The sequence below is a fragment of the Phyllopteryx taeniolatus genome, chromosome 21 (genome assembly GCF_024500385.1).
Source record: "Phyllopteryx taeniolatus isolate TA_2022b chromosome 21, UOR_Ptae_1.2, whole genome shotgun sequence".
Lineage (NCBI taxonomy): Eukaryota > Metazoa > Chordata > Actinopteri > Syngnathiformes > Syngnathidae > Phyllopteryx > Phyllopteryx taeniolatus.
The window spans coordinates 14,579,850-14,723,147 of record NC_084522.1 but is presented as its reverse complement, the minus strand read 5'-3'; the positions used below and the strand labels follow the sequence as shown (position 1 = coordinate 14,723,147).

At 42.4% G+C, this 143,298-nt stretch overlaps 7 protein-coding genes, 1 long non-coding RNA gene and 1 other non-coding gene across 21 annotated transcripts in view; 3 read left to right on the top strand and 6 right to left on the bottom strand.

Moving 5' to 3' along the window:
• smad10a (SMAD family member 10a) overlaps nucleotides 1-1,393 on the bottom strand; it is a 24,552-nt gene extending 23,159 nt beyond the window's left edge. For 2 of the 3 annotated variants that reach the window (XM_061760141.1, XM_061760140.1), the window contains exon 1: nucleotides 971-1,393. In XM_061760141.1, coding sequence (XP_061616125.1) covers nucleotides 971-974 — 4 coding nt within the window. In that variant the 5' untranslated portion in view covers nucleotides 975-1,393. The remainder of the gene's footprint in view (nucleotides 1-970) is intronic. The other variant, XM_061760139.1, reaches the window with a different exon arrangement.
• A 5,694-nt stretch (nucleotides 1,394-7,087) lies between these two features.
• On the bottom strand, nucleotides 7,088-11,034 carry snapin (SNAP associated protein). Its single transcript, XM_061759673.1, has 4 exons — nucleotides 10,900-11,034; nucleotides 10,661-10,707; nucleotides 8,790-8,908; nucleotides 7,088-7,924 (listed from the first exon to the last, which is right to left on the bottom strand). The coding sequence occupies exons 1-4, from the start codon at nucleotides 11,022-11,024 to the stop codon at nucleotides 7,817-7,819; spliced, it is 399 nt and encodes a 132-aa protein (XP_061615657.1). The 5' UTR covers nucleotides 11,025-11,034; the 3' UTR covers nucleotides 7,088-7,816.
• A 193-nt stretch (nucleotides 11,035-11,227) lies between these two features.
• Nucleotides 11,228-24,313, top strand: chtopa (chromatin target of PRMT1a). 9 transcript variants are annotated; one of them, XM_061759666.1, is made up of 12 exons: nucleotides 11,228-11,367; nucleotides 12,154-12,243; nucleotides 13,205-13,355; nucleotides 18,167-18,338; nucleotides 18,427-18,573; nucleotides 18,662-20,816; nucleotides 21,612-21,659; nucleotides 22,144-22,171; nucleotides 22,350-22,415; nucleotides 23,419-23,539; nucleotides 23,942-23,993; nucleotides 24,209-24,313. In XM_061759666.1, the coding sequence occupies exons 1-6, from the start codon at nucleotides 11,354-11,356 to the stop codon at nucleotides 18,850-18,852; spliced, it is 765 nt and encodes a 254-aa protein (XP_061615650.1). In that variant the 5' UTR covers nucleotides 11,228-11,353; the 3' UTR covers nucleotides 18,853-20,816; nucleotides 21,612-21,659; nucleotides 22,144-22,171; nucleotides 22,350-22,415; nucleotides 23,419-23,539; nucleotides 23,942-23,993; nucleotides 24,209-24,313. The 9 variants fall into 9 exon arrangements, with proteins under 9 accessions (XP_061615650.1, XP_061615656.1, XP_061615652.1 ...); XM_061759672.1 differs by adding an exon at nucleotides 21,730-21,843 and having other exon boundaries at nucleotides 22,150-22,171; nucleotides 23,942-24,313; XM_061759668.1 differs by adding an exon at nucleotides 21,730-21,843 and having other exon boundaries at nucleotides 18,662-20,909; nucleotides 22,150-22,171; nucleotides 23,942-24,313.
• Nucleotides 23,110-23,249, top strand: LOC133471552 (small nucleolar RNA SNORA8). Its single transcript, XR_009786251.1, has one exon. It is a non-coding gene; the product is annotated as a small nucleolar RNA SNORA8 (small nucleolar RNA).
• Nucleotides 24,314-30,784: 6,471 nt separating the features above from the next.
• txnipa (thioredoxin interacting protein a) lies at nucleotides 30,785-34,064 on the bottom strand. Its single transcript, XM_061760142.1, has 6 exons — nucleotides 33,683-34,064; nucleotides 33,378-33,453; nucleotides 32,706-32,853; nucleotides 32,267-32,626; nucleotides 31,871-32,155; nucleotides 30,785-31,788 (listed from the first exon to the last, which is right to left on the bottom strand). Exons 1-6 carry the CDS (start codon nucleotides 33,933-33,935, stop codon nucleotides 31,741-31,743), a joined length of 1,170 nt encoding a protein of 389 aa, XP_061616126.1. The 5' UTR covers nucleotides 33,936-34,064; the 3' UTR covers nucleotides 30,785-31,740.
• Nucleotides 34,065-47,088: 13,024 nt separating this feature from the next.
• Nucleotides 47,089-110,520, bottom strand: gatad2b (GATA zinc finger domain containing 2B). The gene is made up of 11 exons (XM_061759745.1): nucleotides 110,388-110,520; nucleotides 73,038-73,418; nucleotides 69,595-69,724; nucleotides 69,186-69,317; nucleotides 65,511-65,639; nucleotides 63,246-63,407; nucleotides 59,758-60,127; nucleotides 58,778-58,980; nucleotides 58,094-58,201; nucleotides 56,938-57,145; nucleotides 47,089-55,616 (listed from the first exon to the last, which is right to left on the bottom strand). Exons 2-11 carry the CDS (start codon nucleotides 73,415-73,417, stop codon nucleotides 55,480-55,482), a joined length of 1,959 nt encoding a protein of 652 aa, XP_061615729.1. The 5' UTR covers nucleotide 73,418; nucleotides 110,388-110,520; the 3' UTR covers nucleotides 47,089-55,479.
• A 2,901-nt stretch (nucleotides 110,521-113,421) lies between these two features.
• Nucleotides 113,422-123,489, bottom strand: LOC133471082 (triple functional domain protein-like). 2 transcript variants are annotated; one of them, XM_061760266.1, is made up of 20 exons: nucleotides 123,364-123,489; nucleotides 123,098-123,262; nucleotides 120,676-120,867; nucleotides 120,312-120,461; nucleotides 120,115-120,226; nucleotides 119,736-119,851; nucleotides 119,530-119,652; nucleotides 119,254-119,448; nucleotides 118,674-118,783; nucleotides 118,352-118,418; nucleotides 118,161-118,270; nucleotides 117,733-117,802; nucleotides 117,542-117,631; nucleotides 117,357-117,449; nucleotides 116,173-116,284; nucleotides 115,900-116,090; nucleotides 115,737-115,826; nucleotides 115,164-115,353; nucleotides 113,971-114,068; nucleotides 113,422-113,625 (listed from the first exon to the last, which is right to left on the bottom strand). In XM_061760266.1, exons 3-20 carry the CDS (start codon nucleotides 120,847-120,849, stop codon nucleotides 113,458-113,460), a joined length of 2,259 nt encoding a protein of 752 aa, XP_061616250.1. In that variant the 5' UTR covers nucleotides 120,850-120,867; nucleotides 123,098-123,262; nucleotides 123,364-123,489; the 3' UTR covers nucleotides 113,422-113,457. The 2 variants fall into 2 exon arrangements, with proteins under 2 accessions (XP_061616250.1, XP_061616251.1); XM_061760267.1 differs by having other exon boundaries at nucleotides 113,431-113,625; nucleotides 113,982-114,068.
• A 992-nt stretch (nucleotides 123,490-124,481) lies between these two features.
• Nucleotides 124,482-128,801, bottom strand: LOC133471356 (uncharacterized). 2 transcript variants are annotated; one of them, XR_009786200.1, is made up of 5 exons: nucleotides 128,719-128,801; nucleotides 127,303-127,373; nucleotides 125,252-125,394; nucleotides 124,946-125,137; nucleotides 124,482-124,869 (listed from the first exon to the last, which is right to left on the bottom strand). It is a non-coding gene; the product is annotated as an uncharacterized LOC133471356 (long non-coding RNA). The 2 variants fall into 2 exon arrangements; XR_009786199.1 differs by having other exon boundaries at nucleotides 124,482-125,137.
• Nucleotides 128,802-129,236: 435 nt separating this feature from the next.
• LOC133471372 (gonadotropin-releasing hormone II receptor-like) lies at nucleotides 129,237-142,106 on the top strand. Its single transcript, XM_061760840.1, has 4 exons — nucleotides 129,237-129,462; nucleotides 131,507-132,049; nucleotides 137,132-137,333; nucleotides 139,908-142,106. The coding sequence occupies exons 2-4, from the start codon at nucleotides 131,522-131,524 to the stop codon at nucleotides 140,333-140,335; spliced, it is 1,158 nt and encodes a 385-aa protein (XP_061616824.1). The 5' UTR covers nucleotides 129,237-129,462; nucleotides 131,507-131,521; the 3' UTR covers nucleotides 140,336-142,106.
• The last annotated feature ends 1,192 nt before the right edge of the window (nucleotides 142,107-143,298 follow it).

The following is a 143,298-nucleotide window of genomic DNA, read 5'->3' as shown; positions in this document are numbered from 1 at the left end:
ACGGACCCCGAGACATGACATAGGTGGGGGGAAAAAATCCTGGCCACAATATAGATGGAACATGAAATACTAATTTGTGGCTACGAAGAAGCTGTGGCTCTGTACTGGACAGTTGGGTAGCCAAATCGAGCGCACCTTCACTAGAAATGGTTAGGGAGAGGTCAAGCCCGGGGCAAAAGACAATGGACAGGGCAATATTATTTTCGGCTGGGGAAGAGCTACAAAGGCATTCCCAAGAGCCTGACATTGCAGGCTATGAACGAGAACAGAATGTGAAAATACATGTGCACTTGACTTTAAGCACATCGGAAAGTGTAGTTTCCAGCAAAGGTGCACTCCATTTGTGCAACCAGACATCCACGTTGTTCATGGGAATGATATTAAACCAACAAATTAGTATATACCTAATTCGTGGGCACTAATTAGTATAACGTGCCATCAGGTTTTTCCCCATGTCATGTCTGTGCAGACAGTCACAGGTATTTGTTGCTGCCTCCCCCCCCCCCATCTTAAATACACTCGACTGTATGTTCATCCTACAGGCCCCGAGCTTGTCCAAATGAAAACTTCAATCAATAGTTCCCAGGAAACATGAAGTCATACTGACTGTCATACTGAGATCCACGCGTCATCATATGTAACCGGCCAACGACATGTACAAAATATTTACGGTACAGTACTGTGCGTGCTTGACAGGGGGGGGGGGGAAAGTACAGCACATTTAGTCATGTGAGCTGTAAACTGTACATGGCCGACGTTTAGCAGGTAAAACGCATGGCCGGTGGGAACCTTTCAAGTCGAATGGCGAGCATGCGCAACATCACCTGGAATGAACCCGCTGGGGAAAGATTCGAGATAAAGGCGACAATTTGCCCAGCGAATACGAGCGACTTCTACTTCCAAATGTTTGCCGACGTCGGCGACACAAGCTGCTTGGAACAAACGTTCGCATTGGATTGGCAATACTCACACATCAGACGGAGAGAAGAGAAGAACTTGAACAGAAAGACCGCTGAGCTGCTTCGACTGGACTGAGTGGCGTTGACCAGCTAGTCGGAATGTTTACTCGCCTCTGCATTAGCTGCCTATTAGCACTGTCTATCACACCGGCGACACTTCCATGAATCGCTGCTAAATGGCGCGAATGCCTCATACGCAAAAAAACACTGCGCTAGCTTAAGTGTCTCACACTAGCTTCATCATTTGATCGGTCTTGCTGTCTCCTCGTGCATCCTGGCCGTTCCTCACGCGCACGACACCATAACAATAGAGGGGAGACGTCGTGCGCGTCAGTGTCGCGACATGTGTCAGCCAATCGCAGGCCGCGTCTCATACGCGCGGTCGTTGGCAGCCAGTAGGAAAGCCCCTTTCACGGCGACGCTGCGAGCCAGGGTCTGTCTGGTTCGTGGAGATTGACAGGCCCGCGAGACTGTTTTCTTTAAGGTGGCGCCGCCGGGATTAGCGCTCCCCCAACATACAACAACATCTTACAACTGTACCCCAAAAGATCCACAAAACTCAACATTCGGACATGACTTCAACTTGATTCTCCAACTTTTCCATCTATTCTACATCAATGCATTGATCACACATTTTTGAATGGACTGTCATTTATTAAACATGAACAAAAGGTGATGCTGAAGCGTAAACTGTTTTTGAGGGTAACTTTTGACATTGAAACAGTTCTCATTCTAAAAGCAGATCAAATGAAATTCAATTTCCTAAGGACCGCTACATTCAAAAGCGTATCGTCGTTTGAATAAAAACAGTGTTTGATGAGCGTGAATGCTTTAACGGGCGATCACACTAATGCCATATAATGATTTACACCCCAATGACAACAAGCACTAAACAAAGTAGAAAGAAGATGGATGACTTATTTGCAATATTGTACAATCCTGTTTCATCATAGTGCGTTGCTCAACAATTTAAAAGATACACTGAAACGAAAGGCAAACAAACATGCCCGACACGTTCCAAGACTCAATTTATCAGTATAAAATCAGATGTTTTAGATTTTAGATGTTAAGAAAAAGTAGGAGACATAAATCACCATTGTTGTTCACATGCTTACGTTGAACAGAATATTAATTTTCACAGATGATTTTGAGTAAGGTTTAGAGCGGTCATCCTTTTGACCTCTTCGACACTTTTCCCATTCAGAAAATCCAAACACCTTGATGTGATTTTAGTAATGCATTTATGAAAGAGATAACATATATGACGATTAAAGACATACAGTAAGTACAATTCAAGCTCAATCAAAGATTTAAAACAAAAAAAAATGTGGAGCTCATTAAAAACAGGTGATCTATTACTTTTTCCAGCTCATTCACTTATTGGCTCCAAAATACAGTACTGGCATTTTTCTGTTAGAAGCTCAATTGTGAGCACAATGACACAAACCTGACACAGCAATGATGTAGCCAAAATGGCCGTTGCACAGCCTTAGCACTTCAGATCATCTGATTGCTCCGATATCCGCACTCCACTGCATGCAGTCACCAGGGGGAATCCATGCATGGATACATACATAAATACATACAAAAGTTTCTCTAATCTATATCTTTGATATTCTGTATTGGCAGCATAATCTATAATCGTTAACATAATTACGATTAGCATCGTAATTATCGAAAGATAATTATTCCTTGATTATCTAAAAGCATCAAGGAATGTCTGTATAAAGAATGTCTCAATTAAACAAATTAAACCAAAACAACATTTTCTTTGTAGAACTAGAAATTGCAATTGCCTCAGAATTGTATTAACAGCTTAATAAGGTCTTATAGGTTGGTGCCTTACGGTCTAGGGCCTCGAGCACTCCACTAGTTAGACCCAGAAAAGGACAACTCCGATAATCCTTAAAACATTTTAATGGATATTTAAGGTCCCTTGACTGACTTTTGGATCACAATGTAATGAATGATAAATGGTTGACTTCCCTTGATATATGAGGCATTCCCTAACTTCAGAGAAGAGGTACAGTGCATATAAAAAGTCTACACACCCCTGTTCAAGTGCCAGGTTTTTGTGATGTCCAAAAATTAGACCACGATTAAGATAGATCATTTCCAAACTTGTTCCCCTCTAGAACGTGACCTACAACCCCAATTCCAAAGAAGTTGGAACGTTGTGTTACACATAAATAAAAACAGAATACAAAGTTTGCAAATCATGTTCAACCTATATTTAATTGAATACACTACAAAGACAAGATATTTAATGTTCAAACTGATAACCTTTATTGTTTTTAGCAAATAATCATTAACTTTGAATTTTATGGCTGCAACACGTTCCAAAAAAGCTGCGACAGGGTCATGTCCTATACCACTGTGTTACATCACCTTTTCTTTTAACAACATTCAATAAACGTTTGGGAACCGAGGACACTAATTGTTGAAGGTTTGTAGGTGGAATTCTTTCCCATTCTTGCTTGATGTACAGCTTCAGCTGTTCAACAGTCCGGGTCTCCGTTGTCATATTTTACGGTGGCAAAAAAGTTGAGGAATGCTCATCAAACACCTGTTTGGAACATCCCACAAGTGAACGGCTAATTGGGAACAAGCAAAGATGGGGCGAGGTTCACCTCTTTGTGAACAAGTACGTTAGAAAATAGTTGAACAGTTTAAGGACAATGTTCCTCAACGTACAATTGCAAGGAATTTAGGGATTTTATCATCTACGGTCCATAATATCATCAAAAGGTTCAGAGAATCTGGAGAAATCACTGCATGTAAGCGGCGAGTCCGAAAACCAACATTGAATGCCCGTGACCTTCGATCCCTCAGGCGACACTGCATCAAAAACCGACATCAATGTGTAAAGGATATCACCACATGGGCTCAGGAACACTTCAGAAAACCAATGTCACTAAATATAGTTCGGCGCTACATCCGTAAGTGCAACTTGATATTTTTCTATGCAAAGCAAAAGCCATTTATCAACAACACCCAGAAACGCCGCCGGCTTCTCTGGGCCCGAGCTCATCTAAGATGGACTGACGCAAAGTGGAAAAGTGTTCTGTGGTCCGACGAGTCCACATTTCAAATTCATCCATCCATCCATTTTCTGAGCCGCTTCTCCTCACTAGGGTCGCGGGCGTGCTGGAGCCTATCCCAGCTGTCATCGGGCAGGAGGCGGGGTACACCCTGAACTGGTTGCCAGCCAATCGCAGGGCACATAGGAACAAACAACCATTCGCACTCACAGTCATGCCTACGGGCAATTTAGAGTCTCCAATTCATGCATGTTTTTGGGATGTGGGAGGAAACCGGAGTGCCCGGAGAAAACCCACGCAGGCACGGGGAGAACATGCAAACTCCACACAGGCGGGGCCGGGGATTGAACCCGGGTCCTCAGAACTGTGAGGCTGACGCTCTAACCAGTCGCCCACCGTGCCGCCCACATTTCAAATTGTTTTTGGAAATTGTGGACGTCGTGTCCTCCGGGCCAAAGGAAAAGAACCATCCGGACTGTTATGGATGGAAAGTTCAAAAGCCAGCATCTGTGATGGTATGGGGCTGTGTTATTGCCAATGGCATGGGTAACTTACACATCTGTGAAGGCACCATTAATGCTGAAAGGTACATACAGGTTTTGGAGAAACATATGCTGCCATCCAAGCAACGTCCTTTTCATGGACGCCCCTGCTTATTTCAGCAAGACAATGCCAAACCATATTCTGCACGTGTTACAACAGCGTGGCTTCGTAGTAAAAGAGTGCAGGTACTAGACTGACCTGCCTGTAGTCTAGACCTGTCTCCCATTGAAAATGTGTGGCGCATTATCCATCCATCCATCCATTTTCTGAGCCGCTTCTCCTCACTCGGGTCGCGGGCGTGCTGGAGCCTATCCCAGCTGTCATCGGGCAGGAGGCGGGGTACACCCTGAACTGGTTGCCAGCCAATCGCAGGGCACATAGAAACTAACAACCATTCGCACTCACAGTCATGCCTACGGGCAATTTAGAGTCTCCAATTAATGCATGTTTTTGGGATGTGGGAGGAAACCGGAGTGCCCGGAGAAAACCCACGCAGGCACGGGGAGAACATGCAAACTCCACACAGGCGGGGACGGGGATTGAACCCCGCACCTCAGAACTGTGAGGCTGACGCTCTAACCAGTCGGCCACCGTGCCGCCCACATTTCAAATTGTTTTTGGAAATTGTGGACGTCGTGTCCTCCGGGCCAAAGGAAAAGAACCATCCGGACTGTTATGGATGGAAAGTTCAAAAGCCAGCATCTGTGATGGTATGGGGCTGTGTTATTGCCAATGGCATGGGTAACTTACACATCTGTGAAGGCACCATTAATGCTGAAAGGTACATACAGGTTTTGGAGAAACATATGCTGCCATCCAAGCAACGTCCTTTTCATGGACGCCCCTGCTTATTTCAGCAAGACAATGCCAAACCATATTCTGCACGTGTTACAACAGCGTGGCTTCGTAGTAAAAGAGTGCAGGTACTAGACTGACCTGCCTGTAGTCTAGACCTGTCTCCCATTGAAAATGTGTGGCGCATTATGTAGCGTAAAATACGACAACGGAGACCCAGGACTGTTAAACAGCTGAAGCTGTACATCAAGTGAGAATGGGAAAGAATTCCACCTACAAAGCTTCAACAATTAGTGTCCTCAGTTCCCAAACGTTTATTGAATGTTGTTAAAAGAAAAGGTGATGTATCACAGTGGTAAACATGACCCTGTCCCAGCTTTTTTGGAACGTGTTGCAGCCTTAATATTCAAAGTTAATGATTATTTGCTAAAAGCAATAAAGTTTATCAGTTTGAACATTAAATATCCTGTCTTTGTAGTGTATTCAATTAAATATAGGTTGAACATGATTTGCAAATCATTGTATTCTGTTTTTATTTATGTTTAACACAACGTCCCAACTTCATTGGAATTGGGGTTGTATATAACCTTTACAACTTAATAAAGAAAATATTTTCAAGAGGGGAAATAAAAATAAACAACTGAAATAATGTGGTTTCACAAGTGTGCACACCCTCGTATAACAGGGCAATGCAGCTATGTTCAGAATTAACCAATCAAATCCAAACTCAAGTTGAATGGGAGTCAGCACACACCTGCCATCCTTTAAAGTGTGCTGTTGTAAGGTTTTGTGCTATTTGAAACTGTTCATAATTTCCTCCACCTTTGAATAAGGCTCCAGTTTCAGCTGAAGAAAAACAGCCCACCGTATGATGCTTGCCACCACCATACATCACCGTTTCCTTTTGGTGATGAGCAGTGTTGTGTTTGCACCAAACATACCTTTTGGAATGAGCAAAACGTTTTTAACACATTTCCCACATGTGTTTGGGAGACTTCAAGTGTTTTTGCAAAGTGTATCCAGGCTTGTAAGATTTTCTTTGCTAGATGAGGCTTCCATCTTGCCACTCTGCTCCATAGCTGAGACATATGAAGAAGACAGGAGATTATTGTCACATGTACTAAACAGTCAGTACTTGCCAGAAATTCCTGCAACTATTTCAATGTAGCTGTCTGCCTCTTGGCAGCCTCCCTGAGCAGTTTTCTTCTCTTCTTTTCATCTTTGCCTCACAGTTCTGAGGACGCGGGTTCAATCCCCGGCCCCGCCTGTGTGGAGTTTGCGTGTTCTCCCCGTGCCTGCATGGGTTTTCTCCGGGCACTCCGGTTTCCTCCCACATCCCAAAACATGCATGAATTCGAGACTCTAAATTGCCAGTAGGCATGACTGTGAGTGCGAATGGTTGTTTGTTCCTATGTGCCCTGCGATTGGCTGGCAACCAGTTCAGGGTGTACCCCGCCTCCTGCCCGATGACAGCTGGGATAGGCTCCCTAGTGAGGAGAAGCGGCTCAGAAAATGGATGGATGTCAACTTAGTTATAAAAATTAGGTCAAAATAATGGTGGAAAAAAAAAGTTTTGAAATGATTCCTCTTGGTCTCATTTTAAAAGAATACTGAATAAAATGTGTCTCGGTTTTTAATGACCACTTGGGCCTAATACACTACTATATTTTAGTCTCATCATAATGGTGCTACATTGAGTCTTAAGTATTTTTTTAGGTTGTACTTGGTGTAAAAAAAAATTAAAACTACTGGATGAAAACACAGTTTTTATTGATATACATTCACAAAAGAACCCAAAACCATTGAGGGGAAGGGCTTATACGGAAATGATTGTGTGGCATGATCATTAACATATTTTCAGCCTAACTGGAGACATCATAACAGTTCTTCATTGTAGAACTAATATAGTTATCCCCAAAAGCATTTGGATAATTAATTTGTATGATATTGCCCATATATACCACCATAATGGAAGTATTTGCCTTTAAAACTTCTCGAGTTGCTATTTGCAGTAAATCATTGCATGACAAATAAAGTGGAGGACGATGGCAGAATGTCACTATCAAGTTAAGAATATTCTGGTCCAAATATTTTTGGGTGCCCGAAAAAGGACGTAAGATAGTGATATACTGTAACACCCGAATAGTAAATCCCATGTACGTAAATGTGAAACCTCTTGAAGTAAAGGTAAATCCCAATATGTGGTGTGTAAGGGAAAAAACTTCAAAAACTTTGCCACTGTCCAAATATTTAGACCTAACAGTTTACAAATTGATAACATATATGGGCTTCAGACTTTTGGAAACGGTTCATCATAAACACAAAACTAATCAGATGACGCAGTGCAGGACATCAGCATATCACCAAAGAGCAAGCTTCAGGTCAATGGAAGAGTGAACTTCTTCAAGGGACAGATGCCTGTATTGATGTGTCCTTGTAGATTGGGGCAATCCACAGTATTGCAGAGGACATGGATGCTCAGGGTTTACTGGGAGAGCGTGAGGTGAACACTCCTGAGGCCTCCAACATGGTCTTTCTCCGTGCTGTCTCTTTCGCCACATTATGGTTGAGTCTTCTCAGACGCTCCTGAGGACACGAGAACATTGTTACTTTAATGCTTGTGTTTACTACATGTTTTTTTTTTGTTTTTTTGTTGCATTTATTCCTATGAGGTTGTCATTTCTATAGAACTGATTAAAAAAAAAAATCTTGAACAGCACCTGCCTGCTACTACTGCTGGAAATGGGCTGGTGAAACCACAACATACTCCAGGTGTTAAAAACTTTAAGTGGACTGTAGAATTTGCATTAAAAAATGGTCAAACTCACTGCAATTCGATCACATTGCACAATACCTCAGTTTAGAGCCTCTAAGGATGAACTCAGGGTGCTTTTTCTTTGGCTTTGGTGCTATATTGCAAAACCTTTTCCAAAAATGTGGACTGCCATCAAGGATGATGAATTTTCGCACAAAATTTCACCATATCCTATGAAAGCTCAGTTTGGTGAGCATCACATAGAACTATTAATTCTACACATGCATTTTACTTTTAGCTTTTATGTTGCCGACGTGTCGGCTGCATGCGCCATATGGACAGATTTGCTACACTAATTTCCAAGTGGAACTCAGCGGCTTGGTGTTAAAATGAAGTGTATCATTCATTCTTTCTATTTTTTGACTGGCAATCGAAAATTATTATTTGTGTGGCCTGGAGGCTCGGTACCGAACATTAGCCCGTTAGCCGCTGTCATCAAGGTAACGAAAGCCGTACGTGGAACAGTGGAGCGGGAATTCAAAATGTCTAATAAAACTATTTTTCCGAAATAGGCAGTTACTTGGTTGTTTTATTTCACACTTGATGGGCACACTCCAGAGAACTATTGGTAGCAATTAAAAAGTACATTTTGAATAATATGTCAGCTGTCCGCTTAAAGAAATACACAACACAAACCTGAGCATTCTGCAGTATGTTATTTACAAGTACTACTCTTCGTCTTGCATTGAGAAGTTTCTTTACATATGGATCCAGGTCTAGAGCCACCTTTTGATGTTCATTTATCCGGCATAACTCTGTAAATAAACAACAAACAAACAACACATTTTCAAAGTTAAATACAAATATAATTATGCATTCGTGTTACACTCGTCACAAATGTACACTGGGTCAAATTAGGTACATATAGTGGGTACGGAAAGTATTCAGACCCCCTTCAAATTTTCACTCTCTGTTACATTGCAGCCATTTGCTAAAATCATTTAAGTTCATTTTTTCCCTCATTAATGTACACACAGCACCCCATATTGACAGAAAAAAACGCAATTGTTGAAATGTTTGCACATTTATTAAAGAAGAAAAACTGAAATATCACACAGCCATAATAAGTATTCAGACCCTTTGATGTGACACTCATATTTAACTCAGATGCTGACCATTTCTTCTGATCGTCCTTGAGATGGTTCAACACCTTCATTGGAGTCCAGCTGTGTTTGATAATTCTGGTTGGACTTGATTAGGAAAGCCACACACCTGTCTATATAAGACCTTACAGCTCACACTGCATGTCAGAGCAAATGAGAATAAGGAGGTCAAAGGAACTGCCTGAAGAGCTCAGAGACAATTGTGGCAAGGCACAGATCTGGCCAAGGTTACAAAAAAATTTCTGCTGCACTTGAGGTTCCTAAGACCACAGTGGCCTCCATAATCCTTAAATGGAAGACATTTGGGAGGACCAGCACCCTTCCTAGAGCTGGCCGTCCGACCAAACTGGTAAAGAAGAACCCAAAGATCACTGTGGCTGAGGTCCAGAGATGCAGTCGGGAAATGGGAGAAAGTTCTAGAAAGTCAACCATCACTGCAGCCCTCCACCAGTCGGGGCTTTATGGCAGAGTGGCCCGACGGAAGCCTCTCCTCAGTGCAAGACACATGAAAGCCCTCATGGAGTTTGGTAAAAAAACACCTGAAGGACTCCAAGATGGTGAGAAATGTTGGCCTTAATTCTAAGTTGCATGTGTGGAGTAAACCAGGCACTGCTCATCACCTGTCCAATACAGTCCCAACTGCGAAGCATGGTGATGGCAGCATCATGCTGTGGGGGTGTTTTACAGCTGCAGGGACAGGAAGACTGGTTGCAATCAAACAAAAGATGAATGGAGCCAAGTATAGGGATATCCTGGACGAAAACCTTCTCCAGAGTGCTCAGGACCTCAGACTGGGCTGAAGGTCCACCTTCCAACAAGACAATGACCCTAAGCACACAGCTAAAATAATGGAGTGGCTTCAGAACAACTCTGTGACTGTTCTTGAATGGCCCAGCCAGAGCCCTGACTTAAACCCAATTGAGCATCTCTGGAGAGACCTGAAAATGGCTGTTCACCATCCAACCTGACAACTGGAGAGGATCTGCAAGGAGGAATGGCAGAGGATCCCCAAATCCAGGTGTGCATCATTCCCCAAAAGACTCATGGCAGTATTACCTCAAAAGGGTGCTTCTACTAAATACTGTCCAAAGGGGTTGAATACTTATGGCTGTGTGATATTTCAGTTTCTCTTTTTTAATAAATCTGCAAAAAATAAACTAAAAAGTTTGTTTCTGTCAATATGGGGTGCTGTGTGTACATTAATGAGGGGGGGAAATAACTTAATTGATTTTAGCAAATGACTGCAACAAAACAGTGAAAAATGTAAGGGGTCTGAATACTTTCTGTACCTACTGTACGTCATTATAGTAAAATGCTTTTATATTCATTAAATGTATTTATGATGTGTGTGTGTGTGTGTGTCGCGAATGTGTCATTTTGTCAAATTCAAATAAATATAATTACCTGTGGCAAGATTGTCTATGTGTTCCCTTAGTTCAACTTGGCTCTCTCTGTAAATTAGAACAAATTGACATAAAACACACAAAACAATGGCGCAGGTCGACCGTTTAACATTCTTGGAGCTGGAGACATGGGTCACGAGACACGTGAGGCTACCATGCAAAACGAAAGTTAGCAGCGATGTGATGCACATGACGAGGAAATAACGTCAAATCAATCTGTTGAATATGACGCACATTTACCTGACAGAGTGTACATGCAGGTCCAGTTGTTGGATGGCTGGTTTTAAGAGGTCGAGCATCCCCTCAGCAATAACATCTTTGCCAGTGGAACTGTCAACAACAAAGACCGCAGAAGCCATTTTCATTGTCAAGCGAACAGAGTTACACCGGAAGACGCGTCATCGTGACGTTTGACATAAAAGCCTCTCCATTTTCTTCCAGAGATATCCAGCTTCATAGGCAGCACCATTTTAAGAAGTCGCTTCGTCAGAACATCTGCTTAACGTTTCAGTGTCGTTGTAAAGAAAGTATACCAGAAGTCATTTAGTACTCGTCGTCGGTTTACGACCCTTAGTTAGGAGGAGCAGTTTTTCATCTACCTAAAAGGGACAAATAACAAAGCCCTCTCGGCCTGGTGGTGTTGGAACAAGCTAGCTCTTTAAGCTAAGTTTAGCAAACTAGCTTTTCTCGACCAATGCAACATTCATTGTAAGTAAAACCAAGTGAAGTTACGTGACTTGCTATATTGTTAATTTAAGCGGACATGATACTTTAAAATACCAGTGTAAATGATATGCTAAATGCTAACTAGCGTTTGGGACGTTAGCAAAAACAATTTCAGGGTGAAACTGGTACAGTTTCACCTGGTCCTATCGACGTATTTTTGAAACGAACAAAAAAAAACTATGTAGTTTATTCCTGCTAGCCTCAGAACGCTAAACCCTTTGCACAGTAAAAACCAAACAAACAAACGGGAAAAAAAAACTTTAAAAAGCCGTTTTAAATACGTATTAAGAAAGGAAGCCTTATCTGCTGCAAGGTCTACGTGGTGAGTGCAGTGTAAGAAGGGGGCAAACGGTTGAATGACTAAAACAGGTGTTGTCTTTTTGTAGCCCCACAAGATTAACGACCCACGCAAATGTCCCAGGTTTTGGGCCATTGGTGATTTGAATAGTTTTTGCTTAAGATTATGTGTGTCACCATTTATTGGTGGCGTTCTTAACCAAGCTGCAAAGCCAAAGGTTATTATTCCCTTTGCACTTGTTAAATACTTGAATATATATTTGAAATTGAAACTTAAAATGGGTTTTATCACAAGTGACATTTCATAGTTTAAAGTCAATGGGAAATAATAGTAATAAAACTATATTGCATGATTTGGTGATGTGTTACGCCAGACGCATTGATTCTGTATCATATTGCAGTCTCATTCTTTCCCTTTTCTCTTTGTGCAACAACTTGAACACCTTTATTTTGTTTTCATTTTGTTTCCAGGAGCCTGCAACAGAGTACAATCAAAATGAGTGCTCCATCTTCTCAAAAAGTTGTCCTGAAGAGCACCACAAAAGTGTCCCTGAATGAGCGGTGAGGCGCCATGCACCCTGTCTGCAGTTTAACACCAGACCCAAGGGCCATCCTTGGTGTTAGAAGGTCCTTGTGATCTCTGAAGAAGGCCATTGTCAGGGACCTGGGCCAAAATGGATGCTGTTTTCAATTACCCTTGTGTGTGCACTGCTCACTCAGCTTCGTTGGACCTGTGGATATTTCTTGGTGCATAAGATGAATTAAGAACATTGCAAGGCACTAAATGTGCTTGCCCAGGCCGGACGCTATGTGTGAGCAGTGCACAAAGGGAGATGAAGTGGTAATACTTGCTAGGCCTATACTGGACCAGGCCACTGCCCTGAAAATTCCATGGCACTCTCACTCCGTTATATACACGGTACAGTATACATGAAGTATACACAATAGAAGGGAGTGGAGATGTTGCACTTTTTAAAGATCTCAAAAGTTTCTCTCTCTCTCAAACCAGCTGAAGTTAAGCACCTTCCATTTTTCTGTTCTATTACTCCTTTCTCTCTTCTATACAAGTTCAGGTACTCGGTCCTAGCTTGGACGTGACGGAGCAGCCTTCACTGCTGCATGTCATCTATGTCACGGTCCTTGCTGTAAGAGGCCGAGTAGCCAAATCTAGTCCGTGGCCTCTGCTACTGCAGGATGACCCAATGAGCCAGTCAGCTCGGGGCCAGTAAGTGGCAACTGTTGTCACTTTCTGTATCTGTCTTTTTCTTTCTTTAAAATCAAAGCTTTCTCTTCACTCCCATCTTTTTCTACTGTGCTTCTTATGCTTGGTTTGAAAAAAAAAAAGATATTTTCAAGAGAGAAATGAGTGCCAGCAAATGGAATATAAATGCCATAAGAGCCACGAGTAAGTGTGGCCGCATCCATGACTTTAGAAATGACTTGATGTGGAACCCTGCTTCCTCCTCTTCTGTGCCCCCTGTCCTTGTCTTTTACTTCCTCTTTTCCCTCCCACCTTCTAAAGCTTCACTAACATGCTGAAGAACAAGCAGCCCACTGCGGTTAGCATTCGAGCCACCATGCAACAACAGCATATGGCTAGTGCACGCAATCGCCGCCTGGCCCAGCAGATGGAGAATCGCCCCTCGGTGCAAGCTGCTCTGAGTCACAAACAGGTGAGGCGAACTGTCAGATGCACCTATAAGATCATTGGGCATTCTTATTGCATAGGGTGTTTTCCTAAACCAGGGGTGTCAAACTTTTTTTTGTCTCGGGCCGCATTGTAGTTATGCTTGAAAAATGCAATATCTCAATATTATTGTTTATTATTGACAATTTGGAATTTGAGTACAGATTTGAGCAAAAATCACGGAACTTGAGTAGCATCATTTTCTTTCGTGAGCCACATAACATGATGTGGCGGGCCGCATCTGGCCCCCTGGCCTTGAGCTATGTCCTAAACAGGTTGTAATGTAAGAGGTCAACACTAACCATTTAGCAAGTGGGCTACATGGTGTTGTTTATCAAATATTATAAGCATCTAACAGCTGAAGTGCTTAAAGTTTGGGCGAATTTAAAAGTGTCCTAATTAAGGGGGGGGACAAGATAATCTGACTTGAAATGAAGCTAAAGTGGAATGAGGTTGCCTTGAAACGCTGCTTCACAGTTGCATATGATTTAGCAGCAGTTAAATTTGGAAGATGCAGCATGAGGTAAAAGTTGGAAAAAACACAAACGAAAGCAGTAATCCAGCAACTGGAAACTAAGCTAATCAGAATCATCTTTATTTTCCAAGTATGTCCAAAAAACACAAGAAATTTGTCTCCGGTAATTGGAGCCGCTCTAGTACGACAACAAACAGTCAATTGACAGAGAACACTTTTGAGACATAAAGACATTGAGAAAAACAGTCACTGGGCAATAAAGGGTTGCTAGTTATCTGGTAATGCCGGTACATTCCATCCATCCACCCACCCATTTTCTACTACTTATCCGGGATCGGGTCCCGGGGGCAGTATCTTTAGCAGGGACGCCCAGACTTCCCTCTCCCCAGCCACAGGATCCTGAGGTGTTCTCAGGCCAGCTGAAGAACGTAGTCTCTCCAGCGTGTCCTGGGTCGTCCCCGAGGTCTCCTCCCGGTGGGACGTGCCCGGAACACCTCACCAGGGAGGCGTCCGGGAGGCTTCCGAATCAGATGCCCCGGCCCCCTCATCTGACTCCTCAATGCGGAGGAGCAGCGACTCAACTCTGAGATCCTCCCAGATGACCGAGCGTCTCACCCTATCTCTAAGGAAAAGCCCGGATACCCTGCGGAGGAAACTCATTTCGGCCGCTTGTATCCGGGATCTTGTTCTTTCGGTCACGACCCACAGCTCGCGACCATAGGTGAGGGTAGGAACGTAGATCGACCGGTAAATCGAGAGCTTCGCCTTTCGGCTTAGCTCCTTCTTTACCACAACGGACAGATACAAAGTCCGCATCACTGCAGACGCTGCACCGATCTGCCTCTCGATCTCCCGTTCCATTCTTCCCTCACTCGTGAACAAGACCCCAAGATACTTGAACTCCTCCACTTGGGGCAGGATCTCATCCCCGACCTGGAGAGTGCACGCCACCCTTTTTCCGACTGAGGACCATGGTCTCAGATTTGGAGGTGCTGATTCCCATCCCAACCGCTTCACACTCAGCTGCGAACTGCTCCAGTGAGAGTTGGAGATCACGGCTTGATGAAGCCAACAGAACCACATCATCTGCAAAAAGCAGAGATGCAATACTGAGGCCACCAAACCGAACCCCCTCTACGCCTCGGCTGCGCCTAGAAATTCTGTCCATAAAAGTTATGAACAGAATCGGTGACAAAGGGCAGTCTTGGTGGAGTCCAACCCTCACCGGGAACGAGTCCGACTTACTGCCGGATATGCGGACCAAACTCTGACTCCGGTCGTACGGGGACCGAACAGCCCGTATCAGGGGGTTCGGTACCCCATACTCCCGAAGCACCCTCCACAGGACTCCCCGAGGGACACGGTCGAACGCCTTCTCCAAGTCCACAAAACACATGTAGACTGGTTGGGCGAACTCCCATGCACCCTCGAGAACCCTGCCGAGGGTGTAGAGCTGGTCGACTGTTCCACGGCCAGGACGAAAACCACACAGCTCCCCCTGAATCTTAGATTCGACTTTCCGGCGGACCCTCCTCTCCAGCACCCCTGAATAGACCTTACCAGGGAGGCTGAGGAGTGTGATCCCCCTGTAGTTGGAACACACCCTCCGGTCCCCCTTCTTAAAAAGGGGGACCACCACCCCAATCTGCCAATCCAGAGGCACTATCCCCGATGTCCACGCGATGTTGCAGAGGCGTGTCAACCAGGACAGCCCCACAACATCCAGAGCCTTGAGGAACTCCGGGCGAATCTCATCCACCCCCGGGGGCCTTGCCACCGAGGAGCTTTTTAACTACCTCGGTGACCTCAAACCCAGAGATAGGAGAGCCTGCCTCAGTGAACCCACACTCTGCTTCCTCATAGGAAGGCGTGTCGGTGGAATTGAGGAGGTCTTCGAAATATTCTCCCCACCGACTCACAAAAGTCCTGAGTCGAGGTCAGCAGCGCCCCATCCCCACTATACACAGTGTTGGTGGTGCACTGCTTTCCTCTCCTGAGACGCCGGATGGTGGACCAGAATTTACTCTAAGCCGCCCGGAGGTCTTTCTCCATGGACTCACCGAACTCCTCCCATACCCGAGTTTTTGCTTCAGCAACCACCAGAGCTGCATTCCGCTTGGCCAGCCGGTACCCATCAGGAGTCCCACAGGCCAAAAAGGCCCGATAGGACTCCTTCAGCTTGACGCCATCCCTCAGCGTTGGTGTCTACCAATGGGTTTGGGGATTTCAGCCACGACAGGTACAGACCACCTTACGGCCACAGCTCCGGTCGGCCGCCTCAGCAATGGAGGCGCGAAACATGGTCCACTCGGACTCTATGTCCCCCGCCTCCCCCGGAACGTGAGCAAATTTCTGTCGGAGGTGGGAGTTGAAACTCCTTCTGACAGGGGATTCGTTCCCAGCAGACCCTCACAATACGTTTGGGCCTGCCACGTCGGACCGGCACCTTCCCCCACCATCGGAGCCAACTCACCACCAGGTGGTGATCAGTTGACAGCTCCGCCCCTCTCTTCACCCGAGTGTCCAAGACATGCGGCCGCAAGTTCGATGACACGACCACAAAGTCGATCATCGAACTGCGACCTAGGGTGTCCTGGTGCCAAGTGCACGTGTGGACACCCTTATGCTTGAACATGGTGTTCGTTATGGACAATCCGTGACGAGCACAGAAGTCCAATAACAGAACACCGCTCGGGTTCTGATCGGGGGGGCCGGTCCTCCCAATCACGTCCTTCCAGGTCTCACTCCAAGGACTCAAAAAAGGGTGGGTACCCTGAACTGCTGTTTGGTGCATAGGCACAAACAACAGTCAGTACCCGTCCCCCCACCCCAAGGCGGAGGGAGGCTACCCTCTCGTCCACCGGGGTGAACCCCAACGTACAGGCGACAAGCCAGGAGGCAATAAGTATACCCACACCTGCTCAGCGCCTCTCATCGTGGGCAACTCCAGAGTGGAAGAGAGTCCAACCCCTCTCGAGAGGACTGGTACCAGAGCCCAAGCTGTGTGTGGATGAGTGTGCGACTAGATCTAGTCGGAACTTCTCAACCTCGCACACCAGCTCGGGCTCCTTCCCTGCCAGAGAAGTGACATTCCACGTCCCTAGAGCCACTTTCTGTAGTCGGGGATCGGATCGCCAAGGTCCCCGTCTTCGGCCACAGCCCAGCTCACACTGCACCCGACCCCAATGGCCCCTCCCACAGGTGGTGAGCCCATGGGAAGGGGGACCCACGTTACCCTTTCCGGCTGTGCCCATGGGTGCAGGTCCCGCCACCAGGCGCTCGCCTTCGAGCCCCACCACCAGGCCTGGCTCCAGTGGGGGGCCAGGGTGACCCGCGTCCGGGCAAGGGAAAATGAAGTCCATTGTTTGTCGTCATCATTAGGGGTCTTTGAGCAGTGCTTTGTCTGGTCCCTCACCTAGGACCTGTTTGTCATGGGTGACCCTGCCAGGGGCATAAAGCCCCAGACAACATAGCTCCTAGAATTATTGGGACACACAAACCCCTCCACCACAATAAGGTGACTGCTCAAGGAGGGGTGCCGGTACAGTATTATTATTACTATTTTATTTTATTTATTTTTTTTTTTTTAGGGCAATTGTGAAAAAAGATGCAAAGTCCTCTTGCACTTTGAGCGGTTCGAATGACTAATATTGTAATAGTCCGGTGCAATGACCATTGTGCAAAGGGCGCCGAGACTTCAAGCGAGTAGTGCAATAATCTGGGACAATGTTGATTGTGCAAATGTTGCAGATACTCCTCAGTCAGTGTGCAAATGGAGAAGATCCTACTCTGGCTTGAGTGGCCAGTATTGGTCAACAACAGATATGCAAACAGTGCAGCGTGGTGAGACTACCTGCACCAACATTTACCACATGGCAATCATTCTTCATTGAGATGTCTGGCGTGCAACAGAAATTGTTGTCGCAGAGTTCTGCCATCAGACAAAAATACTTATTACTATTATTTATGCTGTTACCAAACATATGGTACGTGCATGCAAACCCAGACATAAAATGTTAAGTTTTTCCTCAGTGGTAACCTAACATTTTCTAGTTCACAAGTGTAGGAATATGTTTGAATCTCGCTGTCATTCACTGTTTTTATGCACCAAACAAGATCTGTCTGTTCAAAATCAAGATGTTGCTGCCGCCTCCAGGTGTGTGACAACAGCGTTCGACACACAAGAGTGTTCAAGCCACAGTCTCATTTCTTTTGTCATGGCTGATATGCGAAGAGCACAAATCCTGAGTTTGGGCCAGTCCTATCAGAGCTTCCCAATTGAAAGTGCTGGTGTTTAAACCCCGTTTGAAATGATTTGTCAGAGCCTGAAGCAACGATTGGGGAAGAGCAACATCCAAGCCAGGTTGGGTCGGCCAGTTGGCATGGGAATGCGTGGAGTTCCTGTCGGTGGCAGGGGAGGAATGCGTGGGATGACCAGAGGACTTCGCGGAAGAGGCAGAGGAGGAATGATGAGAGGTGCTCTTTCCCTGAGAGGTGCCTAATCAGTTTTAAACAGATATTTTCCAAATGCATGCTAGTGCCATTGTCCACGTTTGTGCTTAACTGTTTATTTTGAATGAAGGAAAGCGAATGGCTCCGGGTTTCCCCATGCGAGGCCGTGGCTCTGCTGGTCGAATGGCAATGCGTAGAGGAGGCCGCCAGCGTGCAGGATTTCCTGGCCGAGGGGGGGCTATGGGGAGAGGAGCACCCCGTGGAGGAGTATCCAGAGGTGTTCTTTCTTTCTTTCCATTTGTTCATTGAATTCTTTAAAATGTTTTTGTCTTCTTTCCACTCACCATTGCTTTGTTTGTGGACAGGGCGCGGTGGTCTCCGTGGACGCGGCGGTTTTGCTGGCAGACGTGGCCGTGGCAGAGGTGTTGGCCGACCTTCCATGACCCGTGAGCAACTGGACAACCAGCTGGATGCTTACATGTCAAAGACCAAAGGTCACCTAGATGCTGAACTGGATGCCTACATGGCCCAGGCAGACGCAGATAATATGGAGTGACACTGGACTTGAGTTACTGCGAGAAGTGTACAGCTCCTTTAACACGTACTGTGTAGTGTTGTTTACTTGTTCTCAGAAAATGAGGTGAGTCTTTTCGATGAGAGCATAAAGAGTTCAGGACTCTTTGGACAAGCAGAAAATCAGTAATACTGAATGTGCTTTCATGCACATTTACTTTCTACAGCTGTTCCTATGAAGCCCATTTTGACTTTTATAAATCTTGAAGAACTCAAGTCGTTTTTTTTTTATTTTACAATGTCCTTTTAAAACCAGTTTAAGGTCTATTCATGTGTAACCCACTTTTTAATTATATTTGAGTCACCCCTTTTGACTTTGTTTCTGGCATTGCAAATGTTATGTTTCGACACATACAATTTGGTCCTCTAAAGTGTTTTTGTTGGCAATGTTTCATAAGTTGTGTCAAAAGAATGTGTAAACAAAGCATTTTTCAGCCAACTATGAATTTGTGTGTGTGTGTGTGTGTGTGTTTAAAGGAAGGATTTTGAGACCTTTTTGCCCTTCATCTCCGTAGCCATTCACGGAACATATTTCCCGCTAAATTTAAAGAAACTGCAGGTTCAACAGTCAGAAAATATTATTGAGAAAATCAAAAGACAAGCTTAACTATTACTACCAGTAGTAATTATCTTGTATGTAGATAAATGGTCTTGGGTATAAATTGTATGCTATGTGGATAGTATTGGGATAAGCTATTCGTTGCATGTATTTAAAGTGCATAATTGTAGAGGTCTGCCTGAATTTGACAAAGTTTCAAGTCAGTTTGGGAATTTTCTGGATATTCTATGATGAGCCAAATGCTGCAAAATGAACTATCTTAATTCTACTTTGGCTTACACTTTGCGTGGCCCACATAAAATGAGTGTGATCCCCCTGTAGTTGCATGCTGGTCTACAGAGCGTGCCATCAGTGGACTGAGGTGGAATCATTCAATGGAGTGATTAAAAAAAAAAAAAAAAACATTTCTGGCGCACTGGGTCTGGCAAACATGGATGGTTACCGATTGATTAGAACATCTGCCTCACACTTCAGAGGTCATGGGTTCAGATCTGGGCTCTGCAGAACCTTGTGTGGAGTTTGCATGTTCTCCCAGTGTGACTTTGTCCAGGTAGTCTGGTTTCCTCCCACATTACCAAAACTTGGTAGGTTAATTGAAGACTACATTTCCTGTAGTTGTGTGTGAGAATGGTTGGTTGTCTAGGCTATATGCCATGCGACTGACTGACGTGTCCAATTCAGGGTGTACCCTGCCTCTCGTCCAAAGTGGATGGATAGATGGGTTTGACAAAGAGAACTTATATGACCAGCTCAATTTCAGACAACTATTGTGCCAACTAGTTGGACTCCTTGGTTCCAGTAAAATGAAATGTATAGCTCCAACCTCCCATATGTTGAAGAGTTCTGTATAAACTGGAAAAGGCGTTTTTAAGCGAGGACCCTCAAGGTAGGGCTAGATGAGTTGCACTTGACTGACCTGCGCAGCGCCTTCACTTCAATACTTTCAAACATCTTTGACATTTTTCTGCATTCCAGAAAATTGGACCAAAGTGGAAATCGGACCCCGGAGGATGTAGTTTTTGTATTTATTTTGAAACGTAATGTGAAAGGGACAGATGGAAAAAAAATGCCTTTGTGATATATTTTCTAACTTTGTCAAGGATTATGAATCAAAAGTTAGATAATTACTGTGGCACAAAGTGAGGTCTAAACACTAAATCGTAACATAAAATATAAATACATTTCAAGGGAACGGAAAAGAATGCAAATTACAATCTGTAGCAGCAAGAAGCACAATTTAGCATTTATCGTAAACTACTTACAATTGTCGCAACGCGCCGTATAAATAGCTTTGCAGCAGCGTCAGTCATTCCTTTGGTCTCGGACTTGGCAGGGTCCGACTTCAGACCAGTCGCAGTCGGGTTGCAAGCAAGTTCCCTGAAGCTGAGGTACAAGCGCACCAACTGGAATAATGTGGGTTTTTTTTTTCTTTTCTTTTTTTAGATAGACGGAAACTACTGGACGGTGATCCAATTGCTTTGGTAACATTTATACACGTTGTAGAACAGCGACGTTAGCTTCCAGCTAGGCTAGCTAGATTCTAATGCCTTTCATCAGCGGTGTTTTGTTATTTAATCATGGTGGAGAGATGATTGATTAGGCCTAACTTTATAAAACATCTGACGTTTTATAAAGCCAATTCGTTTTGTGATTTCGTTATTTCTTTACGCGATCGCCGAAATAGTAGCGCGAGCAGGCCTACTGGGCACGTGACTCGTCGCATGCTAGTTAACAAAATGACCAAGATCACTTCCATATGTCTGTAATGTTAACCATTTCAACATTCTTATTATATATGCCTTCAGCGGGTTCACGATGCCTCTCAAAGTAGCTTTGTTCCTGGCAAATAGCTTAAATTCGTTACATTCGGTTCACGTTACATTATTGTTTAACGTTCAAGTCGTCTCATTCCAACTCGACTGCCACACATTTGTTCACATTTTGGGGGATGGTCCTGTGCAGTGGGCTCTTCTTCCCATGGGAGCTGTGGCCACATTACATCAAGTTTTGCTTTCACCTCAGCACGACCGGTTGCTGCACGGTGTCAATGAGGCCTGATACATTACGATTCTCTTATTTATACGTTCGTACAATTTTGTTGTGGGTTATTTGCATGAATAGGCTTTACTTAAACGGCACTGATGGAAGTCGGATCCAAACCTGAATGTGAAATTCTCTTGCAGGGTGGGCTCTCATTGCTTTTGCGGCTGGCGATTGAACCAGGATGTGAGGTCAGTACTGCTCATGTCATTGACAAGAAAAATGAAAGCAGTCAAAAGTACCCTATTCCCTTTTATATAGTGGCCTGTGCTTTAAAGGATGCCGTCCCCCAATAATGCACACCGCCAAAAGAAGATCGCGGAAAAATTAGAATGGAGTGATGATCGCTTCAAAGAATAATCACAAATGCATTTGGTGTGTATTCTGGGCCTATTTAGTTGAATACAAAATTCAATACAGAGTTCTGTTGTCTTAAAAGTAATAAGTTGCTTGCGTTAAATCGAATGGCCTGTTGGGCACAGCAAGTGCTTTAGTCCTGTTTGGTGGGCTGTCAAGTTCTTGCAGTGCGAAGAGCAACAAATCCTCTTGCAACCCACTGCAGTCCACGCTCTGCTGTAGTGTTACTTACGAGAAATGACACTTGCTAGACACGCTGTCATTTATTGTTCTATTGACGTCTCTGTATCTAAAAGTAGTCGTGTTTCATTGTGCCAGGTACAGAAGCGGACCCTTGGCCAGCTGGGTAAGTTGTTTGCTTGTATTTTGTCCACAAGCTACAGTTTATGATGATTGGCTAAAATATGTTCAACTGCGCTGACTCGTGAGTGACAATTGCCTTTCTGAACAATCTGGGGACTTTGTGATGGTGGAATAAGCTTGGCGTTGAAAGTTCACAATCGGTCTTCTGCTGCCTCCTACAGGAGTCGCCTGCTCTGAATCTCGGCCTCCCTGACCCTTCGCCTCCTGACCCAACACGCAACATAAATGTAAATATAATGCATAAGCATAACTGGTTTTAGCCAGATTAGGCTGTATAATAATAAAAAAAAATGCTTCCAATAACTTGCTATAACATAATGAGATCAGATTGTTAAAAAAAATACCTGTACAAAGGAGTAAACATTTTTCCCCTCCAGAAATGTGATGGTTACCTCCTATTAATGGTCCACAATGACATTAAAATAGATGCATAGTAGGTCATCAAAAACTACATTTTTTTCCCCTAACACTACTATAAGCCACTGTAACATTGTGCACATTTTAACATTCTGTCGTGACTTGACGTGGTGCACGTCAAAGTGAAATGAAAATTGTCAATTGTCAACAATTGTCTTAAAACGGTTAATGATTGCATACAAATATATTGTATTTAAAAGTTAAATGCATCTGAACTCTACTTAAATGTTCTACACATGAAAAGTGAAGTTTTAAATAGGCTGTATGCATAGCTATGGCGATAAGCTTTAATCTGTGTTTGGTTGCCGTTTTATCTTTAAATGTTTTGAATTTTATTTGTATTTAATTCAGTGGTGGGTACAGCTGATGGTGATCAACTCGTAGCACACGTTAAGAATCGCTGAGTAAGGCATTAGCTTTTGATTTGGCTATTGTATTGGCTCTAGTAGTAGTAGTTACGTGCTCATACCTGTTGGAGGCCAGTGAGCATTTGTACCAATGTTCAGCACTGTACGGTGTCTGCAGCCAGCTGCTCCCATCAGCAGGCTTGTTCAAATGTCAGTGCCAGAGCGAAGTCAGCACGTGGCATCGTTGGTCGCCTCGCTGCGTGTGCGGGGAGTCCTGGTATGACTGTTGACACATCACATTTTGGGCAAAAAGTCGAGGGATTTTGGTTGTTAGGCATCGTGACCAACATTTTATGATGTCAGAACTAAATGCATAACGAAAAGCGGGTGTAGCGTCTGACTCGAGTCTGCCGTAACTAGTTGAACTGGTCTAAACCATTTTTTTTTTAACATGCGCTTCCTCCAGGTTGGGATGAAGCTGTAGTCTTCAAGCAGGCATTGCTCAGCCAAGGTCATTACACTCCTTGCGTTGCGTTTGGGGCCTCACGGATGACAGACACGACTTCTGAACTTGCATCAGTGCCACGGTTTGTCTTTTTACATCTTATTAGGGCTTTTAGAAATATGCATGTCAACACAACTTTGACAATGATTTAATAATCAATTAATCGGCCAGCACTAGTTCTTGTACTTAGCACTGTTGGTATCTGCAGCCTGCTGCTTCATCAGCAGGAATGTTCAAAATGAAGTGCGAGAGCAAGTCAACATCTGGCATCGTTGGTCTCCTCACTGCCAGTGTTTGGAGTCCTGGTACGACTGTTGAAACAAGCTGGCCCTCAGTGTGCATGCTGCCTCATATTGAGGAAAAACACAGTTAGGCTAAAGAGAATATTTTTGTACATAAATTCTGCTCGTGTGGGGGGGGGGGGAATTGAAGAATCCTGTAAATGCGGCCATAGTACAATCTTGTTTTGTTTTTGTTTTCACAGTTGACCGGTTTGCTTGTTCCAGAAGCGTCTTGAACATAAAACTACAATGTCTGTAAGTAATAATGTTTTTTAAATAACTGGGTATATTGGTCATATACCAAGGCTTTCAGGTAGTTCTGTTCCTGACTTGCTGTGGACTTGACCAGAAATAAAATCCATCCCAGTGGGCTTCTGCAGCAGTCTGCTGAGAAGACTTGTCGGGAACATGATGTTAAATGGCTTTTTATCTGTTTAGTGGAGTTCTGATTTTGTTTTTAAACTTGACAGGCCCCGTGATGGACGTGAAGCGTTGTCATTGCATTCTAATGTCTGCAAAAAATTTTGGATCTGCTTTTGGTTTGTAAGCAACTAATAAAACTCTTTTAGAAACTGTCCTTTGTCACTGGCCTTCTTTTAAAAAAAAAAAAAAAAAAAAAAAAATGCTCAAAATGTAGCACTTGTATATATCTGAAGTAGTACATTTGACTGTCCAGTATGTGGCAGTGCATCCCCATATGGCAACATTTCAGTAGGATATGACCCAGTGACTTTATCTGCCCTGTGGTCTTTTGTACACAGTGTACATGAGTGCTTCAAAAATAAATGCATCTCCAAATGTGTATTTTTTTTTTTAATTAAATTATTTTTTTGGCCTTAGGCTGGGGAAACCAAAATGATGCAAGTTGTTGCAAAGCTTTAAATTGTTTGCATTGTATTTCACTGGAGATTAGTATGGAGGAGAAATTACTGATGTGGGACCGTGTCAATTCTTGTCTGGCAAAACGGCAACACACCAAAGAGCAGGTTTTCAGTTGTTCACAGAATGACCAAATGGGTTCCTTTTCTCAAGACAGGACTTCTGCTCATGGAAACTTGCAACACTTTAACCTTCACAGTGCTCAGTTTGACCTCAAATGTTTACCTTCTGTGGTTATCCCCAGAGTATTATGTTGCTAGTTTGGACATAAATGCCAAAACCATTGAACTAATGCCAGAAGTAATTCATTAAGCTGCAGTTCAAACAGTACTGTACTTAGCTGTATACACACACTGGGCACGTCATCAAAGAGGTATTTGTGTTTACAGTGGGGAAGAACTGCACTACATATGCCGAGCTGCTCTTAAAATATTGCCTACCTTATTTGGCTACATGTGAGCGTCGAGGTGCGAACTAAAATGCTTTATATAACTTAAGTAGCACAATGGTGTGTGTACGTTCTCACTTTCGGTCATTGTCATTCAGGTTAAAAAAGTGAAGCACACTTTGTACTTAAAGAGTATTAAACGTGTTCCTAATATTTGGTCACTCTTGTATGTAAAATTAGAGGGTGGGTGGGAGGCTCACCCCCCCCCCCCCCCCCCTTGGCACAGTGACATTTCCCTCTATTGCTCATAAGATTGTGTTGTGCCTGTGTGTGTATATTTGTGTAAACAGGTGGACCGCAGTGGCCCATACATCACAGTTGGAATCTAGAGCGCCAAGTCTGTAACGCATTCATGTTTGTGTACATTGCATCACTGTGTTTTGCACTTGTAAACAGCAGTGCAACTGGAAGCCTAAATTTGGGAATGAGTCTTTCTTGGAAAGCGGACATGTGGGCAGGCGCAGACTAATTCTGTCCATTCACCCACCAAGGTCTATCCTCTATCCCACAACCTTTCACCTCATTACTTATTACACCTGTTGTGCTTGTGCTGATACTATGACAATGCGAAGGAAGAAGAACATGGTAAATGGTGCTTCTGTCACTTCCTTCGCATAGTACAAAAACTGGAGTCCAAACCAAAATAAGTGACCGGATCATCTGTCCATTCCGTGTTCCATCCTCCTCCTGAATCTGGGCAGGACAGTGCGTGAGTGGTTATTACAGCCTTCTCACAATTCTGATGATCACCGTGATCCTCAGCGACACCAGGGACCGACTGCAAGGCAAAACCGAACGAAGAACGAAAATTCAAATGAAAGACATAAGAGGGATCCCATATCACCAGTGGATTCAAAAAGAAGATCTCTGAATGTCTTCAGAAGCTAGAAAAAGAGGAAGGAATTGACCGCCGCGTGCACTCAGGGGAAACAACACCTTGCAATTATGAACTAAAAAATTCACAAAGAAGGAACTGCACTCGTGTAAACAGCATTAACTACCCCACCTACAGCATTGCCAAACATCTAGCCACTCTTCTAACGCTATTTGATTGGAAATACCCCAGCCCATACTGTAGCCACAACGCCACTGACTTAAACAACACGTGTTTCTATAAAGCGGGTTAGACACATACTGATAATCAGTACAAATTTGGGCATTTCCCCCTCCTTCCGATCAAAGGCAGCAAAGGACCAACTATCGGGTGTCTCAAAAATGATCTTGAGCAATGGTTGTGTTGAAAGTGATTGTTCTCCCCGATCTGCTCGAAAAACAGCGTGGGGCGACAATTGTAAAATGTTGAACCCGTTCAATATATGATCACAATTCTTGTGTGTGGTCCATCCACAGACTCCACGATTGTGACGCGAAATGGAAAAACGGAATATTAGGAAGCTACCTGAAGCTTGCGCTGTTGCCTTCACAAATAAAGGAGCAACTGCTTGTTTTGAGTGTTTGCATAGTGTCCCCAAAGACAGTGTAGTTTAATGTAGATAAGATGGCCTAGCTCCTTCGATTTCTTATTCAGCTACTATTTCTTCTTTGTATTTTCCAGCAGTCTTAATCCTACGACAGAGAGATGCAGTATCTGAGGACCCAAAAAAAACCAAGACATGGAATGTTGTGGTCCCCTTACGTGGCTGGTTTGTCTGGGAAACTCAGAAGGATTTAAGAAAGGAGTGAAGGAAGCCATCTTCATCAAACTAAAAAGGCCCTCTCTCAACGGAGGTTTTTCGCCCTCACCTGTTGTCAGCTTAAAACGCTCATCTCCCCTTCAAAGATTGTTTTACGGCGTGGGGACAGACAGTGACCACAAAATGGACGTTTGGGAACAGGCAGCTGAATGACCGGTAGTTATGCAAACGGTCACTCAGCAGTCAAAAGAAAAAAACAACAACTCCAATCGGACCCCCCCCGGCAACACACCCACCAGAGACATAAATAGAGGAACTCGACTCTCACCCAAGATATTGCCCTAAAGAAGCCTTTTGGCTTTATTGGGGAATTGTCTTCAACAAACAAGAGGAAGTCCAGTTGCCTGGATTAAATTTCAGCAGATTTTCGATTTTTTTCTACTGCAATGGAAATCGCAAATGTTATATGTTACACATCTCAAAGGCTGTTACTGTTATTACTACCTTAATTGTACTGTAAGTAATGAGTAAGCGGGACAAAAAAAAAGCGGTAGTAGTAAAAAGTCTAAAAGTAACCAGCAGCTTTAGAGTGCTGAAGCATGAACCGTTTCAGTCCCCTCAAAGTAGGGGTACAGTTCTCTATGTTACACTTTACAGCATTTCAGCATGAAACAGTGATGATGCAGACAAAGCGCCACTTTTGACGCTCAGAGATAAACAGCTGCCTTATCTGCCGCACAGCAAAATCGAATGACGTCAGCATCAGAGCAATCATTAGCATACTGTGCCGTGAAAAAGTATGGACCACGGTGGTCAATACCTTCTCAAATTCCCATACTGTATATTTGCATAATTACTCCACTTGGTTTAAAATCATTAAACAAATGTAAATATCAGATAAAGATAACCCAACTAAACATAATATACAGTTTTAAAATGGTGATTTTAATGGTTATTTTATCAAGAAAAAAAAAACCAAACGATTCAAAGCTACCTAGCCTTGTGTGGGAAAAGTAATGACCCCGCTTGTTAAATCATGAATTAACAGTGGCTAATCAATTTTTGTGGTTCATTTTCTCTGACCACACCCATGCCCGATTACCCCCAACCCGTTAAATCAAGAAATCACTTAAATAAAACCTGTCTCACAAAATGAAGTTGGCCAAAAGATCTCAAAAAGCTGCAACAAAATTCCATGATCCAAAGAAATTCAAGAACAGACGAGAAATAAATGAATTGACATCAGTCTGGAAAGGGTTACAAAGCTTTTGGATTCCAGTGAACCAGGGTGAGAGCCATTATCCTCAAATGGAAAAAACATGAAACAGTGGTGAAGCATTCCAGGAGTGGTCGGCCAACAAAAATTACCCCAAGAGCATAGCTACGACTCATCCAGCAGGCCACAAAGGAACCTGGGACAACATCTAAAGAACCGCAGGCCTCCCTTGCCACAGTTAAGGTCATTGTTCATGACTCGACTATAAGGAAGAGATTGAGCAAAAATGGCAACAACCACTGCTGACCAAAAAGAACAAAAATGCTGGTCTTACTTTTGCAAAAACAAAATCTGAATCATTCCTACGACTTTTGGGGCAATATTCTAGAGACTGATGAGATAAAAGTTTAACTTTTTGGAAGAAGTTTTCGTGCACTTCAGAAAAAGAATAAACATGGTGGTGGGAGTTTGACGGTCTGGGGCTGCTTTTTCCATTCAGGACCTGGGCGACTTCCTGTGATTGATGGAACCATGAATTCTGCTCTTTACCAGAAAATCCTGAAGGAGCGTGTTCGGCCATCAGTTCATGAGCTCAAGTTGAAGTGCACTTGGGTTGTACAGCACGACAATGATCCTAAACACACCATCGGGTCAACTTCCGAATCCCTTTAAAAAAAACAAAATCAAGGTGTTGTCGCGACCAAGTCAAAGTCCGGACTTGAATCCGATTGAAACAGAAAAACAAAAAAACCCTCCATTGTTGCTGAATTAAAACAACTCTGCAAGGGGGAGTGGGCCAAAATAGCTCCACAGAGATGTAAAAGACTCATTGCCAGTTATATACAGTGGGTACGGAAAATTTCCAGACCCCCTTAAAATTTTCACTCTTTGTTATATTGCAGCCATTTGTTAAAATCATTTAAGTTCATGTTTTTCCTCATAATGTACACACAGCACCCCATATTGACAGAAAACAACGTAAATGTAGTTATTAAAAAATTTAAACTGAAATATCACACAGCCATAAGTATTCAGACCCTTTGCTGTGACACTCCTATATTTAACTCTGGTGCTGTCCATTTCTTCTGATCATCCTTAAAATGGTTCTACATGCTCATTGGAGTCCAGCTGTGTTTGATCATTCTGATTGGACTTGATGAGAAAAGCCACACACCTGTCTGTATAAGACCTTACAGCTCACAGTGCATGTCAGAGCAAATGAGAATCATGAGGTCAAAGGAACTGCCTGAAGAGCTCAGAGACAAAAATTGTGGCACGGCACAGATCTGGCCAAGGTTACAAAAAAAGAGGGGGAGAAGAGCCTTGCTGAGAGCAGTAAAGAAGAACCCAAAGATCACTGTGGCTGAGCTTCAGAGATGGGAGAAAGTTCTAGAAAGTCAACCATCACCGGAGCCCTCCACCAGTCGGGGCTTTATGGCAGAGTGGCCCGACGGAAGCCTCTCCTCAGTGCAAGACACATGAAAGCCCGCATGGAGTTTGCTAAAAAAAAAAAAAACACCTGAAGGATTCCAAGATGGTGAGAAATAAGATTATCTGGTCTGATAGGACCAAGATAGAAATTGTTGGCCTTAATTCTAAGTGGCATGTGTGGAGAAAAGCAGGCACTGCTCATCACCTGTCCAACAGTGAAGGATGGTGGTGGCAGCGTCATGCTGCGGGGGCGTTTTTCAGCTGCAGGGACAGGACTACTGGTTGCAATCGAAGGGAAGATGAATGCGGCCAAGTACAGGGATATCCTGGACGAAAACCTTCCCCAGAGTGCTCAGGACCTCAGACTGGGCTGAAGGTTCACCTTAAAAAAAGACAATGACCCTTCAGAACAACTCCGTGACTTTTTGAATGGCCCAGCCAGAGCCCTGACTTGAACCCTAACCCAATAAGTATACCCACGTCTGCTCGGTGCCTCTCACCGTGGGCAACTCAGAGTGGAAGAGAGTCCAACCCCTCTCAAGAGGACTTGTACCAGAGCCCAAGCCGTGGGTGGAGGCGAGCCCGACTTCTGTAGCCGGGGATAGAATCGCCAAGCTCCCCGCCTTCGGCCACTGCCCAGCTCACACTTCACCCGACCTCTATGGCCCCTCCCACAGGTGGTGAGCCCATGGGAAGGGGGACCCACATTACCCTTTCGGGCTGTGCCTGGCCAGGCCCCATGAGTGCAGGCCCGGCCACCATGCGCTCACCTTTGAGCCCCACCTCCAGGCCTGGCTCCCAAGGGGGCCACCCGGTTGAGTGCAGGCCCGGCCAACAGGCGCTCACCTTTGAGCCCCACCTTTACTGTTTTTATCAGTAAAGTTAGCTAAGATCTTTGTCAAATTAATTTATTGCTGTGCGCTCAACCTCTGTACAATATTGACTTCTTTGAACTCCAGTCAGTGACAGTGCATACCTAAACACGTGTTTTCTTTATACGTATAGACCATACTGTCGGACAAAAATTTCGGCCATCTCGGCTTGTTACACCTTAGCGGTTCCCACGTATATTTTTGGGTGAACGTCTAAACACAAATTGGGATTCAGATCAGTGTGTGCTGCCTTACAATTGGCTGAAACGTTACAGTCGCCCCTTGCACTTACAAATGCACCAAATCAACCATTTTTCAAAATCAGATCAGTCGCATTAAATTTAGTTATAATAAAGTACTCATGCACTAGCTTGGATTTACTGATTGTCTGTTTTTGTAATTCTATTGACAAGCATCTATTAGCAGCATACAGTATTTCAATGAGTAAATATGAATAGTATGCTACATTTGGAAAATACCTCCACTTAAGTGATTCGTCGCATAAGTAAAATGTAATTCAAAGGTGAATTTCAAATCAGTGCAGAAAAGGGACAGATACAAGAAAATGTTTCAAAAATGAGTTTATTATAAAAACATAAAAAAATACAAGTATCAAAGATGCATAATCCAAACACACTTGTTTTTACAAATCAGTCTTGGTTTTGTGTCCTGAAGACAGGAAGCTGTGAAACAAAAACAGCAAGGATCTACAAGTGAAATGTTGTCTACGACAACAGAAAATCAGGTACAGATCAGGTGTTTTTTTCCCCCTCCATTATCCCAACATTGAATAACTAAAATGTTGAGTTTAAAATAATTATGGCAAGTAGATCGATAGTATGTGACCTTTCAAAATCCTGTTTGGCACTGACAGGGTATAGAAAAGTGCATGTGGGTTTGCAAAGCTAATGTAAGGTTCCACCACAAGTCTTAACCACCGAAAATTCCACATCAGATTCAAATAAAAAGCACTTCAGGCAGTAGTACAGCAAAATGCATCGAAAAAGTGCAACAACCTTCAACAGCAAACCTCTCCAAACAAATATGTTCATGAAAAGAAATATAGAACAATGAGGTTCTGTCAGCATCCAGGCAAGATTCATCTACCATTAAGAGTAATCCTTTCCAAGCCCCAAACAAATGCTAAGAGTAACAGGCAAAAGGAGGGTTTGTCTATTGATGACCCTGGAATGACAACGCATGGTGAGGAACTAAACCCGCTCCAGAATCGAACAGCACGCAGTTGGGGCTGCCACCGTAATCAAGCAATAAAGTGACCGCCAACAGATAGAATTGGGACATCTTGTTCAGGAGAGGTGGAGCGTTGCACGCTCGCCAGCTCTCGGCCCCGCAGCGGAAGACTCGGGTGGCCGAGTGCAGAGAGAACAGCCCGCACGACGGCCAAGCACGTTTCGTGTCCACCGCAGCTCCCAATGCTTGGGAGCTTCTTTCTCTTTTCCACTAGCCTTAGTCTAACAGTGTCTGAGAGCTGGAGCACAGTTGTCCAAAACGCTGATGCACTTCAGCACACTGGCAACATGTGAGCATTGATGTTGAACTCCTCCTCAGTCTGGAAACCATGGAAAGTTCAGTTAGAAACTGGCAAATACCCTCTCACGAGCATGATGATTGGTAAGAGGGAAAACACGAACCTCTGTGTACACCGGAGGCGGCGGGAAACAGAACGACGGGGCGTTCATGAAGATGGGGCTGTCGTCGCCGTCGAAGGCATCCAGGAGCGGCGTGAGCGGCTGATCCATTCGGATGTCGCTGGTGACGTCGCCGTAGCTGGGGAGCTCGGGCATGCAGAGCGACACCCAGCTGACCGAACCGTCCTGGCTGCTCACGCTGCTGCTTCGACTGCCCAGACCGGCGGTCCCGATGACCAAAGGCAGCTCCAAGATCAGCTTTTCACTCCCGGGGATGTGGATATAAATCTAAAAAAAAAAAAATGAAATATCGAAACATTAATGGCTATTATTATTGATTCTCGAGGACGGGCATCGGATCATTCATTGATTGATTGATTACTTTTGAAAGTATATTACCATTAACGCGTACTCCATGCGGATTAGGTCGCAGTCCAGCTTTGACGGTTTGATCTTTGGCACCCGGATGGTTTTGCCCTGCCAAGCGTCACACATTCCGGAGATGATGTGGTTCCCTCGCACCGACGACAGCTTCTGGCGGAAGAACTTGGTGCGGCCGTTGGCCTGGTAGGTGTGCTTGGCGATGATGGCGGCCTTGGGAACCACGATGCGCGAACACGTGTTCTCGAACTTGGCGTTGATGCAGATATCCTCGCCCTCGCAAAACCCGCGTCGGTCGATTTTGGCGTTGAGCGACACCTGGCCGTCTGGGATGAACATGCAGGTGACTTTCTTCTCTTTCATACCCCCTGTAGGACACTGTGCAGACACATTACGGGTTAAAATCTAGGTCCCGAGTCTTCCTGCTCAATGTTTTCGTTTTGTTCAGTGAACCAACCAGCAGGTCTGGCGTGTTGACATCTAGAGGTTCCTCCACTTCAAAGTGTTTCTTGCACTCAAGGGTGGGCTGCTGCGGTCTCTCAAGCTTGGCCTTTACATAGTAGTGGACATACCCAAACTTGCCTTTGTAAGACGACACCAGCTTCCTGTAAACAAACGTACACGAGTATTATGACACTTCTCTCATTACGATGTGAACATTAATGAGACTGCTTCGTCAGCTGACAATAGCCCCCTTTTCAAATCAGCAAACATTTGCCACTTTCTTGCCCGTTTTTAGTTTTACTTTACACGTTGACCCATTACAACACAAGACAAGGAGAATTACACTCAAACAAACAAAAGAGACCACTTCTTCTCAGTTGTAAAGCTGTTGTAATGCTAAAAGGACAAACTATTGTAAAAAGTCAAAACGTTTCATTCGGAGTTCATGTCTTTAAAGGACCCCACCCCAATCGATGGCAGAAGGTTAACAACCTGCTGCTCAGAACGTGTTCACGTCCAACCTGACGTGCACGGTTTTTGCACTGAATACGTCAAATAAACGTGCCGTGAGATTTCAATAGAAGTTGGGGGCCCACCGGCTCAATCGGTTTATGGCAATAGTATTTGCAGACAATGGACTCAATCACCAACCACGTTGCAATGGCATCCAAGAAATGACACTGACCCTTGTTGAGGTAGGTCGAATCCAAAGTTGTATTCGTACTTGTTGCCTGGCCTCAGCAAAACCGAGCCGTCAGAGTCTGGGAAGAAAAACAAAAACAAAAACAAAGATCATCGATGCGATAAGCGTCGAACACAGTTTCAACAATCCAACAAATAACAGTCGGTGCGTGTTTTCTGCAGACTCCGGTGACTCTCGCCGTTGACGTTTTCGGAGCTGTTCCCATAGAAGGAACACGAGTTTGCCTTTGCCTTATTGTCTTTTCGCAAACACGCCATAGTCTAAACGAAAGTGAAACAAGAGCGTACCCGTCGGCTGCTCCTCAAGGCGCAAAACGGCTTCGTGTCGGAGGTACTCGGCCTCCTGTCGACAGCGCTGCTTGCCCTTGGCGTATTCCACTTTGGCGCATCCCAAGCCGAGAAGCCTGAGCGCGGACACGCGCGTCACTTCGTTCACCTCCACTTCCACGCGCCCCGACAGCCTGTCCCCGCCGCAATAGAACGTCTTCGAGTCCGTTAAAACAATTTGGAACAGTTTCACTCGCTTCATCATCGCCACCATGTTTGCCTGCGAGGACAAACGACGACAAGTATAAAAAGTGTGGCTCGGAGCCGCTAGCTTGGTCTTATAAGCGCGACGTCAACAAGGCTCGCGAGTTTGTCCCAACTCGCCCCAGCTGCTCACGCGGAGCGAGCGTGAACACGCGTGAACAGCGCCGCGATTGGGCCGAACGGCGTGCGCTCGCCCGCCTCGACCAATCGGCGGCCGGCGTCGACGCGTGAACACCGCGTGCTCACGGCAGCGCAGCAACGTGCTCAGCTCGTGCGCACAGGAAGCCGAGCGGGGTCGCCAGATACCGAAAGCACTTTCGGAGTAAACAGCCCGCGCTTGCGTCGACGACAAGCTTGCCAAGTGCGACAAAGGCAGACCAGGAATTGTTTTGTAATCGAAACGGGTTTCTGCTCGCTAATTGCTTTCCGTGGAAAACCAGACGACTTCTCAACACAGAACAAAATGTTCACTTTAACACTCCGTAAACAAGATGTTAGTTCGTCTCTGTTTACAGTGGAGTTGCATATAACCTCCATATTCTCAATTGTTTATAGCGAGATATGCGCAAAACAAAGGAGTTTTCGTTCCCGACCGAAGCAGCTGACATAACAATTTCGGCCGACTCGAGGTCTGCTTTCAGTCGGTCGCCTCTTGGACTCTCCCAGCGTGTCGGGGGATTTCTATCCTGGGGGGGGCCTTGCCGAATTCATAATTAAGTGGGTCACAGGTCACGGCACACCGCAAATGCAAGTGCCTGGCTTCAATAGGTGGAACGTTTTACATTTCTACGACTCAATACCAACACATTACTAGCTTTATCATTCTACAGTTCTGCTGCATTTAATCACAGCTCCCTGTTCATGTCGTTACGGAGGAGTTAGCTGATGTTTTCTTTTTTTCCAGCTGGGAAACAGATTTGATGGCATTTTCACTCATGGAAGCAGCGCTTCATCACCGAGGTCCCAAATGTAGTGGTGTAGCGCCACACATTGACAAACACAAATATACCCCCACCCATAAAAGAAAGGACAATTTAGCATGCCAGTTCTTCATTTTCCATAATACGACACCTTTTAATACAAACAGTGTTACTTCACTACTGCTCAGTTCAGATGGCAAAGGATGAACTCGTCCATGTATGTGCCTTTTGCTTTTTATTTAGCTTTTTGTGACACCAAAAGAGACAAAGAGCATATGCATCGAATGCATCAAAGCAGTAAAAACACTAAAAACATGAGAGGTTAAGATAAGACTTGTTTTTGGTACATTTAACAGTGGTTGCATGACAAGTAAAAATCCATCCATCCATCCATTTTCTACCGCTTATCCGGGTCGGGTCGCGGGGGTAGTAGCTTTAGCAGGGACGCCCAGACTTCCCTCTCCCCAGCCACTTCATCCAGCTCTTCCGGGGGGATCCCGAGGGGCTCCCAGGCCAGCCGAAGGACGTAGTCTCTCCAGCGTGTCCTGGGTCGTCCCCGGGGTCTCCTCCCGGTGGGACGTGCCCGGAACACCTCACCGGGGAGGCGTCCGGGAGGCATCCGAATCAGGTGCCCCAGCCACCTCATCTGGCTCCTCTCGATGTGAAGGAGCAGCGACTGTACTCTGAGATCCTCCCGGATGACCGAGCTTCTCAACCTATCTCTAAGGGAGAGCCCGGACACCCTGCGGAGGAAACTCATTTCGGCCGCTTGTATCCGGGATCTTGTTCTTTCGGTCACGAACCACAGCTCGTGACCATAGGTGAGGGTAGGAACGTAGATCGACCGGTAAATCGAGAGCTTCGCCTTTCGGCTGAGCTCCTTCTTAGCCCCACAACATCCAGAGCCTTGAGGAACTCCGGGCGAATCTCATCCACCCCCGGGGCCTTGCCACCGAGGAGCTTTTTAACTACCTCGGTGACCTCAAACCCAGAGATAGGAGAGCCCGCCTCAGTGAACCCACACTCTGCTTCCTTATGGGAAGGCGTGTCGGTGGAATTGAGGAGGTCTTCGAAATATTCTCCCCACCGACTCACAACGTCCTGAGTCCCACTATACACAGTGTTGGTGGTGCACTGCTTCCCCCTCCTGAGACGCCGAATGGTGGACCAGAATTTCCTCGAAGCCGTCCGGAAGTGTCACGTACGTGGTTAGGCCGAAGGCGAGTAACGCAAGGCAAGAACATGGTGGACCCAATTGCAGGGAAGCAGGGAGGCAAGGCAGGAGTGCGGGAATCTCAAAATAATAATATTTAATCACAATGATAAAGACAACTGGCGACTATGACATGGCAAGACATGTGACAACGACAATGAACCGACAAGGACTGAAAGAACCCAGGGAACTAAATACAAACAAATTGACGAGACAACGAGGAACACCTGGACAAGACACGAGTGGCTGGAGAGAGCTGATTGGTCGACACAAAATAGACGAGAACAGGTGGACACAACAACCTAATGAGCACACGACAAACATGGAACACAGGAAAACATGGAACAAAACTAAACACAACCCAAACCCAAAACACAGACCATGACAGGAAGTATCTCTCCATACCCGAGTTTTTGCTTCAGCGACCACCAGAGCTGCATTCCGCTTGGCCAGCCGGTACCCATCAGCTGCCTCAGGAGTCCCACAGGCCAAAAAGGCCCGATAGGACTCCTTCTTCAGCTTGACGGCATCCCTCACCGTTGGTGTCCAGCAACGGGTTCGGGGATTTCCGCCACGACAGGCACCGACCACCTTACGGCCACAGCTCCGGTCGGCCGCCTGAGCATGGTCCACTCGGACTCGATGTCCACCGCCTCCCCCGGAACATGAACAAAGTTCTGTCGGAGGTGGGATTTGAAACTCCTTCTGACAGGGGATTCTGCCAGACGTTCCCAGCACTCCCTCACAATACGTTTGGGCCTGCCACGTCGGACCGGCATCTTCCCCCACCATCGGAGCCAACTCACCACCAGGTGGTGATCAGTTGACAGCTCCGCCCCTCTCTTCACCCGAGTGTCCAAGACATGCGGCCGCAAGTCCGATGACACGACCACAAAGTCGCTCATCGAACTGCGACCTAGGGTGTCCTGGTGCCAAGTGCACATGTGGACACCCTTATGCTTGAACATGGTGTTCGTTATGGACAATCCGTAACGAGCACAGAAGTCCAATAACAGAACATCGCTCGGGTTCTGATCGGGGGGCCGTTCCTCCCAATCACGCCCTTCCAGGTCATTGCCCATGTGAGCATTGAAGTCCCCCAGCAGGACGATGGAGTCCCCAGCGGGAGCGCTCTCCAGTACCCCCTCCAAGTACTCCAAAAAGGGTGGGTACTCTGAACTGCTGTTTGGTGCATAGGCACAAACAACAGTCAGGACTCGTCCCCCCCACCCGAAGGCGGAGGGAGGCTACCCTCTCGTCCACCGGGGTGAACCCCAATGTACAGGCGCCAAGACGGGGGGCAAGAAGTATACCCACACCTGCTCTGCGCCTCTCACCGTGGGCAACTCCAGAGTGGAAGAGAGTCCAACTCCTCTCGAGAGGACTGGTACCAGAGCTCAAGCTATGTATGGAGGCGAGTCCGACTATATCTAGTCGGAACTTCTCGACCTCACACACCAGCTCGGGCTCCTTCCCTGCCAGAGAGGTGACATTCCTCGTCCCTAGAGCCAGCTTATGTAGCCGGGGATCGGATCGCCAAGGTCCCCGCCTTCGGCCACCGCCCAGCTCACACTGCACCCGACCCCTATGGCCCCTCCCACGGGTGATGAGCCCATGGGAAGGGGGACCCACGTTACCCTTTCGGGCTGTGCCCGGCCACCAGGCACTCGCCTTCGAGCCCCACCACCAGTGGGGGGCCCCGGCGACCCGCGTCCGGGCAAGGGAAAATGAAGTCCATTGTTTGTCGTCATCATTAGGGGTTTTTGAGCCGTGCTTTGTCTGGTCCCTCACCTAGGACCTGTTTGTCATGGGTGACCCTGCCAGGGGCATAAAGCCCCAGACAACTTAGCTCCTAGGATCACTGGGACACACAAACCCGTCCACCACGACAAGGTGACGGCTCAAGGAGGGGACAAGTAAAAATAATAAAAAAAAAATAAAATAAAAAATGAGACACCCAAATCAAGAAAGCTCAGCCTGAGTATTTGTATTCCGATTAATACATAGTGGTCGAGATACGAGTTGTTATTTGGACACTTTTTTTCGCTTTGACTAAATTTGAGATTTCCGCGCTGAATGGTAGCAGTGAACTCAATTCAACTCAACTCGTTCACAATAAGCAGCAGTTTGGCAAATAGTGAACAATTGATGAAAAAAAAGAGCCTTCGAGCACTGTCATGCCACTCCCCGTCGAAGTTTATTGTCAAACTGCACATTAATCTGAGAGAATTACACATGAGACCATTCTTCTTCTTCATTTGTGTCTGCATGACTGTATTATACTGCCTCCCGGTGGCCAAGGCGGGCACACCAGAAGGAGCAGCACATCGAAAGGAATTGCAGCATTAAATCATAATGCACAAACTGTTGACTTCTTTACGTTGTATTTAATAGTTATTCCTCTATGTTTTTAATTCTCACTGACAAAACCAAAAGGAATGTAGCTCAATGTACAATTTTATAGAGTCCTTATTAAAAAACAAAGATATGTGTTTTTACAGATTACAGATTAATGCCATTTCTATTCATTTCAGTGGGGAAAGATGATTTGAGATACAAGGGTTTTGAGCTATAAGTGTGGTCACAGAACAAATTCAACTCGTATGTCAAGGCACCGCTGTTCTTATTTTTGTACTTGTATGGACATCAAACATGATCTGTCGCGTCATTTACGATGGTAAATGGAACTGACTTTCTATCAAACATTATTTCCAATAATGATAGTTTTGACAAGATTGTTTGGAACAGATTGTGTTCACCCTTTGAGGTTGCCCTGTGTGGGCCTGGTGCTGGCTGTATTTGGGGGGATGGGATACCATGTAGAACAAATCCAATTTCTTGGCTTTCCCCACTCCCGCTGGACGAAAATAAACAGACACTCATTGGATTTGGTGATGTTTCTGGGCCTAAAATAAAACCCCTGTGATGAACTTTCCCCTACTGCGTTTCGTCATCCCTTTCAAGCGCTGCAGAATACAAATTTACTGACTCACTGTCTCGTCACTTTGTGCACCTGTAGCATCAGTCTCAAGTGCATTTTCCCAGGTATTTTTTAAAACCAAAATGACATACCGTATTTGCAACTCTTGTTGCATCAATCAACAAATCTCTCAAAGAAAAACGATGACGTCATACCAGCACGCAGCTCTCGCTCTGTGATTGGGTGAGGCCGCCTGTGCACGCGTTTCCTCTGAGCCCCGAAGCTGTTGTTCACCAGGGTTTGCATGGTTCCACCGAGGATTTGCTTTTCTGCTCATAACGACTTCCTGTCTCTGTTGTGCTGACAATGACTCATCTACGAGCCTGGTCATGAGCCTTGAGTTACAACGTTCCGAACATAGACGAGTCCAATCAATGGAAAATCCACATGACTCAAGCTTATCGGGACATACTGTGGGCTCATAGTCAGGAATTCCGGTCACGTGCTGGAAATGTTACTCACATTTTAGAAACTTTTTAAAGACCATTATAATTCAATAGGCCCACTATCCCAAAGAACGCAATACTGAAGTATCAGAGCGGGACATTTCCTTTTTTTTCCCGATGGAATTGAACATTTAATGTGTGGTTTGGGCAGACATGGGTGTCTTACAACCTTTAAAGATTAGCTAGTTTGTCAAGCTTTGACGAGAAACCCTTTTAAAGACTTTTGTATCAGCCTTTGACTTTAACTTCTGATGGCAATTGGTGTAGGATATCATGAAATGAACCGGGAAAAAGAAGATGGGTTGTATTTTTAGAGTAATAATAGACTAACAACAAAATGAAAGAAGAAAAATGATCAACAAAATACAGTATTGCAAGAAACGTCTTCTGAAACATCTTCTAAGACAACCAGAAGAGTCCAGTTGTGATCGATTCAATGCCCTAACCATGAAATGACCTGGAGGAATGAGACTATACACAGGCAAGTAATGATGTACAATTTATAGTATGGTTTTGAACATTTTGTAGAAAATATATTTTACTTAACGTTTATTCATCCAGGTGAGGCAATTTGACATTCTCATTTGCAACGCCGACCAGGCGCTCCCTATAAAGCGCCAATAAAAAGTCATACATTTGACACAGCACAGAGAAGAGTGTTGTTAACAAGCCTGCCAAATTTGAAGGAATAAAAACAGGGATATTGTTGGGCAGTTTCCCTTTTGGCATTTACACACACCTCAAAATACAACGCAAACAAGATGAAACGGCCATCCTACTGCAGATTTAAAGAGCTCGTGTTGAACAGATGAACGTGGTGTTCATCTTGAACGTGTTCCTACGCGCAATAAGCAAGTGTGCCTGTGAGAAAGCGTGGCGTCAACAAAGGGAATGCAAAACATCTCGCCGTACCTTCCACATACAGCCTGCAAAAACACGTTTGACCTTGCGCATAGAACAACCTCCACTTGACCTCAGTTGTTGCTCCTCCCAAAAAAAAACACTCCGCTGTTTGTCATTTGTCGTGATGCCAGCATGGTGGACATTTCAAAACACATTGTTTCCACAGAGGCTGCCCAGATTTAATTGAACCTACTTATTAGTTACTACTTACTTCTTTGAAGGGATTAGTCAGTAGCAGACATTTTATCACACAGTGCACATTGACTGAAACCTGGAAATCTACTGTAGAAGCTTCCGAGGTAATTGGGATGAATAAACTAAGTACGAAAAACCAAATGAGCAGACACAGAAGCAGCTTTCAATGAATCGTGTCCTTGGAATGAAAAGGTCTTATGATTGAGTCGGAAGTCAACCTCATGCTGTGTGTATTTGCAGCAAAATGCGCTGATTTTGAAAGCAAAGTGAAGTTTAAGGTAATCTAAGTAGTTAGAGTAGGCCGAGTCCGATTGCATCTCCAGCCTGATGTCTTGTATGTCCATAAATGCGCGTAGTCGTCCTACTGCGTTGTCCTTGACACGGACCTGTGTGTAAACAACAAAGAACTTCACGTCCCAAGTCACACCTTCTTGTAACACATTGTTCCGTAGTAACCTGATTCTCAGAACTGATGTGAGATTGCATCATGTCTTTTCCTCACAGAGCCAAGTGTGCCTCCCTAATGGCTCCTGTCAATTCCCAAAAAACGATGGCAAAACAATGCCGTGCGCTGATTTTGAAAGCAAACTGAAGTTTAAGGTAATCTAAGTATGTATGAAAAATTATCTGGTTTTGGAGTTGTCGGATTGTACAATACTATATGTGGTGTAAAACTGAACTGTAATATACTGACCACAAAATTGAAATATATCGTCAACACCGTCTAGAATCCAAATTAAAATCAATCATTTCTGAATAGTAGATGCCCCCCTCCCTGAAAAGGTTTATAATTGCCTATATAAATAGTTTAAACCCTAATCATACCCCAAACAGTGATCTCAATGGCACGTGCACACAGACCCCAAGTGGTGCTCAAGCACCTGCCCTTTTAACCTGTATGAAAAAATTGCTCTTTTTGCGCTAGTCCATTTTGTTCTTCATTCATCAATATTTTAAAAGAAATATACCCTCTCTGTCATCAATTCTACTCTGTGTTTTGATATTTGATGGGCATTTATTTGAGTCCTTAGGAGAACTGTACATATGCTCCCACCTTAACCTATTCAGAGTTAATCAGAGACATGTCAAAGATGGCAGGTGTATGCTGACCCCCATTTAACATGAGTTTGAAAGTGATTGCTTTATTCTAAATACAACCTCATCCCTATTTATAAGAGAGTGTGTGTACTTGTGCAACAATGCTAATTAATGAATTAATTTTAATTCCCCTCTCTAATTGTTTTTTTTCTTCTTCAGTTGAGCAGTACATTCTAGAAGTGAATAACGAAAATAATTTAAATGATTGATCTCAGTCTCATCTTTGTATATCACACAAACCTGCCATTTGAACAGGGGTGTGTAGACTTTTTATATCCACTATAATTTCCCTTCACCTCCTTTGTTAATAGTTGTATTATTGACTGTGTTGATTGTCTTAACAGAAATAAATACATAAGTCAATATATGCTACTATTTTTTTCTTAATTTTATGACTAATGTTGGCAAATTCTAGGCTTGAGGACCTGCCCCCCCCCCAAAAAAAATTGTGTATATATGCCTGGATCTCAATACGCTTTAATGTCGTTTAAAACACACCTTATTTTCCATACTGCTTTTCCTCACCAGGGTCGTGGGCGTGCTGGAGCCTATCCCAGCTGACTCTGTCGGGGGCGGGGTACACCCTGAACTGGTTGCCAGCCAATGGCGGGGCACATACAGTAAAAATAAACAACACCTACGGGCCATTTTTCAATTTTAACCTACCACGCATGTTTTTGAGATATGGGGGGAAACCGGAGTACCCGGAGAAAACTCACACGGGCACGGGGAAAACAGGCAAACGCCATACAGGCGAGGCCGGATTTGAACCCGGGTCCTCAGAACTGTGAGGCAGACGTGCTAACCAGTCAGCACCGTGCCGCCTCTTACAAAATTACCCTTAAAAATAGATTACGGATGTTTTTTTTCTTCAGTTGTATGTATTGTTTAAAGCTAAAACTTTTCTCATCCAGACAGTATATGGTATGCGAAGCAAGACAAGACAGATTCATTAAGGCAGAGTTTCAGCATCGGTTACGACTTACAATGGCACGAAGAGACACTTCCGAATAATAATATGCGTGTCTCTTCAATGGCGGTGGTACATACACAAAAAATAGCGGCACAACAACGTCATGTAGGTGTCGTGCGTAAAGCAAGGTGAAGTCCAAGGCCATTATGTAATAGACCACCACAGGCCCAGTGAGGGCTACAAAGCCGCTGTAGCCCTTTATAGAGCAAGGGGCCATATTTGGTTACTTCAACATAAGTCAAAATGGATGCCACGTCTCACGACATAGGAAGTGATTTGTCAAATCCACAACAAATGTTAGTTAGTTACTATAAATACAACATACTAACTATTATGATGATGATGATTATTAAAGAATATTTTTCTTGGGTAACTTTTCCGTTATCTACACGAGCTGTGTTAAAAGCCAAACTAATGCATATATGTATGTAGAAGAGTTACACGTCATATCATATACAATATTGACAAATTATATAATGCGATGAGTTTTGAAAATGTTGACTTGTGCCGAAGGGAATATGTAAACTTATGACTGTCTTATACACATCCACTATTAGCAAGGTTGTTTTTCTTTTTATAATAGGAATTTGTCTGTCGGACAGTATGTACGATACATTTATGTATGTGCGTTTCTTTGCATCCACTTCATGACAATGTCGTTGAAATTCGGGCCATAATTAGCAACCGGAGACAAGCTCGGTTGCTGAGTGCAGCTGAACGCGCTGGTCTACGGTAATATCTTACCTTACCTTAACAGGATGTTATGATACTAAAACCGACGAGTAAAATAATGGAGAAAATAAACTATGGAATTACCGATGATACCCTTTACAGTCGTAGTCCAGTCACTGTGCAGTAATGCATTAGAATTGTGGCACAGCTACTGTCAGTAAAACAACAACACAATTATATTGGTAACTCATTCTGTTTCCATCAAAATACATAAGGCATAAGGCATACATTATGTATGGTAATAGCATGTTGTCCTTCGTATTCCATGTCTCGGATTGGACGACGGCCTCGCAAGGTCAACAAGAACAAGAGCTCTGTAACACAGTGACAGCAAATAGTGTCGTCATATTGAGACAGCTCTAACCAAGACAATGGCGTATTCCAAAATGGCAACTCTAAGCATCTCCACAACAGACTGGATATTGAACAAGCATATACATGCCCAGTCTTGGACCATACAATACACAGAAGCTCCTCCTCTTCTTTTCCCGATTTGATCCCTGAAAATGAGAGCCTCACCGACCAAACGATATCATTGTGTGAGACACACAATTTCCATCGTGGACCCCTCCTCAGGGCCTGGCTCACTACTCACCCAAGGGTGGTCGTGGTCACGGTGTTCCTAGCACATTGATATCGTTATGAAGAGGCTAGAGAATCTATATAGCTACAACAACCTTTACATATTTCCCGCGCTTACTAGCATCAGTACAGCGCCTTTAGATAAGGTGACTATTTTGTTTGACGTTGGAGTGAAGCTATGACATTAAAGTTAATGGAGTTGCTTTGTCCCGACAGTATTTCAGTACATATTCCACCAAGACGACTGCAGACTTTGCAGAGGCCGTGCTCCAAATGGAGACGTGTTGCTGAAATTGTCGAAACAGAAATAGTTGCTGACAACAGCAGAAGTTTGAGTCGCACTTCTTCTTTGAACAAGCTGATGTCAGCTCAAAATGGAAGCGTTTAATTTGGACGTTTCCTGATCAGAGACAACTGTCGGGTTCCGTGCATTTGCTCTGGAGGACTACTGAGTACAGACATTTGCCCAGAATGAACAATCTCACTTTGGATCAGCACCAAATTACACTGCGGCATCCGCATACGCCAACATTTTGACAAACAGATAAATACGTTTTCCATCCATCCATCCATCCATTTTCTACTGCTTGTCCTCATGAGGATGACTGAACTGAAGCCTATCCCAGCTGACTTTGGGCAAGAGGCGGAGTACACCTGGTTCGGACACCAGTCAATTCTACATAGGCATACATACAGTACATACAAAGCGCTATGCATGAATTGGTGGTCACTCGAATTGTCATTTGAGTCCGCCGAAAAAAAACAACAACTCAGAATCAGAATTTTTGGATTTGAATCACAAGGAATCCAAGAATAACGTACTACTCCTTACTTTATTCGGACAAGCTTGAACTGCTGCCAGGCCGCATTTCCTGAAAAAAAAAAAAATACAAAATACTTCACGAAAAAAAACAAACAAAAAAAAAAACTAGGCAATACATTTTATTTATTATGTATGATAATATAAAACACTTTTTTAGCTTTTCCGTAAAATTTCAAGATGAACCAATAACGCACTATAATATTTACCGGTCAACTATATTTGACCTTTTGAAGGCATATGTCCAACTGTTACGTTCTTCTCAAACAAGGAGCTGAATGGCAACCAATCGACCAATACATTTCAAAGGACGTCCACTTCTACGCCTTTCTGTGACTCTTCCAGTCCAACTTGTCGATGATACTCTGGGACACTTGAAACTCAGTGGCCACTTCCCTCTGAGAGCATCCTGTTTGAAACCTTGTAATAAATCAATTGTTAGGGGTCGTGTTGGTCTCCTGATGTCAAAATGTGAACAGCATAAAGAAGATCAGTGTCGAAATACCAATTCTAACCGAACCAGTAAATGTATTGTCCAATTGTTGATCAAAAACCTGTTGCAAATTTTGCCTTTCAGTTCCCTCAGTTATAATGCCAAAAACATATTTCAAATTTGTCGTTTCTGCGCGCCGAGTCTCGCAGAACCACAAAGCAACATATGTGCTGTACTGAAAACATGGCGAGGCATGACTTACAACGGCACAATGAGTTGACTTCACTTGTTTTGTTACAGCCAGTCAAGTGTATGAAGGAGGCCAAGGGTCACAGCACATTCAAATTCCATACAGATGAGGTGGCCGATATTCCTAGAGAGTTGGAACATGTTGACCTGCGGGGACAAGCTGCTGCTGAAGAAATGTTTCGTGCAAGCAAAAACAGAAACAATTCTGCTAACAACACCCATCATACCGTTACTTCCTCTCTAGGCCTTTGTATGTTCTAATAATAATAATGTTCTTTATTTAGGAATACTGAGAGCCATTGAGCAACTTGAGCAGTCCAACCCAGACACACACAAAAAACAACATGACAGGACACTATGTACATTTGTCTTTGGCGCGCTGGAGGGCTTTGCTCCAGCCTGACACCTCGCGGAATGTAAGGGAATAAAGCTCTTTCAGAAGAGCCACGCGGTCGCCTAGAAACGCAAACGTTTTCGCTTCTTTTGTATTTTTCTCATCTCATTCTAATGAACAACGAACGTCAAAGCAATCAGTCCACTCTATTCCGCTTTGTTGTTTTAATGACCCCTTTGGCACGATCAGACATTTAATAATAATTAGGAAGTTAATTCCACCGCTTACGCCACTAAGTCATCAATACAACCGACCACCACCCACAATCATAGTGGCTACACCCTTCTATTCAAACACTGCAAGGGAGCTTTAGGGACACATTAAAAAGGGATAAACTATAAACATGAGAAATACAAATTCAGGAGAATAAAATCATATTAATATGATCATAAACACATTCCTCGTTTGGATTAGGACTGTTAGGATCTTGCCAAGTAAATCATTTCTAAAAGTTTATGTTGCTTTTAGGTTTGTGTGGGAATTCTGACATTCACTCCTTTAAAAAAAAATAAAAAATTATGTAGTATGAAGTATGAACCCCCCCAAAACATGACCTTATCCATGTAATCTTACTTTATTCTCTAATATGACTTACTTTGACCAAAATTATTTTGAGTTAAAATTTAATCAAATTGTCCCCCCCGTAGCATTAGTATTTTTCCCTGTAACAATGCAACTTCAAACTTGTACCTTTACAGCTTTTTTGTATTGTAACGTTACTTTTTTTTTTTTTGGGTGTAACATTATGACTTGTCTTATGATATCATGATGTTGTTCTATTAACTTTACAGATTCCCCCCGCCCCCGCCCCCCGGTAGCATTATGACTTTTTCTCTCGTAATATTAATTTATTCTTGTAACATTAGGAGGGGCACTAATACTTTGTCCAAAATGATGGCCGATCATTCTCCTCCAGGATTTTCTGGTAAAGAGCAGAATTCATGGTTCCATCAATCGCAGCAACCCATCCAGGTCCTGAAGGCGCAAAGCAGCCCCAGACCATCACACCATGTTAGACTGTTTGTATGTTCTTTTCCAGAAATGCTGTGTTACATTTACACCAGATGTAATGAGACACAGACCTTCCAAAAAATTACACGATGTTCTAGTACTTAGTGCAAACAATCTTTTTGGCTAACAGTTTGGCCTTGGAGGAGGTCTTTGCGCTTTGTAGTTTTGCTAGAACAACAACTCAAGACTTTTCTATTGCAAAGACCAAGTTAAGTGAGAGTGAAAGTGTAATGAAACAACAGTTTGTGCCAATGGGACTTTTAAGTCACACTTGGAAGCAAATTGTTTCAACCTTTATTAAACATAGCTTGCAAGATAAATATTACAAAGTTATTTCCTCCAAAATTAGCTTATTTTTTTCAATCAATGCATAATTGTCAATCAACTGGCAGTATTCAAACAGCATTATTTTCATTGACTTTTTTTTGAAGACCGTTAAATATCAAGTATGTGCAAAAGGTCAGGATTGATGTAAGCAAACAAACAACAACAACAAAAGGACGTAAATTAGCCTCTGCTTCATTTCATCATTTGTGTCTTGCTTCCCCAGATGTTTCGCGGCAATGCAAAGATGATGCAAATGCTTGAAAGTGAATCAAAAATGACTTTGCAACCAAATATTGACAATGACAATACCAGAAGAGAAAGCCAATCGCTGGTGTTGGCAGTAACAGTGAACATGGGTTTAAAGTCGGGTCAATTATAAAAGCGCAGAGATGGAATTTGATGCACATTTTAGCACAGACTCCATGCATGGCTGGCTATCGTGCAAACGTCTTTATGCAAGTGAAAACAATGTCTTAAGCTTTAGCAGCAATATTTAAAGCCAGCAGGTTCATATTATGGTGCTTTGGCACATTTACTACAAATCTTTACCATTTTTTGCCTTTTTAAAGGAAGATTGTTGGCTGTTTTGTTTTATTAAAGGGATTAAAAAAGGCAACAAAATTAAAAATATTTTTTTAATGTTTCCTACTACAACAAAAGGTGTTATAAAGCACGTATAATTGGTGTCTATCTTTTTAGACAGCAAACAAGCTTTATAGAAGACACAAAATAGTACAAATTTCAATGTTATTGCATCAGGTTGGTCAGTTCTGAAAAAGCAATTTTTTAATGAAATCAAATTCATAAAGATGTTCGCTTGAATACACGGACATGCAGGAGTGCTCAAAGATAAACATGATTTGTTGCAAAGATCCAAACACAACATTCGTGTCTTGAAATGACCCGTTACTTGAGTACTACTGTGTTGTCCAAACTAAAGTGCTTTTATCTAAAGCAAGTTAACTAGCAATTTAGTATGAAACAAATTATTATTAGTTCAAGTATTGCTGCCCCACGAACAATGATAATAATAATTCAAAAAAGGAAAACAGCGTGCACTCTGTGACGCTGAACCATTGAGCACTTTCTTGGTAACTGGGAGTCCATTTTAAGAAGCAGAGGAAAAAGTTGGGAGGGAAAAAATTAAAATAAAAAAAGAATCCCAAACATTTTGCACATTTGTTACACAATAATACACAGTGATCACAAAACGAAATGACAAGCTTCACAATATTCATGGCTTTTTGTTTGCTTTTCTACACAATATACAACCATTTATTTTTTTTTCAGTACAAGGGAGGAAAATGCTTATGTACAATAAGTCATTATTACTTCAAACCTAGCAAATATTGTAATTTATCTCATAGTCAATACATTTGTTTATTTATTTTTTAAAACTGCAATAGAAAGTAAACTCAGAAGAGGAATTCAGTCGCCAGAAATAAAAAGACTTTTTGAGGGGAAAAAAAATGACATTCAAAATACAAAGGTGTGGATGGAAACAGAGAAAGCTAGAGAGCGAGAGAGACAGAGCGAGCGAGCGAGAGAGAGGGAGAGATAGATAGATAGAGAGAGAGAGAGAGAGAGAGAGAGAGACACAGGAGCTTTTTTTCAGTATTAACTTCAGCTTGACAGCAAAAAGCAGATGCATGACCATTTTAAAACTAAATGGCGAGCGGTTATTAAAAATTCACCCCCGACAAAAAAAAAAAAAAAAAAAAAAAAAAAAAAAATCATGAAAATATATCTGGAAAACTATTCAGATAAAGGGAAAATTGATTTCTTTTCTTTGACTAAATTAAAATGAATTTTGTGTAAAGATGTAAACTTTAGTTTACATCTCTTCTTTTAGGTAGTTTCAGAGTCTTGGCCTAAGACCTTCCTCTCGCTCGAATGCTGTGACCCAGTCACGGCCTGGATTGTTCAAGCATCATCATCATCATCATCGTCATCATCATCATCACCCCGCCTTCATGTTACAATTAGACTGGAGAACCACTCACAAAGCTACTGACAGCCATAATGATGCATGAAGAATAATGTAAATGTGTAGAAGATAGGGATGGGCATAATGATGGATTAGTTAATTCATCAATCATTAACAATTATGCACATTGATGATTACGGCTGAAAAATAGAGTGCACTACTTGGGTGCAACCAGCAGAGGCACTGTTTATTCAGTTTCAACAAGAGTTTGTGGTCTGAGGAAAAAGAACTTGACAGTTATGAATGGCTTTAAATTTTAAAACAATTATGAAAATAAATATGATAATGAAAAAAAACAAAAAACACATTCATTTATATTTTCTGCCATCTAAAATAAATATAAAAATATTTTTTAAAAATCAGTTCACTCATTTGTAATTTTCCGAAAGGAAAAAAATACAACAAAATTTGTCAAATGCCCATCCCTAGTAGACACTGTGGAGTTATCTCAAGGCTGAGGCAGCTAAACAGGCTGTTGCACTAAAACTCAGTTTCGTTAGCTCAACATGAACTTAATTATTTTTGTGTCCACTTAACAAAATACATGCCTGCTGAACGGGTTGACATCAAATGAGTGGGAAAAGCGGTGAACTTAGTTGCTAACTTAGCTTCAACCGCTAGTTTGCACCAGCACATTGATACAAGCTGCGCTCATATAAAAGGTGGCTACATGATTGTGGAGCGCTGTATACACTCATTAAAAACAATGTGCTGTGGCTTATAGTCTTCCAATTTAGCTTCAAGAATAATAAATTAGTTCTTTAGAACAATAGTTTGAAAGTATAGTTTAACTATTTTGCTTAGCTTAAACCGCTAACAGATGGCTATGAATAGCTAGCTCAAATGAAATATGGTATACACTCATCAAAACTATATGCTGAGGCTTATAGTCTTCCAATTTAGCTTCAACTAGTATAAATTAGTTCTTTAGAACAATAGTTCGAAAGTGTAGTTTTACTACTTAGCTTGGCTTAAACCGCTAGCACTCGCCTTAGAGATACTAGGCAAAATGAAAGGGATACATGACTCATCAAAACTAAGTGCTGTGGGTTATAGTCTTCCAATGTGTCTTTAAAGAGAATAATTTCTCTATAACAATGGTTTGAAAGCATTCTTTTGCTATTTGGCTTGGCTAAATCAGCTGAGTTGCTAGCTCAAATGAAAGGTGGCTTTGTGACGGTGAACTGCTGCATACACTCAAAGGTATTTGCTGCGGCTTTAAGTCTTCCAATTTAGCTTCAACGAGAATAAATTAGTTCTTTATAACAATGGTTTTAAAGTATTGTTTTACTACTTAGCTCAGCTAAATCTGCTAGCACTCGAGTATGAGTTGCTAGCTCAAATAAAAGGTGGCTACGTGACTGTGGAGCGCTGCATACATGAAATCAAAGTGCTCTGCGTTAAATTCTTCAAATTTAGATTAAGTAAGACACATTTAGCTCGTTTAACATTGGTTTGAAAGTACTGTTTCTTAAACTGCTACCACTTGGCAGTGAGTGGCTAGCTCAAACGACAGGCAGCTATGTGACTGTGAGACGCTGCATACACTCATCAAAACGAAGTGCTGTGGTTTATATTCGTCCAATTAAGATTCACCAAGACTTAGACTTGCTTTAAAGCCAAAAGATGCAAACAGATTAAGTGCTAAAACTATATGCTAGTTTAGTACCTCTGAGTGTGGTCGTGAAGCTCACCTTTGAAGATGAGTTGAGACATGACGGCATAATCAGTGTATGTCGTGAAAGGATGACAACAAACACTTAAGGGTGTGTTCACACTTGACAGGTTTAGTTGGGTTAAAATTAACTCTGTTATGATGAACCTTAATAGTTTGGTTTATTCAATCAATTTTGAACAGCAAGTGCACCAAACAAAGCAATTTGACTGACGAGAGCAAAAAGCTGGTGCAATTTGGGCTGGTTCTGGAATTTCAATGCAACACGTACCAAAGGCAAAAGTGGAAGCACAGTGTAAGTGTAAGCAGTGTAAAGCACAGGTAAGCCAGAAAACTGTTACGCGTTTAGTTCAGGCCTCAGAAATGCTGTGTGTATGCGCAACAAAGGAACTCTTGATGCTTTTACTGTATATCTATCCATTTTCTATGCAGCTTGTCATCATTGGGTTTAATGGGTGAGCTAGAGCTTATTGCAACCGACTTTGGGCCAGAGGCGATCTACACCTTTGGACTTGTCTCCAGCCAATAGCAGGCTGAAGATTTATGATCAAGTAATATTGTTTTGGCAGTTTGAATTTTGTTAAACTAGGTCACCACTTCATACAGTATGTATCCTTACTGGGCAACCTTTGGGCTAATGACAAAAACTGAGGACCAACGGTGATGCACCATGTCTATTTTTCATTTTCGGTCCAGACCAGAGAACCCATTACGAATGTGAACACAGCCCAAGTACTTGTCTAAAATAAACGTAGGGTGAGTTTCTAACAAGTGTTTCATTTGAGTTTAGCTTGCCACAAGGGATGTTGATAGTATGACAGTGCAAACAGAATGTAACCTAATAATTTAATGAATGGCAACTGTAACGAAAAACAATGGAGGACATCCAGCATTTCGTGTTCGCTCTTCTTTCCCCCACTACAGTGACCGTTCTCACTGACTTCAGCATGTCTAGCACAACCCTTTAAGGTACCATACCAGTGTGTTTGGTAGGGTACCAAAACACGCTATGGTACAGATGTTCCTTTGGTACCCCCATAAGCTTTTTGAAAAAAAAAAATTGTGTACCGTTCATAATAGAGGTATACTGCTTGATGGAAACTAGGCCTCCCCATATTCTCAGAAGTAAGGTGAGCTAATCAACAAGCTAACTATTCCACTATCAATTGTCACATCTCCTCTGGCCTGAAGTAACACTATGGTACAAGTTCAGCAATGTCTCAGTATTCAGGATTTATTCATGGGATCTTGCCAAATATAATCAATTTCAAGACACATTTTGTTGTCAAACATTAGCTTTCATTCATAACTCAGATCACAAAACCTTAGACCTCTTGTTTGTTTTTAGTGAAACGCTGTCGGGCCATACTGAGAACAGTCTCATTCCCCTGATGCTTAACCCACTCCTCAACCTCCTTCAATAATTGTATTCCAAGAATAATACTGCACTGTCTGAACACTGATTGAAATGCTACTGTACACAAGGTTCTACCTACTCCTTTTAGAGAGCAGTTAGTACACATTATATTAATAATATGCCGACATAAAAGATTTTCAGAAACTCCCAAAGCTTGTAGACCAAGTAATTACGCAAGTGACCAACAACGTGCTTATCATATTCTAAGAACATTCTTTAGATGGTACCGTTGGCCTGAATGGATCCTAAAATAAGAAAAAAAACGTTAAGGTATAAAGAGTGTAAATATGAGGTGAAATATGGGTGAAATCAGATGACTACAACTCGAATACATTTTAAAGTGAAATTCACTCGCTTTCTTTGTACAGCTATATTGAAATACTTTATAGCATAGACTCTTGGAATAAGGATAGCTGTGTAAAAAAGAAAAAACTAAACGTCAAAAGGCCGCATTTGAAGGACCTACCAAATTTGGACAGACAAACTTATTGTCGACAAAACAGGACCGCATTGCAATATGATCCAATTCTGCTTCGATGGTCGTCATCACATTTTTATACTTTAAAAGCAGCTTCCGAAAGACAGCTCCTGATGTGGGACACAGCTTTTATCGCAATGTGGTGTGGCACAAGCTCAACTACATGTCAAAAGTATGAAAGTGTATGGAGATGGATTTGAACATGTAAAAATGAACATTGAAACAATGAGGGAAAAAGGAAATGAAACTTTTGCGCGTTGTCCCATTTGTTCCTGAAATGATTGCACTAATATAACCTGACCAGGTATGGCCCTTTTCCACAGCATGGCATACTAATGGCTCAAGATGGCTATACTCGTGATTGATGCATTTCAACTGGCAAAACCAGGAACTACCAGGTAATTTGAGGTTTCTAGTATCTTGGCATTTGGGGATCCAAGCATGCCAAAGAGATACTGATATAAAGCACTGTACAATTTTGACATGGGGAAACTGACTGCTTCAAACCGAGTCAAGTAGAGCAAAGTACAGCTGAGTCGAGTCGGTATTGTGCAGCGCAAAAGAGACACTGTGGGGATTCTCATGAGCCAGACTCGAGCTTTTTGCAATCTAATCACGCTAATCCTTCCTGATACCATCAGATTCCCTATCAGTTCTTATGCAGGATATGCTTTGGTTCAAAGACCATGGGTTTAGCCTTGGATGGACAAATTCAGGTGAGTGTACTCATGCTTCTACCTTAGCCTAAAGTAGCTTCCTCGTAGGCTGGGTCTACCACACCGCAACAGGGAGCAGCGACATGCAAACGTGAGTTCCAACATTCTAAGAGCAACACTGCCAAAGAACATTAGAAGTAAACCATAAAACCTGTGACTCTCTGATAGGCCCTAAGCCAGCTTCTAGACCTTAAGAGACTCTTAATTGTAACATTCTTTTCCTCTTTTTTTTTTTTTTGTTTGTTTTTGTAAAAAAACTTTTTTTTTTTTTTTTTTTTTTTTTTCCCCAATTGGAAATATGCAAAGTGCTCCTCTGGAGTGAGGCAACTTGTGCGCACAACATGCACACAATGATTGATCCATGTCTCTCCCATAAAAGATATAATCCACATCCTTTGTTTTCGCCCTCTGATGCTAGGTATCTATACATAATCCTTTCAGATATTTTTGTTTTTGTTTTTAGCTTTGTTGATTATTATCGTCTCCCGAAGGCTAATACCTCTCAGGTCCGCCAACGTTTCAAGAGGAGACGCCGCAAAAAAACAAACAAAAAACAAAACCAAACAAACAAACAAAACAAAAAAACAATAAGGGGGGGGGGGGATATTGGGGTGTGGGTGGGGCTAGGTTTGGGATAGCAGGGGGCTAAGAATCAGAAAATATAGTCCCAAACATAACAATAAATGAACCAGAATTCAAGGTTTGTAAGTACAGAATCTGGTCTGGGTGCACAAATTGTGCTTCCACCTTCAAGAGTGGAGTCCTTTTCACATTGAAAGAACATGTGATGTGAAAGACGAGCTGCTGGGTAGAAAGGGTCCAGTCTGTGCATAACCAAAGGTAGTTAAGGGTGGTGGGGTTGGAAGGATGGAAGCAGGAGGGTCATCGCATCTGCTTTGTTAAGCCTCGTTCCTCCTCCTGAATTCTGGATGAGTTTGTTGGTGATTTCCTCTGGTAGAGTTGCAAAGCTCCCAAACCTGACAGCTCGCTCCTCCTCTGGTGTGTGCATTGTTCTGCTGGAGCTGCATTGCTCAGTCCTGATTCGTAGAACTACTGTCACGCGTACATCCATTATGTAAGAGGAGATATCTGGAGTAGGAGACAGCCGCGGACCTCGGAAATGAGCAAAGCGGTGAAGCTTGATGGGCGTAATGGCGGGAGCCGACGAGCAAAGGAAAATGTTTGATCTCACAGGATTCTCTTTCTGAGATGCCAGCACCCTTCTGTCAGTCATCTCCCATTCATTAGCATTGATGGCGGAGGGAATTTAATACTTGGGATGCCCTTAACTGTGTCACTTTGATGAGATGATGACAATGTGGATGCTCTGCCCTTAGTGTCATGTGCCCCCAACAGACTACTCTTTTAAGAGCAGGCTCATGATCTTCTTTTGAAGAACAAGCAGAGCAGTTATCGAACTAAATATTATAGTCCGGATCAGTATTCAGCTTTGAAACTTCCATATAGCATTTATTATGAAGCTTGAAAGTTGCATAGTAACCAGAATGCACGCTGTTGATCATCTGTTACTAGCAATACTCCAATCTAAGCTTTATATGAGAGGAGCAATAATGAAAAAAAAACAAAACACCTATATGATAAAACAAATCTAAAGTGACCCGACAATGATTTAACCGTCACTTCCTTAGGGAAAGGAATGACAGCAGAGAAACAAAATTATACTTAGAAAGGATAATAAGTAATAGTAACAGAGGCAAAAAAAAGGTAGGTGCATTTAAAATAGTGCGGTAATAATGGGAGTTACAATTATGAACAATGCTAATTAAATTTGAGATGCGCTGACATTTTATTGTCTTTCCGTGACTTGGCGGGTTTTAAATGGGTCAGTTTAAGGTAGGCACATGGACAGGCACTGCATGCGATGGGTGGGGCCTTGGGGCAGAGGGGGATAAGGATTGGCTGATCGTGGAGTGCTTTGATGTGGAGAAGGACAATAGGGCCCAGGGCGGGGTGTCTTCAGATGGGCCGTACGGCTGTTCAGGGCTCATTTCTGTCCGGTGATGGACTGCGATATGGATCGGGGTGGGATCATGTCCAACAGGTACTCTCTCTGCCGGTCTGCTAAGCTGGAGCTCTTATGGGCGCCGACTGCCGCTGGGTTCAGATAGGCGATATTTAACCCTGTGGTGAGGGGACAGACAGAAACAACAATGTACAAATACTCAAGCTAAAACAAGTTTGCTTCAACTGAAATGTTTCATGCTGTGAAGTTCAGCAGCTGCTAAGTCAGTAAAGTATGTATTCTATCTATAGTGTGTATTCATGCATTCATGCCACATTTTGTCCACTTGGTACCTGGATCTTTTAGTTCCTGGTTGAGTTGAACCGCAAAAGTTAAACACCCTCGAACAGTAATTCCCAACCAGGGTGCCGTGGCACACCAGCGTATCTTGGGAGATTATCAGGGGTGCCGCAGGAAATTATCCAACCATCCAATCACCCAAGGCATGACTGACAAGGTTTCAATCATTTGCAGTGCACTCGCAGTCACACTCAGAGCTTGCCTTTGTCTTTGCGGCACACCGCCGCAACCTCACGCTAAGCTGTTACCCCAGGCTCAGGAGCCTTGTTGAAACTATGGCAAAATAATATACACATCCAATAATATATACGGGGGGGGAAAAAAAAAACACAAGAAAAAAAAACAAAACTGCCCATCCCTCGTTTCATAACAACTGGGCAATGAGAAGCAGAGCCAGAGATCTCAGGCAGCTGAGGATTCAGATGTGACATGGAAGTAGCAACATTTCCGATACACAGGTAATTTTATCACTTCTTTTTGATTTTGAATTGACTGTACATTCCAAAATACAAAACTTAACATTTAGTGTTACGGTAACACTCTATTACGAATAGGACATGCTACCAACGTAGCAGCCACGGTATCAGCTCGTTTACAGTGCTAATGCTAGCTTGGTATTGCTAGCGCTGCTATTTGTTGAAGCTGGACAGCGTTCAATGTGACTATCTATCCCAACTATCGCATTTCATTATGAACGGCCATGTTCGAGAATTTAATATGAAGAGCCCATTGCCTGAAAGACGAGTAAAAATGAAGAGGCTAGGCTAGAGAAGCTTTCGGAATATGCTTTTTCATGTTGAATGGGACTTCTTGGGAGGAAGAGGGCTCTTTTCACAAGCCATTTTGAATGTGACTTTGTTGGTATTTTTGGAAGGGGAGGGTGCATTTTTGTTAATTTTTTGAATGGGTTCGGGTCTGGGATGAGTAACTCAACACAACATTCATGTTTTTGTTCTTCATTGAAATAAAGCATTTAACTTGATAAAGTTCAACTTACAAATGTCATGCTTTTTAATTCCATTATTTTGCTTATGACAAAATGTTTATTAATGCTCATTATTTCAAGCATTCCCTTCCCATGGGAATTTACCATACATTTCCCCCTTTTGCAAAAAGGAGGTCAATATGCGATGAAGGTACCTGGGATGTTGTAGATCTGGCGACGGCTATCATGCTGCAGTCTGCTGCTGCTACTGCTTCCGCCTCCACTGCTGCCACAGTGCTTTGCACCGCTCATCCCCATGAGGCTGCTGGCCACTGACAGCTGAGAGGCCTGGGCAAAGTTAGACAGGACACCCCGCGCAGAGTTGGACAGGCCTCTCTGCATCGAGGCCTGAGGTTGAGGAGCCTGAGAAGAAGAAGAAAAAAAGTGCTCGGCTTCACTTTGACTACAAAACATTGTCATAACATAACACTAAATCAGGTGAGTTTAAAGTGGACAAAACCACCTACTGTGCCAGGCTTCAATAGGACCAATAAGCTGTGCTGTAACAACACTTAAATCACCCAGCTGAATTTAAATCAGACTAAACCTGCCTGCTAAGTTGTCCCAGGCTTTACTATTAAAAAAAACAAAACCCCATTCTGATAACACTTAACTTGCTCATGTGAGTTTATATCAGACTCAACCGCCTGCTCTGTTGTCCCAGGCTTCAATTTGATTAAACATATCATAATACAACACTTAACTGACCCAAGTTAGTTTAAACCGGACCAAAACACCTGCTTTGTTGTCCGGAACGTCACTATGACAATGCACGTTCATACACCTAACCTGCCCAAGTGAGTATAAACCGGAGTAAACAGCCTGCTGCGTCGCCCGAGGCCGCCCTATGACTAACAGTGTTGCAACGTAACACTAGACTTGCTCAGGTGAGTTTCAACCGGACTAAACTAGGTGCTTCATCGACGCAAACGTGTCAGGTGGTTTTACTAGCAAACTCGTTCTGCATGTTCTTTTTAACATGCTTTTGCATTCTTTCAAGAGGGAAGTTGTGGTTCTGAAGTTGTGGTTCTGAACCACCCCAAAAAAACTGTCACGAAGCTGCCCGAAACATTTCATTGAAGTCTATAAATATTTAGAACATATTTTACTTACATGTGGTATGTGGCATTTTTTTCATTCACCCAATCCACTAATAAAGTTTTTCAAAGAAACAGGCATTATGGGCCTTACCCGACTGATACAAGTGATGCAATTTTGCTTTTCAGACGGTACATGATGTGAGGTTAGTATTTCTTTCCAATAGTCACTAACACAAACCAAAAAAATTCTTAAGTTTTAGAGGCTGTGTACCTGGCGCAGAGCATGATGTCGGATCAGGGAGTCTGTCTTGGAGGCGTTTGGGCCGCTGGGCGCCGAGCTGGGTGAGAGGGCCGCCTGTTGCAGCCTCTGTTCAATCTCCTGAAATGGAAGCAGTCATATTTAGGAACACATTTAGAGTAGTACATCCACACTCAGTGGTACTTAAATGGAGCTACAAGGGCCCAACACTCAGCACAGTTCAGTTCATTTTGTTATAGTACATATGTGTATTCTTGGCATCCCAAGGGTCCCAAAAATGTCAGACTTGTGCACCCACTTTTAAGCATTCTTTCTTTGAGATATTAGTCACACTAGCAAGGTACGGTAGAGGGATCCTCTCATCAAGTAAAGTGAAAACCAAAAAAAACCAAAAAACAACCAAACAAAAAAAACCCCAACATTTTGATTAAGGACATTATGTCAGATGCCTACTGTAAGCATGAGCAGGTTTTACCAATCCAAACCGTACCATGATAACGTGAACTTGACCGCTTGCTAGTTTTACGACAGCAGTTGTACCTTATCTGTCTTGTCTTAGGCCAAAAGTGGCACAAGATGGAATCAATTAAATAAAAACAACCGTACATGAAACTGCAATGGAAATTTAACAGTCTCTCTGGCAACAAGGTTCAGTATAATGAGATAAAATGTTTGAAAGGGCGCTTTGACGCTGACCTGCTCCTGCTGCAGGGCCTTCACGAAGGCATTCTTCAGCCTGTTAGTGTGCTCTGCCTTGAGAGCTTTTTTCTGATTGGACATCATGCACTGCTCACACAGGATTCGCCCACTCTTCTCCTGCTTCCAGTGGGGGGTGAAATCAGTTCTGCACTGGGCACAGAAGAAAGGCTCCATGCGGGAAAGCGTGCCTCGCAGTTTACCTGTGAATCAAAATGGAGGAGAAATGAAACACTGACTTGCAGACTGATACCGATATCGGTCGTTTCCTCCGCATTCAACTGGTGCGTAATATTCATCTTGAATATTTATCATATGACTTGTCCAAACTGTTTGCTTCGAGCAAATATCAGCAAAAAGATCTGCGTACTGTGCAAGCTGTATCCCTGAAAGCTCTGATTAAAAGACATCATAAAAAAAGTACACAACCCCGTTAGAAAAAAATACAAAATAAAAAAAAAAAAGCTACATCACACCCAGATAAGATGAAAAGGACAAAAATGACCATTCAGTGTTAAAACAACTCCGCAAACATGACGTGTGTGAAAGTGACAATGCCGTTTTAGAAGGCGGTACTTTCCTTGTTGATGTTGTTGTGTGAACACCTAACAATTTTTGTTAAGAACCATTTGCCAAAAGTTAACACCCAACCCAGAGGCAGGAGGAACTTTAGTTTAGTTTAAGGGGATGCACAAAATTGCTACCCACATTTTCACGTTACTTTGCTCAAGTTGGATTTTAATTTACTTAACTGAGGAACTGGCATTTAAAGGGGCAACTTTTATATCCACTCTAGATGTCAGCTGGAGGAGGAGCCTGCGTGTGTCCGAGTGTCACAGTTGCTTCAGTGTTGTGTACATTACTGGACAACAATCCACTCAGTCAGAGTCAATGTGTTGTCATTCATTTTTGTAGCTCTGTGCCAGCACGTTGATTTCAAAAGCTTTTAACATCCAGATTGAGGGGGTGATGAGGCTTACCCTGACTGTCGAGGACGCTCTGCACCACCTCCTCCAGGCCCACCATGTAGATGAACTCGCTGTTAGCGGCCGATGGCAGGAAGTGGAGGAGGGGGGCAGGGGGTTTGGGTGGGGGGATCTCCAGCAGCGTTTTCTCCAGCTGCTTCCTCAGGGCAAGCTTGGCGGCAGCCTGGCTGCTGGCTTGGTCCGCCATGGAGTTCACGCCTCCGCTGGCCGAGCCGGATAGAGTGGATGGGCTGACGGCGGAGGTTCCGCCCAGGCTGCCCGCCACCCCGCTGGCACCTGCTGCTGCCGCTGCTTGCATATGGGCAAGGTTCATGTACATGGCACTGGAGCCTGATCGCTGGGATGCTGCCACCTGCTGGCTGGCCTGTGTAGAAGACACATCAACATTTTTTTCTCTGCGATATTAAGCATTTTCTGGCTTGATAGTAGCGTTCTAAGCTAACATGCAAACAGTGGTGGGAAGTATTAAAGTGCAAATACTTCCGTTACTGTACTTAAGTTGATTTTTCAGGTACGTGTACTTGAACATTTAGTTTTCTGATGACTTTTGACTTTTACTCCCCACGTTTGAACACATCTGCACTTTGTACTCCTTACTTTGACAAAATTGGCTTGGTACTTTTTTCCACCTTTGTGGATGAGGACAAGACGTAAATAGAAAGCGGTAACAATGTCGGCTCCGAGAACGATTCGTGGCGAATGTGTTGTGTCTTGGCGCGGCCTAAAAACTGCCATTCATCTAATCTGAAAAAAACTCATACAGGTGAGGTGCATTTCTTTCAGTTGTCATTGGCTAATTTAGCATTTTCTGTCTGTTCAATTAGGAAAGCTATGGGAACATGTCTTGATGGCATAGAAGCCCGAGCCAATGCTAGCTAGCTTTTTTTTCTGCCTCGCAGTAGGAGCACTGTGCTAGTTAAACTATTTTGTTTGCAGATGTTTTTTTTGTTGTTTTTTTGTCTAAGTTGTGCTAAGTTATCAAAATAGGTGTCATAGACAACTGACAGTAAGAATGCATTTTTACTTTTGTACTACATTTCAGAGTCCGTCACTTCAGCTGAATCACTAAGCCAACTTTTACCTAGTGTTTTTCTAAAATCTGTACTTCTACTTAAGTAAAGAGCGTGACTACTTTTGCCACGTCTGCATGCAAATGATGTGAAGAATACAATACATAATTGCACTCATTTACCACACCCTGTTAGACATACCAAACCCCTTGATTGTTATAATTGTGATATTCCTGCTGCCAAAGAAAGAACCCGATTATCTGATTTGTCGAGATAGTGAAAGTGATGAGATTTTACAGCTCAATAGATTCATCACTTGCTTTAACAAGACTGAGCAATTAAGGTTTCAAGACCCATCCCCACTTATATTGTAATAGCCTGTAAAAAGTGACAGGGCATGACTCACTTCTGCACCAAAAAGACTGCCAAATGGGAAAAGTTGCAGGTTTCTTTTCCTTTTTACATTTTCACGTGAATTTTTAAACAATTACCTTTTTTTTTTTTTTTTTAATCTTTTGATTCAAAGCTATGTTCCATTAGTGCCATAATACATCGCTCTGCCGCAGTGAATGACGCGAACCTGAGTCTTGCTAGTCAAAAGGGAGCACTTAACAATCACACACTAATCACATTAACGTCCACATTGTCAGGTAGTCACGTGTATCCCAAAGTGATGCTTCGAAGGTATGTCCCCATATTCCAGTCACTCGTTTATGTTTCCGAGCGCTAAAAACAAACCATGGCATTAAATAGATAACATTTTAGAATACATGTAAAGCGACTGGTCACGAAATTCCTCTCACGTTCCATCGATCCAACATCTGTGTGGCCTTTCTGTGCATGGTCCAATCTCCATGGCTGGCCTTAACAGCTAGCTGGATGTCGGGTGTGCTAGTGCTGACAAGACAATTGTCTCACGCTGCATCAGCTTAAAGAAGGCAACATTTGAAGCCGTATGGATAAAAGGAAAACATACCTGGTTAAAAGCGGTGGCCTTTATGAAATGCACTAACTGCACCAAAACTGCATTTGTCGCATAAAAACAGACTTCTTAGTCCATGACAAAAAGAAATCAACTCGTAAACAAACATGTAATAGTTTCAACAGTACCTCTCGTTACCCAAATTGAAAAGTAGTATTAATAGTAGTATTATACTGTAAGTGAGCGTCTTTTTAACGTTTATTGTGATTTATTGTGTTAACGTATCATTCATCAAACATCACCTGCACGCGGTTAATAAAGGTTTTATGATTGGGAAAAAAAAATGAACCTGGAAAGGATTATTTCCATTCCTTTTCTTCCTTATGGAAAAGATTGTTTCCAAATTCGAACCAGCATCCCAGAACAGAATGTGTGCATCCTTGGAGATTTTCCTGTATGCGTGCACTCCATGTGTCTTCTTTCAAGCCCGCCTTGCTCGTTGGTCTGCGACCCAAAGGTTGATTTCACGCTGCCATATTACCAAGGATCTAAATGGTCTTGATTGCGCACCAAGGAGCGAGACTTGAGGAGACTCCATGGAGGCGGTTAAAATCGTGGAACCAATAAAGTAACCTCTCCTCTTTTTACTGCTCACCACTGAAGTATATAATTGGGCATATATCAGCTGGATTGTAAGTGCAGCAAGACTTCTCAAATGAAATAGTGCTTCTTTTGTTTTTGTTATATGTAATGGTTAGAATTTAAATATGCATATTTTTCTGCATTTACATTTTATTTAGAGTAGCATTTAATGAAATCACTTCATTATACTGGTTCATGGTCACTCAAGTCACATCCCTTCGACTCCTCGTTTTAGGAGCTAACGCGTACACAGAGAAGTGAGGATCAAAGATACACGAGCTTGCAAATCAATGAGATTCAACCACTGCGTTTTAAAGCTTTGGAATTAATTGAAGAATATTAACCCTGTGCAATTTCATCAATGATACATGACTATTTGTTTGCATCTCATATGTTGCCTTACATCGATCTACATTCTAATCTACAATTCACTGGTCAATGCATCCGTCTGTCTATGTATTAGTGGTATTCATCATTGGTTTGAATATTAGTACAGTATTTAGTGTATATCTTTCAACATTATTACATTGGAAGATGTTGTTCACAATCATAAAGCTCGGCGCAAAGAGCACATAGCCGTGGGCAGAATTCTCTAGCTTGCAACAATGGGAGAACCTTGTTTATCTGCAGTGAATACACAATTGGAACCTGTGGAAACCCAGTGCCTCGTATTTGAATCAAATATATTGTAAGACTTTTTTTCCCCTCCCAAAATGTACTTTGTATTCTTGAGAATTAGAGTGAAAAAGTAGCGTTTTTCACAGTCGGACGTGTGCGTCAGGGTGCCGGACAAAAGACTTTTATGCATCTTTTGCTCCTTATTTCTCTGTTATAAATGTTATTGACCCTTATTACTCTTTGTTGAAGAGACTTGCTATGCTTTGAGAAGTTTTGGGGGTAAACCTTACCTGCTGGTAGCTTACGGCGTTGCCCATGCTGGAGCGACCCATGCCAGGTTTGGAGAGCCGCTGGCCTTGCAATAATGTGGCAGGGTTGGGGGCTATCACCCGCTGGGACATGAGCATGGGCGGGAGGTTGGCGTTGGCCCCTGACCTGATGACTGTGTGACCCTGCAGATGGAGAGGAAAAAAAATACATTGTCTATACTGTACGTATGATTGAGGGGCAGGATTACAGGGATTTGTAATCAATGCCAATCCTGTACTAATTAATACAATCAAACATCAATTTGTAAATACAAAAAATACATGGTTTTGTTATTGACACAATGCAGAGGTAAGCTCTTTAGAACTACTTACAACATGACCAAAACCTATCCAAAATATTGAACACATCCAACCACCTGTTAATAGGTAGCCTACTACAGTCTGCACACAGTCATCAACACAACAGCTAAAGGGCAAGGAAATAAGGACTTTCACTGCAATTAGTGGCCATGTTTGTCTACATGTTTGTTTTTAGAATGCTAGAGGACGAGGAAACATTTTGCACAGGAATTCCCTCCTTGGCAGTGGGTTCAAACTCAGGGAACCTCTTATTGTGTGCACAATATCTGCACGTGTTTTATGCCAGCGAGGGACAAACATGTTTCCATTCTTGGTTATCATTTTCGCTCATCAGGGGCTTCAAGATGCTCATTATGTCAAGTGATTGCGACTAGAGATAACCTTTTTATACTTTAGCATATCCCCTCCTGGAAGCCGTCACCTTATCGTGGTGGAGGGGTTTGTGTGTCCCATTGATCCTAGGAGCTAAGTTGTCTGGGGCTTCACGCCGCTGATAGGGTTACCCATGGCAAACAGGTCCGAGGTGAGAGACCAGACAAAGCACGGCTAAAAGACTCCTATGACGAAAAATATTAATGCATTGAGGTTTCCCTTGCCCAGACGCGGGTCACCGGGGCCCCCCCTCTGGTGCCAGGCCTGGAGGTGGGACTCGAAGGCGAGCGCCTGGTGGCCGGGCCTGCACTCATGGGGCCCGGCCGGGCACAACCCGAAAGGGTAACGTGGGTCCCCCTTCCCATGGGCCCAGCACCTGTGAGACGGGTTGGACTCTCTTCCACTCTGGAGTTGCTCACGGTGAGAAGCGCCGAGCAGGTGTGGGTATACTGGGGACTCCATCGTTCTGCTGGGGGACTTCAATGCTCACGTGGGCAATGACAGTGAGACCTGGAAGGGCGTGATTGGACACCCTAGGTCGCAGTTCGATGATCGACTTTGTGGTCGTGTCATCGGACTTACGGCCGGATGTCTTGGACACTCGGGAGAAGAGAGGGGCGGAGCTGTCAACTGATCACCACCTGGTGGTGAGTTGGTGGGGGAAGATGCCGGTCCGACGTGGCAGGCCCAAACGTATTGTGAGGGCCTGCTGGGAACATCTGGCGGAATCCCCTGTCAGAAGGACTTTCAAATCCCACCTCCGACAGAACTTTGCTCACGTTCCGGAGGGGGGCGGGGGACATCGAGTCCGAGTGGACCATGTTCCGCGCCTCCATTGCTGCGGCGGCTGACCGGAGCTGTGGCCAGTCACGGCGGCAATCCCCAAGTAGCATTGATGGCTGACTAGACAGAGGAACTCAATACTGAGGAGTGTAAGTTGGGTCAACTGTCTGTTGTTTGGTGATGCTTTGCACAAAGAGACCAGCAGAGGGACGTCAGGGCTTGATGAATCAACTAACAAGGCAGTAGTGCGTCATAATAGATGGATATGAAATGAGCTGACAAGACAGCGCACGCGCACACGCGCACACACTGAATATTTAATGCAATCTCAACATGTAATGGAGGGCTACATATTACAAGAACAAAGGCTTCCAGCAGGAGATGGGCTCATTAGCTCTCTCACACGCACTCAAAGAAATTCATTACGATCACATGGTTTAGTGCAGATACACAATTGTATTTCTATCTTCTACTATTATATTAGGCTGTACACATTCACCAATTGTATAACCATTGCGAAAACCATACAGGGTCATGAATCGGTGGGTTAAGTCCAGTCTTGAAAGATTTGTTGTTGTATGTGCCTTATGTTTATGCATAATCCTGAAGCATCAAATTCATGGACTTTGCATAGTAAAAATATTAGCATAATCATAATGAGGACTACTTTAAATAATTGAAATCTATCAATGTGGCAGGTCTTATTTCTGCAAAAAATAAATATTTGACACCTGTGTTCAGAATGCAAGCATCACACCGATATGTACTGACCTGTGGAGTCCGGAGGTTCTGGGGCTCCGGGTTGTGCATGCCTGGCCGAACCGGAAGCTTCCCCAGTCCAGGGGAGCCGTGCATGGAAGGTGGCTGCCCAGAAGAGGCAGCATTCTGGACCACCGATACCTGCACACATACGAGATCATTCATATGAAACCTCTTACATTGGTGTTGCCCATTAAAAACAATGCTAACAGAAACAATCTGTTACAGAGGAAACATTTGAAAAGCACCAGAAGAGTGCATGTGCGTGTACATGCACATGTGAGCTCTTAGCCGCCTAGTCAAGAACCATCACTTCAACAATATTTCCTTGACACTACTCACAAATGTCCTATTAGCCAAGGGCTGAGGCGCCATCTTGTGGCATCTTTTTGCATTTCAGAAAGAGCACAGAAATAAGAGGTGAGCTTTTCAATAGCTGAAGTTAAGAGTTTATCGAAAACATTCATTCAATATTCCTTTTCAATATTAATAAGTTTTATGGCGGCGGCACGGTGGACGACTGGTTAGCACATCTGCCTCACAGTTCTGAGGACCGGGGTTCAAATCCCGGCCCCGCCTGTGTGGAGTTTGCATGTTCTGCACGTGCCTGCGTGGGTTTTCTCCAGGTACTCCGGTTTCCTCCCACATCTCAAAAACATGCGTGGTAGGTTAATTGAAGACTCTGAATTGCCCGTAGGTGTGAATGTGCGTGCGAATGGCTGTTTGATTATATGTGCCCTGCGATTGGCTGGCGACCAGTTCAGGGTGTACCCCGCCTCTCGCCCGCAGATAGCTGGGATAGGCTGCAGCACGCCCGCGACCCTCGTTGAGGATAAGCGGTACACAAAATGGATGGACGGAAGTTTCACGGCGAGTGACGATGGCATATGACGAAGTGGAGAGGAAAGAATACTGTTTGGAAGGTGATTTGCCTCACAAAAAGATGTCACCTAGCTCACGTTAAAAATGTCTCCAAATATTTGGTGAAATATTGAACTTATAACAGCTTGATATCACAAGAAGTACATGGAACCATACCAAATGCTTCAGAGTTCCACAGTAAACATGTTAAATTATGTCAGAAAAGGATTATTGCATAGAGCTATACTATACTAAGGAAGCCAAGAAGTTAATTGTTAATTTTCTGGAGAAGGGGTGGGATTAAATATACTTCCCTTCCAAAAATATTAGAACAATTAAGGTAGAGGCTTTTAATTTGGCAATTGACTGAAAACATTTGGGTTTGACCTAAAAAAGTTTAAAAAACAAAAAAGACAATTAACATCTAAGTCTGATACACAAGTTAGATATACACATATTTTGGTGAGTAAAATGTATTGTAAAAGATTGATTGAAGTGAATAAGACTTACTTAGGCCTTGATTGACTAATGTTTTACGCATGCAACAACGGGCGCAATCTTGATTGCTCCCATAAACAGATGTGGGAGCTGATCTAATCTTGTGCCCCCAGGATTGCGTCTGCCAAATATCCCACAGTTCATTTTGCGCATTCTGTGAGGCGTAAATGCAAATAGATTCATTTAGGATACCCAATGGAATTGATCAAATCTTAGACAAATAGCGGTGGCTGATTTTGCATCTTTAAATAACGCGTCTGATCTGAGTGGCAGGTGCGCAGGCAGTGAAAGGTGACAATGTTCATGTAGACATTTTTGAAATGCCAGAGACAAAAAATTATCACGACATATCGTCTATTCATCAATGTAATTTCGGAGGTTCTGAATGATCGAAGGCAATGGTTCTTAACCCCGCAAGTTTCATACACGCATTCACCAAACCTTTCGTCATTAGAAAAATAAAATGTGATTTTTTTTTTTTCTTTCCCCAAACTCAAAACATAGGGACACATTTTATTATTGCAACCAAAATGAACCTTGCATCAGTTGCACACAAAATCACTGTTTCCCAAGAACAAAACCAACAGAACATGAATTTCACTCCAAAAAACTCAAAGCATAACTCAATGAATAGTTACTGCACAATGTGACTTTTGATGTTTCCTTAAGTCAAGTCAAGAACCCCACATGAGCAGCGAAGGAGGCAAAAAAAAAAAAAAAAAAAAAAAAACTCTCCAAGAAAGAAACCTCAAACAGAAACCAGGCTCTGTGGGGCGACAGTCTGCCTCGGCCAGTTGCGTTGAGATGGAGGGAGAGAGAGAGAGAGAGAGAGAGAGAGAGTAGAGGGACAGCTACAACTTCGGAAATGCGCGGCTTAACCTTGGCAAGTGCCACTCTCATATAATTATCGCAACAGTCCTTTTCTTTGTTTTTATGTCTACTATCCTCAAGAAGGATTGCTCGCAAAGATACGTTGTAACAAACTGTATGAGAACCTCAAGGGCTTTCTTAGCAATAAGAAGGGTATGCTCGGATTCGGTGTGACCAAATATTATGGCCAAATGATGTGATCATCAGCTGCAGCCGATGATGGCCAAGCTGAGCGTGACGTCATGAATCATACGAGTAAGGTGAATGGAATGAGGAGAGAAACAAAGAGATAGAAAGACAGACACACACACACACACGCACAAACTCAAAATCCAAACGACAAATGTATGTGGTTGCTGGCATCCCCAAAATTATTGGAGCGATTTCTTCTCTGTAACTCAGTCATATAATGTATTCGTTTGCTTCTTCCCCTAACACTTCTAATTCCATCACTTCAAACTTTATTTTGCGGTGCTCTCCCAAATTTTCCACAGTAAAAAAAAACAAAAAAACAGCTACAGAAAGCACAAAATTCTCTCTCCACCACTTTCACACCTGCTGCCAGCAGCGCACGCAATCTATTAGAATGCGTGAGCACACAATTTAGCGCCCGTTATTTGAGATCTTTGTAAAAGATCTCAATCTTAGTAAATAATACAGTATGTGTCACATGGCTGCCAACAGTGCACGCAATTTGTTAGAGTGAAGAAGCAGTTTAGTGCTCAATATTTGGGATCTTAATAAATCAGGCCGTTGATATTTAGCTGCAAAGTCTTTGCTTGCAATGACTGCATCAAGCCACTGACATCGCCAAACTTTGGCATTCTTGTTTGGGAATTCTGTTCAAGGCTTTCACCACAGCCTCATTCTGTTGTCATTTGTTTTAAGTATTTACCCACTTCAGTCAATGTAAAAGGAATCCTCTATAAATTTAAGCCTGGACAATGACTGAATGAAACTTCTTGCCCCGATGAGTGAATGTGCTTTGGGTCATCTTGCTGCATTATGAAGGCTCTTTGGGTCAGTTTGGTTGCCTCTTCATCGCCACACAAAATATCGCTTGAGACTTCCGAGTTAATTTTGCTGCTTCCATCATGTGTTACATCATCAATGTTGATCCATATCTATCACAGATGTTTCATAAATGAGCACCTACAGCTTCAGTTTTGTAACTTTCATTTACACATGTTGCTGAATTAAAACCTCAAATCGCAAAGATTTCAAATGGCTATAATATTACCACCACTTGCCCAATCGAACAAGATCCAATATAACAAGAGCTATATCACAAACGGCTGTGAAGTTAATCATCTCGACTTTGATTGACACTGCCAGTGATATTAATGTAACAATATGTGTATATGTGATGCCCTAATTTGGAATGTAATCGGTATGACACTGGATGAGAAAAAGGCTTTGCTCAGGAAAAGATGACTCTCTCAGCCCAAATCTACTGACCTTCTGCACCACATTCTCCTTCTGCATTTGACTCTGCCGGAGCTTCTTGAGCAGCACCAGGCGAGCCTCCTCCAAACGCAGCTCCTCTCTCAGAGCTTTGATCATCTGCTGCCTCTCCTCCCCGGTCTTACCCTGCAACGCACGCATGCAAGCAATGCCTCACGCAAACGTTCAAGAGTGACTATACTGCATTGTAAAGTGCCATGCAGATGATCTATTGATGCAATGTCCTATTAGCACATTAATTATCTTGATTAATCCTGAACAATTAAGGCGGAACTTTTGACAGCCCTCGCAATGACATGTTAATCAGGGTTAAAACAGATGTGCAACACAAAATGAATTAATTAGCGAGTGACTTTCCTGCACGCTAAGTGTGTTTTGTGCACAAGGGAGGGAAGTACGTTACCTTGAACATGTCCAGGTTGGCATGGTTCAGGCGCTCTTCGGGGCGAGGTGTTGCTCTGGGACTGGAGGCCTCATTGTCTGACAGAATGATCACGTCTGGAGACGGAGTTCGTCTATCGTGGTCTGTGTCACTGAATTGGGGTGGAGGGGGGGGGGAACAAAGTTGATTGAGTGAAATGCAAGGAAAACGTGTATCATGTCGACGAAGCGATAGGCTAACTTTCAAAGACCCTTGCTGGATCCAATATTTTGCAGCTCAGACTTAATTCCATGCTCATGAAGTCCAGCATGTAGCAAAATCTTTGCTTTTGAAATGTCATGTACTGACTGACAGCATTCAAGTTGAATGTGTATTCAAGCACTGTGACAAGAGTTTTAAGTCTTGTTACCCATAACGTACAGTAGATATGTTTTGGGTCATGGTTTATCAATTCAAAACACAGTGGTACATGTAAACACCCCAATTAAAGTACAATTTTAGAGCATATTTGCAAACCATATGCCTTAGAGGAAAATTCAACCCAATCCAAGAGTTTTAATGGTGTACCGAGACAGACTATTTTGAGCATTTTAGTTAGCTGCTTGTAGTAGTCACAGATAGACTGGCTAGGGCGTTGTTAGTTGTAAGTATCCTGGCTTCCTGCCAGCTGGAAATGAGGAGATGTTGAGCCAGGAGTTGACCGCCAGCAGCCGCAGGGATGACCGAAGCTCAGGAGACAAAGACAAAGACATAGCTAACGGTAGCATCTAGCACAGGCGGATAGCTGTCAACTGGCAACGTGGTGTCAGGTGATAACACAAGCCCATGCATTGAATCCAACCTGCGAAACTGCAAAGCGGATTCTGAGGTCGTATTAAAGGCGAGACGGAGGCTGTGTGAAAGAGAAAAGCGGAAAGGCGAGTCACACATCTAATCGTCTGTTTGCTGGAAACGGTGTCGCTGTGTCAATGCATCCAAAAACACGACGTGACCCAGTGGGTTCTGTGTGAAACGCAGAAGCTGATAAATCTCTGCTCGACCTGCGACTCTCCAATACTGCAATTTTGTGGAAAGTCTGCATGTGATAGGGGCTCAATGTAACATTTACAGACTTCACAATGAATACCTTCTTTTTACACCTATTAAGAGTGTAAAAATATGATTTAAAACATCGCCTGCAAAGTTAATAGAGGTTTTAATATAGTAACAACAGTTTGATTCTTGCACTCCTTAATTGAGTTGACGTTTCCTATGGGAGAAATAAAAAAAAATAGAAGTGGATCAGTGTCCTACACTGGATTGTGTTGGGTACCAAAATAATTGAAATGTGGATGTCTTCCACTGTTTACTGTGTCACATTCCTCTTTGTTGAATTGACTGGTGAGTTTCACTGTGTTGCATTGGTATGATGTCATGCTATTTATGTAACACCATCCGGTCTGCAGTCGTGCCGGATTGCCCCCATTACTTCAATTAAAAGTTGAACTGCACTTGAGAGGCAATAATTCAGACTTGCTTCTCTTCTATCAGACCAAAACACTTAACACGCTCAAGCAGCACCTTCATCAAACTACTCCGTGATAACAAAGATTTAGATTTTCAGAATTATATCTTAAGACATTGATTAAATGCAAAAAAAAAAACAGATTTGGATACACGAATGAACACAGGACCAAAGCTTTTAGGGCTCTTCTACTGAAGATGATTATCAAGAACTTTTGGAATCTTTAAATGACAAAAACTTGTCCTCATGCTCTCACTTTAAAATAAAACTCTGTGTGGGGAGCCCTATTTTATAATTCCACAGCAGCTGAAGGATTGCTTAGCCAAACCACCGAGATTCTTCACCAGCACCCCACTTGCCCAACTACAGAGTTTGGGAAAACTGGTCCTGAACTTCTTCTGTTTCACAGTAATGTAGCCTGCGTAACAGACGTGTTTTTTTTCTGTTGCCTTCAACAGCTTGTGCCTGCGATCCTTCACTCTCTCAATCGCGCCACCAAGTATGAAAAGAGTCAGACATAGTCCACTTGATACTGATTCATCATGAAAGGATTCACTAACGAATTATCATCATCGTTATTATTGATGGCGAATGTAGGGTACAAAAATAAATAAATACATGTAGAAAATTGTGTATTTTTAATTATTTGCAACAATTTGCACAAATAATCAACTGCAACATATATAAGGTGTAAACCAAGAAGACAATAAGTAAAACCGACATTTTTGTTGGCAACGTTACCATCAGTCCTCCAATGTTGCTGTTAACCACAATTACTTGTGTATAATTATACTGTTAGATGACCAGACTACGAAAGAAAACTCTCATACACAAAAATAAAAGCTCTTGACTTTGACTCCTGACTAATCTGACTAACCATTCTGATTTAGAAATGTAAGAGAATGTATGGAGAACTGTGTGGAGCAGCAGTGTGGTTAATGTGTCCCTCCGAATCAACAGTCCTGGACATCTCATCTTTACACACGGACCAGTGGACAGTTCAGATGCATTAAACCAGGACCATATCTAAAACTTCACTAGCATAGAACGCTTTCTTTTCCACCTTCACCTTTTCCCCCCCTCCTGATTTTGAATACATTTTACCCACAAGAAATAATAAATATTAATAATTATAAAAAAAAAAAATTTACATTTTCAGAAAAATTGTAACAGTCACAGCACAAACGGCATCATACAAGTAACTGTTTTCATTAGCTCAACAAAAACAAAATAAAATGTATTAATGTTGATGAGTACCAATCTAGGCGCTTACGTTTGGAAAAGCCCGCTTGCGCAGTTTTATCGTAATGGTGCATCCAGATATAAACAGGCAGGACAAATTACATAGGGTGCCTGTCAGACTTGTGTTCCATTTTATTTATTTTTTTAGCTCTATTGTTGTAGTTCAATTCTTTTGTTTTTCCTTTGTCTAAAAAAAACTAAAAAAACACCGAAAGGGAGGCCTTGTAGATCAGCTGATCTTCGTCAGAGTCTAAGTTGTTGTCTAGGAAACCATTGGCGCTTTAAGGGTATATTGTACTTGGTTACTTAACATGGACAGTAGCACGACAATGCAACTGTAGTACGCAAAACTCAGGTTGATGTTAAAGTGAAAATTGGCAATCTAAGAAACATTCGCAACATGAAATGAATGCCAAAATGTGTTGTTTTTTTTCTTTTTTTTTCGCTCTCGACGTTACGAGGTTATTTGTATCGCAGTGTAAGAATGTCTTCATGCAGCACAAGGGATACTCGGTTAGTGCTGTACTTGACACTTTTCATTTAATTATTGGCCTAGAAGTGTTTTTCTTAAAAGATTGACTGTAGTTCTTACTTTTCTACTACTTAGCGGAGGTTAGTGATAGTGATAGACTATGGCATGTTTCATGTTAGGAACTGAACTCCGTTGTAAATGGACGGCCCCTTGTATGAAAGGATACTATACTAATATCAAGCTCACCATCTCCGTCCTGCGCTCATGTCCACCGGCTCATCCAGAATGTTCTCCTTCCCATTCTTACTAGGTCCAACATGGCCGCCATGTCCTCCCAGTCTCAGACTCCCATTTAGTTTCTCTTCGTAAGCAGCACCCATGAGGCTCTGATGATGGAGCGAGCTCGCGCCGGGGCCCTTTCCGTCTCCTAGAGGGCCGGCGACCTCCAGGGCCGCCAGGTCAGCGAGATCTTTGCGTTTTAGCAGCGCCAACATCTTCAGGCGCTCCATGGCCTCGTGGCCCTCCATTTTGAGGCGCTTGGCCAAAGCCTCCTCTCGTTCGTTGGGCGATTCCAGACCTCGCTTCAGCAAGTTCAGCCTTAGCGCCTCCTCAGACATCTGCTCCATCCTGGAGACAGGACACAACACGAGGGTTAGAGAACTACGCGATTTGGAAGCCACCTTAAACCAATATGGATGACATTCCATTACCTAGGAGTACTTTGCCATTGGGCGCTATAGTCAACCAAAGACTATTAAAAATGTATTGCTGAGTCACACTCACACACTTGGTGACATGTTCCATCACTGAACACACTGTAGTTCATCTCAATTTACACCCACACACTCCGCTTATGTGCCAGAAACACTCACAGGAGCACCAAACAGGGATGAATTTGCTGATGAAAATAATCCCCCCCAATAAAGGTGCAATTAACCTCCTGTTTGAATAACAAGTGATTAGTCATTAAGTCAATTACAGACTTGAAAAATGAGTGTTAAATATTGAATATTGCAGGGAAGTGACTGTTCTACTTCCAGTATCGCGCAAGTGCAGTAAAAAGCACGGCAACATGGATAATCAGACAATATGAGCAGCTGATCATTCAGACAGAAGTGGGCTAAATAGAGCGTGCTAATAATAGCTTGGAACTCTGAACTCGACAGTGATGAATATTGGGATTTCCGCTGTGAGGGAAAATGCCCTTACTTCTGATGCTCCACCAATATCTGTCCAAAACATGCCGAATATGGGCAGCTAGAGCCAAACGTACAGTATTTATTAAAAAAAAAAAAAAAAAAAAGACATTTGAAACGAGTTAAACTAAGAATGACAGCAAGCTGAGTCTTATGAGTGAATTACAACGTACATTGGTCATGTGACTGGTTAGAGGACTGCGGTAGATACTGTATGTCAGTGGATGGATGGCATGACAAAGAAGAATACCTCGCTGCATACTTTCATCACTTCAAGTCTTAAAGGTGACTCGATTGATTGATGGGGTGTAACGACTCAGGTGACAACTGTACACCAGAGGCCCGATGTGCCGAGGCACCTTTTTAACAGTCAGAATCAGGCGGATAACACATCAAGATAATTTGCCATTACATAATACACATTTGACAGACAAGTAGCTAAGTCAGTAAGAGTGCTTTTTGGTTTTTTTTGGGGGGGGGACGAAAAGAGGAGCTACAGTGGCAACTAAAACAAAGACACTCTCCAATAACCATGCTTCTAGGTGACACACCGTAAGAGAACTACATTACCAAAACGACTGTTACAACAATAGCATAAACGGGAAGCTGGCACCTCGGGACAGGAATTATGTCTGCAGCTTGGAAGTAAGTGACCATTTTGTGGGAGTGTAAAGCTACAGTACCTCTTACAAGTGAAACATGTTCGTTTTTTTCCCCCTACAATGTTGCACTGTGTGAAACTGATTCATTGAGCACTTAAGATTTACTGCACTAGTGGAATTTCTTATATTTCTTTTTTTCCAATTTTTGTGTTTACTAGATAGGATATTTCAATGTAAATTGTTTGCATTGGTATTTTGTGCTTCACCGCTGGCGTGCTATAAAAAATGTATTTGTTCGCTAGGTTTGAACCACTGCTGCACTAGACTAGTCATATCAAAAGATATCATGTTAGGATACTTTTATTCAAATTAAAAATTTAAGAATGGGGAAAATTTGGATGCACGTTTTCTATTGCCAGATAATCAAAATCAAGCGACTCTGATACAATTTTTTTTTTTCAGGACATCGCTAGTACTTGTGGCTAAAAAGCAAAGTCTCTGATGCGGATACATAAGTGCAGTCAATGAATGAGGTGACCTCTCGGATATATACACTATCTTCTCCATTTATCACCTGTTTCCTCTCTGTATTATTATAATAAATCTAGGTTGTTATAGGGCGGCACGGTGGGAGACTGGTTAGAGCGTCTGCCTCACAGTTCTGAGGACCGTGGTTCAATCCCCGGCCCCGCCTGTGTGGAGTTTGCATGTTCTCCCCGTGCCTGCGTGGGTTTTCTCCGGGCACTCCGGTTTCCTCCCACATCCCAAAAACATGCATGGTAGGTTGATTGACAACTCTAAATTGCCCATAGGTGTGAATGTGAGTGCGAATGGTTGTTTGTTTATATGTGCCCTGCGATTGGCTGGCAACCGGTTCAGGGTGTACCCCGCCTCCTGCCCGATGTTAGCTGGGATAGGCTGCAGCACGCCCGCGACCCGAGTGAGGACCCATGTGGAAGAGAATACATATGTTCCAGATGTCCCCATTACGTGCACTTGGGGACGTGCATTTACCTGCTCCTCAGGAATGGATTAAATAAATGCAGAGAAGATATTTCGCTATATATTGTAGATGTGACATAAAATACCTCTATAAAACGGATAATTTGCTGAACAGCCCCCCAAAATGTGTACTTGGCTATTTGCAGGTGTACTATACTAATATAGTACACGTATAGTATACTATACTAGGCCAGTTTTATTACATGATGTATTTATAAGGGCTTCCACTCAGTCCTGAACGCCAAACTTTCTTCCCGTTTATATTCTAAAGCGAAAACAACAACGTCATGTGGTTTGCTGTAATGCATTTTTGTTTATTGATTAATTAATCATTCAGAATTTGTTGGATTGCATGGAATTGATTGTTAAGACTGGCTTGAAGAAATTGAAGACAAACTACGAGGGCACTACTTGACCGCAACCAGGCGCTCTTGAATCACTCGCAACTAGATTGCGGCCTCAAGAACAACAACATGACATCGGATATGAAGCTGAGCTAAAGTACGTCGGCACAGACCTCAGCTATGGCATAACGTCTCCGGGATACATTATTCTGCTCAATATAAATCTGGCACCGAAACCAGAGTTCAGAATATTCAGAGAGAGAGAGTATGTCATTCCATTAAAAAGAATTTAAAAATGGATTCATTACCGTCATTAATTTTCACCATGGTCAATCAAGGACATACTGTATAGTCAAAAACACGTCCGTACCATATTCAGTACAGTTTCCTATCATTCAGGTTGAAAGTGCTCAGACACAGGCGTCTTGTTCTGTCGGGAGCTGTAATCCCATGACAAAGCGTTATAGTAGAGGTCAAAACAACAAGAAAAATGCATCAATACCTTAAGTGACACAGAATTAGCAAAACTGAATGCCAAAACAAATACACGTCCGTTGAAAAGAAAGAGCTTTTCGAGACACTGTTATCAATACATCCCATCTATCATTTGCCCCGATAGATTGTTAGGTGCAACCGCTCTCGCTTTTCCATTGTGCCCTCCTCTGACATTTATGGTATCCTTCTCACATCCACATTATCCTCTTTAACACAGAAGGGGGTGGTAACGATTACACAACAAAGCCTTCCCTGTTACTACTTCGTCACTAATTAATTTGTGACGCAGTGGTGGAGCAGAGTGGTCGCCTCCATTTGCTGGGAGAAAAACACAAGAAGCTCCTGCTCGGTGAGCCTCCACCTTTAATGAGACAGAGAGCGCCACTGAGAATGGCGCTGACGAGCCAATCAGGGACGACCTTGTGGTGCACGTCAGTAGCTGGCACCCCTTTCCCTCCACCCTCCTCCTCGCGGCCATCGCCACCGACTGCCTTTACATAATATAATGACTGTTTCAGTCAGCTGCTACACAAGCCACACTCTTTCTCCTGTTTCTCCTCAACCCCACCCCATCCTGTCTCATAATCCCTCCCACCGCCATCCACTCACCCCACCCCTCCGGCTTCGGGCACTGTGCCAGGCTAACGCAATAAAGGAACAGAAACAGGAGACACAGCTTGGAAGAAAAGTAAAAAAGGGCTGGAGGTTGATGGAGGGTAGACATGGTGCCACTTTTTCATCTTTTCATAAATCGCAGCTATAGGTCGCACAGGTAGACATCTCCATCTTAAAAATGGACTCCTTTCGAGCCGCAACAGTGTATGGAGGAGAAGGTCATCATCGTAAAACAGCAGAGAAACGACATCCACAGACTCCAGACATCCCTGTACTGCACAACATTCCAACAGAAGGTAGCATTTTGTAACCCCTTATCCTGTTCCAGCTGTATAGTACCACAAAGAAACCCCTCCCTGCTCCTCTACCCTCCCCCAATTCCTCAAACCAGTCGTCTTTTCCTCCCCCTCTCTTTCACTGTAAAAATAAACACATGCTTACTTTCAGGGCCCCTTACATGTAGCCAGGGCTCAGGACTTCATTTGTTCATGTTACACGGGCCCATCAGGAGTGACTGTGGAGTCTGTGTAGACATGTGCGCGCAGGCATGTGTGACACACCGTGTGGGGTGAGGGGGGCTTTATTAAAAATAATAAAAGAGTGACACAGCCACAATACACGTAAGAGTTTCTTGCCCCTTATAGCTTCCACTGTCCTCACACGGCTTTGTGTGCGAGCGAGCGAGCGAGCGCACACGGGTAAAAAGGAGACAGGGATGGCAGCTCTCTTCTGACATAATGCCAAATCTTAATTCCCTCCTCCCATCCCCCACACACATTCACACACACCACGTTCTTTATGCACAGAGCTGACTGTTGATCAGATGGCTGCTGCTAAAATGTCGTCTGCACAATTGAACCGGGCGCGCTTCCTCAGACACTACTGTAAACAAACGGCAAAGATCACCCTCCTGTCCTGGTCTGTTGTGCCTCGACACCATGGTCAATGCTGTTTGCCAAACAGGCAGTGTGCCAGCTGACTGAGTGTATTGGTAATAAGGCCATTTGCAACTGCAATGTGGAATCTGCTGCTCATTTCACGCATGGTCTGCATCATGACAATTTATTTGGCTGATGCAACTCCAATCCTCCCAGTACGCCTCCTGCCTCTCCGCCACCTCCATCCCTGTTTTTTCATACGCCATCAGGGAAGCGTTCCGTTTCACTTTTGAATGGGTTGCTTATCACTTAAGTGCAGGGACCAGATGTATCAGACTCGACTTTCTACCCTTCTGCCAAAGACAAAAACTTTTAAATGCAAATCCGGGTCCAGTGTTGCGAATAGCACACCGCCCCCATTTCTGTAATTATTCTTTCCATCAAAACGGTGGCGTTGTTGGGTGCAAGATGGGACTGGTTGTGGGCATCTGGTGTGGCCATGAATCACAAAAACTCTCAGGATGCGGGCAGCAAAGGTTCCGTTTAGAAAAATGTGACAGTGAAATGTGACAGTGTAAAGCAGTGAGGATAGAACCAGAAGAGTGGATGCTAGAATGGCACAGCACAGTACCAGCTTGCCTCAGCTCGGTCAGCTTAGCTCTACTTGCCCCGGTTTGGGTTGGGCAGTTTTTCCACTTTTAAGTGCAGCATACAAGTATCTGGCCATTGGTAAGAAGAAAATAAATGCTGGGCTCAAGCCCAGTCATCAAATATTACAATGACAAATCTGTTCAACCAGGATACGACCAGCAGTTGTTCACGTCTTCCATATGCTATTGAATTGGCAGGCTTGGAGCCCTGGCTGGCCAGGTAATAGTCAGTCGTACCTGCTTTCACAAATGCAAAAGAATAAAGCAGGTGAGCTGTGTAAAGTTGAGTAAGTATCATGTAGACACGGGTGTCAAACTCATTTTTGTCACGGGCCACATCGTAGTTATGGTTTCCCTCACAGGGCCATTATGACTGTGAAACAAATTGATGGATAACTAGTTTTGAAATCAGAAGCCAATAAAAAAAAAAAAAACCTGTTTGTTCAACTGGAATTCATTTTAATTTAAAAGGGGGATTGATAACAAAATATGCTTGCAATATCTCAACTTTGTTATGAGCGAAGACGATTTGCAATTTCGGCATTTTAGCAAGAAACATGAAGTCGTGGGCCACATCAAATTTTTTTAAAGGCACAATTATTGTCTCCGTGTAAATGTTGAAACCAATACAGTTTATATTTATATTATGTTAAAACTAACGGCACACAAATGTGTGCATCACAACAAAAACAATGGACGACCAACAGTGTATATTAACTGCACCACTAATGCAACCTCTTACATTACTTACAAAAAAAAAGAAGAAGAAAAGAAACCCACATACCCATTCGATAGACTATCAGATAGCACACAGGTGTGGAGTTTCTTTATAAAGTGACATGCACTGGACGTTTTCAGTCGTTGTGACAGACAATTTTGTTCGTTCTGTGTTTATTCCCCCCTGTATTCTTGCACAGCTGGGCTGCTTACGATCAAACGTAACAGTAGTAGGATTCAAATATAAACACTGTTGCGTCTCGACACAAGACGCACAGTTTCTTTCCGGAAGGTCTCTCATTCCCTTCTCTGACTTGCATATACAGCCTAAATTAGTGTTGTCTCCATTCGTTTTCACACCTCAATCACTTTCTAGTTCTCCACCAATCGCGAGCAACTTTTGACATACTTGTACATACGATGCATTCAGGGGCCGGCTGAATTCAGGAACACACAACACAAACAGATTCGATAACCCATAACCATTACTGCAAACATCAAACGGGTCAGTTACAAGCTTCTTTATTCTTAATTGTAATTATTATTTTACTATTAACAAGCATATTCCTGACATCTGACTCCTGTCCTTTGTTCCTGCTGCTGGCCACTCATGCCAGAGTAGCATCTGCTCCATTTGCACACTGACTGAGGAGAATCTGCAACATTTGCACAATCAACATTGTCCCAGATTATCGCACTACTCGCTTGAAGTCTCGGCGCCCTTTGCACAATGGTCATTGCACCGGACTATTGCAATATTAGTCATTCGAACTAATGCTGCATGTTTTTGCACAATTGTCAAACAAACAAAAAAAACCCCAAAAAAACCATGTTGGCATTACCAGATAACTAGCAACATTTTGTTGCTCAGTTTATTGTTGTCAATGCCTTTATGTCTCAAAAGTCTCAAGTCTGTCGTCGTGCTAGAGCGGCTCCAATTACCGGAGACAAATTCCTTGTGTGTTTTTTGCACATACTTGGCAAATAAAGATGATTCTGATTCTGATTCTGACTGCAGCTCAGGCATTACTATTCCAGTCTTTTACTGAGATATTTTGACCTTTTATACGCTGCTTCTACAGTACGGGGAAACTGAAAACCTTTGGGTGCATTTTTATCCTTTGATCAGCTCTCATGTTTTAGTTATGACAATTGTTTTATTTAGCAATGACAAACTGATCAGTGTGGCTCTTTTGTAAATTGGTGAGTCATGTCTAATTGTCTCAAAGTAATGAATTAACTCCAGCCTGAAGTCCTAAAATTGAGGTGCAAGCGGGTCTTGTAAATCAAGGTTAACACTTTTATCGTTTTTTTTTTATTATTATGTTTTTAATTACCATTTACTAGAAACAAAGTAAATGACAAGCTATTCATTGTTTGACAGCTGTAATGTCAGAAAAAAAAACTGAAAATAGAATGACATTTCCACTTTCTGCATTACTGTAGCCTAGGATCACTTCAAATTTCTGACCAATCACACAACAGTTCTTCGACACCATACGAGAAAAAAAGTTCTGCCGAGGTGATGTGTCAAAAACAAGCTCCGAGAATTCCCAAAATCAGGGCTGCAAGAATAAATTATTTTCTTCTCGTAGCTCAAGGGGAAAGAACCATTTTTCTCTTTTTGCGAAGTATGTGCCTTAGCGGCTTCATGCTTTAGTTTTTGTTGTATTGTTTTGCATTACATTAGTGACAGATATTGCACACTGGATAGTAGTACTATTGCATAGGTGGACTTCTACTTAAATATGTATGACAGTTAAGAATGTTTAAATGTTACTTTAAAAATGTCTTGTCCAGTAAATAAAGGTTTTGTGATGGAAGCAGTTTTGACTTAGGTGAAATAAAAATGGAAATAAAGCTATTAGAAATAAATACTTCTAAATGTACACGCTAGATTAATTACGCATAAACTAAATCTTTCTAACGTCAAAAAATGCCACATGCTCCAAAGTGTATAAACAACCACGCATTGTATCCAGTTCCTACAATTTCATTCCCGCAAAGAAAATTGAATCAATTAAAATTAAACAATCTGTTAAACTAGCCCTTAAATGCTTTTTTTTTAAATTTTCCCAAATCAGCTAAGATTCACTCCATGTTAAGGGAGGTTGAGGCATGTTGTGAGAATATCAACAGTCGATGAAAGCACACAAAGTGGTGGATGTACAAAATGTCTCTTTGCATTGATGCACAAATCAATGAAAGACAGTTTCCATGAAGCTGTCCTATTACGACAGTACATTTAATCAATTTCGCACAGATGGCCAACACCCTTTTTTTTGCCAACTCACAGATCAAATGTTGTATTACTATAGAGACTGAATAGAATGTTAGGAAGCCTTGGTGTGCATCACAGTGCTGGAAGACACTGCAACACAACATAAACCTCTCAGCTCAATTAAAAATTCAAGATAAAAATGCAACAAAACAACAAATAGAAACGTTTTTTTTTTTTTTCCCCAGTTCAGTAGACAATGGGGCTATAAACAGGCAATTAAAGATCGTAAGTTTGACTGCGATGACATGTACAAGATGGCGGCCACCGTATCATCCAATCCAAGCCAAATCCCCTGAGACGCTTCAAGCCTCCGATGAACAGTCAGCATCATATAGACCAGCATGAAAACCACATTCTCCTCCCTTAACTGCTAGCATATAGGTCATGTTCAACTGTGGCAGTGCAGAGTTTTAAGTGGCGTGTAAAATCAGGCTTAGGGGTCAAATAGGGTGAGCAGCAAGATGTCGTGCACATGCTCAACAATGTCTTATTCTGTGCAAACAATTTGCGCCTTCAGGAAAAAAAAAAAAAAAAAAAAAAAAAAAAAAAAAACCCTCATTGGATCTACAACTAAGTGATACAGTGTGTCTTAGTGTGGGGGTATCTCTTCTGCGTCTGATCCCGTGGCAAACGAGGAATGTGTTATGAGATGACAGCAGTGATGACAGAGTCGAACCAAAGTAATGACTGCATCTGGAGGAGTTGGGTTTATCGGGTCTCTTTTATTTAATACTTCCATTTAAGCTAGAACAGTATGCCAATGTAAAAAAAATACCAGAGACCATATGAATATGATAATGCAGTGTTCTTTGTAAAATTCAAGCAGTGTTTAATTCTACTATTAGAGAATTTCATAGCCATTTTAGAAGCTTGAGTTCCTGTGCAACATTGATCCATGATTGACATGAATGCTGCTTTTTTGGTGACTAAGGCCATAATACATGCCTCGCTTGGGCATGCTTGACATCTAAAGTCAGCATTGTTGGACTAGTGTGAGCGTCGCGTGCTGCTCCGTACACTTTGTCGGCCTCAAAACCGTTGAAAGGTGGACTTGAGCACTGTAAGCTTGCTCATGCACAAGCACGCGCAACAATCCAACCTGGATGTGTCGTACTATGTTGTGAACTTTCCTCACACTGGTTAATAACCTTTGCAAAATAGGGGAAAAAATAGAACAACACAAAATAAGTCATAAAGGTCACGCAGGATTGTGTCTGCCAAACATGATAAAATGCCACACAATCCATATTCTAGTAGGAGTATATGCAAATCGATTAATTCCGCACACATAATGTGGTTCATCAAATCTAAGACAAATTGCGAAGGCTGATTTCGCGTCTTTAAACACTGCCCCTGAAAGGCCGCGGAGAGAACTTTTCTGCTCGTGTAACCATTTTTAAAATGCCAGAAACAAAGATTAGCACAACAGAAGAAGCTAAGGGCTGACCTGGAGCCAGTCGCAAGAAGGAATCATGCCATATCACCTATGACAAAACTCCTTTCAACTTCACATTTCAGTGGATCTGGGTCATTTCAGCACACTGTAACAATTGGTAGTGGCCTCTCCCACAGCGGTTTTATGTGTGTGGCGTCCCAAGTTTTAAACGAAATGTTATGCGGGATGGGCACTTATGCGAATTAAATCAAACAAAGCATGGGTTTATGCGGTTGCTGGTTTTACCCAAATGATCAGAGCGATATGTATTTTCTATAACCCGGTAATGTTTGTTTGCCTCTTCTACCAAGACTTCCAGTTACATCACCACAATCCTCTCCCAAATGTTCCATGGTGAGAACCATCAGAGCGACCTAAAGTGCAAAACCCTGTCTCAAATACACCTGTTGTCAACAGCGCAGGAATTTTAGAGTGAGTAGGTTTGGGTAAAAACATCGATTCATCAACGCATTGCTACTGCAATTCAACATCGATTCAGCAAATCGTGTGGCCAGTGGGGGCGCTTTTCATTTGATTGGGTTTGTACGGAAGGAAGCCGCACTCGACCAAACAACAACAAAACGGCAACTAACGCAAACAGCAGCAGCGTTAACTGAGCTTTTGAATCTGTCGTTTGGCATCCTTTTGGATTCCTCTGTAAACCCGTAACACAGGAAATGGACAAATGACACTCGAACCACAATACGCGATACCAACATGAAAACATATCCGAAGCTGTACACAGAGTTAAGACAGCCGTTTTGAAGTCGTTGAATTGGGCAGAAGGGCGACTAACCCCTCGCTTCTCATTTTGTTTCCAACAAGTGGGAATTCGTGTCAAATGTTCTGCAGACTAGAGCCCTAAAACGAAAGCCACAAAGGGAGCAATATAGCCAACTTTTTGAAAGAGGCAATAAATGAGTGGGATTTGACAAAGAAAGCACCAGCAATTGTCACAATGCCACAAACATGCTACTTAATTAGGGGTTACTTAACAACTCTAATAATAATAACAACCCTAACCCTAATAAGTAAAGAAATATTGTTGAAGTTTATATATACATGAGGCGGCACGGTGGACAACGGTTTAGCACGTCTGCCTCACAGTTCTGAATACCTGGGTTCGAATCTGGCCTCACCTGTGTGGAGTTTGCATGTTCTTCCCGTGCCTGCGTGGGTTTTCTCCTAAATTGCCCGTAGGTGTGAAAGTGAGTGTGAATGGTTGTTTGTTTGTATGTGCCCTGCGGTTGGCTGGCGACCAGTCCGGGGTGAGCCCCGCCTCTCGCCTGGAGTGGGCTGGGACGGGCTCGAGCACGCCCGCGAACCTAGTGAGGATAAGCGGTAGGGAAAATAAAAAATAAATATACATGCACTTTGCGTTTTCAAAACAGAGCTGTCATCATGCGTTTACTTTTGTACTCCACATGCACAATTAAGTTATTGATTGCGTTTTATTGATTTATTTTTTACCCTGCAATGCTCCGTGTACGGCAGGCGTTAGTAAAATTGTAATCTTAATAGATCAGATGCAAAACGCCCCCCCCACAGTGCTCGCAATCTTCGCGAGTGGACACACAATTTAGCGCCCGCTATTTGCGATCTTAGTACTTTAAATCAGGCTCAAAGTCAGGAATGTTGGAATAATGCAGTGTAAGTGATGAACATATCTAAAGTGCTGAAGCTTGTACTGCATGAGTGCTGGCAAGCGGTGGACAGGGGAGGAACGTGTCACTGTGCTGACGCATGGTACGACAGAACTGGCCCAGTGTGAATGTGTTCAAAAGGGTCTTTCTATTATAAAGGGTTATAAAATATACCACCCGTACAGTCCCACTTTTCAGCATCCCTTCGTTGCAGTGCTTTAGTGTAGGGTAGTGCTACAGACCCCGTAGACCACGGACTGTTTTGACAGACAGCTGTTATAATGCAATATCAGAATAATTGTAATTGTCAATTGTAAGAAAGCAAAAAGGTCCCATTTTAAAAATACGCATCAAGGCTTTCACAACATTTTTGTCACTTGCTTGCAATGTTGTGGACTTTAGAGGACCAGTTATCATTATGGTGGACATTGAGATGGTGGAGTACTACTTGGGAGTACACTTGAACAATAAATGACTTGAGGACCAACACAGACGCTGTGTACAAGAAGGGAACGAGAATTATTTCCTGCTCAGATCCGTGAATGTGCGCAGTGAAAAGTTGGAGATCTTCTACCAGTCTGATGTAGCAAATTTCATTTACTTTGCCGTTGTCGGCTTGGGGGGGGTGGTGGCATCTGTGCTGGGGACGCATATTTAAAAAACCTATTAAAAAGGCTGGTGACATCATGGGACCGAAGACTGAGACATTTGAGTCAGTGAGGGACAAGAGGTGACTGAGCAAACTGCTCTCCATGGGCAATCCTTCTCATCCACTCCATGATACTCTGCGGAGGAAGAGGAGCTCTTTCGCCAAAAGGCTCATTCAGCTCTGTTGCCATAAATGTTTTGGGCAAGCTTTCATTTGACTGAGTATTGAACTCTCCACTGTGGTTGAGGTGAACATTTTATGAAATATGTGCAAAAAAATAAAAAAATAAATAAATAAAACAAAAATAGAGTATCCATCCATCCATTTTCTGTACCGCTTATCCTCACTAGGGTCGCAGGCGTGCTGGAACCTATCCCAGCTTATCTTCAGGCGAGAGGCGGGGTACACCCTGAACTGGTCGCCAGCCAATCGCAGGGTACAGAGAAACAAACAACCATTCGCACTCACATTCACACCTACGGGCAATTTAGAGTTGTCAATTAACCTACCATGCATGTTTTTGGGATGTGGGAGGAAACCGAAGTACTCGGAGAAAACCCACGCAGGCACGGGGAGAACATGCAAACTCCACACTGGCGAGGCCGGGATTTGATCCCCGGTCCTCAGAACTGTGAGGCAGATGTGCTAACTAGTTGTCCACAGTGCCACCTATATATGTTCAACACCTGCTAATTTTAAACATCTGAATTGTCCCAATTATACAAACTTGAATATCGACATACAATATCCAAACTGTCAAATTAATTTCTGTTGGTATATGCAAAAACATTTCCTCTTCTGCCTTGAATACGTTTTTACCTCTTAATGCCTTATTAAGGCTGCCTTGTGCATTAAAAAAAAATAAAAAAAAAATTCAGTTTAGTTTTTTGCTCTTGCAGTCTGTACATAATGTACACAATACACAATTATACTGTACAAGGACTATTATGTGTGTATAAAGTATATTGTGGGTATACTGATCCTCTCACAGAATGAAAAAAGTACATCTGTGTCACCTTGAAGCACTTTCTATACTCTCAGTTGTGTCACAATTATCTTCTTTGTTTAACTGGCGAACTACACACTTCTACTGTACCGTGGCAAACTGAACTGTGAACTGTGTACTGAGGAGGTGGCTAACACAACAGGCTTGGCTGAGTGTCCATAGCTTGGAGATAAAACCACAGTGGCCCAGATGACAAGACAATATAACGATTTGTGAAGCCTGACAGAGTCAACATAGTCACTATGTCAAAGCTGTGGTTGTTTATTGCACAGCATCAAGCAAGTCAACAATGAGAAAATGATTCCGCTATAAGCAAACTTATTTCACCTTATTTTACAGTATACACACACTTTTCTAATGTACAGTATGCACACACATGGCAAAACACTAATGTTTATATTACAAAATCTGCACAATCAATTAGTACATCATTTACAGTGTTCAACATAAATGAGAACACCCCCGTTTCAGAATTTTTATTATGATTCGACTCACCGATGGTTGAATAGTGTATTGAGTGAGATTCTGATTTGGATTTTTGGTAAGCTATAATTTAGCTTTATTAGACTTTCATTGATTTGTACCCATTTTTACTGAATGTAATAAATTTGTTATGGAAAAAAAAACCATCTGTTCATTGTCAAGTCCATTTGCAATAAATGGTCCTCATTAGTAGTTGAGAATTTTGTAGTACAGTATGCCATAGCAATTGCGAGTTTGGAATGGAACCTCAAGGTTTTCAAAATCAATGTTCACTGCTGTACATCAGTTTGGCTCATTTTACTGCCATGTAGCGTCAGGAAAAACAACAGACAAAAACATGGTAATTGTTAACTGCCAATAATCACATAACTGTTTTTGAAAGGCTAAGTACTCAACAATCAAGGAGGAAGGAGGCAAGAGTATGAGAGAGAGAGAGAGAAAATTATGGCAATGTGCGGGATAAGGCCAATGCAAGAGTGAACTTTTGTGACCTTCGACTCTTGTGCAATACAGACTTAAAAGCCATCACGAGCCTATTAAGGATATAACTGGGTACATTAATACTTGGGGAAATGCAGTTAGTTCTTTGCTACTTTGTACACCTACAAATACAAGGCTTTGCTGCAATAAAGAAAAAAAAAAAACATATCTAACATATTACAATAATTTCAGCGTTACCTGTATTTGTTGACATCCTGTTGGAGTGAAAGTGTCAATGGTTGAGTAGGAGCAATCCTAAAACAGCTCACCATAAATGGTATGAGTCAAAAGTAGTCCCTCCACATCACAAGTGGTCACTCAATACACTGGACAAGATGGTGCTTACTCTCTTTTCAAAAGGTGTTAAATAGACATCTGCAAATCGTACATCGTAACCGTGTGCATTATTTACTAGGCTTCACACGATCAGCAGTTTTGGGGCCGATCACCGATCAGCAAGTTTAAAAAAGAAAAAACGATAACCCATCACCGATCCGATAATAAAATGGAGGAATGTGTCTATTTAAATGACCTGCTCATGTACTGTATGTACTTGTGTACTTAATTGCTCAAACAATTATATTTACAATAAATAATGTATATCTTTGTTCCTCTATTTATGCCAGTGAGGCATAGTGACAGACACAAATGAATGGTCTTCTATTAGATGGCAGGAAGTAAATACAGTAATTAATGTATCCACTTTTTGTGACATTTTTGTTTGTTGGTCTGCCGTGAGATTTTTCAATTGTAAAATATGTGCCTTGGCTCCATAAAGGTTGGAAATCACTGATCTAGTCACATCGTGTATTCTAATCACTCAGGTCAAACCAACATTACATGACAGAAATAATGGGTGCTAACTTACTGTAATTAAATTACTTTATTTTTCAGTAAATTACTTCACCCACACCGAAACTCTAGAGCATGATTCGACAGAACGGCGGCATGTTTACGTCTTAGTGTTCGTGGTACCACTAGCTTGCTAGGCTACATAACATTTTATTGCCTGCTTGCGAGCCGTATCGTATTAAAAGTACGTGACCATACCTCAAGCAAGCCTTAAATTAACGTCCTCTCCTGTCCTGAGCACCGATGTTTTGCATGTTCTCCCCGCGCCTGGGTGGGTTTTCTCCGGGAAGTCCAGGTTTCCTCCCACGTCCCCAAAACACGCGTGGTAGGTTGATTGAGGACTCTAAATTGCCCGTAGGTGTGAACGTGAGTGCAAATGGTTGTTTGTTTGTATGTGCCCTGCGATTGGCTGGCGACCGGTTCAGGCTGTACCCCCCCGCCTCCCGCCCGAAGATAGCTGGGATAGGCTCCAGCAGCCCGCGACCCTAGTGAGGATAAGCGGGAAAGAAAATGGAGGGAATGGATGGATAAATGAAACCAAAGGTTCCTCGTGTCCCAAAGCAGACTGTGTTTGACCTTTAGCTTTCCCAGCTTTATTTGAACTTGCTGCTGGCAAAAAAATGCAATAGAAACACATATTTGCAATATATTACTTTAGCTATTTAGTTATTTACCACTGGTATTCTTGCATTATTTTTAATAATTTGGTCTGAATGTTAGGTTAATCAGCAATACATTAAACAGTTTGCAATTGTGAAAATTATACTTTGTGTCTAGTTCACTTTATCAAATAAACATAGTTGTAATGTAGTTGTCTTCATTACAGTTCATACGAAAGAAGAATAGGTCTTCAGGCAATATAAAATATGATTGGACCTTAAGTTATGCCAGAAAATACTTGACAGTATAAAACAACTAAACTCTTGGACATCAACCTACACCATCATGGATGCTAGAAAACAAGTTACAGAATGTGGCCATGAGAGGTCTGGAGGATGGAGGTCACCCTGCATTAGCTACCAGCAGTTCTCCATTTTCACTGTAACTCGGGTACACAGGAGGTTCAAGAACAACAGAAAGAAATGAAGCAAAGCTTTGCTGAACATCAGATTGACAGCATCACAACACGTGCTTGACAGTCACGCCAGCTTTCTGCTTCGTTGATGCAGGATTTCTTTTTTGTTTTTTTGGTGACTCAGCAACAGTACACAGGTGAAAGGCCAGTGGTCAGGTATGACAGTGAACTGCCGCAGTGTGTGGAAAACCCCCTTGTCGCTCATCAGTACACAATCCTTCAGGATAACAGCGCAAGCAGCCACCGCCTCACTTCTTTGGCCAGTGATTGAAAACTTGGAATGGCGAGGATCAAAACCCCTTCCAGTGTGCCAACAGGATGTGATGGCTTAGCCTGGCCGTCGAGCATCTGGAAAAGCATCTCTTGCGCAAATACCTACACGAGCATGCACACAAACATACCCCCCCCCCCCCCACACACACACAGGCTACCTTGGCTATGAAGGATGTTGGGGACAGGGCGGTTGGGAATATGACCAATATTATACATTTGCATATGACTAGTACTTGACACTAATGAGGCCGATCAGAACGGCGCCCATAGCAACAAGGGCTGCAACGGACTGTGTGATGCAGCTTGGAGTTGATGATTGTGATGCGGCTTCAGAGCCAATGAGTGTTGAGAAGTGTTTTCCTGATGCCCAAAGCGATCAGAGACTTGGTGCCATACATAAGTCACATCCAGCACAACCGCAGCAAGATAATTACCTCCACCTTCACCTGCCATCGATGAATACACACACACACACACACACTGCATGAGAGGCAGTGTGTGCACATGCATACACACAGACACACACACCTTCCACCTATTGCTCAGACACAACGATGCTCTTTATTTAACTAGACAACAGCTCATTGTGGGCGTTGCTATGACAACTAGTCGTCTATTTTTAAGCAGTGCCACTAATCAATTCCTGCTCTGCTGTCGCCTGAGGGGTGGGGGCGTGCATGCATGTGAGGGTGCTTATGGGGGGAGGGGGGTAGTGGCAAAAGGGGAGGAGGGAAGGCGGGAAGGAGGAGGGGTGATGGTGAAGTTGGAGACAAAGAGCAGAGGAAGTGAAAGAAGCTGAGCGTCTGGGATACATCTCATACCGACACACAGCAGAGGTCTTCATCCAAGCCGCAATCCGACACATTTGAAATAATTCAGTCTACGTATGAATCAATTAGTCGCAGCCGCTAATCTGATGGCCGTTTTGATTGTGTGTTCACAGTTCAGACACTTCATTCCAAATGTGTTTTAGATCACGCCAGTGTAATTTGCTGCATCTCCTCTTTGTTGTTCTTTGTTTACTCAAAGACTGATCAAGTGACAAACTGCATTATTTAAATTATTCATTCGCTGCGGACCAAAAAAGAAAAAGGGCCAAATGAAGCTCAGTTTATCCAGTTAAATTGCACCTCTTGCCATAACAACAAACACAAGTGAATGGTCATAGATGACCACAATATATCACACCAGACACCACGTGATTGTTTATGTTAGCCTATCAATTCTAGAGCTGAGCGATCGTCTGTGCACACGTCTACTATACGACACGGTATAACTCTCCATCATTTATATGAATATTTGGGATTTTAGGTTTCCCTCGCCACTACTGAGGGAATCCTGTAATCTCCTTTCCTTAGTAATAAAGGTTCCGCCAAGCGGGTCCATTGGCAGCTGCGCCGGCGAAGCGATCTTCTGCCTAAGCTGCAAGGAGCTTGTCGAAGTGTCGAAGATCAATGTGTCCTGGAATAATGAATTTACATTAGTTCTCTAAGGGCGGCATGGTGGCCGACTGGCTAGCACATCCACCTCACAGTTCATAGTTCGCAGGCTCTGTCCTTTCTGTGTGGAGTTGGCATGCTCTTCCCGTGCCTGCGTGGGTTTTCTCCGGGCGCTCCGGTTTCTTTCCACAGTCCAAAAACACGCGTAGTAGGTTAACTGAAGACTCAATATTGTCTGTAGGTGTGAATGTAAGTATGGTTCTTTGTCGAGCTAAACGAGCTAGCTGCGTTCTGCATTGACACACGAGCCGAGTGATACGACGCAAACAGTTGTCACAGTTTGGTGGGCTCAGGTCGGCCATAACTGTCTGGGCCACCTGTCTTGTATTTCTTTTTTATTCACTTGATTTACAGCTCAGCACACAGAGCATGATATCCATATACAGTATCTATCTACTTGTATATCCACTAGAGATATTCTCAAGCAGACTGATTATCTTTGTCTATCCATCCATTTTGTGAGCCGCTTCTCCTCACTAGGGTCGCAGGCGTGCTGGAGCCTATCCCAGCTATCATCGGGCAGGAGGCGGGGTACACCCTCAACTGGTTGCCAGCCAATCGCAGGGCACATACAACCATTCGCACTCACAGTCACACCTATGGGCAATTTAGAGTGGTCAATTAACCTACCATCCATGTGGCCGACTGGTTACCGTTCGTGCTAGCAGTAGCTTGCTAGGCTACATAGCATTTTATTGCCTGCTTGTGAGCCGTATCGTATTAAAAGTACGTGACCATACCTCAAGCAAGCCTTAAACGAACGTTCTCTCCTGTCCTGAGCACCGGTGACCACTAACATGTTTTTCCCCATTTTGTCCTTATAATACAGTTGGTGCGATCCACTCTTGTTGTCGTCGCCACGGTAACGAGTGTATCTGGTCACATTTGAGTTTAGAAGATAAAGCTCAATGATCGTAAAAAACGGGATGCGGTGGTATCGGAAAACAAGATTTTATTGCAGTAGTCTGTAGTAATTTGTAATTTGTCTTGTAGTTTGATCCGGGCATTACGTGTTGCCTGTCTGCGACGTGTTGTCTGTCCCACACCGCCGACATGTTTTTTTTTTTTTTTTTTTTTTTAAATAACTTCATTGGCCGTCAGATATTTACGGTAATACGTCAAAAGACACGCGACAAGGCTAAAAATAAACTAGCTTTTGGATTCAAATATACGGTGCACGCGGCGACGCGGAGTAAATGTCTTTTGCGGATCAATGACGTCATTGATTGGATCGGCGAATTATGACATTAAAGCCGATCAGCATAAAATCCTAAATATCGGCCGATACGGATCAGCCCGATAAAAATCGGTGTAAAGCCTACATGAACGCTACACTACAGCTAAAAGAGTCTTGCTCCCTCAGCAATGAGCAGTTAACAGCAGAAACCTAAAACGATAAAAGTGTTACTCTAATGCTGTAAGGTACTGCATTCAATGTCAGAAAAGGGCAATCTGTGATCGTTTAAAGATTTGAATAATGTGAGGTGGATTCAATGCAATTATTAAACATGTACCTTGAATTTTCTTTTGTTATAGGGAAAAACAAGTGATAATCCAATGTCAATGGACTATCTTCCATCGAGCTACAAACATTCTCAAAATGACGGTAGAATAATTGTAATTGCTTTATTTCAGAAATTGCTTTTTTCAGAAATGACATTCGCTACTAACATATGTTGTCATTGAACAGAAGAAATAAGTGGTTGCCACAATACCAAGTCCATAAATATTAAATGGAAAAGTGTCGATATTTTGCGTCAACTGTAAATTTCCCGTTTCTTCTTCGTCTATTTTATATGAATGTAGCAGTTTGTACCAGGACTTTGTATCTGGATTTGAAAGGCGATGCTGCATTTCAGAATATTTCCTTGCCAACTTCTTATGTTTACAACCCCATTTGGAAAACAAAAGTAGTTCAGATATATTTTAGTCAGTGCTACTCAGAGGTGGGGCATTCGATTTTCCAAATATAGGATTTGCGACTATTTGGCTAAAACTTCAGATAAACCCGACTTGACTTTGATCTTAATTACATGACTTCACAAGTCATGCTGTTTACGTAAATATGAATTTTCAAGATAGTGCGCCTTTTTGTGTTGTTACTCGCAAAGCTGGCAACCCTCCAGGACTGCAGATGCTACTTCAGGAAGCAAGTTTCATGAAGGGAGCTCCAAAGATTTCATTAGGATTCAACTCAAGGATTATGTTTTTTTTTTTTTTTTTAAATAAAATTGGGAACAAGAGAATGGGAACATGCAAGGTTTGCAACTCAAAGATAAGAGAAACAACTACTATGACATCAAACTACAGACGTAGGTAAACTAAGTTAGCTTTACAGTTACATCACCGATAACTGGTCAAGCATTCACTAAACTTCATGCTGGTTATGCGTTAATGAGCAGACAAAGTAATACTGTAGAGACTACAAAGACTAGTTAGGGACGATTAAAAAATCTATGTGACTGTGAATGAGTTAACATAGACATGCATAAATAGACCTTGCCTTTAATGGGTTGATTTGTTGGTACGGTACGTCAGTGCGTCAGCCATATTTGATGTGGCAGAGCTGCGCAATGCAAATCAATGGACTGAACTTCATAAAGCGAGAACCTAAAACCCGATGGTTATAAATGTTTACTACCATATATTTTATTATTTTTTGGTTACTATCACAGTAACAGTGTTACATACATCGGTAGCTGTAAACACATCCAAAGTTGAGAAGAAATCAATGTACCTGTATGTATATACATTTTAATTTCATACTCTCAATTGTCATTCATTTAACTTTTATAGGTGCAATTATACTTTTTTTGTGATATGATTAGTATTAAAACAATTATTATTATATATGCTGTGACTGGGCAAGCTTGTACGTCTTGACTTAAGACCTACCCAACCCAAGTGATTGATTACTCCACTTGCTTAAAATTCAGTAGGGAATAGATTTCCTGCATTTTTGCCACAGTAACTTGGGACTTGCTTGAAACTTGAAGTTTAAGACTTGAGACTTACTTGTGACCTGCACATATGTCTACATGGCATAGCCGCAGGTTGAAGCTATAAAACAGGACGGATTAGTGTACTTTATTAGTTTAGTTATGCATCTGTTTGTTCCTCCGTACACGTCAAACCACTTGTCTTGATCACGTGATATTGTCGTCAAAAAGAAAGCCCACCAGCTAGCAAAAATTTGTAATAAATAAACTTCTATGCAGAGCTTCTTCTGAAAAGGGAAAAGACTGAATGATGAGACCAAAGAAGATCCTACAACTTCCAAGGAAAAGAAAGCTGCATTTAAGAGACAAGAGAAGGCTATAGGCTCGCAATGAAAAAATAAATAAATTAAAAAATAAAAATAAAAAAATAATAATAATCAAACCTGCCAAAAAAAAATAAAAATAATAATAATAATAAAAAATAAAAAAAAATCACTGAATACCTTGCTTCCCTTTCCAGCATCCAATCTTTGTGAAGCAGGATTTTCGTTTATATTTGTTTCTATGCCGGCCCATTAAATTTTGCTTTATGTGACACTTACCCTGCCAGTGATGATGACTATCTTTAGCTGGTAGACAACAAAGGCGTTAATAATGAATCCAGACGTTATCTAGTAGTACCCCTCCAGGCTTCAATAATAATAATAAATGTCATATAAGCCACAAAAATAAAACCAAATAATTTTCTAAGTATTTTTACAAGGCTGCAGAAAACGCTAATTGGTAAAAAGCGGATGAGCGGGGATTACTGCCGAGTTACTTCGACGGTTTCTGGTACCATGTCTCCTCCATGGAAACAAAATATCTGGAGTAACTTCCACCAGACAAATGATGGCTTGTCACTAAGAAAGCATCCATGAAACCAACAGCGGCAGAGTTCTGGTGCTAGAATGGGCCTGTCAAAGTATTCTTTATTTTGGATCTTATTCTTTAGTAGCGAGCAATATACTGAACTCCTGATGCTGCCACTTACTCTCCCTTACATGAAAGATACAGAACCCTGAAGGGAGAAAGGTGCTATATAAATCATTGGCACCAACAATCGTATACTGTATCAAAGTTTAAAAAGGAAACTGCTCCATTGTATTTGTTGTAAAACTTAATTTAACAATGATTAATAGTTTTCCTTTGCACTGGTGGATGTTGTCAATGCAGCATGCTGTGAAAGGGTTTCCAATATTTTGCCCCTAACATACAGCTAAATGAGGTAGCCTAAATATGGCTAGACAACTATTTTTGATATCAGCTATAAATGTTGGATTTAGCTTTAGGAAACTTTGGTCTCCAAGAACCTTCCTGTGCTGGCCACACATGTATCAGAGGAACAGTACGTGATGCGACATGCTTCCATCATTTGTGAAAGATGCAAAAATGTAGGTGCTTAGTTCTATTTTCTCATTCCATTACGTATAGGAATTATCAGTCTCTCCTGAAACAATTCTTTATCTAATTTATAGGACAAAGGCATCACTCTCAACTCAGTGCCAGAGTAGTCAGTCAATTACCACAACAACTTGTCTTGCACAGCCACATTACCTCACCACTAAATGTGCAAGGTCTGCTCCCCTGATAGTCATGTAATGTGCTCACTGCAGGTTGTCCTGGTCTTTAGGGAGCCTTTTCACCTGAGAATGCCCAGGTGGAAAATAGGAATGCATCTACTGAATGTACACATACAGGATAACTTTGTTCACAATTTACTGTACAAATACACCAATTCTATTGTCCACTGTGACGCAATATAATTCCGACATGAATCTGATCCTGGCAGTTTGTCCTTTTCATTGCAGATGTTTTGCCCTTTCAAAATCCTCAAAAGTGCTATCAGGATTTAAACCAATAGGTAGAAGACAACAATTCGGTTCTCATTCATCATTGTAAACAAGTACTGTACACACAGCAGGTATTTTGGAATAGGTGTCTTTTAGTTGCTATGAACAAACAAAAAAACAAGACAAAAGTTGTGTCTGCAGTCAAATGAATATGGACAAATACACTAGCTTATGTAGTCGATTGTATATTACATGAAATGATTCCTGAATATTTGTGATTTCAAGGTAAAGGCTTATACTGCAAATTCGATGCAAATTTGTTTCGGTCTATGGCATTTTTCTACCACCAACACTAAACTAACCCTATGTGTTAGTGCTAAGCTAGTCGAGACGAAGCTATGCATTTGGTTAAAAAAAAGGTGTGTAATTACCTTTGTGTGTTTAGTTTTACAGCAAACCTCAATTGGAGTGTCAATAAGCAGCTTGTAGCCAGCTCATGTTCACTTTTGTTTTTTTAAGAACTGTTTGCTACCTGCCAAGCTACACATCGCACGCTCAGGGAAGATAGAATAGTATAATACAATGGTTCTGTCACCCTGGGACCCGAATTTTCCTACTGTTGCCAAGTCACGACCCATCTTCATAGAAGTTGAGAAACTTTTTTGCTTAAAAATAGCCTCTGAACACAGATGTACAGTATACTATATTTTTAAATGCTTTTTAAAATTAATTACTGTAACACCAAAGGCGTATTGCTTGACATGACGTCCACCAACCATAGGCTGAGCTGCAAAGTATTTGTTTACAGACTAAACTGAACTGTGCGGAAAAATAAGAATATTTTTCGATCATTTATAATTTTTTTTTCTTTTTTTTTTTTTTTTTTTTTTACTGGCCGTCTCTGACCCATACAAAGTGGTCCCGTGACCCTGTTTTGGGTCCCGACCCACCAGGTGAGAATCACTGGTATAGTACGTATATGACAGGCTTGTGTTGGGTTTCGTAGCATCAGCATTTTTACGTGTCAGATTATGAGTACAGACGTACAATATCGTCACATATCTATATTAAATATCCTATCAATATATCTACATCAATAGCCTCCAGCTCGCCTTGGACTGGAGTCTAGTGAGGATAAGCGGTCAGGAAAATGGATGGATGATTTGATTTGAAGTGTCACCACTTCACAACCCGTAAAAATACCAAATGTCAAGCCATAACGAGACCTCAGTTTAAGATATCTTTAGCTTTTTACTACCAAATTGTCATGTTACTCTTTTCATATCGCACCTTACAGCACTCTGAGACACTATTTACAACAAAGATCCTCTTCTGTTATTTATAATGAGGCTTTTTACATTGTGTGATATACATTTATCCTGTTTCTTTTTTTTTTATTTAATTTTTTTTTTTAACGGCACCTTCGGACAATGCACCTTCAATTTCGTTCTGTCTGTTACAATGACAAAGATTTTCTGAAAAATTTACAGCCCCTCAGCAGAGCAAAAACACATCAGGTGAAGCGTCTCCATAACTTGCACGAATAACACGGACTAAACTTAGCGTCTCCCTGATACACAAAGAGCTTCTCAAAGATCTTCTCATAGTCGAGATGCATCACGATACCCAAATTATGACTTTGATACAATACTTCTATGAAGTACCTTGAGACCAATACTGAAACAATACCATGGCAATAACTTAAAACATCAGGAAAAGAAGTGGAATCATGGATAACAAAACGTTGAACTCAACATTTTGGGGACTTTGTAAATTGAAAATAGTACTGGGCAATGGTGTTAAATAAAATTATGATTTTCAGAAATTAAAACATTTTACCCCCCAAAAAAATTAAAAAAATCTCTCTCAGCTGTTGAGATTTGCACCCTTATTTAAAGTTTAAAAATTGCTTCAAAAAAGAAAAATTTGTCACCGAATGCAGACAAGTGAACCCCAGCACACATTTCTCTTTTTCCCCCCCTGGCTTATTGTTTAGATAGTTCATATTAGTAGTACAAAAGTAGACATTATGCTCTGTAGACACAGGAGTTTTTTGAGTCATTTGTGTGAAGTCTACCTGTATTCAAATGTACTTTAGTCGTAGTAGTTCACAGACCGGGCTGCCAGACTAAATAAGTTAAGCTCATTCATTATTTTCATGCCCAGTTATACTGTCGTATGTATAGGTTGTACACTATAGACACTGAATTCATATTAAGTGATTTTTTTCATCAATCTCTGTTATTTTATATAAGCTTTAACACAGTATGCAGTATTCTTACATTTCAACATTTGACCGCTACACACACGCGCATATTGTACACAGCTTAAGTTTGTCCCTTCATGAAAATGGTGACACGCCCTGTGTAATGTGTTGTGGTACATGCATCAGTTGTCATACATGCAGATGTGCAATTGTTTCATCATGAGAGGAGATGAGCATGTAACACTCGAGGCTGCTTCGTTTGTGCAGTTTGAAGTTTTCTAATTCCTGTAACAACAATGCTGATTTCCGTCAGCCCGTCAATAGTGTTTTGCATTTTGTTAGCATTAAGCTCGCAGACTTTTGTTGTTCGCTGAATTGTTTGCCATTTGCCGAACTGCACACAGCATGTTCAGGGTGGCCAGAATACACTCTTAAAATTACTGGTACTGAAGGGATGTGGTATCATTGCATAAGTGTCGTGGTATTTTCTAGTACCGGCACCGTGCAGCCTAAATCTCTCACTTCAACATAGATCCTTGACACCAATTATTAATTTATCATTAGCCAAGACTTTGGTGCCATCTTAGGGCATTACAGAGAGAAGACAAAAAAAAGGTGAATAGGTGAGTTTTTCAACAAAGAGCCGAGGATAGGTTTTACCCAAAAAAAAAAAAAAAAAAAAAAAAAAAAAAATGGGAATTTGTGAAGAGTGATCCACAAATAGCCAGGGGCCTCACTCTGTCTGTTGCTATCATTTCTAAATTACAGTATTCTTTACGACAGTGTGATCAAACATTTGACAATGGAACCCCAAAAGTCGAACCCAATCTGTCCAGTGATGCTGGTTGACACAAACAACCAATTTGTTCTCAAAATTTGGAAGGGTCAAAACTGGTGTCATAATATTTGAATTAACGTTAGAGGCAATGTTTTAGTTAACTTTTAACTTCTACCAGTCCTACAAATCTAAGCAGAAGATAACCACTTTAATAGTAAATTAGATCAAACAATAAAATACACTTTAGATACTAATAAATGAGGTCTTGTTACAGGAGCACCTTATGCATCTCCACACTAACATCTCCCTGTATGACAGTTCAATACCCAAAATTTTGTTCGATATAGATTATTTTCGGATTCCATCCAATACAATATTTATGGCGTTCAAGAGTTGAGTTTCCACTGTACTTGACATCTTTTTCTGGTTTGTTGTTCTAAAGGCTCTGCATTTATTGAGAAAAAAAACTGTCTAAAGATAAGCATGGCGTTCTAAAAATTGTTAATAATCCAGAATGGAGACAGTACTATACCAAAATAGTAGAACACTCTATTACAGTGCAATTGTGAAACTGCTTATGAAACTGTGTCACTTCCTGCACTACATACTGTATCACCGACTACTTGTATTGAAGTGGAGGGAAATGACTGCAAAAAAAATAAAAAATAATGCAACAAGGCAAAAGTACGTCATGTGGGTAGCGAAAGCTAAAATGTCCCCTTATATAATCAATAAGCCTTTAGGTTCCAACAATGAATTACTTTTATGAAGAACAACCAAAGAATATGCATGGTCGTCGTATTGTCAGACAACAGAGGTATGTGTGGCAAGAGTATCGTGTTGCCTCAAGGAGGGGGGTGTACAGATGTAATTTTTTGACAATTTATTTGTTTTTGCCTAGAGACAGAGAGTGCAGTCAAAACGCACTGAACCAGTTTGAGCCGGTTTGTAACCTCAGGGTATGGAATCATCTCTTAATACGTAGCTGTTAGTGGTCAGGTCGTCACACGGAGAGAGAGCGAGAGAGAGAGAGAGAGAGAGAGAGAGAGAGTGGGGTGGGGGTGGGGGGGGGGCAAAGGGGAGGAGCAGTGGCCCTGTGTTTTCATAGCAGAAAGAGGAAAAACTCTTCCTTCAAGAGCTGGCATTTTGACAGAGGAGGGAGAGCAGAACTTCAGACCACAGGGTGGGGCATTCACTGTTTCACCAGCCAAATGAGCGGAAAAAAAGAAAGAAGCAGCGGGAACATGAGACATTTAGTCAGACCGAGGCACTCTGAGGTAGCGTAGATATCTTAAAATAGGGCTGAATGCGGTGGCCAATAGGACTATCAATATCCTGCTCAGATAGAAATATGTCACATGCAATCGGTATCGCCAGTACAAGAAGACAATGCCTCTCACATTTGATCGTCATTCCTGCTTTATGTTTACATGTTGGACAGAGGTTAACATTTCTGTGGATTTGTGAGCGAAATATAGCTACCAATACAATGGGTGGAATCGCATGGGACAATTTGGAGGTTATGGAGCAAGCAGAACAGGGACACAAAAAAGGTGGCCTTTCCTAAAAGAGTGAGCTGAGGAATTTATCAGTGATATACTACATGTTGGTAGATAGTTACATTAAAAAAGACAGTGTAGTGGATATAAAAAGTCTACAGACCCCTGTTCAGATGGCAGTTTTTTTTTTGTTTGATAAAGAAAATATTAGCAAGATTAATAATTGGAAATCTTTTTCCACCATCTTTGTGACCTATAATCTGTACAACTCGATTGAGGGGGAAAAAAATCATTTTGTCACGTCTTCTCACTGTGTTTAGGAGATTTTCCTATGGTCAGATGAAACCAAGGTCTAACTTTTTGGCCATAATTCCAAAAGGTATGTTTGGCACTGGTGCTAACCAGTCGTCCACCGTGTCACTGGTAAAACATTATCAATTTAATGATGTTACCGTAAATAGTTAATTCCGAACATTAAGGTCAAACAGCCTCCCATATTAGAGTTTGGAGTCTACTGTAAATGATCTGTAAATTGAAATGTTTTGAAAGATTAATTCATGAATGAATTGATAGAATAATATTGCTGTCTTCAATGTTGTCAACTTAATGACTCTCTCTATATTTGAGTTTTCTGAACTAATCATGTTTCAAAAGCAAATATAAGGTAGCAGTTGGTGCTCAAAATGTAGAAATGTAATGTCGATTAAACAGTGATATGTTAATGTGTGTATATTTGTAACTTTAATAAGATCGCTTACCATTTTGTTAAATATTTCCCAATAATTACAACATAACGAACACTAGAAGCAGCTTATTAAAACAATAACATCTACAGTACTGCTTCATATAAAGAGATTCAATTCAGATTGAACACAATAGAGGTTAGCATGGCATGGGCCTCACTAACCGTTTCAGTTTCTTAAATGGCCCTTTGGAAATCGAACTGCCCACCCCTGACTTTTGTCATGTGCTCTGCTGGTTGCAATTGGTCAACAACCAATTCATCACAATCGTCAAAATGAATGACAATCAATCGATTCCTCAGTTTGTTTTATGCCCCTCCCTAATACCACTACCAGTGGCACGGTGCGACGGCAGTAAAAAGGTGCGCTAAGGGACACAGAATGATCACTTTTGGATGACGTCATGCATTATGAGGAACAAAAAAAATGCCCATGTAGTATATAATACAGTCACGACTGAAAGAGGCTTTAAGGCCATCTGTGTTTTTTTTGTTTAAGGGTATTGTTAACATTGAATCACATTAATTACGTAGCTGACTATCGCCACCTCACAGTGGAAAAGCAAGCTAGGTCTGAGTTTACCGTTCCAAACTGTGCCATGACAACCTGACTACATCAAAGCGCTTGGTATGCACCTATGGTAAACCTAGAGGTAATGGAAACTGGAGAACCTGCGATGAGAGACGACTGGGATACTATTCTGCGGAAAATGATTATTTGAAGGGCAAATGTTTTCCACCATCAAAAAACCCCACGTGAAATCTAATGAAAACTTTTTCTCAAATTGGACGTGATCCACGGTTGCAACTGAAGTTGCAGATGAAAGACAATGCTGACCCAATATAACTCAATTATCTTATCTATACTTTAGAATTTTCAGATACAACTTAAATATGGTGAAAGAGGCAGCAGTATTTGTGTTTTAAGGGATGTAAAAGGGCAGGCTAAACATGATTTTATTTATATTTAGAGTTTTGGTGAGTTCATGAGTCACGCTTCTGACATGCACATTACATAATTTTCTTGCTTTTAGACCTGCGTGTGTGACTCAACTGAGGGTACAGTTTAGAAAAATCATCCTCCGTGTTCACTATTCCATTATAATGCAAACAGAACTCGCAACAAAAATGGCTCCTGATTAAATGGAAATCATTTGCACCAACATCGGGAGTCTGGACAGGGCATCTCATACACACCACCTTAAAAAAGCCTCCAGAGTTAATCTTCAAGTCACACTTGTGCCGACGTCCTCCGGTGTGCAAGAGAGTATATTAGGAGGATTTCATTGATACAAGTTGACTGAGGTGTCCTTGTGCAGTACCTGGTTAAATGCTGCACAGCAATGCAGCAATGATCTGCACCGTGCTTATTCACCCACTGGATTAGTCATAGCTGCACCGCTGCTGACTGCTGAACCATTTCTACAACTAAAAAAGCCCAGGAGCAAACACTTCCCCACTCACTTGCCATTTTACCACAGTTAGAATCCGCTCCAATCCATGCTTTATTGCTCGACGCTTACTCATTCACATCATACAAAACAATTAGTGCAGAGTTACAGGTATTGTCCTTCCTAATATGAAATTATGATTCTAATTAAGAGCTGATAATGCAGCTTTTGGTCACATTATACTGCATACAGCTGCTTCTGAGCTCTGCACGGATGGAAATCAAACTTCGACGCGACATAGCATTTAAAAAACAAAAACAAACAGACAATATCCAGTTCACATAATTCATTTATGGATGCAAGAAATGGGAAAGCATAAACATATGTTTTCTTATAAGGCCCTGAATAACACTAACATTCAGTAAGGCTTGACAAAAAGAAAAGGATATTCATCATCTCATTATTACTATTGCAATCCTGTGCGGGTCACCTTACCTGAATATATATATATATTTTATTATTATTCACGATCAAAAGACAGCAAACAACGCAGTTAAACTGGAGAAGTGCATTCCCTATTTGAAATGTGAAAGGTGCTGCTTGTTATGATGAACCAAAAGAGGTTTGGCCAACGTTTGCGAGCTTTTTAAGGCTCATCGAGAAGGCTCTGTTCTGCGAGTGCTGCCCACACATTGTGCTCTCATCAACACTTGCTAGTCAAGCACCCACCTGCATTGAAAAGACCCCTTTCTTTTACATTGGGAATGTCCAACAATGACGTAAATGTCAAGTCAACAGGAGATCACCTTGCGTGTTTCGATAATGCAGCCAAAATGCAGCATATGATTTGCGATTATGAGTTTGGCTGCAGGGTCGAGACGGCACTATCTGCATTTTAAATGACAGCCTTCATCGTTTTGATTACCCCATGACATAGACACCGATACATTGCCACCTCTTTACCTGGCAGGGCGCAACAGCAGCACGACCTGAAATGACTGCATAAAAAGAACTAGAGCAATACCGCTAATGTTAAAGGCACAAGTTTGAGGTCAGCAAGAGCCCGCAGAGCACTATTCAAGCCTGTGGTGCAGTTTGGAATGGTAAACGCTGACCTGGCCTTCCATCATGGCCCATGGGACCTGTAGATCTGACTGTAATGGCGGATCAATGACATAAATGGCATAATATCAAACCAGTGCTAAAGTGAAACCTGCCATTGAGTTCAACAAAGAAGAGGACACAGTACAGTGCTGCGTGTATCTGGCAATTAACCACTATCCATCCATCCATTTTCTGAGCCGCTTCTCCTCACTAGGGTCGCGGGCGTGCCGGAGCCTATCCCAGCTGTCATCGGACAGGAGGCGGGGTACACCCTGAGCTGGTTGCCAGCCAATCGCAGGGCACATAGAAACAAACAACCATTCGCACTCACAGTCACACCTACGGGCAATTTAGAGTCTCCAATTCATGCATGTTTTTGGGATGTGGGAGGAAACCGGAGTGCCCGGAGAAAACCCACGCAGGCACGGGGAGAAAATGCAAACTCCACACAGGCGGGGCCGGGGATTGAACCCGGGTCCTCAGAACTGTGAGGCTGACGCTCTAACCAGTCGGCCACCTAGCCGCCAATTAACCACTATATAATTAAAAATAGTTCATTTTGTGTTCCTCCCATTCTATTCTCGGTGATGCATGGAGGAGACACCGATCTGTTGTCTATTTAACTTACTGTAGCTATACCATAAAAAACCACAGTGGCTCATATCCAAATGTAAGGGTGCCAAAAAGTTGTATGGTGTGGGTCAGAAAATGTTTTGCCCTTTTGACAATGGCAATGCAAAAAACAAAAACACAACCAAAAACTGCAATGGCTCAACTTCTCCAGGCAGAAGTTATGATAGAATAGAATAAGCCTTTAGGCCCGCCACACAGCGAGCGAACCGGCCAAATGTCACTGAACTGGATAATCACAAAAAATAAAAATAAAATAAAAATACAGTCATCGCCACAAACATGCACACCAGGTGATTGACCTTCACACACACATATCCAACTCACGGTAATGGATAAAAACTCTGTTATAAGGGTATAACGTTTTGAGACACCACATACTGTATACCACTGTATTATTTTTTGTTGAACCAAAAACAACATGGTGCAATTGTAAAGGAAGAATAGGATTGCCTGGCCGCTATAGCAAAGAGAGGAAACAGGCGACAAATAAAGCAGAGTGTAGATATTTGAAAGGCCCTTGGCACTGATCATTCATTGAGTCCACTCGTGTGTTTTGGCGGCAGATACCGTATTAAGGTGCACTTACAAGTCTTAAATTTTCTTATAATGTGGCACGCCTTATGTGTGCACTGAGTTCCAAAATCTGTAAATGTTGTTGTCTGACTTTGATGAGCGCTCCGCTTGACTGACTGGGAGCATTTCCTACCGACACGCTGCTTATATAGAAGAAAGGCGGACGTGACCGAGGACAGCATGCGGACGTCAAAGGGGGAAGGGTGCGCATGAAAGCGGACGCTAAAGGCACGCCCCCAGTAGGTATATATATATGTGCATTGTCCAAAACAACATCGGTTTGACTAAGGAACCCTGGAAATGGCACCTACGAAGAGACGCGCTTACGAAGCACAGTTTAAACTGCAAGCTATCAGTTACGCGGAGGAACATCGAGCAGCCGTTGGAGAATTCAAGATCAACGATCCGCGGAAACAAGGCGAGGTGGCCCGAGTTGGAAGACCAACTCGAGCAATGGATTAATGAGCAAAGAACAGCCGGGAGAAGCGTCTCTACAGTCACCATTCGACTGAGGGAAATAACTCGGAGCTTGCCATCATTCCGGGAGGCTTGACGAAGGAACTCCAACCGCTGGACATCCGTGTAAACAGGGCGTTCAAAGTGAAGTTGCGAGCCGCGTGGGAGCGATGGATGACAGATGGGGAACACAGCTTTACTATGACTAGGAGGCAGCGCCGGGCGAGTTATGCCACAATTTGTGAACGGATTGTGGATGCTTGGGCTAAGGTGTCTGCTTGCGCTGTTGTTCGAGCTTTCGTAAAAGCCGGCGGCATCATTTCTGAGGAGCCGCACGGCAACGAGACTGACTCCGACGAGTACGAGAGGGAACCTGGCGTGTTTGATTGAGAACTTGCCCAGCTGTTCATTTCGGATACAGAACATGTGGACTTTGATGGATTTGTGGATGAGGATTGATCAAAAAATAACGCGAGTACATTGTTAAATACTTCAATAAAGTACAACCGAACTCAGTTTTGCTCCCGCTGCCTTTTTAAAAACATTGTTTTAGCGTGCATGCATGCTACCGTATGTTTTAAGCTAGCGTATGTTTTACCATGCCTGCGCCCAATAATACGGTGCGCCTTATGCATGTGTTAAATACAGAAATAGACCCGTAACTGAGACTGCGCTTTTTAATACGGACCTATGGTCGTGAAAATACGGTACTCTCCATGCTTTACTTTTTAGCCCCAGGTATATAAATAAAGTTAAGTATTTTTGTAAAATACAATATCTATAATGCATATACTAAATTGGTAAAGCTTCCAGTGGCCGGCTGGATCTCACTTCATACCCGGATACATTTTTTGTTGTTGTGAAAGCTCATGTGACACAACGTGGCATTTTTGATTGGCTGATTGGCCCTTACATCTGAGACGTTGGGATGCTGTTCACCTGCAATTAATATTTTGAATTGCAGCAAAACTAGCGGCCGACGGTTGGTGACTCATGAAAATTGGTTGCAGAAACATGCACACTGTACGAGAGTTCAGTGGAGTTCGGTCGCGTTCGCTTGGTGTCCAGCAGGCTTTTTATGAGTCCTGAAATGAGCAAATTTAAGTTTAAAAGCAGAATAATTCTGTCACAGAATTGGAAAAAAAATCTGCTAAATATGTAAATAGTCTGTGTCCACTCATTCCTATATCAGAGGGAAAATGGCGAATTAGCTCTGACATCCAGGTATCCCTGACTTTAGCCTTCGAGTAAACGAGAGACAGAGCTCCCTCCTACGGTCTAAACCTGAAGCAGGTATGTGGCTAGCACCTGGATTGATTTGACAAAAAGTCCTTTCATAAATGAAACTGTAATCTTTTTTTTTTGTCACGTCATACAGTTGAATCTCTAATGCTAACCAAACGGAACATGACCGACTGGTGTAAACGTGGCTTTAAACAGCTACACAATGAAAATCATGTTGTTTTTTCCCCTCTCTTTTTCAAAACAAAATGAGTTGCATTTATCACGTTTTTTTCTAACACAGAAGCAGGTGAAACTGCTGCTTGGATGAAGAGGTGCTTTGACAGGTATAGACATCGGGCTTCATCGATGCAAACACTGTAAAATACTCTCTTACAGTGCTATCTGGCCCATTAATTCAGAATCGTGCCTGGCTCAAAATCAGAAGAAGATGTTCTAACACCCCGCGCCCTGCACTACCCTTTGCCTCACCATATCTGTCTCCAGAAAATCTCTGTTTCTTTCCCTATTTTTAACAATAGGCAATTTCAACTGCGCAGAATGCAATTTTCGGCATATATTAATCTTTTATTAAAATATTGTGAAAAGGGTAAAAATGATTTGGATTGTTTTATATGTATATATGTATAAAATAAGCACAGGTTAGATTGTAGCGATATACCTCAACACAACTAAGCGACTCAGAGACTGCCAACAAACACGAAGCAAGAACATCAAGAAAAATGGCTATTTGTTATTAGTGCTTATTAAAAGCAGGATCCTTTAAAAATGGACTCGCGGTAGTTCCAGAAGGACACCTGGGGACACCATTGCAGCTACTGGAACGCTGCCTGAAATAAACAAATCACTAGGTACCAAATGCGGTACATTTACTGTTTGGGGTTAGCTACAGTAACACCAGTTTTCCATTCTGCGTGCTGCAGACATATTTACTTTGAAAGTGGTTTGCCTATATAAAGACATAAAGATTGTGTAACATTGCGGTGAAAGGTAACCCACAACCAGCACGCTTGACGTGTTTGCACTAAACTGGCAAAATGCTGCCCCACCACTGTTTTGTCTCTCCCATTTTTACAGACATTTGGTCATTCCATTTTCCCCAATCATCACACCCCTCTGCTCAAACAATCTCCAAAACACCGGCCAAAAAAAAAAAAAAAAAAAAAAAAACCTATTTGAAAAGAAAAAAACAGTCAGAACAAAAAACGTTAACAAACAACTACAAAGTCGAACGAGGGTCTCCTGTTTCTACTTCTCAGTATGTGGATGATGGTCATGTTAAGAGGACAAATTTTATTACAGACGTTACTGAGGGCAGTAAACAACTGCGGTAAAGTGGACTCTGTGGAGTATAACACTACAGCATCCAGAGCTAAGGCACAGCAATTTCACTCTAATGCTCAAGACATCTTTTTGGGCTTGTTGGACTGACTAGTCAAAACCCAAAGACATACGCAACCGATGACACAAAATTGAACAGTTTTTTTGATATTTGATACAGTACTTCCTAATTGTTTGAGCCCCAAACGAAAATGAGAACCAAAAGGCACGCACGCACGCACACACACACACACACACAGAGTAAGGAAATGAGTAAATCCTGGGTCTTTCCATTTAATTTGTTGACAATAAAATCCAGAACAATAGACCATCCACAGTGCTATGAAACATGCACAGCGGAAGGCGATATTTTTTCACCTACAAAGAAGACTGGGGCAGGAGTGTGGGCGTACTACGGTTTTTAGAATACAGCAGATGGAAAACTAATCCAAGACAATTACCCTGCATGCAGAGAATACCGTTTTTAAAAAAGTCCCTACAAAGAGGAGCAACACCTCAAATCCTTTGAGTAACCTCAACAATCTCTATCATTGTTATCTTGGTAATTTAAAGTATTTTTTTGTCACATATGCATGAAAATTAATGAAGAAATCAGAACACGCAATATATCATCTCAAGATGTTATAACACTAATCTGGCTCTACCATGTACACAAAGTTGTACAACTAGGAAACTAGAACAGTTACATTTTTTCAAGTCTTGAAAACCCAAAAACATAATTATCTGCAGCCAGCATCCTGCATTTTGTACTAATTCCAAAAGAAGGACCTATCTCAACAAGGGGCACAAACATGAACATGAGACGTCACATAAGGTAAGCAAGCTTACAGTACTTTTTAAAGTAGTAAGGCATGCATCTCCGGCGTCTAGCATGAGAGACAATGAAGTCCGCCGTGTGGAGTTGATGGCTAACGTTGGCTGCTCGATGGGCTAGTTACTTCTAGTGCAGTCAACAGTTATCAAAGGGAGTATTTGATTTGAACGTGTTACTTTATAGGATGGGTTAACTTCTCCTTTTTTAAAAAGGTTAAAAAACGAGTCTATCAACGTTAATTGCGGACAACGGTTAACTTATTTTTACACTTCTTATAATGTAACTTAAAACATTACCTGAACAGGGCTTTATGACGATGACAGTTTGACCCTGGAACTGATTGTTTCCAGTATCTCCTAGGGGGAAAAAATATTTTCAAATCTGAACAAACTGCATTCCCAAAACAGGGCCCACTGTATATTACCTTGTAGTATTTCAATAATGACATAGAAGTGCAAAATGGTCACATAACTAAAAAAAAAACCCTGATTGTGCACTAGAACACAATTTTTTTTAAATGGGGCTGACAGGGGACCCTGAGATGGAGAGAAGAAGAGGAAGACTCCATCATTGAGAATACTACAGTTCATTCACTCGTTACCGGCAGGAACCATTCATTCATACAGACCAACGATCACACTGTGGAGTTTATCAAGTTCTGCTCGCTTCTATTTCTGGACCAAAGTTTGTGGGATTGCTTTGTATTGATAAGGAGGTGACAATTTGTCAAAGGGGAGCCCCGATGTTCAGAAAGAGCAGCTGGTAGGAAATGACAGTATGCTGTTTTGTAAAAAGCAGTGACAATCACCTGGTCAACTCAGTTTTCCAGACTTGAACGTTATGGCTTTTTATGACAAAACGACTGCAACACAAAAACACACCGACTCAAATGTGGCCTAACCTATGCTTCTCAAGACGTCTTCCCCCCCAGCCCCCCCCCGGCAAAAATAAAGTTAGAAAGTTTAAGAAAGTGATCTTGATGTGTTATAAGCTGCGAGGTGATTGGGCGAAACGTTGTCGAGCAGCAGCAAAGGCAAGGCGATCGCTGCGTTAAAGTGCACCATAATGGGCAGACTACATTGGATATTGATTCCCTCTCGGTGTGCAACGCCGCACATCTACGTTAGTTTATCCGCCACTCTGGGCACAAATCAGCCCCTCGTTGCTCGCCGCCTCACAGTGAGATCGCGGTTACGCTGTCAGGCACCAGGCAGCCATTTAGGTGCATGTGAACCCAGTTGAGTCTCCACGTAAATGGCTGATACATTTCGTAGTTTTTTTTTTTTTTTTTTTTTCTTCTGCCCCCCCCCACCCCCTTCCTAATTGCTGAGAGCCATCAGCACTCGCCGGCCTCCTCCCCAGCGCGTTTAATCCACCACTTCAAGCCGCTTTGCCTCCATAAAACCATTGTAAACGCCTCATCTCATCCCGGTGCTCTTTAAACGAGCATTAAGAAGTATTTGCACGATCCGGGCTCCGGTGAACCCCAAGAGACTCAGCATCAAACAATGAAGAGGACTGGAGGCATTCCGTTCCCATCACAAAGCAGTCAACATCTCCCTCAAAACACTTAACACGATTTTTTGGGGTTTTTATTTTTATTTATTTTTATTTTTTTTTTGGGGGGGGGGGGGGGGGGAGTCCAAACACAAGCAGACACTGGCCATGTTGGAGCTCGTGCCCGAGACATTGAAATGGACATTAACGGTTCGAGACGACGTCAGTGGCAAGCCGCATCAATTAATAGCCAAGCAAAGGCGCTCTATTGTCTACGAGCAGAAGCACCGGTAGCAAAACGACTTAACAAGCAGCCGCCTTGCCGCCGTTGTCAGTTCAAAACACCCAGGCCGCGTTCGCATCCTCGGTCTCACCTGTGTCTTGCTTTCGCCTCGCTGTGTACCGTCTCCGGGTTCACGGTCCCGTCCTGACGCGCTGCAGCGGATACTCACCACCAGTCCCCGGCACCGGCAGGCGGCACTGAACCGACTATTGGGCCTAGCAGACGATCGCCCCCTCCGCGCCTCCCGAGAGACAGCTGATTGGTCAGCCCCTCGCGCCGTGCGGCCCAGACAGGCGCCTGACTGGTCGGTTTTGGGTGAAGCTGACTCTGTCAAATCACTGATTGGATGTCTGGCGCGTGTCGGTGGCGGCTTGCGGACATCTGATTGGTCATTAATTTCCGCGGCGGAGTCAGCGAATCCACCGATTGGCTGATAGTAATGTTGTTGTCTGCGTCTGAACCGAGAGCCATGTTAATGTAAGGACGAATGACAGGACGCACTATTCATTGTCGAAACCGGAATCTATTATTGTTCTGCATTTTCCCAATTCCTTCCGCCTCTCAATTTAAACCTACCGCGACAGGTATATTCAATTTGTTGAAATAACTTTATTTATTCCCCTCCCCCCTAAATGCACGCATGTGCATGACAAAGACCGTCAATTTGTCAACACCGTCAACACTGGCCACAATCATCGGAGTGCATCCTTTTTTCCCCCCCTCTTGTGTCTCGTGGCACCACATGAAAGCAAACTCAGCCTGTGACGCGCACTGGCTGAGTGCCATCATTTGCCGAAGTTACTTCCATTTCAATACCAAATGAATGTTGGAGCTACGCAAAGCGTCACGTTGACAATAAACGTTTTCGGAAGGGGTCTCATCCCTTCATCAGAATTATTGTCGTATATATTCCATATTTAAAGTGAGATTGACGTAATGTATATAATGTGCCCAACGGAATGCGAAATACCTGTGGACTTCCTCACCTACTTGGCACATCGGCATATTTAATTATTGATAATGAACTTAGTGACAGAGTGATTCGAGGATGAACAAAGTGCCAATATATTGCTATGACGACTGAGGAATAAAACATACATGCCTCGTTTGTCAGCGTGCAAGTAAGAAAGTTTCCACTACAACAAAAAAAAGGAACACTGTGTGGTGTGAGAAAGGCGACCCCAAGTGGACAAGAATAAAACTTGCACACCCACTTCAAACAGTCACAACACACTCAACGGGTAACTATTTAAGAGAAACAGAAATCGACATCTTTGTGCATCCAAATTGACATTCCACAACCGTATGATCATTCAAAAGGAAAATTATCATTGATTTGCCATCCCAGACACTACAGTGTCCAGTGATTTTAATTTGAATGAGGCGGTTGCTAAAGATAGTGGATGTGGGCTGCAATAAAAGCGTGGGTGTAGATATATTATATATATATATATATATATTACATATATATTAAAAAAAAAAAAAGCACGTTGTCTGAAATTTCAATTTCCATCAGAAAACGATTCATCGTTCAACCCCATGAGCGAAATCATAAAACTTGAAATCACATGATAAAGCAGTTAAAAGGATGATAAGAAGTTAAGAAGGAAATGTTCCAGTACAAGGTTTTCAAGGCTGAGAGTGTAGGGATGAAAATGGGTTAGAGAGAGAGAGAGAGAGAGAGAGAGAGCGAGAGAGAATGTGAGGGGGGGGGGGGGGGGGGGGTAAGCATTGATGAGAGAATATGATTAAAGTGGCACTAAACAGGCCCAAAAAAAGTCATGTAAATTCGACACCCCAGAGAGGAGAGTATTGTTAACTAGCCTGCCAAGGAATTTGAATGAATAAAAAAAAATGGCTAAAGTATATAAAATCAGGCTTCAAAACTTGAATAATAAGGGCCACCTCGCAGCTCTCAGACACTGTGGGCGTGTCGAATGGATGCGCCAAAAGGAATCAAACAGACTGAGGGGGTGATGGCTTATTATTATTGTTTTTTTTTAAATGTAAAATCACATTAGGAGGCTCAACTTCAAAATTGAATGGTTATTGTGGACAAAACCATAAAAATAAGCACACAAGTCAACTTACCCTCATTGTTGGGACGGTCGGAGGAAGACCAGGTCGGTAGACTGTCGGCCCTGCCCCATTCACTAGTATCAAGTTACCCATGAAGCCATGTTGTCTCTAGTGAAAGTTTGCAAAACTATCCATTGTAAAATGCGCATTGCCGAGCTCGCCATCTGCATATGTCTTCAAAATTTAAATGTAAAATTGAGGCATCCAGCGAACACATTTTTTGGGGCGTGGGCATCGTTACCAACTGCACGCTGGAGTGGCAAATGGGGCTTGTGATGGAAGCTAAGCACAAACTCGGTTTGCCCTTATATAAGTGGGGGAGGGAACTCACGATAGAAAGTACAGCGTTCCCTTGTTTTTCGTGGTTAATGGGGACCAGAACCCCCCGCGAAAGGTGAAAAACCGCGAAGCACTGAAGCCGCAAAACGCGAAGCGCGAAGTGGCGAGGGAACGCTGTATACGCCCCAGCCCCATGACCTCAAGGGGGTGTGTTTTAGCCCTGCCCATAAAATCAGGAAAATTCAAATGGCAAAAAAGATGCTTAAGCTATAGCTCAACAATTCACCACTATATTGTTATGTCTTTGCATTTGTTTTCAGCACTTATCTTCAAACATATTTCATGTATTTAGAAAGAAAACACACGGATATCTGCTTAGTGCCACTTTAAGTTCAATACGTTTAATGCTTACAGAGGTGATGAACAGTCTTTAAAACAGTAAAAAGGGAGATGTCTTTCTGTCTGAAAAAGATCAAAACCTGTACAAATTGAAAATATTAAGAGCAATGAAGTATAATCCCTCTTTATTTACTGTATATAAATTCCCAACTTCTGAAGAAAGTTGCTAAATGCATCACAAACACAAGAAGATAAAACATTGAGTGCCAAATCCTCATTTCTTTTCCCAATCCATGTCCACACAAACACACACACTATTAAACCAGTTCAAAAACCTTCCGTACACATGCCAATGACAGTTTTTTGTGTGTGTGTAAAATACATCATAAAAATATACAAAAAGTAATATAGAAAAACTGTTCAAAAAAAACAACAAAATAAACAAAAGTGCCTTGTGTGTCTGGCTACACTGCTGCTGAACAGCCACGGTCGTGACACGAAGTGGGCTTCAGCCAGGGTCCCCCAAGTTGGCCAAAGTCACAGTTGCCCCTGGTGGAGTCAGGGGCACCGACTTGGGACACGCTTCGCCTTCCCTCTTGCTGCAGCGTCGTGACCCGTGTCGCCACAGTTACCTTGAAAAAGAAACTTAGTTCAGTTACTGATTACTTGAGTTTAAAAGTAACGTTAATTACTTTCCTGATTACCGGTACTGGATTTCAACAGTAACTAAGTTAGATTACAAGTAACATTTTTAGTTAGTTTTCAGCAGCTCTAGTAATATCCACAGTACGAAAAGCTTAACCGTAGCCATTACTTGGTAATACACGCCACACAAGTTACAGAACGACATCATCACCATAAACCAATAACTTAAATGTCAGTTTCGATGCACTGCCCGCTTAATATACTCAAATGCATTTCCTCAAAATGGTGACCATTTCGGGGTTGGCCATTTTGGAGCAATTGAAATGTGTTACCAGCATCTCACCGCTGCTCCTGTCGTGCTCACGGGCCACGCATCCCATCTTGAGACCGCTTGCCTTGATGTTCCTCCGCCACCTTCGCCTCGTGTTGCCTGCGAGACACAGCACACACGCCGACACCGCTTGTTAACAACTTCACAAAGAAGAAAAGAAAAGCACGTTGACAACTCCGCAACGCAATCTGACGCTATCTGTTTCTTTAAAGGTGGTGGTGTCATGTCTAAATTCAAAATTAGGAATATACCTGGAATGAATCAAAGAATGTTTGTCACAGGTGTTGTAGAGTGGCACCTCCAAATTGATGCCTGCTTACATCTTGTGTAATCATGAGTACATGACAAAAACATTATTTCGATAGGAATGAATGCCAAGTTGTTTAGGCTCTAGCCATCGCCATCTTGAGTGACATTCTTGCTTGTCGTACAAGTTTAAATAGAAATTAAACACTGGATAATACAACTACAAGTACAAGTAAGGTAAAATTCCTCACACCGTGAGGATGACAGGACAAGACACTTGATGGAGAGGAAAGTTGTCACTTTGTGGTATTTAGGTGTATGCTACTTAATTACATTCGTGGCTATATAGACATCATCATACTCTTTGTCTTTTTATCCATACAATTTGGCTTGAATTCCATTTGAGCATTTATATGAAAACCTCAGTATCCATCTCAAGGTCCATATGCTCACTAGTATACTTTGTCCGCACTACTATTGCCACTTTTCGGCCTACAGGTACGCAAACAAACCTTACTTGTAAACTACTGTGCTGCACTCTTAACTACTGGGCATGTGTCACACACTAGGAGCCTCCTAGACCCCACTAGTAGTGCCAAAATACCCACTTGTACCTTTGCTTGACTAGTAACAGGTCCTACTAGTATGCCAAAGTTGTGCTACTCGAGTGCAGAAATATCATACAGTAGTTGGGCCAGTGCCTTGAGTTGTCCTAAACTCCTAATAGAATGTACTAGACTAGTACGCTCTTTGTCCTCATGATTACGACTCTGGAGGACAAATACCCAAACTTCTAGATGGATATCAAAGTTATCGAAGAAATGTTCAAACGGCTTTCCATAGTATCCCTTTTGGAGTATTCCGCTTTGGAGGTTCCACTGTACCGTTGCTGTGCTGTACAACTTTGTGCCCGTCATCATGCTGAGACCTTATTGAGCTCATTGTTACCTTTGCAGTTGACGACGCTGTCCACCACCATGGACTGCGCACCGCTGGGCACGGAGCAGGGCACCGAGCCCTCCAGGGCCGTGGGGCTGACAGCTGTCCTCCCCAGGCGCTTGTGATGGTTAACTGAGCGCTCGAGGATCACCTCCCTGATCCGCTTGATCCATTCCCGCTTGCTCTTTATGTCGGACGCCTATTAAGTAGGAGCACAGTCGAAAGTTATGGGCATTTGCAAATCATCAACTGCTTTTGAGAATTGTTGTTTCACTCTGTCTATCCCACAAGTCTGAACGAACCACATTGGCGTCTCTTATCAGCTGGAGTTTTACTTGGCGTATGATGTTGTATGCAGTTCCAATACTTAATGATTTACTTTTATTTATGTTGAAGATACCAAATAGAGTAAACAAACAAAAACAAAACACATTCAGAGAATAATTTTGATTAAGGGTGACAAAAAAGAAATGAGGTGGACACAAATGGCCAGCATAGATCCCAAGCGTGAACAAAAACTTATTTTAATGTTAGTACGGTGTGCGGATATCCCACATGGTTCAAACGTTAAAGGTGTCTTACCTTAAGAACAATCTTGGCTGTGCAGCCCACCCAAAGAGCAAACTTGCAGGGGTCTCCCTTAATGTCCTCTGTCACCTGCAACTCGGAGGTCTAGGGAGACAATGCAATGGTAATCTTTATACGGAATGTCACGTCGATGAAACGTGTGTTAAGGAGGACTTACAGAGAGTTTGCGCTTGTAGATGTATTTGTTCTGGCCGTTGGAGTCCATGACCTCCTTGCTGAATACTAGGGACATCCCAAAGAGAAAGAGGTGGCTTTTTCGGCCCTTGTGGATCAGCCTCTTTGGATGCCGCACCAGGACGGTCCCCTGAAAGATCAGCTCGCCCTGAGACTCAATGTTCTCATCAAAACCTGAGGGAGGGGAGAGGAGAAAACATCAGCAAATCACACCACAAGCAACGAATGTGTGGTCTTCTTGTCCGTGTTCGGTCACCTTCCAGCACGGAGAGATGCATGGCGTCGTTGGCTTTCTTGGGAATGCTAATCATCACCTCCATGGCGTCCTTGAGCTTGCCTTTGCCTTCGTCACAGCATTCCAGCAGATACTAAAGAAAGTACAAATACACTTAAAGGGCGAGTTTGCAGGTTTTTTTTTTTTAAAATCAAGAATTCACCGCGCGCGAGGAAGAACAACTTATCAGAGACAGAAGGCATGACTGACAAGATGTTGTCTACTCTAAGCCCCATCAAGTCATTGTTCCCACAGAACAGAGAGAATATGTCTGTAAGTGTTGTTGTATGCTCTGTTTGTACATTTTGCTGTTTAAATATATCATGATGAATTATTTTGTTTTATGTGTCAGTTTTACTGTAAACTTCAACTGGGAGTGACAAATGAAAAACTTGACGCAAGCTCTTATTTATGAATAATTAATTTCCTCAAAGCGACGGTATAGAATACCAAGGAACGCTTAAAGGCCCTGCCCGTAATGTGAAAATAACTGCCTGCTAAATTTGATATCCCACAGACAAGTCTGCTGTCAAAAATCTGGCCAAATTTGACCGATTAAAAAATGCACCAAGTATATAAAATGAGGCTTCAAAATCCTGACAAATCAATCCGTTGTCTCTGCGCTCAAATGCCGTGGGCGTGTTTTACCGAACGCGTGCAACCATGCTTCGTCCAGCATCTTTTGTACCGCCTACAAGTTTGAGCTGCAGAAATATATATCTGCTGAGCCTCAAATGGCTGGAATACATCTCCCAGGGTCATCACGGGGTTTTCCATGCTGTGAAGAGGGGCGCGAGCCGCCAGTTGCGCCTCGTAATAACAACGTAAGTAAGTTGCCAATTGTGCTGGATAGTACGAACAAAGGCACTCAAGTTCTTATATAGTGACGGTACCAGGTAGGTTCATCTCCAAACATGTCTAATGTATTTCGAAACAAATCTCTCAAGTACAATTTAGAAGGTCTTTTAAAGCGCTCGAGTGTGTTTTAAATGTGTGTAATGTATTTGAGAGGCATAAAACGAAAAAAGATTTGTTTTATGTAGTCATTCTATAGTGTGAAATTTCACCCTTACGGGTGGGTCTGGAATGTATAGTATCCCCGAGATAAAGGGGGGTTTCACTGAATCATACACTCTCACCTAAGTGATGTTTATTTTTTAAGTTACCTTGAGCAGGAGATGATATTTTGTGATTCTCTGCACAGGCTTAATCAGGTATGAGATGACTGTGTGTGCCAGTTGGTGCGTCCGCTGAATTTTCTGTCGAGCCCGCAGAGAGAAAGAACATTATGTAAGCTAATGAAATATAATGTCTTGTAGTTTCATGATGATCACCTTGACACTTAACGTACATCAAAATAGTTCACAGCATGGTCCAGGATGAGCTGAGTGGAATTTGGGTTGTTCGTGCAGTAATCCACATATATCTGGAAGTTATCAGCCTATAATGACAACAACAACAACAAAAAAACGAACGATCGTGGTTCTTTCTGAGTCATTTATGTATCTGTATGATTATGGCTATTGAGAAAGCGATGCATACCCATGTGACAAAACAACGGCCAACGTCTTCAGGAAACTGTTCATATTTCTGCAGCTCTTTAAGAAAGATGCTAAAGAAAGAGAGGTCATGAAACCTCATTAATACATTTCAAAAAGCGAGTGGTGCACAGTTACAGTTGAAAGCTTGGACACACCTTCTCATTCAATAACATAAGCAAGTGCATCTAAACTTTGATTGATGGTCTATTATATTATTATATTTCTGTAATGTTTTACAAGTGAGAATTAAGAGGGATTAGCCTATTTGTTTAGCTTAGTCCACTCTTCGTAAAGAGCAAAATGAACACAAGGAGGAGCTACTGCTACCTAACCCTAGCAATAACGGCTCATTTTGGTATTCTTTGTTTTGGTGAGAAGACACAGCTCCTGATAAAAAAAAAAAAAAAAAGAGACACTGCTGATGCTTACTTATTGTGAAATTCATGAAGATCCTGCATGTTCCCGAAGATGATGTGCTCCTTATTGAGGATTCCTGGAGGGGTCACCTCCTTCCTGCTAGTCATCTCCAACAGATAGGTCTACATGAGGCCACGCAAAGATTCAGTTGTGTTCCTTGTAGAGTTTAAAAAAAAAATGCGTGTAAAAGAAGTGAAACTCACGTCCATGCACTCCTGCAGGTCTCGCACGTAGGCCTTTTCCGTCTGCATCAGCTCTGCCATTATGAGACTGAACAAAAACATAAACAAGGCATGATTTTGTCTGTTGTTACTGAGCTAACCAAGCAAAGAAAATGCAAAGGAGGACACTTTAAATCCTGCAAATATATGACATATGTGCCATTGCATTGACTTCCACTTATACTCATCCGCCAATGGCTAATAACTAAAACACGAACCATTAGAACAATTTGAATCAATAAATCCGCCCATCATCTGGTCCACTTCATTTTTAACTTCTCAAATGGTCTAATTAGTTACATACGTGCGTCTGCGTGCAGACTGGTGTTTCTTCTCATTAAGTTCATGTTTGGCATCCCCCATTCGGACGTCTGACCGCTGAGCTGTGGCAGAAATCATGTTCATTTGGAGATCCTAACAAACGGGAGACGGAATAAGGCAACGTCATTTATTTTCTTGAGCCGTGACAGAGTTGGCCCCCTTCTCATATTCTTATTTTTTGGGCATAGTTTTCCCACTTTAATGGTTTAAGTTCATCAAACAAATGTAAATATCAGACAAAAAGTAACTGTAAAATTCTGTGTTTGAACGGTGAATTTATTTATTCAGGGGGAAAAAATTCCATGCTACCTGGCCCTGTGTGAAAAAGTAATTATTAAATCATAAATGAACTGTGGCTAATCATATAAGTCGTTTAGTACTTGAACTTGGCTTGTAGGTTACTTAAAAAAGTGAGCTATGCACCTCAGAAAAATGATATGACATTATTTATTTCAAACCTTTTTTGTGTTTCAGTGTGCCCGAGACGGACAATATTGTACACTGTATAATATTGGCCTGATAGCTTGTAACATACAAATACCAGTACAACAAATTAGACTTACAGCCTTGTTGGAGTCGGATGAGATACCCGAGGTTTTCTCCAGGCTGCAGCGGTGCTTGTCCATTCGCAGGGAGAAGTCCCGGTAGCACACGTCCAGGGTCGTCGCCCATTTCTTAATCTCGGCAGCATGGCTATGACCTGTGTTGCAGTAGCCATCCGCCAGCTGGATGAGCAGCTTCACGCACTCCTCGATATGCTGCAGGAGAGCGATGGAGAGCCTTTTTACATGCTTGCATTGCATCCAAATGCGGAGGTGAGAGTGTGACGCTCAACCCACCTTGGCGATGGTGTGGAAGTACTCTTGCTCCTTCAACATCTCCTGCCTGTATTGGATGCTTGAGCCAGCGGAGAAGTGTACGGACAGGTAAACCTCGGCCGTGTCGTGAATCCTTTCCAGGGCCTAAAATCAAAAACTCACGTGATTTTTCTGGTCGTGTCTCACGATGCGGTTCAGCGACTGACTCATGTTTCTAACTCTTCCACCTGTTTGGCACACCGTTCAAACACCACATACTGCTGACACTGGTCCAGACGCTCCTTCTTTAGGGTCCACAAGTAGAGGAGGCGACTTTCTCTCTCCAGCAGGTCATTAAGGATATCTGTGAAAACAAAATAACACGTAATAATCAAACAATAATCATGACCTCATGATTGCGGTACTTGGAGAGCTAAGTATTATTCTAGGTTTCTCTCCTAACCTTTGAGTGAAAGCTTTGAGATCCATTGATCTATGAGATCTTGATACAGGTGGTTGTATTCCAGCTGTTTTCTTTATTTTTTTCTATCACTTTTGGGTGGCCTGACAGAGGGAATTGCTAATCTATATAATTGAATTCCATTTAATTTGAAACCCCAAACTGACTTTGGATTTGCTGATCCGGTGCTCCGTCGTGACTCAGCATTGCCATGTTGACGGTGTTCCTGTTCATGTACTTGAGGACGGTGTCCGCCATTCTCCTGGCCAGAGTGCGCGCCTGAGTGACATAAACGACAAACACTTGAGTTTAGCGGTAGAACATAGGAAACCTCTATATATCACATCCACTGTGACATTTCAACCTTGAGGAAAGATTCCTTTTGCTCCAGGTGTTTACTGATCATGGAGGTCAAGTGGTCCATCTCGCAGTTGGGGCCAAGTTTGTCTGCGCCTCCACAGAAAACCTCCTCCCTCTTATAGTCCTCCTCCAGTCTTTCCAACACACGGCATATCTGCAAAGGGGAAATTAAGTCAGTTTATGATTGTATTTCCCTTCTATAAGGGAGCGTATCACTCCGGTGGTGTTTTTTCTTATCCCCCATTAACCTCCCCTTCGAGGGGGAGACGCTTTCGAATAGTATGTGTTAAAAAAGATAGCCAACGAGTTGGTTTCATTCGTTGATATTTAATTAAATGTCACACATTGACATCTAATGCATGGCCTACTTGTGCCGAGGTCTTGTAGAAGGCCACAGCGGTGGTGACCAGCTTGAGTTTGTTCTCCGTTTTGGGCAAGAGCTGGAGCCAGTCGGACGCCGTGCTCTCGGCACACTCTCCGATCAGGTCCGTGTCGCGGTGGTCTGCCTGAAGCGGAGCCTCGGCCTTCAGATGAACCTGCATGGCGATCCGGTGGCTCTTCTGCAGGCGGGAAGTGGAACAAACAAAATGAATGAGCAACCACTGATGGAGACGAGGAGTGCTTCAATAGACCAATGATTCCCAATTAGTGTGCCGTGAGAGCTCAAATTATCCAATTTCACTGATTTTTTTACTTAAAATAATGTATCTGTGTTTATCTATCCATGCCAGCGGCATATAGTGACAGGCGAAACAATTAAATGCTCTTCCACAAGATGGCAGAAAGTACATAATTCTGTCATTCCAGGATTTAGCAGACTTTTTTTGTTGTTGCAGCCTAAAAATCCTGATTTCACAGCATTTTCTTTTACAAAAATTGCAATATTTTCTCGTGATGAAATGATGGCATTTCACTATTTGTCTCTTTCCCCACTCTGTGACATCTCTCACACATACTGTACTCATGCACCTCATCTCTGATTATATTACTCAACAATAATAGATTAATAGAGCACTTAAAAAAAACAATTGCAGCTGTAATAAACTGCTGTACATAAGACTGAACATAAAACACAATAAATAGGTCACTTTACATTGGCATTTGGTATTCAGGAGTTCTAAAGTTATATATTTTCTTCCCTTTAGATGCACAGTCTATCTACATTTAGACATGCATGACGTCACGTCCTAATGTTGACTGCAAGTTGAAGTTTGACTGTGGACAAACTGCAGTTTTCTAACAGCAGGAGGCAAAAAGAATGAAGGATGGAAAGTGCAAATGAAGGCGATATGGCAAACGGATTCAACATTTAACAGCTGAGTTTGACTATCTGGAATTGAAATTGGAGATACCACCGTGTTTGACGAGTCTCGCTTAGATTTTGAAGAGTGGGAATTTTAATTCAAAATATATCTAACATACTTGTGACTACGGCACGCTGGACGACTGGTTAGCACATCTGCCTCACAGTTCTGAGGACCGGGGTTCAATCCCCGGCCTCGCCTGTGTAGAGTTTGCATGTTTCTGGTTTCCTCCCACATCCCAAAAACATCCATGGTAAGTCGATTGAAGACTCTAAATTGCCCGTAGGTGTGAATGTGTGGTCGTTTGTTTTTATTTGCCATGCGGTGCCCTGGCTGGCGACCAGTTCAGGGTGTACCTCGCCTCTCGCCCGAAGATAGCTGGGATTGGCTCCAGCACGCCCGCGACCCTAGTGAGGATCAAGCGGTGTATAACTGTGACTCGTCGAAAACAACAGAGAGATAGCCTATCCGTCATTGAGATTTTGCCGAGTGAATACTGAATTATAGATATCGGCAATATCATTTCACCGAGGACAAAATGACGTCACTGTTACCATTCGTATGTGTTGGGTTTGTAATTACAGGTATCTACAATTCAGTGGCAGGGCTCTGCTAGTGAATTACGTGTATCTGAGACTTAATTGTAGCGATCTGTAACTTCAGTTTAGGATTATCTGCAATTTGATTCCGACTAATCCTACTTCCAGTAACAGATATCTACAGCTTAATTTCGCCTAGTTAAAACTTGATTTAAAGTACGTGAAATAGGGACATGTAGCTATCTTGAATTGAGGTGAATTAAAGATATCTTGAACCGGAATTGTGACTCGTCATAATACAATTTCAGTCAAACTCGAGTTAGTGATATGTACAATTCCATCCCAGATATCCTATTCAAATGACAAGCCCATATGCAGTAAAACATCAGGAATGCTAAAAGTAACGTCAATTCGTTACAGCGTAAATGAGGCTCGTTCATAAGGATGACGTCATAACGGTGATGTTTTAACGGCCGTCCGATTCACAGGCAGCCGCAACATAGAGCGCCGATGTTCTCCACCCGAAAAAACGCTGCAAATAGTTCCCAAACTAGCACGACGCAAAACGCACATATGGTTTAAAACAAAAAAAAAAAAAAAACAGTTTGAGAAAGAAGCCAACAAATAAGAGAAAGTTAACGAAGCTCTTGTAACAGGCTGGCGACTCGTAGGCACGCACATTGAACTTGATATCTTCAAAACAGATTTGACTTGACGCACACACAAAACTAATAACGGCAAAATGATGCATGAATCTAACTACTTCATCTCAGACCCAAAAATGCAGATGGATGTATGGCGCTCGAGTGGCTGGCACATATTTGAAAGTCAGCTACCCATCAGCAGAAGTGCTCACAGTCAGTAACGGCAACAGGTGAATATGCCCCATAAAACTTTAAAACTCCAACTAAAGTCGTTCAAATTAAACCGAGATAGCTCCAACTCACCTTTAGCTTTTCAGATGCAGGGGTTACCCGTGATTTGCGGTCGAAAAATATGGGTCTTTACATGATATTCGGGGTTTCCACCTGGAGCATCCCGCTGAGTGCGCAACTGTTGAGCTCCACTCTCGGCAAGTTCTGCGCATGCGCAGTCTGCAGCTCACTTGAAGCCTGGAGAACCGAGCGCTCGTGATGTCACCTCTTGTATGTTTGAATCAGATTTTAAAAAAAATGTATTATTAATAATTAGAATAATAATAATAAAACTCCACCTGGAAACTGGACCATATCACACCAGATATAGTATTTAACAGAACACGAGACGGAGCCTGGATTTACAGACAACGTTGCAGCAACATGCTGAGTGGCCGCCATGTCGAACCGGCCGTCCCGCTGTAGGCCTGCAAAAAAAAAACAACAACAACAAAACAAAATCATAACTCGCTGGAGAAGTGCGTTGTAAGTTTTTTTTTCTCCACTAAAAAAATTGTTAACTTTAAGCAGATATTGACATTTGAAAAACAGTCTGTAGTTAGACACATGAGAACCTCGTGTATTGACTAGATTACATCATATTGTAATATCTGTTAACACTGTTAAGTGGCGAATGCCTGGTAATGGGGACTGTGATGTCATCAAATATGAAGGCGCAAAAGGTCAATTAAAGGTCATCAAAATCCATCTTTTCAGTTTTATGCATAACATAGGTCAAAATGAGTTTGACATGGTTAAAGTTTGACATTATGCAGTTTGTTGCTTGAGTGCAAAAAAGGCAATGAACAGCATAAGGCTTGCAAAACGGGTGGATTTGAATTGGCTGGAATTGTGATGCAGTTTTGTCAATTAATATTCAAGTCCCAATTCTTTGATCTCTTTTATCATACTACATCAAACTCTATTGGTGCACGCCCACTCATCTCAGGAGAAATGGCTGAGCGACAACACGGCTGTGTCTTGTGCAAAGCTTTACATCACCTTCAATTTACTTTTGGCGAAATTCCTAAGCATTTCGGAACCAGAATCGTGTGGTTTTGGGCCCCATTTCTTTGTAAACATCAGCTTTCACACATTGCTTGAAGTGCATTTCTGAGCTTTGAGTGAGCAACCCAGCTGGGCAGCCATGCAAATGCAGTATATAAAGCATACGTGTTGTGGTTTACAACAATACTTAACTATATTTATAATGTAAAGGTGGAATAAATAGCAAAGCTGACGGTCACTGTCACCATAATGTGCGCGAGCTATGAACCTCACCCGCCAGTTACGTTTGAAGTGAATACACAAAGGCCGACAAATTAACACACCTTAAAAAAAATGAGTAATATGGCATTCATAAAAATACAAAAGCTCCTGTAGTTTAGGATATTATTTAAAAAGAAACAACTTTGATTGTTGATTTATTTATTTCACAATTGCTGATGCAAATTACACTGTTGCAAGGCACAAAAATAAACAAAATAGCACTGTTGAACACATCTTTTGATAATTCTGTAATCAAAGTGATATACTGTATGTTTCCGTACCGTTAATCTTCACTTGGGTCAATGGCGTGCTGGAGACTATCCCAGCTAACTCTGGGCGAAAGGCGGTGTACACCCTGAACTGGTCGACAGCCAATCACAGGGCACGTATAGACAAACAATCATTCACACTCACATTCACACCTACGGGCAATTCAGAGTCTTTAATTAACCTACCATGCATGTTTTTGGGAATATGGTAGGAAACCCGGAGTACCCGGAGAACACCCACACAGGCACGGAGAGAACATGCAAACTCTGTCAAACAGCAAAAAAAAAAAAGATGTTGACTAGGGCGTTTTCAACAAGAACAATAAAACGGATGGGGACGTACGGTAGTACAGGTATGTAGGCAACAGAGGAAGGAAAAGCTGCTACAGAAGGGGACGTCTCGAGGGCAGACACGAACGCACACAGTCTTGTTGTGCTGCCGCGTTGCCTGACCCACTTGGTTCCACACCACACCGAACCATTATAGGGCAGAAAATGGCCTGGAATCTTTCTGCCACGTTGTTGTTCCATCCACCTTTAAAATAAAAGAAGCACATACTAAAAAGAAAAGCAGAAAACAGATGTAATATCTGATATCTGACTTCTTCTTCTACTTTTAAAAAGATATTTCATTTTGGAAGCCATATACCGGATGCCCTGATTGAGTTGAACAGCAGCTCCAGGTGATCCTGACTGAATCGATGACAGATATAACGCAGCACTTGGAGCAGGTACAGAATCATCTTCAAATAGGTGCCAAAATTAACCACGAAATCCATGATTGCCAGTTATCTACAAGAGAATATATTTTATTAATATGAAAATAGCAATGCATAACAGGTCAAGACAGCACCAAGTAATTGTGAAATTGACACTTCCACAAACAACCATGAAATGTAGCAACACATGGCCAAAGCAATGGTGAAAGTAATAGATCCTTTTTTTGCAGGATGCTAAAGCAAATAGGAATGACAATTTATACAACACTACTACAAAAGCTAAACAAAATACATGCAATACATACAAATTTGACACCTGTATGACGAGGAAAAAAAAAACACACACCGACAGCAAAAACAAAAGGAACTAGAAAGCATCTTTTGAATGTACTTGCAATGATGACACCTTTAGCTGAAAAACACAACCCCCCCCCCCCCCACTGCAGTTATGATTAATGCTCACGAGAGGGTGCCATTTACTACTATAGTCTTCCACAGACTTCAATTGATGTTTCCACAATTTAAAACACTTTAAAACAAGTGTTTTGATAACAAGGCTGTGACACATTTTTGTCAAAACGTCCCAAGAATTATATTACACTTTACACACACTATTGTTGAGGGGGGGTTATGTACTCATACAAGTAAGTGACTGTACAATACACTGCCCCATAAACTGCCAGCCAGGCCAATGGTGAGTCCAGCATAAGGTGTAATCACTGTTGTTGGAACAATTTGATTTGAAGAAACCACTATGCCAGAAGAAAAACTACCAATCAGAAAGAGAGGTCATGACAGACAAGGTGTCACTCATTTGCTGTGCACTCACAGGCGCACTTATGAGGGTCACTGGGCAGCTGAAAGGTTCATAAGTGATGTGAAATAAGCATAGTCTCTGCTTCAGGTTTATCACCTCTTTTGGTTGTTATTTTTTTAAATGTTTGTCCTGTTCGGCTGTTAGGTCAAGCAGAATGGAAGATCTGTATCCCTTTTATGCCGGAACAGTTTTACTGTGTCACAGTGGAGTTTTTAAGCTTCCGCTGTGGTTTCTTAGTATCCATCCATCCATTTCTTTACTGATTATCCTCACAAGGGTCGCGGGCTGCTGGAGCCTATCCCAGCTATCTTCGGGCGGGAGGCGGGGTACACTCTGACCCGGTCGCCAGCCAATCGCAGGGCACATACAAACAAACAACCATTCGTACTCACATTCACACCTACGGGCAATTTAGAGTCTCCAATTCATGCATGTTTTTGGGATGTGGGAAGAAACCGGAGCGCCCGGAGAAAACCCACGCAGGCACGGGGAGATCATGCAAACTCCACACAGGCGGGGCCGGGGATTGAACCCCGTTCCTCAGAACTGTGAGTCGGATGGGCTAACCAGTTGTCCATCGTGTCGCCTAGTGTTGATCAGGTACGCATTTTTTAAAAACAATTTATTATTGTTTAGCCATGATCCATCCATCCATCCATTTTCTGAGCCGCTTCTCCTCACTAGGGTCGCGGGCGTGCTGGAGCCTATCCCAGCTATCATCGGGCAGGAGGCGGGGTACACCCTCAACTGGTTGCCGGCCAATCGCAGGGCACATACAAACAAACAACCATTCGCACTCACATTCACACCTACGGGCAATTTAGAGTCTCCAATTCATGCATGTTTTTGGGATGTGGGAGGAAACCGGAATGCCCGGAGAAAACCCACGCAGGCACGGGAGAACATGCAAACTCCACAAAGGCGGGGCCGGGGATTGAACCCCGGTCCTCAGAACTGTGAGGCAGACGCTCTAACCAGTAAAACACCTTGCCAACCACCGTTCTCCAATGTTTTTTTTTTTTTTTTTTTAATCATACATGATCACGCTGTACCTCCCCAAAAAAGGTGCGACCCAATCATGCACTGGTGCGACCAACTAAAAACATTGGTTGCACCAGTGCGACCAGTGCAAAATGTGTCGAATGTATTTGTGAAAGCACTTACCAAAACAATATGATGTCTCCAAAGAGTTAGATCATGTTCTAGATCACACCAAGATCAGATGTAATAAAAATCTGCAACAACAAAAAATGTGCAGGAATTGGGAGGAGGGGAGGGTGGGGTGTGTGTGACACATGTTCAAGAATAAATGTAATGAGTGCAAATAATTACAAATTGTTAGCAAAGGATGTTACATTACCTAGATCTGACCGCTAAAAATTAATAGTACCATATTATCAACATTAAAAAATGCAAAAAATGGCATATTAAGGAGGTGTGAGTGGACAGTCAGACATTCTATTGTCTATCTATTTGGTATGTCTGAAATTTAATTGTGTTGCTGCAGTCTGGATAGTTATTTTATCCATCAACTCATTTATTTACTCATTACTGGACAATTCTCTAGCAAATGTTAAATATATTCCTCTGATTACTGAGTTTACATAACTGAAGCACATACTATGCATGACAAATCAAAAGACAGTGAATTAAGTGTGAAGTACAAAACAGATTTGCTTTCTTCAAGTAACCCCCATTATTTGTACAGTACTTGAAATGTAAAACTCCGGAATGTCTTAGAATAATATATCGATATAAGTGAGCAAGTTTCTAACAGTTCTTTACATTTCCATATAGCCTTCTGTTATAACTGTAGCTTGTGAAATGAGAAACATATTTTCAGAATGCAGTGCACCACAACAAAAAAGTACATTTTGAGACAGATGTTTGACTTACAGTAAACAAAGTCAACATCTAATTTCTTGCCAACTCTTGGCTGAGCTTCTTTTAACTTTTACTTTATGTCTCCATGCCATGTCACTGATATCTAAGTATCATGCATTTTTAATTGCATTGACTTGTACAGGTATTCACATTTTTCATATTTCACTTCTAAACCAAGTATTTGGTCTTCAAAATGAGCAGTATACCGGTAGTATTCAATAACTGCGTCAACATGCAAACAGCTAAACCAATGCTATTTTATAACAGAGTGTATCTGCGTGTCACCCTACAGAACATTTTGGTGACTTTTTAGCTTGTTGTACACTGACAGAAGACAGCTAACACGAATGTTAGGCACATTCAGAATACAGCGTCCACGGAGGACAAAGCCACAAGCCATTAAATTGTGGATTAGTTCACTGATTAGAATTTTTTTTTTAATTTAATGTCCACAAACTTTAAAATAGTTCAAAGACGCTAAATGGGCCATGTATTTAACCTGATACTTAGCTAAAATTAGCTACATTCAGGTGGTACTAGCTTGAGGCTCAGCTAATGATAATGCCTGGTTAGCTAGCGAATTGTGAGTGTTCATTTATCAAAACACATGGGTGATAGGATCGGCTAACAAATGATTCTTTCTGTCAAACGTTTTTGAGTGCGAAAATAACACTTCGAATTGCTTTGGATACTTACTGGGAAAGCATAAACTTTGACAAGCAGATAGTCCCGACTGAGACGTGTGAAAAATTCAAACCTGAAAAAGGGCGGCATCGATCTGCGCATGCGCAGAACGCGATAGCACGGGGAAATAAAATAGTATCCACACAAACAAAATGTATTTGTTCTAAACAAAGGCATTACATTTTGAAACTAATAATTAAGCCTTCTTAAAACTATTTTGTGTTGAATTAGTCGGTACAATATTGGATTGTACTTGAATTGAACCACTGAAATAAGTGCACTTCTCTACGATATTCAAATTGATGGAGCTTGATGCTCCTACATTGACGTATCATTAATAAAATGATGAGTTATTTAATTTAAAATCTTCCTCTCAGCTCTGCCCAAAGCAGCAGTAATGTTCCTGGAAATTTCCCAGCCTATCTTCTTTGTGTCACATTACGTTGCTCAGACTGCAGCAGTCGCCACGTCACGGAGCCCAATTAACCAATCACAATCGATCCGGGCTCCTCTTGCACACTGAATTCGCAAGAAGGGACAGAACGCTTAATGACCGAGCCCATAGAGGTGGATATAAGGCAATAACAATAAAAACGACCTGATTTATCAGGTGGTTAAAAAGCGCGAGACTGGCAGGAGCTCCAGAAGAGACAAAGTGATGCTTCAGCACGTTGGACAGCTTCTCTCCGGAACAGGATTCCTCAAGATCCTCACGTCACCTCACCACCAGTAAATTTCCCAAAGATTATATTCGAGGTAAGAATATTGCGGCTTGTAATGGCGATGTTAGGTCACGAGCAAGTAATGCAGTTCAATTCAAGGATCTCACTAAAGTGGAAGAAACAGGACAATGTGTCCCGTTCGTCTAATAGAAGGTGAACGCGTGCGTGTACAGACAGTGTGTTTCAGGGATTTATTGAGGGTTCCGTTTGTTGATGTTGCTCTATTGCAGACCACAGCCACTGTGCATGTGCTGACTGATTTCTTTTGGCGCATTAGGATATCTTGCAGTTCGCCACAAGAGGGCGCTACTCTACCGTCCTTACGTGTTGGCCAGTAAACGAAACCCTTCAGTCACATTTTTTTATTTTTTATTTTATTTTACATGTATTAAGATTTATTCACTTTATAAATTAAACACGTTTGTCTTCGAGACACTGCAATGTTTTTTTCATTAGCTTGCAACATCTATTTCATAGTGAATATGTAGCTAGTACAGTATCTATCTATCTATCTATCTATCTATCTATCTATCTATCTATCTATCTATCTATCTATCTATCTATCTATCTATCTATCTATCCATCTATATTCTGTAGGCGTATTTGCATACTTTTTCTGGGGAGGCAGTAGCACAGTCTGTAAAGACACGGCCCACTATGGACAAAAATGTAAAACAAAAAACTATTCATTCATTCGTTCATCTTCCGTTTCGCTTATCCTCACAAGGGTTGCGGGCGTGCTGGAGCCCATCCCAGCTACCTTCGGGCGAGAGGCAACAAGTTGTTGGATGCTTGTCTGCTTGCTGGCTGGTGTCGAGGTACCCCACATTTCTGCGCGTACTGCTGTGGTTCCATTCTACACAAATTCTCAGTAAAACAGCGTACTTGGAATTGCACAACATTATGACCACATGCACAGTCTAATGAGGTCCACTACAAGAGTCATATGAAAATGTCTCTTCTGACAAAATAAGGTTGGTTGTTGTACTCAAAGTGCACTAAATAGCACACCACTTTTCTATATACGTAGCTGTTGCTATTGGGTCGTGGGTGAGCCTATCCCAGCTGACTTTGGGTGAGAGGCAGGGTACACCCCGGACTAGTTCTAGACTGGACTGGCACATATAGACAAACAACCATTCAAAATCATATTCACAAATAAGGACAATTTAGAGTCTTCAATGAACCTAACATATTTTTGGAATGTGGGAGGAAGCCAGAATACGTGGAGAAAACAAAGAAGCAATGGGGAGCACAGAAAAACTCCACAAAGGGAGGCTGGAGCCGATAATTGGACCGCCACCCTCAGAAGTGGGGGCTGGACGTACTAACCACCTGTGCACCGTGCCGGCCCCACTGTAAACGACAACCGCAGTATATTTAATTCATATCTTATGAATAGGCCGGCACGGTGGACGACTGGCACATCTGCTTCACAGTTCTGGGGACCGGGGTTCAAATCCCGGCCCCGCCTGTGTGGAGTTGGCATGTTCTCCCTGTGCCTGGGTGGGTTTTCTCCGGGTACTCCGGTTTCCTCCCACATCCCCAAAACATGTGTGGTAGGTTGATTGAGGACTCTAAATTGCCCGTAGGTGTGAATGTGAGTGCGAATGGTTGTTTGTTTGTATGTGCCCTGCGATTGGCTGGCGACCGGGTCAGAGTCTCGCCCGAAGATAGCTGGGATAGGCTCCAGCAGGCCGTGACCCTAGTGAGGATAAGCGGTAAAGAAAATGGATGGATGGATGGATGGATGGATCATATGAATACCTCCGACACTGTCAATCAAAACTAGACTGTATAAACAAAGCACAAAAAGTAAGGAACTTTGTGTTTAGTAGATTATTTGTTTGTAACAGTGGTTCTTGACAATGAATCTTATAGTGTTGGAAAGCATGTCAATTCCCCTTTCAAATGGTGCCACATTTGTAAGGAACATGCATCTGTGGGATGAGCAGCAGAGCTGAGTATGTGGGTTGCAGCCATGAGAAATTTGCCCATTTTTCACCGCCAATGCAATCTCCAGAAAGGCAAGACCTGATTTCAGTTGAATTGTAATAAATGCTATTCTTGTTTTACAGAATCTGACTCCCAGGATGCCAGGGAACCTTTCAGCGCGGGTTTCCACACCTGCGTATCCTCTCCTCAACAGCTCTGTCCTCTCTCCGTTGAACGCCACCTTTCCACGCTGGGAAGCACCAGCCTTCACTGTAGCCGCCCGCTGCCGCGTAGCTGCCACTCTGGTGCTCTTCGTCTTTGCTGCTCTCAGCAACCTGTCAGTCTTGATCAGTGTGTGCTGGGGTCGGGGTTATCGCCTCGCGGCACACCTGCGCCCGATCGTCGCCAGCTTGGCGTCGGCCGATTTGGTGATGACGTTCGTGGTGATGCCACTGGATGCCGTTTGGAATATTACGGTGCAGTGGTATGCTGGGGACATCATGTGCAAGGTGTTGTGTTTCCTGAAACTCTTTGCCATGCATTCGGCAGCGTTCATACTGGTGGTGGTGAGCCTGGACCGATATCGTGCCATTCTTCATCCTCTGGATTCCCTGGATGCCGGGCTGAGGAATAAACGCATGCTGCTGGTAGCCTGGACACTGAGCTTGTTGCTGGCATCTCCACAGGTATAATACTATCTGTCGTTTACAATTTTTTTCCAGGTGAACTGATCGTAAGCCTGTCCGAACACATGCGAAACAAAAGAGTGGCTCTCAAGTTATTTCTACTGTATGATAAGCAGATTATTGGAGATTTTACTTTACTAACATAAGATGTTTGTGGCAACATTAGTTAATTTTGGATCCAGATCCAGTTCCAAGAAGAATTTTAAAGAATTAATGCCATCACATAAATAATAATCATAATAATAACCAAACTTTATTTCATAGCATGGCATTGCTGTTATGCTTAAAATGATCAGTGTCTTTTTTGCTACACTTATTTCAACAGGCTATACTGCTATAATGAATAGAAATAATCCCCAGTGTCAAACTTTTGCCAATTTAGCCTTTACTAACAAAAGGTTCCAAAGGGTTATAATACATTAAGGGAAAAAAACAACAACGAGTATCATTTGATTATAAAACCTTTATTTGTTAGCAAATGAGCAGAACTCTTTTGTAACAATTTAGTTGTTTTCAAAACATGCAGCACTGTATATAAAATTACAACTAAATATTTTCAACACTAGACATTTATTATCCATCCATCCATCCATCCATCTATTTTCTGAGCCGCTTCTCCTCACTAGGGTCGCGGGAGTGCTGGAGCCTATCCCAGCTATCTTCGGGCAGGAGGCGGGGTACACCCTGAACCGGTTGCCAGCCAATCGCAGGGCACACATAAACAAACAACCTTTCGCACCTATGGGCAATTGAAAGTCTTCAATCAACCTACCACGCATGTTTTTGGGATGTGGGAGGAAAGCGGAGTGCCCGGAGAAAACCCCCGCAGGCACGGGGAGAACATGCAAACTCCACACAGGCGGGGCCGGGGATTGAACTCCGGTCCTCAGAAGTGTGAGGCAGACGCTCTAACCAGTCTTCCACCGTGCCGCCCCATTTATTATCCATCCAGCTATTTTCTATACTGGCTATCCTGTTCAAGGTCACCCAGTGAGTCACAAATCTGGTTCCTTGCCTGTGGTGCTTTAAAGTAAAAATTCAATTCAAGCCCTTTGCTTGTAACTTGAATTCTAAACTCTTCATGGTAAGTCATACATTCAATTAAACTGATTAGGCTAGGTCCCATTTTGATACAATTCACATTTACAATTACATTTACATGAAGGATTGTCAGCTAGTGATTGTTTTTTTTTTTTTTTTTAAATGTACTTTAATTTTCTTTTTTTTTGCATATGAAAGGGTAACATGTAAGCAGGTTTAATTGAGAGACAGTACCTTTTGTATGCACATTGAGCGTATGTGGCTGATAAATGTTTATTCTAAAGATTGTTGCTGAAACACGATCTCTTGAAAGATGACATATAGTGTAAAGATTGAACCTAAGACGCTTCGCTTCTGCAGCTTTTGCTCCCCGCAGTCGCCTCTGTGAAGCAGAGGAGCTAAAAATAGTGCAAGTGAGCAGCTCGGTGAAGCCGAGAGCAGATTCAGTCATTGATAGGAGAGAAGGATGAATAATGGGCTGACAGGGAGCTTGCATTTGGATTTCCTGTGTGAATATCCTACACCAAACACACGATAGTTAAACGATGTGCTTGTCAGTCATGTGTCTTTGTGATGGTCCTTTTCCATGACAGATAAGACACCAATTAGAAAGAAAACAGGTCATTTTTAGCCAGGTAGAAGCAGAACATTCCACCTGCACCTGCCAACTTTGTTATTTTGCCCTCATTGACTCACACATAAGGATGACGTAAATGAATGCTGCAGTGCATGGCTTCTGTCAGCCCCTTAGCCTGGAATTCTGCATTGCAACAACAGAGCCACTGCTTTCATAGGAAGTATGCTATGCTCTGCATTTGAGATTTGTTTTATCTGTGGTACAACGGTAAAGCAATGTCTAACAGCATGGCATTACTATTTTTCTATTCATGTATCATCACTCATCGTCACATGATGCACTTGCCCAAACAGCGCAGCTGAAGCAGAAAAAGGCTTTTTCTGGTGATGTAAACTTACATTCAAGTTTTCACTTGCTGCATGAATGTGTGACCATACCAATGCATATTTTGTTTGTCATTTGTTTTATTCATTTGGTGATTTGTTTTTTCTCACTAGTTTGTCTGGTTTTAAGGAAGTAAAAAAAAAGGTGGGTCTGGAAGTGCACTCCATGATTTGCGAGCAACTGCCTGCGAGGCTCTATCACCTCTAGTTTTGAATCTTGAAAAAGTGGCCAGCAGAGCACAATGAATGACAATAAAATGACATCAGACTGACCAAGTATGGAGAAGCCTGACCATTGAGGGCGCCGTAAGTGACTGTTGAAATTTTGTACGGAATCCTGAGAGAGTTTGTGTACAGACCAAAGCACCCATTTACAGAAGCTGGAGTTTAGAAGATGCTGTGAGTTGGGACAAAAATAGGATTTAAAGACATTTGTGAATATTATTTTCTTCTTTGCAGAAATGATTGGTGAGTTACGGAGTCCTACTATTATGGTGTCACATTATTTACATTGAGCGATCTAACTGTGGTGTGCGGGAAAAATGCTACTGGTGCAGCATAAAAAAATAAAATAAAAAAAGATGTGACCTTTGTTGGCAGTGTGGCAATAGTAAAGGTAATGTAGTATATTTCAATAGTACCACAGTCAGTAACCTGACTGACCAGACACTAAGGCTTGTTCAATAAATCGAATTAGCCCAAACGCCAAGTGTCTCGAAGTCTTCATTCATCCCTGCCCGATGGAAGTCGCAGTTCTCCCGGGAGACCTCCGACTCGGAACCACAGGGGAAAAAAATCCACCTCAGTAATTAAGGCTACCTAGTGGCACCACGTCTTGTTTTGTTCCTGAGTAGGAAAATGGAACGCCCATTTATGGAGAAGCATTTATTTGTCCAAGTGGACCGTCTCACGGCGGCACGGCATTGATTAACGTGGAGACCCTCGTTTGTCATGATCTGTGTTTTGGATGTTTTTAGATTTGCTCTTTCATTCTGTTTTGATCTTTTTTGGTTTTGTCTCATGTTCTCTGGAGTTCTGTGTTTTTCTGTTTCGTGCCTCTAATGGTCTGCTTGTCAAATCATTGTCTCCATCTCGACTCGTCAGCCCTGCTCCTCATTCGGCAAATCAGCTCTCTCATCCATCCCCCATTTGAGAGGAACCAGTCGAGAGGACACCGCCCATGTGTGCCTCGCATTTTTCATCCATTTATTGAAGGTCGGGAGAACAGTAAAACAAAGACAATGAGCGTACTCACGCTGGAGCTGCTGTTAGCCACAGCTCTCGCCTGACATTCACACACTCGCCAACCTTACGCACCACCCCGACAGGCCCCACTCCTCAAAGGCACATGCATGCACACAGGCAATGCAATGCAGTATATAAAGTACAAGTGGCAGTCAAAAAGTAATGAGCCAAATTTAATGTGACCTACTAATAATTCTTTTTACGTCGGCACGGTGGGCGACTGGTTAGCACATCTGCCTCACAGTTCTGAGGACCGGGGTTCAAATCCCGGCCCCACCTGTGTGGAGTTTGCATGTTCTCCCCGTGCCTGCGTGGGTTTTCTCCGGGCACTCCGGTTTCCCCCCACATCCCAGAAACATGCATGAATTGGAGACTCTAAATTGCCCGTAGGCATGACTGTGAGTGCGAATGGTTGTTAGTTTCTATGTGCCCTGCGATTGGCTGGCAACCAGTTCAGGGTGTACCCCGCCTCCTGCCCGATGACAGCTGGGATAGGCTCCAGCACGCCCGCGACCCTAGTGAGGAGAAGCGGCTCAGAAAATGGATGGATGGATGGAAATTACGTATGTCCTCTTTCTGTCAGCCATTGTGGACATGACGTCATTGTTGAATGTCCATCAGTATCAGAGAGCTGTGATTGAATTTCTTGCTTTGGAAGGGGAACCACTTCTATGCATTTGTTGCAATGTTGCAAAATGTGCACGGGGAAGCTGCAGTACAGTCGAAAGGTGAGTGTCCAGGCTCAAAGGCAAAGAACAAGAGCCTGGTTTGAGTGACCCCTCTGACAAGCAAAGAGGTGGCAGACCAGCTACATCGGTTACTCCTGGGAATAGTGCTAGGGTTGAGGCACTGGTCACAGAATATTGTAGAGCCACAATGGATGACATCAATTAATTTCATGTAATTTCTGCAAAACTCGTGAAAGAGTTACGCTTTGCAAAGGTTTTTACCACGTGGGTTCCCAGACAACTCAGAGATGCACACAAGCAACCTTTTGAAGCTCGTTTGATAAAGCTTCGGATAAAATGGAATGAAATCAACTTTTGATCCTGGACACCCACTATTTGACTGTACTGTAGCCTATTGCAAAGTCCCCATACACCTTTGGCAACCTTTTGAAATGTTTCGTGGTGGTTCCCCTTCCAAGGCAAGACTTTCAATCACAGCTTGCTGCCTCTGACAGGCATCCAACAATGACCTCATTTCCAAAAGAGCTGAACGGAAGAGGACAGGCTTTAAGAAAACATTTTTTTTTGTGGTAATAATCCTTGAAACAAATATTTAAACTACAAACCGTGAACATTTCAGAAAAAAACTAATTCCATTATTAGGAGTCTAAAGTAAATTGTGCTCATTACGTTTGGACTGTCCATCGTATTTTCTGTACAGTTTATGGTTGCGATTTGCTTCTCGCGTTCAAATATTCTTACCATATGTTGAAAAAAATGTGTGTTTTCATGTTCAAATATTTAACACGTGTGGGAGGTGTAAAACTCTAAAATTTAATTTGGTTTGTATATATTTGTATATATAGTATGGAATGTATCCAGCGCTATGAACAGGGGTTCACTGTACAGCTTTGTAAAATACTTCCTTGTGGTGCATATTTCCATTGTCGCTTTGGCCTGTACATGTAAGACAATCGCCATAAAAGTGGTGCATTAAAGGGATTTAATGCACAACATTGGAACAAAGAACTGTTGGTTTCAAAGTTCTTTGGCGTTTGTATGAGATAAACAAATACCACATTTGTTTACAGCAAACAAACGACGACGGACAAAAGTGTTTAATGGTGACGGCGTGCATCCTTCATGTTTTCACTCTCCTCATTCTCAGCTGTTCATCTTTCGGGCCATTAAGGCAGATGGAGCCGACTTCACTCAGTGTGTGACCCACGGGAGTTTCCGGCATCGCTGGCAGGAGACGGCATACAACATGTTTCACTTTGTGACATTGTATGTCTTTCCTCTGCTTGTCATGACCTTCTGCTACACAAGCATCCTCACCAAGATCACTGGGCAGATGCGCAAGAGCAAAGGTGTGTGAAAGTTGGCACGTTGAAAAACCATTCAGACTAAGTGGATGAGAAGAGGAGTTATTCAGTTCGTAATTACAAATGGCTTCATAGTGCAGATGTCGTGACTGCCTGTGGTTAGTATGTCTGCCTCACGGTCGAGATTTTCTGCATTGGAATCCTCTGCTCAGACCTTTCAGTGTGAAGTGTGCATATTTTGCAGAAATAAGAAAGAAATGTGAGGCAGATGTGCTAACCACAGTCTAGTCACCAGTCACTAGTGTACTATGCTGCCCCAAAATCAAACTACCACTGTTATTTTTGTATGGGTCAGATCAAATATAATATATAAATATAATAAATATAATGCAGACACAAAGAATAGTACTGCTATTAGTAATTTGATGGATTGATTGATTTAAAATTGCCTGCGGCCTAGTACCTCCATTAACCTCTTCGCATGTCATTGGCTTTTTCCATTATACTGTATATTAGCATTATTCTATAGTGGGCCATTCTTAAGGAAATGTTGTTTTAAATACGCAAAGTGGAATATTCACTCCAGTTACTTTTTGTGTTGGTTTTAGGGGAAAAGATGTCTTTGGGGGCGGCACGGTGCGCGACTGGTTAGTGCGTCTGCCTCACAGTTCTGAGGACCGGGGTTCAAATCCCGGCCCCCGCCTGTGTGGAGTTTGTATGTTCTCCCCGTGCCTGCGTGGGTTTTCTCCGGGCACTCCGGTTTCCTCCCACATCCCAAAAACATGCGTGGTAGGTTAATTGACAACTCTTAATTGCCCTTAGGTGTGAACGTGAGTGCGAACGGTTGTTTGTCTCTATGTGCCCTGCGATTGGCTGGCAACCAGTTGAGGGTGTACCCCGCCTCCTGCCCGATGACAGCTGGGATAGGCTCCAGCATGCCCGCGACCCTAGTGAGGAGAAGCGGCTCAGAAAATGGATGGATGGATGGATGTCTTTGGGGAAATGTGCATAAACCAAGCTACATATGACAAGTGAAATGTAGACCACACAAAGATCGCATGAACAGAGACTTAAAAGCCTCTCAATGATGGTACAAACAAACTGTAAAGTTAGGAGGGACTCAAACAGAAATGTAAGCCACGGTTGAGTGGAAGAATACATGCTGAGTGAGTTTTTAAAAATGTTTTTCTAGTTGTCTTAAATGACTGCATTTCATTAAAAGCTGAAATGTGTTAATTTTACAACTTGTTACTCCCGCAACACTGACAATAAGTGTTTCTTTGTCGTTTAAACAGGTGCATCTCAATTAATTCGCATATTAAAAAAGTGAAAAATGAAAAAAAAGTGGTGCCTCGAGAGCTCAAATAATCATTCCCGATTGAAATTAATGTAAATGCCATTAATCCGTTCCAGCCCCCTCACGACCACAAAAAAAAACTAACAAAAACTATTTTTGTGTTTTTCAGAAAGGAAAAATAACACTATAATATTGTATTTTTATAAAAATATAGTGTCATAAACATAATTAAATCAAATATAAATAATTACACAGTTTGCCCATCACCATACAATCCTGCAATTCAATGAATTGGGCTGCTCCTTCTGGTATTATATTGCCACCAGGAGGCAATATAATACAGTCATGCAGACACAAATAGTAGTAGTAGTCTTAGTAATTTGTATAAATGGATTAATTAATTTGTTTATTTATTTATTTTAAATGGCCTCCGGCCTGTTACCTCCATTGCTAAAGCCTGTTAGCGAGTCAATGGCTTTTTCACATTTACATTAGCATTAGGCTCGTGGGCCACGCTTAAGGAAATATTGTTTGGTTGTTTTAAATATGCAACATGTAATTGTTTTATGCTTAGTTTGACATTAAACCTCAAGAGGGGATGGCATTAAACAGCTTGAAGTCTTTCTTTTAATTGAATTGTCCAATATTAGCCAAATTGCTGCTTTTTGTGAAATGACATATCTCGAGTTTGCACTCACAAGTCAAAGCCTTTTGTCGGCTTGTATCTTTAAAAATTCTGAGGTCGCTCGTCTCTCAAGGCATCACTGTAGTTCAATTCAGTCACTTAGGACCATATTCTCCCGTTCGCGCGTAAGTCTTCTTTTTACGTGCCTGCTTCGCGGGCTGTCAAGATGCACCGATTCTTCCGTATATTAGTTCTGACAAATGATCCTAACAGCTTACTCTGAAGGAGCATGTGTTTTTTTTTGTTGTATTCCCTATTAAATAGATACTGTACAATAAATGCCATTTAATCAGAATACTGTGCTTTTGAGTGAAAGCACTTATGGACGGCAAGCAATCGGGCCATCAAGAGGAAAGACAACTGCAGTTGTTGTGAGAGGTTGAGGATGATGTTCCACCTTCTCGGGGCGCTAAACTTACTACAGCTTCTGGAGTCTTTGGCAGAATGCGTGCTCAACCAGATATAAGAGGGAACACACTCACATCAGGATTACTTCACCAAGGATGCGTAAATGGCGAGAAGTTGCGCAAATGATAGAATTAAGTGGGCGGAAGAATGGACGCGTACGGGAAAATAAGCCCCTAAGAGTGTGCAAGAACTTCAGTATCGATCAAATTGACCCTTTGTATGTCTGCAGATGGTGAGCGATGCCTGCGACGTAGTGGAAAAGACAAGATTCCCAAAGCACGTATGAAGACCCTCAAGATGACCATAGTGATTGTCAGTTCCTTCGTCATCTGTTGGACCCCCTACTACATTCTGGGGATCTGGTACTGGTTCCAGCCAGCCATGATCAAGCACACTCCTGAGTATGTGCACCACATACTGTTTGTCTTCGGCAACCTCAATACATGCTGCGACCCTATCATCTACGGCTTCTACACGACCTCCTTCCGGGCCGACCTGGCCGATGTGATGGCGTGCTGCCGCCACAGACGCACCAGCAACGACTCGCCGCGCTCCGTCGATCGCCTTTCAGCGAGGAGCGCTGGAGCTGCTGGGGAGATGGAGTCGGACCTGAGCTCCAACCCACACAGCGGTAACCCAGGATACGCAGAGTCTTAACTAAGATTTTGATGTGCGGTTACCTCTAACGTAGCTTATGGAATACTCAAGGGAAGACCGTGAGTATTATGGAACTGTTTTAAGATGAAGAAGATCTTCGCTACTGTTAACCACCCAAATAAATTCTTAGATACTTCCGAATATGCTGCAACATCCATGTCTACCCAGTTAAATGAATGTACACTGTGTGAGCCACAGTATTTAACACCAGACTGTAGAAGTGTTCTGTGAGGATGCAATGTGTAGCATGAATTTGTTAAGGTAGAGATGGATGAAATGTACATTCCTCTGACTCCTTCTATGCCATTGCATCTACTTGCGCTGGTTCCATGATCCACATTGCGCCGTGCAATTCATGGGCACTGTCTGTGGAGGGCATCAGTAGGAGGATAGGTTCATAATACGTGATGTCCAACGGAAGAGAAAACACAACGCCTAGTTTTACTACTACTATTTCCTTTTTGGAATTTTGCACCAACCCAAATTGTATACCCGACGCAACCGTCAAACACTCACAGCCTCTGTTTAAAAGTACACTTACAGCAATATCCTGACTACTGATATGGGTTTTTAATGTTGTTTTTTTTTGGGGGGACTTTTCTGCTGTTTGTGGGCATGAAGCACATTTCATATCGTCGTTGTGAAGAGCACTTACCAAGAGGCCAATCGGATTGCTCTGATGTCATCAATATGCTGCTAACGGCCTCAAGGGGACATATTTGCATTTTACCTGTGTTATGCTGTGATAGAAGCGCTGTAGTTTGAAATTCATCTCTTTTGCATTTCAGCTCAGTGACAGCAATTTTATTAAAAAAAAAAATAAATAAAAAAAAAATACATTTCTGGTTTATAAGAAGACTATGCTTCGATTACGGTGTACATGCTATCATTCCTGTGATATTCACTTGATTAGGTTCCTATTGGAAAACTCATCTTAACCATATACACATATTTACATGCAGCTGAATCAGTCGAGCCTAAAATTCACAACAGTGCTTTCGTCCTCCATATAACGAGGCAGTAAAAAGGCTTTTATTTTGCAATGTGTCATCTGAAAGCTATATCGTCTTTTGTCCAAAGTAAATGATATGGTGGTTTAGTTTGAGTTTGATATATAATTACAAAGACTGCAATGTACACATAGTAATACAGTTCTGCCAAAGAAATGTTTAAAAGGCTTGTTCTGTCAGCGGTTGCCAGGATCTGGCCTGTCTTAAAAATGGTACGTCAAGCACACGTTCGTGATCACAGACATGAAGTACACTTGGCATTCTTTCAGAATGAATGTTCTTTCCCCCATTATGAAGATTTCTATAACAATTTCTATAACCTTGCATGATTGTGAAAAAACTGAATGTGACATGTGATGTGCAAAGTAACACACACGGGTCACGAGTCAGTGTTAAACTCAGTGGTTCTTGTGTTGAGCAAGATATAACCTGTTGTGCATATGTGCATAGACAGTACGGTACTTGTATTCTCAAAATGCTGTATGTGGAATTTATATTTTGCCGAATAAGACTATTTAATCAAATCAAATACAGTGCTCAATAAAAGTGATGTCAAACTGGTTATGAAAGAAGGTATGATTCTTGCAGCCTGGTTTGAAGGTTGATCAACTTCCTCTATAATTACTACACCCAAAATACTGTTTGTACATCTTTTATGAGCATTTTTACAACTCAAAGCGAAATGACTTTGAATTGAATTACAACTGAAATTATACCTAACTCAGAAACCGAAGCTTAAACGATATTGAAGGGTGAACCTATCCTCATGGAAAAATAAATAAATAATAATAAAAAAAAACCATATATATATATATATATATATATATACATATTAGACCACCCTTGTTTATTCAGTTTCTTGTGTCTTTTAATGTACAACTAAAGATACATTTGTTCAGACAAATATAATGACGACAACAAAAATCTGTTAAGAGTTTGATTTAAGAGATGATATCTAGCCATTTTTTTTTTTTTTGAGGGGGGATAATAACCAAAATGTCTGGGAATACAGTTAAGCTTAAGCATGACAAATAGGACAACGTATTATGGAATTAGCTGCATTTTTGTCACATCCATTGTATTCTTAGGGTAATACAGCTTTAGTGGTATCAGGCAATAAAATGAGCAAGAAACAAGGGTGTCCTTATATTTTTTTCCATGACTGTACTTACATGCCGGTTCATAACTAATCTCTCATGAGAGGTGACTGATGATGACACACTAACAACAGAGGTGAGTCATTTATTTGACGTCAACCACTCGCACTCACACCGAAGGACAATTTTGAGTTTTCAATTCACTTTTCGTATGTAGGAAGAGCCACAAAAGCACAGGGAGAACATGCAAACGCCATACAGGAACCTCAGAATTGTGAAGCGGGTGTGATAGCCACTTGTCCGCCGGCCGTCGTGGTGATACCAAATTTTACTCATGGACAATTTCGCACTTACAAAAATGCTTGTATAAAGAGGGTATCACTAAACAAACTGGGCAAACGTGTTCAATGTTTGCAAAAAGGAAAATAGAAAGGACGCAGCGATGAATCAAAAATGTCTTTATTTGGTTTTAGGCATATTGGAATATGACAACTGTAAGTAGAGTCCAGACACTCAAGAGCAGTTTGCAGACAAAACAGAGACCAAGCTGTGGAGCAGAAATTAAGTCGAATATATATATATATATATTTTTTTTATACAAGTTGTAACATTTTCAAGTATTCAATACATTACAAAATGTAACTTTTTAAAAAACAAAATCCTTGTAGTTCAGTTGTGGCTGTTGTGTTGTTGGATCTTGCAATGACCCTTAAAAATAAATAAATAAATAACAAGGGTCTAATACTATCAAGGTAAACACTAATGAATGTTGTTTTTCCGTTTTGTTTTTTTTAATATAATGACCTGAGTGGTATGCTATCGTTGGCTATGTTGAAGTTTTTGGAGGGGAATAGAG

What these genes read in the sequence shown, in the direction of transcription:
- gatad2b (XM_061759745.1), bottom strand. Translation starts at nt 73,417, where the DNA reads ATGGAGCAGATGTCTGAGGAGGCGCTAAGGCTGAACTTGCTGAAGCGA. An exon ending in ATGAGCGCAGGACGGAGATG is followed by an intron (nt 69,725 to 73,037) that starts GTGAGCTTGATA and finishes ACCCCAATTCAG; the next exon opens with TGACACAGACCACGATAGAC. An exon ending in AGGCCCTGCAGCAGGAGCAG is followed by an intron (nt 58,202 to 58,777) that starts GTCAGCGTCAAA and finishes CTTCCATTTCAG; the next exon opens with GAGATTGAACAGAGGCTGCA.
- LOC133471372 (XM_061760840.1), top strand. Translation starts at nt 131,522, where the DNA reads ATGCCAGGGAACCTTTCAGCGCGGGTTTCCACACCTGCGTATCCTCTC. An exon ending in TGTTGCTGGCATCTCCACAG is followed by an intron (nt 132,050 to 137,131) that starts GTATAATACTAT and finishes CCTCATTCTCAG; the next exon opens with CTGTTCATCTTTCGGGCCAT. An exon ending in GCAGATGCGCAAGAGCAAAG is followed by an intron (nt 137,334 to 139,907) that starts GTGTGTGAAAGT and finishes GTATGTCTGCAG; the next exon opens with ATGGTGAGCGATGCCTGCGA.
- snapin (XM_061759673.1), bottom strand. Translation starts at nt 11,024, where the DNA reads ATGAAAATGGCTTCTGCGGTCTTTGTTGTTGACAGTTCCACTGGCAAA. An exon ending in CTGCATGTACACTCTGTCAG is followed by an intron (nt 10,708 to 10,899) that starts GTAAATGTGCGT and finishes TCTAATTTACAG; the next exon opens with AGAGAGCCAAGTTGAACTAA. An exon ending in CATAGACAATCTTGCCACAG is followed by an intron (nt 8,909 to 10,660) that starts GTAATTATATTT and finishes GTTTATTTACAG; the next exon opens with AGTTATGCCGGATAAATGAA.
- LOC133471082 (XM_061760266.1), bottom strand. Translation starts at nt 120,849, where the DNA reads ATGCAGGTTCATCTGAAGGCCGAGGCTCCGCTTCAGGCAGACCACCGC. An exon ending in TTGAACGGTGTGCCAAACAG is followed by an intron (nt 119,653 to 119,735) that starts GTGGAAGAGTTA and finishes TTTTGATTTTAG; the next exon opens with GCCCTGGAAAGGATTCACGA. An exon ending in ATGCTGTGAACTATTTTGAT is followed by an intron (nt 117,450 to 117,541) that starts GTACGTTAAGTG and finishes CGGGCTCGACAG; the next exon opens with AAAATTCAGCGGACGCACCA.
- chtopa (XM_061759669.1), top strand. An exon ending in CTGCTCTGAGTCACAAACAG is followed by an intron (nt 13,356 to 18,166) that starts GTGAGGCGAACT and finishes ATGATTTGTCAG; the next exon opens with AGCCTGAAGCAACGATTGGG. An exon ending in AGGTGCTCTTTCCCTGAGAG is followed by an intron (nt 18,339 to 18,426) that starts GTGCCTAATCAG and finishes TTTTGAATGAAG; the next exon opens with GAAAGCGAATGGCTCCGGGT.
- txnipa (XM_061760142.1), bottom strand. Translation starts at nt 33,935, where the DNA reads ATGGTGGCGATGATGAAGCGAGTGAAACTGTTCCAAATTGTTTTAACG. An exon ending in TCAACACGCCAGACCTGCTG is followed by an intron (nt 32,627 to 32,705) that starts GTTGGTTCACTG and finishes GTGTCTGCACAG; the next exon opens with TGTCCTACAGGGGGTATGAA. An exon ending in GCATGGAGTACGCGTTAATG is followed by an intron (nt 32,156 to 32,266) that starts GTAATATACTTT and finishes TTTTTTTTTTAG; the next exon opens with ATTTATATCCACATCCCCGG.